Source organism: Megalops cyprinoides, chromosome 4 (assembly GCF_013368585.1).
Source record: "Megalops cyprinoides isolate fMegCyp1 chromosome 4, fMegCyp1.pri, whole genome shotgun sequence".
NCBI classification, from domain to species: Eukaryota; Metazoa; Chordata; class Actinopteri; order Elopiformes; family Megalopidae; genus Megalops; species Megalops cyprinoides.
This window is the reverse complement of record NC_050586.1, coordinates 35,783,597-35,927,775: the sequence shown is the minus strand read 5'-3', so window position 1 is coordinate 35,927,775 and position 144,179 is coordinate 35,783,597. Positions and strand designations below refer to the sequence as shown.

Below are 144,179 nucleotides of genomic sequence, written 5' to 3'. Positions count from 1 at the left end.
ATTAAGTGAAATACCACTATAAACATGCAGGAAATAAAAATTATTCATGCAAATGCTATCATCACAGATGTGTGATTTACTGGTATGTGATGATCCTTTATGATTTTACAGTACTTTGAAAAATTAGAGCTCTTTTTTCTTCAATTTGAAGTTGAATGATGAAGGAGTGTTCTTCCTGATGTATTGATGATATTATCTAACATCAAAAAAGAAATCCCCCCTGGCAAAAAAAAAACCTATAACATCCACAAGAAGGACTGATGATTCCATGGAAATATGTATTATAGTAAGGGTATGGTACATGTAACAACCTTTCATGCCTAAATGCCGGATTCAAGAGTTACAGTAATGAGGATTTTTGCAGTATTTGCAGTGTTTCAGTATCACACAATTATATTAATTGGTAATCATATCAGCTGAATCCTACCATTTAGAGTTTAAGTTTTCAAGCCAATGTACTTTATTGAAGTTCAGTAAAAATGCTTGAAATGTATGGAGATGCATGCTGTGTAATACTTTCTTATAGCACGATTATGGTAAGATTTGTGGAACTTTAGTTAAAGCCAACTAGTGTCTTTTCTTGCACTAGTATGAAGCAACAGCATATATAACTGACTTGTTCCATTGTGGTTGCCATGAGAACGTAGTCCACAGTTCTTCTGGGGACATTGTTAACTCTTCCATGCAGTTGCTTTTTGGATTGCTACTGATGTAACTGATGTTGATGAACTGATGTATCTAATATTGCAATCTTATAATTCTAATCCTTATATAACTCAGATAATCTCTCACATAGCACATTGATATGCAAAGTATGCAAACCTGACAAAGACAGCTGATGTGAGCATAGCTCATTCACTGCATGCTATTGTGACACTGTTGCTGCGACCACTTGACATTCTTTTTATTTGAGAAAAGAGGACAGAGACAAGTGATACAGATGTCAAGGTTTCTATCTCCAGAGAGCGTATCAACCAGGTTTTCACACACTGGTCATACAGAGAAAGGCTTTTAATTAATCATATAATAAGATTATATAATAATATAAAATCTTTTAATGCTATCAACAGTGCAGTTAGTTCTCGGTTTATCCAGAATATGTTTACAACAGTATTTTTATAACTCCTTCTGTTGCACAAAGCTCTGTACTGTACTGTGACTGATAGTCATATCTTTCACTGTCCATGTTCAATGGCAATTCATTTACAGCCCTCTTCGCTGTGAAAAAATGGGTTAATCCTCCTATTACCAAAAGTGGGACATTTCCAGGCAACATTTATTTAAAGCTGGTATATGGCGTATTACATTCTTACTAATTTCTTACTTGGTAAGCGTCTACTAGAACTTAACTGTATTTGAACAGGTGCTGTTGCGGGCTTTCTTTGATCATTTTCCAGATTCACAAGTGGCCATTTCTTGGTTCAAAGTACAAAGCATATTTTGACACTGACAGCAAAGAAAGAATTCACTTTCTTTCTTTCTTTCGTTTCCAGTCATTTGCTCATTGAACACAAATCAGAAAGCGCACAATTCTCATGATAAGTAAATTAAAATATGCAGTGAATTTACTTTAAAGCTGGATGGAATGTACCATCTTGTGGTGATGTTTCAATTAACATTTTTTCAGGAGAGCTTTATCTTTGAAATGAAAGGGGAATGCCCTATATTTAGGAATTACGGTATGAGAAAAATGTGCTTCCCGTGTTTAAAGTTGCCTTCAAAAATATCTTGATTCCAGATGCCTCTTTAAGGGCAATGGAGAGCTCACCTACCACAGAGTGTGCTACATGGCATGTGTCTGTCATTATTTATTTTTCCAATAGTAAAATACATATGTAGTTTTAAATAAACATGCCCAGTAATAAAATGGCTGCTGTATCCAAAGGTTTGTAGAGAATTTGCATCTACTGTACAGACAAACTATTCTATAGTGCTCAAATGTTCCCAAACAGGAATGAAGGGGTGGTAATAGTAGGCATATACACAGTACTTGGCTTTATAAATATCCATGACGGACATTTATACCCTTTACCCTTTGTTCAACTATGTGCATCAGGAGTATTATCTCTCATTGATCAGACAAAAGTGTTTTAAATTCAGGCTGATCATTCTGGACCATCATACAACATGACACATCATACATTACTGTCAATCAAGATAAGTGGCTGTTGCCACCCATGTTGTTGTAAATTTGCTAGTGGTGGATCTCTACTCTGAATACCTTGTTCAATCTCATCCCACAGAGTTTGGGAAAGCTGGTGACTGGGGACATCACTGCAGTAAGCTGAGTTCACCGTTATGCTCCCTGAACCATTTCTGGACAATACCAGCCCTGTGAGAAGAAGAATTCTGAAAAAGCCCTTTCTCAGATGCATACAATGCTGCCATGAAGGGATCAGGGATGCAACTGATTGGTAAGAACGTTCAAGTGTCATGTGGCACTCAAACGTTGCTCTGCTTCTATCAAGTGACCCAATGTGTTCCACAAAAAACACACTGCACATCATTACACCACCACCAGCAGCCTGCATTGTTGACACCCACTAAGATGTACTGATGGACTCATGCAGTTTTCACCATACCCTGGTCCTCCATGGATAGCAGGAGGAACAACAGGAACTGGGATTCCTCAGACCAGGCAATGTTTTTCCAGCCTTCCACTGTCCACTGCAACTGCAGCTTCTTGTTTTTGCTGACAGGAGTAGAACTCGCGTAGGTCGTAGGCTGCCATACACCACACGTGTCAAGGTACAATGCGTTGTGCATACCAATATACTTCTTTCATCACCACAGTCGTACTCAGCTGTTAGTTGACTGTAGCCCATCTGTAACTCTGCAGCCTCTGTGTCAGCCTCTGTCCGCCTCTTTTATCAACAGTCTGTTTGCATTTGCACCGCTAGATGCATTTTGGGTGGCGGACTGTTTTTAACAGTCTATTTCATGGAAAGGACAGGTGTACCTAATAAAGTGGCCACTCAGTGTGTGTGTAACAGTGCATATTAGGAGAATGTTTTAAAGAGTGTCTGTTCAGCTACCTCTGTATAGAAGTCTGTTCAGTTAGCTCTGCTCTGTTCAGCTTAGAATTTCTAGTAGATGCAAACCATGGAAAATTATCTACAGAGAAGCAAACAGTGATTAGAAAATGGACAAAAGAATACATAGTCAGGACCAATGCCAGTGCCCTTATTCTGTTCTTCAGTAATGCATTCAGAGGGCCATACCCTTGAGGTAGTGTTAACATGCATGGGGGAACAACTTGGGGGAGATTTAAGGAACTGATGGCTGAAGGTATTGACATAATGATCAAAAGAGTTTGGGTCACTATGCCCTCTTTATGCCCACACTGACTAACTAGATATGAAATGATGTCCTATAAATGAGAAGCTTGTATGCCAAGTAACTACAAGGTTATCTTTAATGAAATAATGGTATTTGACAGTCATTCCTTCAGCGGAACCCCCAATAGTCCTATTTTAATTCATATAAGAATATCTTTCAAATTACGTCTTCTTTTTATCAATTAGAATTACAGGAATTAACAGCAAACTCTAATATTCTTTCTGCGTGCCTTGTTGCACACATAGTTTGATGCCTTGGCACTGTGAAACGATGTGCAGTGGAAGCAAGGAACTTTGGAAGCATAACAAAATAAACAAGGTGATTAGGCTGGCGAAACACATAGCTGTTTAAACGTCAGAACACTGTCAACGGCAGCAGCAACACCTAACTTACAGGAAAAGGAAGGCTCCACTTCCAGTTATCACAACAGCTTAAGAGAAAATATCTAGCACACCGCACAGCTCTTCCTGCCAGTGGCCATTGATATCAATGTCAGAGAATACAGGATGCTACTGCTAAGTACAAAAGACTGACACAGCAGCACACACATTTACTGTTCAGCCGAGCTGAGGTCTTATGCAACCATGGCTAGGTGGCTCATTTGCTGTGCCGTTGCGTCAAGACATATTCAGGATGTCACCAAGATTCAGCGTGTTTGCAGGGGTTAGCAGTCATTGGTCTAATGTACTTTTCCTCACATTAATGTCACAAGTCAGTTATTTTCATTTCAACCAGCCAGGGAGCAGAGTAGCAATATGCATCCATCACTAACAACATGAATAACTTTTAGATGGATGAGGACAGTTACTTCCAAACAAGGACAGAAAGACATTTGTTTCAACTGTTGTAAAGGATTGTTGACTTTGAGTAGAGTTTGAAGCTTAACAGAATTGCTCCCATAGATATCAACAAGAGTGTGGATTTACTCTGCTTATGTTTAGCAAATTTTGTGAATTGTTTTATGACTGAAGTGACAGTTCACATGAAAATTAAATGAATTAGCTTTACATTAGGGGGCGTTATTGTTAGATAAAGCTGGTAAAACAAAAGCCTGTCTTGGGTCTCCAAGTGACTTTTAATTACGTGTTTACATTTATATTGTCATTTAGCAGACTGCCTTATCCAAAGCAACTTCCAAAGCGCTTGTAAAAAGTGCATCTAACAAAATAGCATGAAATGTTGTGCCAAATACAGTGCTGAGATCACAACTGCATACTTGATTCAACACACAAGTGCAAGAAAATATCTCCACTATTAAGTTTTACACAACATTCGACAACAATATTGAACTACAACATTCCAAACCGAGAGATACAACCTATAACAATATTACGCTACTATAAATCTTATTTAATTATAATCAATAAAAAATGTCATTATATACTACTCCACCCTTCAAAGTCGCAGGATAGAGAATGAATACATTAATACAGTATGTCTTTATTGCAAGAAAGGAGTAACCTGCTGGCCTGCCTTTGGCCTTAATGACTGCCTGAATGCATCAACAAAGAGTTTTACTAATTTCTGGTAAAAGGTTGGTGGTGTTACACTGTACTCCTCCTTCAAAGCAGCAGTAAGACTGCCAAAGAGGGCCATCCTGACCTTGCTCTAATTCTGCATTCCAATTTAATTCAAAGATGTTGAGTTCAGGGCTCTGTGCTGGCGACTGCTATACTGTGATGCTATTCACATATAGTCACATCCAAACTCATGCTCACATTTGTGCAAACAGATGTGGTGTCCCATGATTTTTGACTTTTATACCCATAATTCTTGGAAACTGAGTCTGTGTTGACATCATAGATGTTATAGACATTTGAGAGTGCCGCTTTGGAGGCACTTGGAGCAACTATGTACAGTTTGATATGGTCAAAAAATTAAATATTTCCAGGTTCAAATACATACTACAATTCACTTTCAGCTATATTTAGGAAAGATATGTGTCGTCTTTGAAATACTTCAGAAATATTCTACTATACATTCTATCACAGTACAGAAGTAGAGGCAAGGTTGAAAATCAAACAAACCTGGCAAAACTGAAATGGCTGTTGCTTGGGAAACGATGCCCTGCCTTAGCAACAGTCACTAGGCACAGAATACCTCTTCATAAGCTTCAGCGCATCTCTCCATAAGCTGTCAGCAAATTTAGTGGTTTTCTAGTCCAATGACTGGAAAATGATACCTCTGAATCACTAAAAGTCATGGAGTAACAGACACATTTCAGGAGCTACTGATGCGCTCAAGTGAACAATATGTTAAAAGGGAGTTAGCCTCACAAACAACTATGGACAAGTGACAGTGTGCAGGCTGAAATCTTCAGAATGTACTGCAATGAATGGTTTATGTAGAAACAGCTGTTTCCCAAAAACTTCCATCACATTGTTATTAGCATTCATTAATATATCTTACAACCATTATTCTCACTTTTTGCTTCAGTGACCTATAGTGCCTTTCCACTTAAACAAAAGGGCCATAGTCGGCCTGGTTTACACTGTTTCACACTGTAATGAATGTATTTAATTTGTTTGATTCCCAAATTTTACATTCCTAACTGAAATCAGAGAGCAACCTCAGCTTACCTGTTTACATCTCCTGAGTCCACAATCTGCATACCTCTACACAGCTGCTCCACCTCACACTTTCTGACTGAGGTATGCTTGGTAGGCCATCAACTACTAATAAGTATCCACCAGAATCAAACATTTAGCAAACTGAGCTATGTATATTATTCCACATTTATTTATTTTAAAAATCATCTGTTTAGTATAATGGCACAGTTGTACGAGTACGATAGAACAAAAGAATTGTTCCACTCTTAATGGATACCCATACGATGAATCACACTGTAACGATGTGGCAGATGGCACAATGTTCACGGTTAAAAATAAACTCACTACTGACTCTAATTCTTCTTGCATGTTTGCATAAATAGTTTTACTGCATACAACACGTACAGCATTATATATATTTATATATTTTACATATTATATAGTATATATATATATATATATATATATATTTTTTTTTTTTTTTCTCAGTGTGTACTAAAGGGGTACTATTCCTGAAAACACTTTAGACACTGTTTCTTACTATACGCTTGATTGCTCATGAAAATGAAGCTTGATAAATCATCCCAGGTATAGAAAACTCTCCTACTGGTTTCTCATTAAACACACACTATATATATATATAGTGTAGTATATGCAAATATATACATATACGTATATTATACTATACATATATTTAAATGTGAAATGCATACTGGAGTCTGTTTATTTTTTCTAGGCTTGTTTCATTTCTTGATAAAAACAAATATTTTCTCATGTGGATTCCTACCATGGTAAAGAAAAGAAACATACATTTAAAAACCTGCATTTGAATATGTAGAATGTACAATTGATCATTCATCATAATGTTATACACATTTGCTAAGAGCAACATAAAACCAAATACCAGCCCTATCATATATTTTAGAATTTAATTTATTTTTATTATTATTATTTTCAAGAATGTTGAAGATGAAAAAATATTACAACCTGCAGTGCTACTATATAATATGCTGGCAACTAAAATAGCTTTGAAACACATTAGCTACAAGCAACAGTTTCCTCATGAATTCCACAACAGGTGTACATTTCCTGCAGAAAACCTTCTATCAGTCTAATTTCCACAAAGATGTGTGCTCCAGATGTTTTCTGCCTTTCATCACATTATGCACGCAAGAGTCAATCCCCTAATATCAAGCAGGATCTCGGAATTTAAAAATGAGACTCTCAGCCACCCAGACCGATAACTGTAACTCTACCTTCTGCACTGCAAGATTAACAGCGCAGAGGCTGGCATACTCCCACCTTTAGACCACATGTGTCAGACCCTGCAGGTTTTAAACCCTCATCTGCAAGGTAGGAACCACAGAAAGAGACTTAAATTCCACCAGTCCCTGGGCTTGAAACCTTGCGAGTGAAACCAAAAAATTGGATTAGATGGAAAATGTTTGCTCCTTTTTAAGGAATCATTGCTAATTAAATGGAAGGAGAAAAAAGGTTCACCAGAAAGTTTCCAAAGTTTCCAGGTGTGCATTGTGAACAGAGAGGCAGTGAACACAGTTGGATTTACACATCAAGTTCTCAGCCAACATGCTCTGCTTTGTTTTGTTTTAAGGCTACCCTTTGAAGATGTTGGGGTTTTTTTTTTTTTTGAACAAAGGTCAAGTCATCACATTTTAAGGGGATCCAGTGGACTGAAGACTGCCACCTGGACTGTTAAAGTGCCCAAGGTGTCCAAGTGGGGTCAGAAACAATCCACTTTATGTAGTATTGTGTTTCAGCCTATGGCAAACCGGGAGACTGTCTGAAAGTGACGCAAGAGAGAGACCAAAGGTCAATTAGTCAGGGTGTGGCATTCCTCCTCAGGTTACTCCAGGTGTATGGTCAAGAAATTCAATAAATTCATGACATCATTACCTGCCTATAAAGATGTGACTTCTGTATCTGATGTCCCCGCTTGCTTGAGAGCAAACAGTTTTTCAAGCAAGGTTAAAGAATGGCCTCTCTTTCTCAGCTCCCTCATGAAGTGCATAGCTTTATGCACAATCCAGTAAAAAGTAGGGTGCAAATATCTCCTCCATTGCTCAGAGTCACTCCCCTGAATCCTTTGTGTTAATGATGTATGGTGTGTAAACAGGTAAAGGGTAAAAAAGGTGAGAACACTGCGTGGATAGAGAAAACCTGCTACAACTAGGGGGGGTCGGGGGGCATGCTCCCCCAGGAGAAAATTTTGAAAGATATTCGCTTTACATGCTCATTTCTAGTTATTACAAGTATATTTGCAGCTGCCTGAAAACTAATTCTGACAGCCATTATGGAGTAAAACAACCCTGCATAAAACATATAAAAGGAATCAATAGATGTGGGAGCTGAATACATCAACAAGACAAAAACAAGAATACAACAAGAAAAAAATGTATGCTGGAAATCACTTCTTTATTCACTCTATTCACTCTTCCACAGGCATGTAATTGGTAAAATTCATAAAAAGAATAAAAATAAAATTAATAAAAATAATAATAATTAAAATAAATAATATATATTATATTATGTAATATTTTGAGGCAGCATATGCGCGTTCCTGACATCAAAGCTGTCCCAATCGGAAGGAATTGTTTTCTATTACGGTGCCGACAAAATACAATACAAAACTGAATCACAATTGACACAACGGCAAAGAGTTTGGCGCTGGTGTGTGGGGAAGTAATAGAAAACAATGGAAACGAAGTAATCGAACGTTGGCAGCAGAGTGCGCCGCACTCACGTCTGCGCTGGTGTGAGGTCGGCTTAAGGCAGATGCCTTTTAAGATACCTTATTTTTGCTACATTTGTGGGCAGCGTTGCATGTATCCTTCACGGAGAAGGCAATCCCATAAATCCCTCCGTCTAACAAACATTCCATGAAATTTAAAAAAAAAACATGGCGGACAGCCGAAGCAGAGAGGCAGAAGAGTTAGTTTAGCCTATAAAAGTTCAAACATGTCTTAACTATTTGTTGATTGGTAATATTTTTATGACTTGAGCTATATTTTTCCTCAAATAAGCCATAAACATAGCTAGGTTGTCAATTTCAACCCAGTCATAAAAGTGAACCCCCTAGCTAACTCATAGGTGTCAACCTATACAGCTTGCCCGTATAAAATACCAGGTTTGCACATACTGCAGTAAAGGGGAACTGTAGTGTAATATGGGGTTTCCCCAAATAGAAAACAACAAAAAAATAGAAATTAACAACCTGTCAATAGTAAATTAAGCTGTAATATAAATTAACAGGCTGTAAATCATCTGAAAACAATGACCGGATGATGCAAATAGCAAGCTAGCTCACATGCACAGTCGTTCTGTGGCACATCTGATTGCGTAGCTAGCTAGCTAGTTAAAGTAGTAATCCTGCCGAATTTTATTAAACATTGTAGGGCAAAATGTTTCATCGTAGCTGGATGGCTCAGGTAGAAAAGTTTGGCAAGCTAGATCCCACAGTCATCAAGGTTAGCGGTTTCTTCCACGGCTAGTTAGCATTAATGCTGTAGCCAAATAGTAATAATTCTCCTACCAAAAAATGAGTGGGAGAATACACCATTGAATAATACATTAATATTGTAATAGGCAATATTATCATTTAGGGTTTTATCTTTTCAATTATTTTAAAATGTAATTTTGTTTGGTGCCTGTGAAACTTAGTGTGAACACGTAGTGTCAATACTGCGCTTGTTTGAAGAAGGTGATGTGGGAGTGAACGTAAGTCTCGTGTGATGCATTCAAACATTAAAGGGTATTCCAAACACAATTTCTACCATTGCATGACTACCAAGTCACCTGCCTTCCAAATGGAATGCACAGGCCATTTTGTTTTGTTTTTTTTTTACCTTCTCTGATTGGCTAGTACTTGTTGCCTTCTTTGGTTAGGAGAGAGATGGTTAGGGTAAGAATATCAGGGTCAGAGCCAATCAGAGGCAGAGTAGGGGCGGGTCTTCGCAGAATGCGGGTGGGAAAAAAATGCAGTCCACAGAGAAGGTAAACAAGTGTTTCTGAACTTCTGCTGTCGATCCCCCCCCAAAACAATTTCTCCTCGGATCTGCACGAATCTTGTAGGTGACCTATTTTGATCTTAAACCGGCGAATTTCGCTGAAAGGTGAGGAGTTTGCATCTTTGATGGTAAAACTCTCACCTGCAGAATCCTGGGTTCTTCAGCCTGACCATCTCATCCAGTTTCGCCACAGTTTGGCAGTGTCAGATGCAAAAATGTAACTCACCAGCAGATGCACCAGTAGATCTCCATCCTGACCCTCCCTCCCATTCTGAAGGCACGTTGCGGTGGCGTGAGGAAGGAATCAAGAGTGAACAGTTTCAGACTCAGGAATCAGCAAAGAGTAGAAGTGTGAGAAGCACATCTTGAGAAGATCAGGCTCAGACCACACCTGTGTGGTCTGGCAGAGGAGGTCTTGGCCATGAATGCAGCCAGCAGAGCTGAGTGAGGGGAGATCAGAGACATTACACTGGGAAGTTGTTAAAGGATTTTAGGATCCAGACAAAATGGGAGCTCCCATATCCCTAACTCAGTCACGCAACTCAAATTGAGAATATGTGTCACCGGGGAAAAGTACTGTTAAACATGACCTGACACTTACTGTACAGAGTCTACATTTCGAGGCCTTCAAAAAAAATGCTCAGGCCTTCAAAAAAATGCCAGAGTCAGTTTTTGATCTTGCTGTGACAAAACATCACATCACGGTAAAGTGAAACCTTTGCGGAGAAATAAATACAACGAAATTGCCCACCCTCAATTGGTACTGAAATTCCTTGAGTGAGGATTTTTTTTTTTACATGGAAATGCTTGCTGTGCCAGTCGTCTGAACCTGACCACAAATTGCGCAAATGGATTCGCATATCTTCTGCCTACACCACATTGACCTCATTCTATCGGTTAAATATTTACACAGATTCTTTAGAACTCACACATCGAACGTAAAATATGTGATGAGTGCCCCCCCCCCCCCCCCCTCCCCCAAGAACCACCAGCACTTTCCACAATGCATAGGAAACTGTCTGGTATGACCTGTCGGCAGTCAGGTATTACTGTAGACCTGCAGCACCAGCAAAGCTACACCTTTTTTTTTATAATTTCTTCATATTTCTTCATATCCCCTTTTTTTCCTTTTTTTTTTTATTTCCAGTGGATGTGCCTGTGGTTCGTTTCAAATTACATATTAAAACTGACAAAACTAACATTTTACACTTTTTCACATGTATGGGTGTAGACATGGGTTTATGTGAAATAGGAAAACAATTTAGTATAAGATGATATTCATGATATACAGTAATTACTTGGAATCTCTCATTTCTGACTTACATAATTATTTTTAGCATCACATTATGTGTTGAAAATAGATGATGTATTCAGTTTAGTCAGCTGTAGTACTGTCACCTCTTTGGCCGCCTGAAAGCTTTAAAAAAGCAGCATTTTTAAAAGTGACTAAATATTCTCACAAAATGGGGGGGGGGTGGGATTTGTATTTGTAAATGAATTTCTAAATGAATCTAAATGCGCATTTAAAATGAATGATGGGTCATATTATTCCCATATGAGAAACTTAACAGTTTATTCAAACAGTCCAAGAAGTAGAATGCAACATATAATATTAAATTTCCATTGGGGAATAAAGGAGAATTATTAGCACTAGCATTAGAAAACAAGCACATATTATAGAGTTTTTTTCAATCAAGATTATTAAACTCAGACTATGAAGTAGGCATAACCCCCAAAGGCAGGCAATGAAATGAAATCTTAATAAAAGGATTGACCACCATTTATTATAACAGTCATTACCGTTCAGTAAATATGAATTTCCACACAATGAAGCAATGAAGATTGTGTTTGATGGCAGTATTTTCATTTGGCTTGGAGTCTGATGAAGGGATCATACCTGGCCATAGGCCAAGGTTGTTGATCCCCCTGTGTAGATATCATAAACAAGGAAGAGACAAGGGGAGATGGGGTGGAGGAGGGATGTCATGAACAGCTGATGTGGAAAATAAGTGGTAACTGGGATTTTTATATTTGCGGATGGGACCGGTTAGATTTGATTAACTGCACAGGAATTGTCTGCATATTCTTCTCCCGATGCTTCATTTGGAACATCAGTAGTTACTGATAAAATACAAACACAGCTCGTGTAACTTAAATATCTGTGAAAGTGGTCCCATTTGTTGTGTTAATTCTGGACTGAATTTTCTGGTCCCAAAAGTAAATTAAAAATATCCACTACTGGTGCTCTCCAATAAGGTAATAGGTACACTGCTTTCATGGTAACATGCCTACAATGCATTTTGTCTCATTGACTGCTGATGTACTTGTCTCTAATAAAAAATACATTTGATTGAAAAAAGTGATGAGAAATAACCAATGAGAAATATTACTGGATCAACAGCACTTACAGTAAACAGCAAATGAGCAGCGTTTTTTTTTTTCTAATTCACAATAGTGCAAACTGTCCCACTTGAACTAACATACAATCCTCTCAAAGGATGATATATACCATACTGAGCGATAACAAATAAATTTCGCTTTTTACAGTGAAGGTGTGTTATATATGTATACCTACATACATTATTGTCCTAAAAAGATACATGCCTGAAGAGTATTAAGTTTCCTTTGATGTTTGGTATGCAAACAGAATTCTCATGTACACATTCAGAAAATATTATCCGGCATTTTATCGTGCAATGTTTCAAAGTCAGTTTCCATGTGTATGGGTCTAAAGAGCAACCTCACAATCCTGTTTAAGAAGTAGATGTATGGTGGGGAGGTGCTGGTGGAGGAGGTATACTGTTTTCAGAGGGAAGTCTGGGCCAAAGATAGGTGGCGGAAAATAATGAATAGCAATTGATTTGCGCCCTCATCGCTGTGATATATTCCAGACCTCTAGTTACAATAAAAATCTGCTGTGAAAGGAAATCACTTTGCTTAGACTGGGTTCTTCAGTCTCTTTGAGCTAGGTTACTGGGACCCATGTCTGAATCTCACTCCCTCAAATGACCCACTCGCTCACTTGATTGAAGTTATACCTCTGAAGTCAGGGTTGAACAGTTCTGAGCTGGTGCCATGGTGACATCATGTCAAAAGCATGCCATGCTGCCATGAGAGAGAATAAAAGTTTCTTGGGCATTCTTTTATATCTGATCATTAAAAAGTGTTAAGAGGTGGTTCAAGAATGCAATAAAGCCAAAAAATGATAGGAATACTCATTCTTAGCACTCAAAAGGCATGAAAACAGAAGCTGACATTAACAAGAGGTCAAGTAAAGACAGCTGTGTTACAACTAACTACATATGAAGTTGGTATACGTCAGTGCTATAAAACCCAAATCAGTGGGGAAACATTGGAAAGTGACAGTATTGGCATGTGTTATGCAAGGGACTTTTTATTTACTTTATAGCTACCTTGAATCAATGGGTACAAACATAGCAAAAGGATGTGATATTAAATTTTAGTAACAACCATCAACTACAGGTGTTTTTTGGTCAAAAATAAATTACTGCCCTCTGTGTTTCTTCTTTACATTCTAGTTACTGTGGACAGCATTCAGTAAATCATTGTCATGGGCAATTAAATGAAAAATGTTAAACATTAAGTTATAAAGTAATAAATCATCTGATGTCTGACCAACTGATCTGTGACCTCTGGATTCATGAAATATCTGAAGAAGTTTGGAATTGAGGAAGTGCAGTTTGGGAGCTGCAAAAAAAATCTTTCTGTCACACTGAGACACATTGTGCAAGAACTGCACTGGGTCATTTATTTAACATGTTTGATACCACCAGAGCCCTGGTTCTGTTACTGTGGGCACTAGAATCAAATCAAAATATTCTGAACTTTGGTATTAATTGAAAAAACATTTTAACAACCTCTCATATCACTTAACAGAAAGCCTTTGGTCAACAATATCAGTTTGTGTGACCGAGGCTTTATTTCCTCTGTTTATGTTGGAGCTCAGCAGTATTTTTGCTAATGTTACGACTGTCGTTTCCAAATCATGACATATAACATATACCGGACAAGCTAGTACCCAGACTTTCCACAGTATATGTTAAAACAGCAAACACTTACTTTTTTTGCAATGTATAACATTTCTACAGCACTTTGCAATGTGCAAAAGTGATAATGATACAACTTATTTCCCTTAAGGTGTATTAACGTACATTACGTAGCTGTGTTTTACACAAAGCAACCAAAATTACCTCCAAACTTTTTTGAAATTTAAACATATGAAAAAACCTACTCAAACGCTGAAGTACGGTATTTCCTCAATCTGTTGGTCTTGTTTTCTACAGAGTAAAGACAGAAAAAGACAAGAGAACATAAATGATAGCTGTTTAAACAATGGATCCAAAAGGCATTTATAGCCTCTCTCCTGCTGCTGAGTGACGACAAAGCCTGTTTCTTTTTTTTTTTACATTTTGAAGAGGGCTGGAATTTGTAGACATGAAGTTTCTTGAAAAAGCACTTCTTTGCACCTGCACCAGCCAGACAGATTTCCTGCCAGAGATGTGACATTTGTACAGATGTGAAGCACATTAAAAAACAAGAGTGAAACATTTGTGGCCTCGGCCTTACCCTCATCATATCACAATAAAACAGAGGATTTATCACACCATTCCTAAACAAGAAGATGCTTAAGAATGTGCCTCTTACACAATAACAATTTCTCAATTTCAGTATGTTCTGAGTCTTTTTCCCCTGTTACGCAACATTTCTTTTAAAACATAATTTCTTTTTTTGGGTTGGTATTTGAAAGAGCATTTTCTTGTTTGTTCCTGTCTGTGTATCATTTGATCTGTTTATCCACAATGTTTAGTAAATGGAGAAATCGGAGAGTAAACTCTACTGAACACTACTCTATGGTACACTCAGGGGCTGAAGTTGGCCTTAGGTAATATAAGCATACACCCATGGTTTAAGGCAATCTGAGATGCATACTGCAGTTTTTTCCTATCTACCATATAGCCAATGAATAATTATAATTTAGCAACCACCCTGGTATTATCACTGCATTTCAACTGCACGGAACTTCACAGAAGATAGGGTGACTCAGCACTTTTACTTTTGTTGGAACCTCTGTTTGATCTGTTTGGACACATGCCATGCAAAACCCACAAAGAAGCAATGAGTGGATTTCTGTATACCAGTTGAGCTGTTGCCCCCATATTTGAGGACAGTGACTTAAAAAAAAATCATTAAAAGTTGCTATTGTACATTCTGTTCACATATTTCACTTGTGATGACAATCCAAATACTGCATAGTTACATACAGCTACAATTTGCAGTGAACATGCCAACTTTGCGAAGAGCCTATGTTAAAATGAAGAAAACATAGGATGTATGTAAGGATACATCTAAGAAACTTCCTTTGCTAGATGGCCATCTCATTTGTAAATGGAAGACCAGGAGTTCCATTATAGGTCAGATTTAAAGGGTTCTATATGCATATATTTTTCAGATATTAGACTTAATCGTTTCACATCATATATAGCAACCTTGTTTTATATTCTACCTATGTATGTTCTAACACCCTTCATTTTAAACCAGCAAACTGACATACAAAATAACATTACTAACACACATTTGACAGAAATGCCAGAATGGCCCATGATATGCCCATTTGAGGCCCTCTACTAGCCATAGCCATCTATACCTACATTTCTAGCACCAGCTATTTTAGAAACATCAGAGCTGCTGCTGTCAGTATGTAGCGTTGTGCAGGCGTAAGCCTTCACGGCATTCAGTAGTCCACTAAATGAGTATGGGCATTAGAAGAAAATTCACAATCATACAGAAAATGATTTCATACACCACGTACAGTGGTAGCTCACTACAACAGTAAAAAAAAAAAAAATACAAGGAAATACTGAAAACCAAATCATCTCCAAATGTTGACACATTTCAGTGTTATGCTTACAGAAAGGTGGCCAAGAAGGCCAAAAAAAAGGAAATATTTGTGTTTGACAAACTGCTGCACTGACATGAACATCCTCCTCAATGGCTAACGCTTACTAGCTGTCCTGATATGGTTGCTGGCTTTTAAACAGCACGTAAACATGATATGAGAACAGAACCCAGCTGAGAATATACTGTACACATTAAAAACCGACTACACAAACGGGCAGTTGACTTTACAATGATTGATTCCTCTCTGACTGTTGGACTACATTTCTCACAGTGCTGCCGTGCTGACATGGTTCCTGGTCTGCTATCACTTAAAGGAAAAAGGCTTTTTCAGGGCAAATACGGGCCTGTTTGCTGAAAGAGCAAGTCTGAATTCTGCCTTGAAAAGTTAGGTTTGCTCTTTCAGTAAGCCACTTTCCATTTAAAGCATTTGTCAGAGAAAGTTCATTTTCTCATCACAAGTTCATATGCTCTAATTTCATTTTAGTTTTCTGCATTCAATATCTAAACACCAAAATTAGCAGATCGTGCACACACCACACATTCATACACTCAAGGTAAGTTTTTTGATATGATTCTTGAGCGATCAGAAAGCCATTACCAGTAAAAGTAGTATGTTACACAGAGTTTTTGCATGTCTCACTCTAATAAAAAGTTCTGGCTGATAGGCTGGCTTGCATCATCACCAGGATCAGCTTGTAGAACACACTTCAGAATGCATAAACGTGCAAGCAAGTACTTTTGATACTAATCATAAATTGTATCAAATTTTAATTTCTGACCAGATTTTGTTGCACTTTTTTTTCTAATGAGCAATGCTTAATAAGTAATAAATGATTGGAGACAAGGATTAAAAGCAAAATGAAGCCATGTCATATCAGACTTTACAGTGCTATGTCTGCATAAATTATTGTTTTATTTGGGTAAAATAGGATGAGTTATTTAGGCTCAGAGTCCACTGAACAAACATTCTGACAGGCTTTAGAATCCAAATTTAATTATGTCCACTTTTAAACTACAATGAACCATTATAAATGTGACATTTAATGTGTTTCTTTATTCAGCAGAACTATTTTAGGGTTACACTGCTTGTTTTAATAAGGACACAATACACTGTTTAAATATGCTTAGCTCACTGAATTTGAGTCTTGGAATCTAACTCGTGGATATAAGCATCACATCACTGTTCTATCATAATAAATCTGGTGCTGGAGAAAAACATTATCAGGGATTCCCCAAGTCTTTCACAACTCCTTTTGTGAATGGCATAATAATATGTTTTTAACCCTATAATTACCCCGAAGCATATTTGCAATAACAACTTTGGAGGCCCCCATTACCAAGGATTGTATTCTTAAACACCCAGATAACCTATTATGACATATTTCAACATCTGAACACCTCAGTACATGACATGAACTGACAATTTATTGATTGGCGTAATTATGGAGACTGAATTCCCAGCTCTTGTGTTGAGTGTTGAGCAGATTTTTTTCAGTACTTCAGTAAAAACCTTAAACATCACTTCTGCACAAAGTACATGTGGGGGCAGCCATTCAACATAAAAATATGAAAAGAAGTGTTTTTGGGATTCATCAGTTTCTGAAAATCATGCACTGTAAATTAACTACAGCAGGAATTACAGGTGTAGCCTATCGGCCTATACAAACACTAGGCATTCAGAATTTGAAAAGTTTTTTTTGCATTTTTCCTCCATTTTTGTGATCACCAATTGAACTACTTTAGGCTCATCTCACCACCTCTGCACTTGTCCAATACCATTAGCAATGTTTAATTCAGTGCCTTTTCCACAGTAATGCTTAATTAAGACAGCGTTCATGATGGAAGTGTTGTACTGGATGGAAATGACATGACAGTAGAGCACAGTGTGGCTATCCTGAGGTAGGTTGCAAATTTCCATAGAATCATAGCGCACTAATAAGCCCAAAACAATCAGTATTAACATAAAAACAGCAACTACTCTTCATTAACACAGAGCTTAGGTGTCAGTGAACATGTCAAAGGTCAACAGAGGCAAGAATGCAAGAGACAAACTAATACTGGAAGGGGAAAGGCCAGGACACTCAGAATTTCTCCAGTTAATGGCACACAACTGAAAACGTGCTTCTATCTGCTACAGTCAAATACACAAGAATGACTTTTCAACATATGCAACAGGTAAACAGGTGACACAAGGAGATGATTAGTACAACTTGAAGGCCATAAGCAACAGAAAAAGAAAATGATTAGGGGAAGTGAAGTGCAAGAGCCCATAAAAGCATAGCCTATGGACCACATCATACTTATGGCAGAGAGATTATGTTCATCAGCTGGCTTTATCAAAGCTATAGGCTAACTGAAACCAGAATGTGAGAAAAAATAGGAATTGCTCCACCTCATGCGTACTAGTTAGCAATATGGTGAAGAAAAGCTAACCTCAACTTTGCAGGCCCGGGCAGCACATTGTCATTGTACCTTTGAGCAAAGTACTTAAAGTACTCAGTAAATACCCAGCTGTAAAAGCTCAAACCCACTCTTGGTAAGGGCATCTGCTAGGCAAATAAATAATAATTCACAAGGATGGCAGCGACTCTGTATGTGTAGTGCAGTTGCTATGACTGGGAGTCTCCTATGTGTGTGTAGCAATCAAATGCATCAAAGTGTGGAATAATGCCCCTCTGGCAAGATCTCTGAATAACAGAGAACCTGAGCCCAATAGGAAACAGAACCATACCAATTGTGCATAGCACTGACTTGGTCATTTAAGAATTTAATGATATATTACTCATGCAATGGCAAGTGCCATGTTTTGGTGCCTCGTTGATCGTGCGTGTCCCCTCTGTAATGCAATATCAAATCTGTTTCCTTTTAAAAGCTGTAAAGACCATTCAAGGAGTTTGCTGGGCCACTGGAAACCACAGTAGTCTTTGTTCTGTTGCCATGTTTTTGAGGGAGAGGAGGGACTGGAGGTAAGTTTTTAGAAGGCCAGTAGAGAGATTTAACAAGAGGAGTCTCATCTGAATAAAAATTCCTTTGACTGTCTGAAGGGGGCATGTAATTTAAATAAGTGCCGGTAGAAATTTATTAAACATTTTCTGTGTTGCAAAAAAAAAAAAAAAAAAAAAAAAAAACAGATCAAGCACATGTGTTCGATTTTTCTCAATTAAGATGCTTTAAGTTTTTATTCTGTTTCAGGCATACAGTATTTTTTAGAACTACTTTCCTGCAGTTAACAGCTGTGCAAAGTGAATGACATAATCTGGATTCAGTTGACAGAAATGACATTTTTAAAAAGACTCATAATTTTTCTTCCACAGTTATGCACGCATGCATTGTTGTCCGCTGGTTCCATTTGTTTCCAGTTTCACAGTTATTACAATGAAATGCAGTAAGACAAATGGTTTAGATTACTGTATTTATTATGTCTTTAAAACCTAAAGCACATACCAGTGCAAGCTTGACACTGAACTTAAAGTGTTTGGTCTCAACCTTATGCTTTTGTGCACTATCATCATTAGTTTCAAAAAAGGCTTAACAAAAAGTAGGTCATAAAATAAAACTGAAAAACTACTGCAGAGCTTCATTGGCAATTACTTCTTGTGACTGGGTAAAGTTTCCTCTTTGAAGAATACATTTTCACTATGGAGGAGTCTGACATGCAGCTAAATTCGCTGCCACGAAAAATGCAATGCTTTTGTCAAAGTTGTGTCTGAAATCCTTTTCCACAGCGGATTCAGACTCTTGCACACATTTTGATTTTCGTGCCATGGAACTGTTTCTTAAATGATTAAAGTAACGATGGGGCGATGGGCTGATTTCATGACAACATAAACCCTTTTGTGTGTAAATGGTGTGTGCCCTAGGGGAAACGCAACTGAGAGGGCTAAGGTATAGTAACATTGGATGAGAAGAGAGTATTGATTACTTAAAAGTGACATTGCTGAGTAAAGTCTGTTTTACCACTTTCAATGAGTTTCTGCAAGTTGTGAGTCAAAAATGATGCAGATGAAATACACTACCTACCTAAGATGTTCTGTGGCAGCGTGCCTTTTCTGTGGTTGGCTTCTGTCTGTTAAAGATCACTGTGTTTTCCCCTCATAGTTTCACTATGAAGAAAATAGAATAGATTGCATACAGTTACAGCATGAAAAACAAAACCAAAAAACAGAAATGAGAAGCCCACAAGGAGTAGTTCTCACATAAACATAGTAATTATGTCAAAATTATAATTCAGCAGGGGCAGAACATTCCAGTTTGTACCACAATTTACTCACACATTTTTAAACGATGGATGCTTACAGTTGAATAAATAAGTTTATGCGAATGAGATTCATGGCCATTAACATGTTATATTCTCCAGATGGTACACGTTTCCCTGGACATATCATAAGTTGTCCTCTTGGGCACCTGTCTTATAGCAGAATATGTCCACCTTGTGGAACACAATACAACCAGAAACTCACTTTCACTGTGTTCACACCAATCAGCAAATAATCCCTTTCACGATTCTTTCCCTATTTTTTCCAGTCACTTTAACCTTCAGAGGGATACAGGTGAGCATGTGATCCAGCACTTAATAATAACCTATAATGCTCTGAGATAGGAACAGGATTAATCTGGTTCTCTCCAGAAGACAGCTGCTCAAGGCCACAATGGTTTACATGCTCAAAAACCCCAGGGACAGTGTCCTTCCAAGACCAGGATTGTGCATATAAAATGATCCACCATTGGAATTCCACAGAAATATTGAGGGAAAACAAGAGGGATCTGCACAGTGCATGATTAAGTAATTGCACTGAGGCCTGTTACAGGAATTTGTGAGGGAGATAAAACTGACAGATTGTTATTTACAGCAGCCAAACACATCTGTGGAACACTTCTGAATAGCTGAACCATCTGAAACTACTGGCTGCTAAAATTAAAGGCAATTTCCAAATGAAGTCTTATTTTTTAAGCAGCGGCTTTTCTTTCAACAAGTTTTACACCAGTAGCACATCACCAAATTAACAGTTTTCTGCTCTGATAACTGAAAAAAATCTCAATTGGAATGATACTTTAAAGTGCTTGTTAGTCTAGATCCAAATGCTTTGTCAAAAATTACTTTTCAGGCACAGATAAAACTCAGTGTGGCATTACTGATCTAAAGTACATGACCATTATTTAATGAAAATGTTTATGCATACCTTTTTACCCTGTACCTTGATTTTATTTTTGTTTAGTTATTATGTCTTAAATATCTGGGTTTTGGTGTAAAAGCTGGCAGACTTCCACATCTGAATGATTCCTTCAACAGAATACTTTCGTAGAGATTGTCTCCATTGTTTACTATTTTAACACATGAACATCATATGGGCGGCTGAAACATTCTCGTGTTAATCCTTTTAACTACAGTTGATGCCTATACCTTCTTTGTATTGTCTCTTAGAAGACAATAATCATTTTGGTTTTCAACATCATGCTCAACAGACTCTCATTCACCCAAAGCTGTAATGTTTTCATATTTAAAGAGAACTTTAAAATAGAGAAAGGTCAAGGTTGTATTATGTTCAGTTGAACCAAAGGGAAAATGAATATCTGTCAATTAGCACAAAAGGTGCCCGCCCTTTGACACCAAACACACCAGTGAGGAACGCAAAAAGAAGTTAACAGTCAAAGGCTAAGCGAGAGGGAGAACTCCACTGCGCACTGTAATTCTTCAGAGCATTAAGAAGGTACAGCTTCAGGTTCAAGTGACATTCCATAGCAGTATTGTGGATTCCATTCCAGTCCACCAGGACCAGGAGCTGTTAGAATTGCGGCAAGGAATTTTCAACTCAGTGACACTCTCAGTGGGGGTAAATCAGTTTGCAGTGGATAGTGGAACCACACATAGACTAATCCTTAAAAACTGTAGGGTTAATTCCACCTGAGATTGGGTTTCTACAAAATCATCAGACATGCACTTTACTATCCATAGGGGCTGTTCATACAGAGCCGTACTCTGGGGTATACTGGCCCTGAAATACCAAACATGCAATCCATTGTACATTTTGAGAATTTGCAGGGAGAACTGTGAAGGACAGGTCATAGAAATAACAAGAGTCTCTCCAAACAATTGAGCAACTGTACAGCATTACACCACTTTTAATTGTGCCATCACACTAAATAATTTTACAAGATAAAAAAAGGTGTTCATGTCAGGCAGGCACCCAAGAAATGGGTCAACCAGCCAATAAATCACACATCTCTCTGAAACTTCTCCAAAAATCAACATTGCCAAATCTGCATTTTTCACACCAAATCAGGCAACTCAAGCTGTTTGTGGGTTTAAATTGTGAATTATTTAAGTTTCTTAGACAAAGTACACAACAGAAAGTACAATTTTCAAATTACTATAATGTCTCTTGACAGATTTCACTGAATTCTGTAAAACATGATTGCCCTACTGCCGATTGTACCTGCTGTCATTTTTGATTTTCAGTCATGTCATGTGCTATTCATTGGGCTGCCATGTTAGGTGCTATTTGCTTGGCTACTTTTTGTTATTTACAATTGGGCTTATGTATATTAACATAACATATTAAGATAATAACATGTTAACTTAATTTAGCTAAGAATAGTCCTAAGGTACAGTATTATTCAATACTTAAAGAGACCCATGAACAGCAATAGGAAACAATATGTACAAAAATGTCTTCGAAGGGTACGTGCACAAAACAGTCTTAGGGAGGCAACAGAGGCATTGAATGTAATTCAGAAATCCCTTGTTGAAACAAGAAAATAGTTATACAATACAATATGAAGTCAGACCATTCGTTTAAGATAACTGTCCACACATACCTTCAGCTATCCCAGCCTTTATGGTGCAATATATTGGCACATCAAATCAGTTTCTGAAAAGCACATCATGGCTATTGTTCCACATATTTCAAACATGAATGAAATCTGGTCATTTCCTCTTTCATGCAACCTAAGTGCACTAACTGTATACGTAGCTTGGAACACAATGGGTATCAGGGGTCTCCAGAGCCGTGGTGGAATTACAGAGCTGGCGAGTGGAAGAGCTGCAAGGATCCACAGCTCTCCTTCAGGTCTTATCCGAGTTCCTGTGTATCCAAACAATCCAATCAGGCCGGTTAACACGGGCTGACCTTGCATATCAATGTCCGCGCCGCTTCCGCCTCAGACGGCGTTTACAGCAGCCCCTTTCATCTGCTGCCAAAAAATCAAGCCGAGCATTCTACAATTAGTGTGAAAACTCCTGAGAGTACAAAATGTTAATGGAGCTTACATTTATATACAATTTCAGTGCAATTCCCTGTGAAGAACAAACCATCTTGCAAAGATTATGAGCATGTTTTATAATCATGTAATGTGATGAGACCCTAGTGCTTGACAAATCTGGATCTGACTTGTACAAGGACATTGCCTTACACCCCAAAAATGCGGACAACTATTTCAAGTATTTGACTGTCAAGTATTTCTTGCAAGGAGCATAGCACATTTCCAGTGTATAATACATGTTGCAAAATATTTTAACAATGACACTTTTCTCTGACACAATTTCTCTGCTCAACTTTGAATTGAAATGAATTTTGATGATTGATGAATATTACACTCCAGGCATCTGTTCTGGGGACAATTCATTTGTATCAGAAAACAATTGTATCACAAAATTCAAGTCCTTGACATTTTTTCTTTTTCCTCTGTTGCAATTCTTCAATAAACACTGCTGCCACAGGGGGATCGTGTCATGCAGTGGGACGGGAAGGGGCCTTTTTTCAGTTCAGTATCATTTACCATTCCAAGAGAGTTTAAGTAGAAATGGAAATGCTTTGTGAGAAGCAATTTGATTTCAAATTTGAGTGCTGAATTAAACTGTCAGTAATGAGGACAGTCCTAATCACTAATTAGCTTGCCAGTGACAGGAACAGTGGTTTGATTGTCCAGCTTATGGAATTAAGATTCACAATGAAGGTTAATAGGAGAGTGGTGCATGTTTTTGAATCCACTGAACAAAATAAAGGCACAAGAACAGCATGCTTCCACTTGAGATCAATTAATACAATCGTACTTTCTGCAAAAGGGATACCAATTCAGGCTAATGTGTAATTGAATTTCATTGCTTCAGCCTGGTAACACTATCTGATGCAGAGCATTAACTGCTTTGCTGCTATAGGGTTGTCATGACTTTTACATTATGAAAGTATCACACAATATTATAATATATATCCAATAGCCATGAGACAAAATATTGCACTTTCAAATATTGCAGAAAATGATGGAATGTTTCATGGCCCTGAGAACACATAACCATGTGAATTAGGATTAAATGGATGGAATGTAATTTACAAACACTTTTTTTCCAAAAATATCATGTTAGTGGAATTTTTACTTTCTATATAAAGGTATATAGGTATAAAACAATTAGTGATGTTGTTCCTATTGGTCAGTTTGTGTTGCAGCTGACAATATTCACAGATATAACAAATGTAGGTATTACAACAAGTGATATAAGTGATAGGGGTATAAAAAGTGATATATTTCATACATCATTTTGATATCATTGCACACTAACAAATGTAGATATTGTAACTAATCTATTTCACGTCACTAAGAGAGAAGCTAAGTTACTGAAGATGGAAAAGAGTACCTCCTAGAGGTAGCTCTTGCAGTAAGCCAGCAACTAAACTCAACTTGTGTAACATTAATAGTCTATGAAATAAACAAAAGCCAATTTGTTAGCTGTCTCATTCACTGGCTAGCTAGCAAATCCAACAGCACCATTTAGATAACATTAGGAAAGTTACTATTGTATTACTCAGTATTGTAACAAGCTAGGTACTACTTTCATTGGTGGTTTTATGCAATCAATACAGCTTCAGTCTCTCTTCTTATTTTTATGTACAGTAGACACCAGCTAAGCAGAACTGAGCCATTCATTGATCTAATTTATGAAACCTGTGGTACATCCTGACATGGGTTTGAATAATTGTTCAGTCATGTTATATTTTTGTGTTCTTATCAGCAATATCTCTCAAGGGAATATCATTTCAGAATAACTTCATCTCCTGAACTCCATTTTGTGAAACATACTATCATGCTATCATACTATCATGAGCTGAATGTATTATATCATATCTAATAACCAATAAAATTATTTAAGAGGACAGATGCTGTGAACATAATTAAGCAAGCATACAAAAGGTGTAATTGTGATGCTGATTCATGCTTTTGGTTGATTTTTATTATTGGCTATATGTCCATTTAGCTAGCTAATCAGGCCATGATGCAGATTTTTTCACTTGGCGTCTTGCATATCCTATGCAGTAGATTTCTAAATACTGCACTATTTTCTGTTGTTTTAAATAACCCAAAATGTCTTTTCCAGTGCAGAATAGGCCAATTGTACAAGGAGGGCTGCGCACTATGCTGGTCTTCTGTGATCAGGTACTAGGCACACAGGAGTCCAATGACAAGTGAAGGCAAGGAAACTGCACTGAGTGACTCAAATTCTTAATTATACAAAACACAATTCACAAGTGTCAACATGTATAGCAGCATAATTCAAAATAAGAGATAGAAATGAGCTTAGATGTCCAATGCCTTTTCAGTATGCATCACATGAAAAAAACAAATGAATGAACACATGCCTTCACTCACTGTAATGTAAGGAGTTAATGCACACATATATACACTAGCCAGTCACACATCAAGTAAAATGCTGTGTTCAAGTATGCATTATTCACTAACTCATGCAGGTTAAAAATCCACAGGGTAAACTTCATCCATCACACTCAGCAACACAGCTGCAAGTGGCTTCTTCACATGTCCACCCAACATGGAAACAGAAAACCCTATTGCCTGCCTGGATTCATTCATGCTGCAATGTGGATAGTCCCGCGTTGCCATTGATTTAAGTTCTGGGTGTTATTCGCACCTTAAATTGTTAATGAGTACTGTGCCTTTAAGTTCCACTCATATTGCAAGGTGTGTTTTAGACAATGGCATTTATCAATCCATATCACATAATTGTCATGCTTTTATAGTAAAAGAAATGAAAAATGAATATAAAGTTTCCTCAACAGGGATTGAGAACTGAAATTGCTTGTTGATTGATTATTATCAGCACAGTACTGAAATGACTTAATGTTGGGTCAGGCTAAGGGAGCTTTGACCAGCTGGAAATAATCCTTGAGGTCGCTCTTGCGGGATAGCAGTTTGATACTCTCACCTATCTACAAGTGCCCTGTATCTACACGTGAGAGCTCAAACAAATGAACAGCTCTGATAAACCAAAGCGACACAGACCAAACAATGCATATAGCCACTCTATATAGATGAATTCCTAGCTATAGCTGTTGTGTGACCGGATATTATTCAGTTATGGCATTCTTTAGAATCTGCAAAGCATTATTGAAATGCATTCAAATGTGGCCATTTAGCACATTTAGTAAATGAGCCCACTTAGTTCTTGGTGTCTGACTGAAACTGTTCTGTGATCTTACATACATAATTAGTAATTAGTGTGACGCTGCATATGAGTAATATGAGACAGCATCAGTGCTCAATTGTTTGGGTAGTACCATCCCCCCGCCTTAAATTCTTCTCATAAATGAAAAATACATTTTTCCATTAATAAGAAAGCTTAAGTTATGTATAATAACAACCGGTTTAAAAGTAATGGAAAATAATAGATTCCATGACCCAAAATAACACAGAGAAAGCTGTAAAAAAAAATGCTCTGTGTCAGAGCCGGGGGCAGGCACAATGCAGGTCTGTTCTCATTGAAAAAGTCCATCCAGCCAAGCACTGTCTGGGGTTGCCCTTTGAGTCCAATTGGATTTGTTAGTCTGAAATGAGTCCTCAAAGACATGCTTTAAAAAATAGAAGTACTATATTTGCAATTCAGTTTATTCAAACTTGTTTTTGTTGAATGCAAGAGGGTAACTAATTAAGCAATGGCAACGGATTTGATATGCAGGAGATCCTCCACATTCCTTTGTTTCAACTAAACATCAGTATAATGGCATAAAAAGGTAACGGAAGGATTTTTCTTTTTTAAACAAAGTCTGCCTGACGGACATTTGACAACCCCGGGGGATGCACTTATCTGTTATTCAACACTGTCTCCTTCAAGACTGGTTCTGTGATATTCTTGATATTCGTGTTTACTGGGTCTGCATGTGTATTGTCAATTGTTTGATTTGTCTTTGATTTGAGTCTTTTGTCATTCTTCTTCAATCTCACTCAAAAACATGGTGCTTAGGACCAGTCAAGACTAAAAATGACACGTACAGTGCAAGCCCAGGTTGACCAGGTTAAACAACAAAAAAACAGATCATTATATTCTGGATACTTTTTTCACACACTTTTTGTAATCCACTAGCCCTGTATACTAGGCTCTACTCTTAACACACTTTCTGTGCTTTCGAAGGAGGGCTGAAGTCAGCTGAGTGACACTGTCTCATACACTCAGGCACAGGACAAAGACTGTTTTGCAGACTGCGCACACTTTGGGGCACACACCAACCGAAGGATGGACAGGTCCCCAGTGAGGTCACTGAGGGACACTGCTGCTGGAGCCGCATGAGACAGCAGAGAGACGAGTGAACTCTGTTGACATACCCACCCCACACACCCGGTACGACGAAGCCAATTTGTTCGGCCACTATGGACTCCAGACGACGCGGCTGGGTATGAAACTATGCCATAGGGCCCAGCCTGGGCTGAGAGTAAATGCTTAAGATAACTGAGCCATTCGGGAAGCCCTATCTATGGGCACTTTTTTTACGTGTGCATGCATGTGTCCATGTGTGCATGAGATTTCTCCCAGGAGATTTTCTGTATTATTTTCACAAACATATATGAGAGGCAGTGCAAAAAACTTACATTTGCCAAAATATAACTTACCCTTTGCAAAAGAGTGCCACAATAGGTCCCTGCAGATGACAAACAGAGGGGGGAGCAATGTTTACAGTCACAATCTTGTGTGCATCATGCCTGGAAAAACAGAGCATTCCCACATGTTCTTTAAGGTTCGTAACATCAATAAGAGCACAGGGCAGCTCATTTCCCTGCACTTAAGAGTTCGACAAGGGGGTGAAGAGGCGTAAACGGTCCCCACTCAGGCTCTTATCACGATTGTTTCCTGACAGGAAGAGGCAGTAAACAAACATGCATCCCTCAGCCAATCAAAAATTAGCTTTAGAGCAGTGCTGTTGTTACTATCAAAATAGGAAGTAAACAGTACAAAAACACCGCTGAGAGCAACAAGTACGAATCACCACCTCTGGTGCCCGTGTTTTCCGCTATCTGCGCTAGTTACACAATCCAACATCCATCAATCCATCAATTCCACCTCCTCCGCACATCCTGAGAGCCCAGAGCAGACCACCCCCCCCCCCACCCCCAAACTTCTAATCTAGAGGAAATGCATTCAAATAGGCCATGTGAACCAGTGCCACCAAGCTCAACCTCAGGGTTATCATAATATAAAAGTTTCACCACTTGGAAAACCCATGGCAAGGAAAAAAAATAATGGGATAATGGGATGCATAATCGCCAGTAAGGCTAATGCAGCGTGTCCTTATTAACTGCATCTGCAAAATGGACAAACGACTAATTACTAAACAATTATATCATTATGATGGTGTAGACCAAGCTTCTGTTATGGGTCAGTTCACAAATTTTCGAATTTTCTTTTTTTGTAAGAACCAGACCAGTCCATTCCCCATACAATCTGCCGAAGGCCATTCTGGTTCTGCATCCAGTATCTGTCTGCATCCAGTCTGAGGTCTTGCCACAAAGCACCCTTGCAGAACAGCATGTATTGACAACAGTAAGTGAAATACATACACAATACACAAATACAATACACAACCCTTTAGACCAAACATTGAAACAACTTATTAATGTTGATTCAAAAGCTCACATGGTTCCTGGGGTGTATTTTCCATGAGCAATATTCTCTTGTGTGTCTCAGTGCTCTATATGATCCGTAAGGAAAGAATGCCTATCTGATCACTGAGAGACCAAGTGCACCTTATAACATTAATGACATATCTGACTACCAAGACTGGCAGTAAAGTTAATTCGAGTTTGCTAGCTAGCTGCTAATTAGCAAGCTAGCCTAGTCCCAAGCTAGCTTGTTTGAATATCAATTTCTGTGTATTTTTAAAATGATTAGTCTGCTGTGAAGCCTTTGGGTACTTTCTGAAAAGTACAGTCAGAAGTATGTTTTTTTCCTTTCTTGTTTAGTGCTTGTTTAGTCAGCCATGGCTTCCCTTGTCCCACTGCAAGCACCACCAGGCACCAGAATGCACAACTGATCTACAATCAACCAAAATACTATCAGGTCATGTCTCTCTTCATCTCCTTGCCTTAGATACCTATTTACCCCATACACAATAAAAAAATTCTCGTTCTAAATAATCTATCATCAAACCCCACACTCCAGCCAGACTACTCGACTGCTGTACCTCTGATCACCTAGTTGTCCCTTTTTGGAAGCATTTACTCATTTCAGTCACATCTTTTCTCTACTCTGGCCTTCAAGTAGTGGAATGAGCTCCCCACAACAGTCAAGATAGCGGGGTCACTGTCCAGTTTCCAGCAGAGGGTGAAACCTATTCAGATTACATCTTGGCATACCAATCTTTGACCCCCTCCCCTTCCAACCACAGCAGTAAAAGCTTGTGATAAAACATGATTATATATAAGTGAGATAAGCTTGGAAGGAAAAGCCTAGTGACAGTACATATGCCTTGGCTGAAGAAAAAGCTTGGCGGTTAAAACTTTGTGGCAACAGAAGTTCATGGTTAAAATATAAGTATAAGCTGAAATAGCTGAAAATGGTGATAATATGCCGTATGAAGGTGCTTTTTGGGGTTTTCCGCATGGCATTACATTACAAAAATCACACTGATGATTTAGTACCTATAAAGGTACAGGCCTAATCCTGTTGAACACATTTTTGGTAAACTGCTCTGGATCACTTCAAAAACAGGACTACATGAAGGGGAAAAAAGCATTTCAGAAAAAGGAGGTAGGCCTATTTTATATCTTTACATTTTGCCCCTGGCACCCAAGAATAATAACATGCCAAATTAAATATAATGGTTTTCTGACTGGATGCAAATCAGGTCAAAAAATAATATATATATAAACAAACAAACAAACCTATAGACCAACACATATATCTTTTACAGTAACAGGAAAATACACACTTTTCCAGAATAGATTTTGAGCTAACTCCCTGACCTCTGGCTCATCTTCCACAAGGAAAGCTCTCAGAACACTGGCACAATATCACATTTTCAATTATCACATAATAACTCTACTGCTGATAGAAACTGCTCATTTGCATCTGAAAAGGTGTACAGGGGAGACGAGTTCAAACTGTTCTTCACACCAGCTGATAACTTGGTTCACATGTCCCTATCATGCCGCACCAGGTTCTGCTCCAGGGCCAAATCCATTTGCACTGCAGCCCGCTCGCCTAACTTTTATGTGCACAGATTGCTTTGTGTGGTGACTGAGGCACTATGTCACTTGTTAAGCTAAACACATGTTTCATTTGTTGAACAAAAACAAAAGAAAAACAACATCAATTATGTTGTTTTATGGCAGTCAGATACTGGGACAATGGCATAGTGAGCTTGGCATGTGGGCACTACAAAGAAATGTATTTAAATCAAGAGGGCATCAATTTGCCCTACCCGTCCAGGACCGAAAAAAATATATTAATAGCGTGGTTAACCACATACTTAGCAATCGGATGACCACAATCTGCAGTCTGCAAGTTATTACTGTTTATTGTGAAACAGAGGACAAGTTGATTCAACTGATGTGCCAGCTTTTTAGAGAAATAATGGATTGCATCTCCTTTGACCTGCAAAATAAAAAAATAACTATAAGGGGAACATTATACGTTGTTTAATTGCCACATCTGGAGAAGTAAATGGCTGATGAGTCATTCTTTGTGAATTCAGCCCCTGCAAAGATGATATTTTGTTGATGTTTCAGTGTTTGTAAAATCGGAGTTAATTCATTAAGGGGGGTACAGTCCATGACAAACATAACTCACTCCTTACATTGCTCTTTTTTTTTTTTTTTTGGCTTGCTGAAAGAATTTGAGGCCTTCATTTATCCTGCACAGCATTTATCAGGTCATGGTCACTTCAGTACAGCACTTCAAGGGAATACAGTATTATGTTATATTATTGCTTAATTATTTAAACAATCCAAAATCATCAATGGCCAAAGTTTTATGGGCTTTACTAACCTCCATGGGTGTGCTCTAAAATGATCCAATGATTCAAATATGTAAATGAAACTCTAACCCTCTTAATTTGCCTTAAAATGCCAGAATTTAAACACCTCCAAACTTACAATCTTCAAAGAGCAGTCAATCATTTCAATGTAACATCTGTTACTGTAGTGCAATGTGCTTGACAGTCTAATTATCTTTGGATACGGATACAATTCAAAGTGGATTTACTGTCCCATATGAATGTTTTACAGAAAATAATTGTTCTAATCCAGCTGTGTCCAAATGATACAAAAGGCTAGTCATGTTGTCAAGATACGCGTGCCTTACTTTGCAATTAAATCAGTTCGGTTTAAGGATATAAAACAGACACCTTATGGCAAAACACAGAGATTTATTTTAGTAAAACACCTGGATCACCACTCCAATTTCTAATAATACTTCACAAGTTAGCACTGTGTCTTTTTCACATTTTACATAACAGGTGGGTTGTTTGGGGTTTAATAAAATAAATTGTGACAACACTTATGCAGCTGCTCGATTAATTCATTTTAAATAACGTAAATGACTTAATATATAACATAATAATAGCTTGGTCTATTATGGCTACAGTTACGGCTAAAGACGCCACGCCAGGTTTTAAACTGAACTCGGGCTAGCAATTTAGCTAGCCAGCTACCTAACTACAAAAAGACTCCATCAGCTTTCCTCAGAGACGATTCTTTCAACCCGTTTCCGTTTTATTTCATTTGAAAGTGACAGTAAATTCTTCTGTCCGTATGCTTACAATAAAGTGAAATGTACCCGCTTCAACATTTTGTCTATCGACAAAGAGACAAAGAGAGAGCGACTTGCTTAACATTTGCGCGCCTGATCATCTATTTTTCCAACAGTTGTCCCACACATGATAGTCAATTGTTGTTGCCTGCCATTTCTGATTCAACACGGCATCAGTGGGAGTATTTATCAAAGATTGTCAGCAGACCCTGACCAACTATACCATCAGAGCACTTCAGACAGCTATTGGGCATGTACATACCCAGCTTAAGAGTTGCTGGGAAGGTAATAGTGATGAAGGTTAAACATTCCCATTGGGTAAATATGTAATCAAAAATGTCTTGAATGATGCTGTTTATTTACTAGAAGAACAAATAAGGTATTCCTATTATAAAATAGCCTAGAGCCTTGTTTTGTTTTATCCTGCCTCATGCATTGCATTGTGAAATGCTGTTGGCTAGTACTCAGTCTCATAGATGTGGGACAGTGTTTCAGTTAGAACCATGCCAATCAATGAACACTGTGCCAGTGGTAGGTAAAAGATGTGGTTCACTGTTTGGGAAATGTGATTTATCAATACACAGTGCTGCTTGGAATAAACAATCAATGTCATAATGGCACTATCCATTAATGTAACATATCGCTGTAGTTTTTATGTCTGAAAGTGCCATTTTCTTAACATACTGTCAAAATAGCTTCTAATTGCATGCATTTCTAGTTAGGTAATATTAGCTGCATTGATAATGGGCAGGGTCTTGTATGCATGAGAAGCGGGGCTGCTTGTGCATCACACCAATGTATGCTTGTTTCTTCTGTCAGTTAATGAATCTTTACTTCTGAATAGCACTGTTCACAAATAGGGTGTCCCACAGTCTTATCTGTCTTAACTGTCTTATCAGGTACATCATTTTTCTGCATTAGTGTTTCACATGCATTTGTTTTAATGTCTACAAATGTATTTACTTTTAGTATTTTAAATGCCCAGTCTACGGAGTGGCCCAGTGGTGCAGTGCAAGCACATGTGTGCATGACAAGTGTGGCTGTCTGTGCATCGCATCAGATGAGTAATCCTATCGATACAGTTGGTAGCACAGAAGGCGATTAACAGGTATTGTGTCATTATTTCAGAATATCATGAAAAACACATTTCCATACAACTAGGCCTGAATGTATCATTTTGACATACATGTATTTAATTCTGAATATAACAGATTCAACCACGGTACAACTTTGCCATGACGTTGCAGTGATGTTATTTTGTTAGCTGACTTCTCAGAAACGTGCATTCTCCCCTACATCTGACAGAAACCAGAAACCAAGTTTTTGTGAGCTTTTTTTTTCTATTTTTTATAAGAGTCTGGAAGGGAAGTGCTTGTTATAACTGACTCTTTTAGACTAACAAAGCCAGAACAGTTGTAGTCAAAGGTCAAGTGTTATAGAAATGTCAAATGTTTCTAGCAAGAACACATGTCCTTTACATTTTAATGCTCCTGTACTGTGAGGTGATTCCTCCTGTGGTGGCATACATATTATATACATCTCTAAAATTCTCTAAAATAGTTGTGATATATTGAATATTTTTAAATGATCAAATTTAGCACACTCAGCTTAGATTCCTACTTCCAAAGGAAACTCCATAGCATACACAAAATATTTTGGGGAGTTAATTAGAAATAATTTCAAGGTTATTGTTAACTGAAAACATAAATGATTTATGAAGGTCTACAGTCTCTGCGCAAGTTAAAATCTCTGTTGTCCTAAATTTCCATGATTTATTTCAACTCCGGATTTAAATATGCCAAAATAGAGGTTGCTGGATTTTTGTGGTCGACTCTGCATCACCCTTTGCAATATCAATTAAAACATTAAAAAGCATAAACCTCAAGCGTGATATCGCAAAAATACAGTAACCAACCAAGGAACACTTACTTAATTATGCATTACAACACCCAGCTGGGATTTCTACAGCAAAACAAATTTGCAGGTCACTTGCAGAATAAGAAGCAGATGAAATACAGGCACGGTCCTGCAGGTACCTGGACTGCGTCCAGACCAGAAGCGCTCATGTTTAATTTGCAGGCGCAGGCCAGGTTTTTACATGGACAGTCAGATTTCAGGCAGACGGATTTGCCTCCAGAATTAATGCGGCTCACACCGCGGGCCTCCGAGCGCTCTCCAGCTCCCGGAGTCGCACGCAGTTCCAGGAAAAGGGGGAATGATAAACAAAGGTGGCTGGCCAAATCAGCTCAAACCTGGAAATGCATTATTTACAAAGTTACAAGAGTTTTCTAAATTCTGCCCGTCTTCTTATTCCCACGAAATCCATAACTGACAGATTTATTGAGTATTAGATAACTTAATCATAACAAAAGACAACTCAATTCATTAATTGAAAAGAAAGATCTCAACATCATAAAGATGTTAGATATTTAAAAAAATAAAATGATTACTGGTTTGCACCTAAAATAAGAATAAATAAATACAGTGTTGTTGGAATGATAAAAATAGCATGATGTTAAGTGATGGCAATAACAGCCTTAAACATGGGATTATGAAAATATTGTGATAATGTTCTGGCATTAGTACAACAATAACAAAACAACAGGACAACTTCATTTCAAATTCAAAGCAATAACTAGATCATACAATCTTACAACATTTAACGACCATAGTCAAAACAAACTGGAAAAATTACAATTAGGCCAATATGGTAAAACAGTAATGTAGAAAGTGCTGTTTATTTGTTCTATTTATTCTACATAGCATGCCATTGAACTGGTGGAATAACACAGTGCATAGAGGTCCAGTTCTCCTTTGTGCTGGTGATGAGTGGCCCAGATTTGAGCAAGAAACATTGCAGTCGACACCGATTGTGTATGAGGAGCCCCAACAGGATGCTCAGCAGTAGGCAGCTTAATGGCATTCTGTATGATGCCATGTGAAGCCATTTCACAGATGTACTGAGAAAAAGGATGTACTCCTTTTCTCAGTACATCTGTGAAATGGAGCTCACAATAAAGCTGTCCTTTATGCTTAGCATCATTCCAGACTATCCATTACAGTGCAGTAAGATTTTAAGGCCTTGCCCCTGATCAATAAGCATACTTCCCTGGTTATCTCAGCTATTTTTGCAACTTATTGGAAGCTAAAGAAATACATTTTTGGTACAAATATGAATGTTTTGACCATGTGTCTGATTTTCCTGCAAATGATGGTAAATCAAACTCTGTACCAAAAAGCATCAATTTTATTCACAACAATTTTTTGGAAGGATTTAGTAGGCAAGTTCCTTTTTAATAAAGGTGTCAAGTAAGGCTATAGTAGATTAGGAGGTCTTTTAGGTACGCTTGAGCAAGCCCATTTATCGCTATGCTAGTTAAGGGTAGTACCCTAAAACCATTCCTTTGGCTTATGACTTTAAAGAAGCGCTTTGAAACCATTCCAGAATTTTACAGGGAGGCAGTGAAGCGATGCTAGAACAAGTTTAATGTGGTCACATTTTTTTTTTGAGCTTCAGTCAGAATCCGCAGGGCTGGGTTTAAGGGGTGATTGGGGTGCATTTCAAACTGCTTTGCAGTGAAGCACAGTAATTGTCTGAGAGTGTGAACACGTGAATCAATTTTATATTATATATATAATATATTTGCTGCATGTTCAGAAAATGTGCAATTTCTAGAAAAGGAGGCATCTATGTTGTATCTGGTCATGTTTCTTGTGTGGATAAAGGAAACTGTAAATATGTTATTTAACAGAAAGAAGATTGACTATCATTATACCAAGTTCTGTGATCACTATGTTAGGAGATGCACATTTTAGCCATATTTTAGCCAAATTCAGTCATTTTTGAAAATTTGTGGCAGAAATAGTGTGACTGTTGCTGTGTTGCTCTCCATATGATTCTCTTCGTGGGTCTGCCTCTCAACTGTAATTGATTTTAGTAAACACATTTATTGCACTGGCACCCTCTAGAGGAAATTGGGTCATCTTGACTTGCCTGCTTTCAAGATGAGATTCAACCCTTAATGATGCACCAGAGGAGAATATGACAGAGAAACATTTCACAAAACATTTATAATGAGAATTTAAAAGAATGGAATTGGTTGTTATACAATTTTGCATGCAAACATTATTACATTTTTCCTTCCTGACATTTTCTCCCTCATACAAATGTTTATCCATACTATGTTAAACACAAGGAGACGCAGTGATCCAAGAGTGAAATGAAACTTGGCATGGCAATTGTTATTCCTCAAATTCTAGATTGGCACTGCAGAGTGAGTGAAATATAAGCGAGGTAACAGCAGGAGGAGGAGAAAGGCTTACATTGTTTCCCTGTTGTGTTTGAAAAAAAAAACATCTATTGTGGACACCTCTTTAAATCTTTTGATAAGGTATGTCAAACGACACACACACAAAAAATAAATAAATAAAAAAATAGGGTGGCAATCTTGATCACACGCAACGGGGGGTGTTTTTCATTCGATCAGCTACTTACTGTAGTAATGACTAACATCTTTTGCATGGGGCAATAACAAGATCCATTGCTTCACACCATCATTAGTGAAAGGGACAAAGTTTATTCTAATTATTTTGGGGACAAACTCTGACTATTTTATAAAGTCTGAGGAATGTGGCACTTGCACTGACAAACACATTTCAAGAAAAACATGTTTTTAAATGGTTCTAAAGCTGCCCATTGATCGGGGTCAAATCAACACTGAAACCAAATGTTAGAGAATTATGCAACAGTGAATAGCACAGTGAAATGTGCAAATGCTGTGGTCACCTGCATTTTTTGTGAGATTTTAACTGTCTAATCCCATGTGGTACATCCTGCACTTTCATCAAAATGTACAACTCGGTACCAAAAGACAATTTACTAAAATAAGTCATATTAGTGCATTACATTACATTTTTGCACTATCTGAGCCAAGGTGGTGACTGATGACAAACAATGTAAGTTTCTCAAAATGATCAGAGATGTTTACCAATAACGTAACTTCCTTACCAAAAGTCCCACGTGAATTCCAGTCTAAATGATCTCTTCATAATCAACTACGATAACAACGATTGCTTTGATAAGTAGGAAGGAGTGTCCATTTTTACCATCGTTTGCATGTTTTAATAATTGTTGTAATACCAGAATTGTCCTCCCACTTCAGTTCAAATGCTTTATGTGGGAGTACTGATGCTGAAGGTTCAAAAAGGAGGGAAGAAGATATCAAACATGTCCTCAATTCAAATTAACATGGAAGCATAGTCACAATATTGATTATATTTAAAAACCCTCTTAGTAATCTAAATGCAATGGATTGGGGGAAAAAAAGCAACCAAAGCATGCTGTATGCATTCATTCTTAGATAATGAATCCAAAAAGGTACAAAATTATTCAATTCCAAGGGGGCTTGGAATTTTCAGCTTCCCATGTTCTTGTCCACTAAGGACTGAATTTTAAGAGTTTTTGGAAAGTAAGAGGTGTTATTTTCCCAGCAGGCATGTAAACACTGGCAAAAATTCCAATCATTTCTGACATACTGCAAGCCAATATTCCAGGTTCAGGGCACAGCTTGCAGTGTCAGTGAAACTGCTGTTTGTATAGAATCAGTTCTATATGCCAGTTGTAGAGTATTGTTTCTTTGAACATATTTTTTTCCCTATCCACTGTTCCCAAGGATACGGTTCAGTATGTTAAAGTGCTGAGCAGCAGCTGGTTGACTGGTTACTTAGACAACAAGAATGGCAATTAGCTGTGAGCTCTAAAAGGGGGGGAGCCTACTGAGGTTTTTAGGTTGATTTACTGTTGATCTCCTAAGAGTCCGGTTCCAGTAATTGAGGGTGATATTATCGGGTGATAGTGATTATCATTAATCAAGATGGCCCTTTTAATTCCTTTTTAATTAGCCTTCCAGAGGAGTGACATTTACATCCTGTCTGAAGGCAGTTTGCTCCTGGCAGATTAATTGTTAATTTCTGGCAGCGTTAGACAACAACACCATGAGATGCGCGGTGCACTGTTTACGGGAAGGGGGATTTTCACTTCGGAAAAAGAGTCCAAAACCAGACTGTTTGAAAGGGGAGTGCAAACAGACTGCTCTCTGTGAGATTTCACACCCCAAATCCTTCACAGCACCAGTCTAGCTGTCCAGCTCATTTGTGTTGCTCAAATTATCTTGCTTGCACCTCTTATTTTCAAATCAGAAAAAAAATGTCAGTTTCAGCCACTTGAAAATGTTGATTTGCAATGCATACATGGGTTTTAGCAACACAAGGTGCTAATGACACAGACCCACCAATGTCTGTGTATACTGTAATGTATTTTACCACCCAGTACATAATGTGGTAAGTGGGGGATGAGACAGTGCAGAGCTGACCCGCTGCAGTTGGGAGCCAACCGAGTCATCTATGCCACAGTGCAGAGACATTACTGCATTGCTAAAAGGTTTATGCCCATTAGCCAAGCTGCTATCAATCTCAGTCCTATAGCCACCTCATTCTGCCCGATTGTAACAATAAGCTCTTTCCTGGTAAACTATGTTCCCATAAAACTACAGGGGGATGGCATGCGCACTAGATACAAGTCGCTCTGGAAAAGAGCCTCTCCTAAATGACTAAATGTAAATCTAAATGTACATTTATTGAGATTTTTAGGAGCGAGTACCCAGTTGTCTTGGTGCACAAGAGAATGCACATTTTTTAGAAAACATTGTGCAAAGGCAACTTTCACATCTGAAGATGTCACCAGTGTCACCAGTCCCTTGCTGACTAACGTTGAATGAATGCAAATGTTCCTCACTTACCTTCCCCCTCCTAGTCCAACTCAAAGAGCCCCAATGACATTAGAGTGCAGGTGGACACAGACCCCATCAGACAGGATTTAATTCGATCCCAGATCAGTTCCAGATGTGCTGGTTTTGCATTTAAAATGGCCTCCGGACTCCATCTCCTTATGATCCTGATTACCTTCACATGGGAGAAATTTGTATCCGCAATGATTAGTTAGAAACAATCCATGTTTACAGCAACACAGGTAGTAAAGAGTAATGTTTGCGTTTACAATGCACCCCATTTGTAAGAAATGGAAGATGATTGCACAGAGTACGTGGAAAGCCAAGCTTTCTGTCGGCTGTCAAAATTAACCTCAGTATTTCAGAGTTAATCATGGATATGCTGCACCGTGCAGTCAGCATCTATTGGAGATTTGTTGGTACAGAAACACATTGATGTACTCGCCAGTGCATTTTCCTCATCATTTTTTATATGTCAGTAAGGGTGGTGCGTGGCAAGATGTCTGAACCAGTGCTTCAGAGCACAGTGTGTGGATATTGGCCCATTTGGCACCTCAACTTTGCTTTACCTCATCTTTTTAGGCCAAGACCAGATGTGTGAGAATCACAGCCTTTTTCATTTTCTTTTAAACATCTCCATTAGTAAGTAATAGAAATATCCTAAGTTCACTCTATCACCACTCTGGTTTACCCATCCTTAACCTTCATTAACCCTACGGGATTGCACAATTGCACTGCACATCTGGAACCACTGCTCAGTGTCTTTTAAAGAGCTACGTTGCTGGAGCATGCCAGCCCTTATGTCGTGAGTGAAGGACTAAAGGGTTTGGGGCCAGTGGCAAAGGGCACTTGAAAGAAGAGCCCAATGGTTGCCGGGTTAAATATCATGAAAGTAATCGGAACAAACAGAGCGCAGGCATGTGGAGTCCTGGCATCTTGTGGGAAACATGAAGGGGATGGGTTTTGGGCTGGGGGTCGGGGAACAGGATGAGATAGTGGAGGAGTACGTTATTGTACATAATTGTTCAGCGATGCGTGGCATTCGAGTGAGATCAAGCTGGAATACAGGTGCTGAATGGCTCCGTGGCATCTCGAGCATCTGTGAGGGGCTAGGAGTTTGTGAGATCACCAGGGAAATGGAGTAAACAAAATAAAAGGGTCCAATTTGGGGTGTACCTGTTTGGGGGCTCATCTGACTTTTATTAGAGGTTCTTTGAGAGGAAATAATAACAATAATAACAATCAGGGCAAGATGTTCTGTGCCTCATGGTACATCACATCAAAGGCTAACTGAGACAATCTGGGCCACAAAATGGTATCATGAACCAGGGCTAATTAAAGGTGACCAATGTATTGTTTCACGCCATCAGCAAATTGTTCCTCTGAGAAACTGCTTATCAATTGCATCGCTGCAGTGGCTAAATTTACTCTTGAGATGGAGAGGAGCTATTTTCATGACAGGCCTCTTATACAGCTTCAGACTCCATCACGAACAATGTGAACAAAGCTTTCATTCCCAGAAGCATTCCTGCAGTTTCCTTTTAAAAGACTAATTGCATCATAAAAAAGAAGGGAATTTTCTTTTTCTTTTCAGACTCAATGGAATCCATGAAAGAACCTATAAAGGCATGAGGGTTTGCTTGGGCATTGTCTTGTGGCTTCGTTAAACTTGACGGGGGACACTGTAACAAGGGCCATGATGCGGATGTACCCAGGCCTTGGTACGCCCCTTGCAGCCGGCTCAGCGCACACAATTCCCAGGGGAAACCTTAAAACAGGCAACAGCATCCCCTTTTTCATCATACTGAAAAATAAGCATCACAAATTGGGACAGCAGGTATGCCATCTGTCAGTTTATGAACAACAGAGAATTTTGTGGTTATTACCAATAACCATAATGACCCTGAGGTCTGATTCACTACAAAAATAAACTTCTATATAAACTAACCTCACTTGAACAAACAGACTTCAAATACAATCTCCCATAGTGAGAATAAATGTCCAAACTAGGATCATTTGAATGTTCTTCCACATCTTTTTATTCTTTAATGCTTTTCTCCTTCACACAGCATATTGCTTCAGAACTGCTAACAGAACTGCCAAGCTAATTCTATGTTCAGCCAGTGTACTTGCTACCTATCATCTTGACTCAGTAACCAATTCAGTGGCTACCTGTTTTGTTAGCTAACTAATAATCTTTTCTGCTAGTTTTTAGTTAGATTGCTAGCATGTTAGCTTACGCGCTAGGCAAGTCATTGGCCAAGTATGTAATTCGCTGGCCAGCTAATTGCTAGCTAGCCAGTTTAATCAGTATTCTGTTAGTTAGTTGGCAAGTTAGCTCACAAGCTAAGTCTCCAGCTAAGTGGCTAAGTAGCCAGCGATTTAACTTGATGTTGTACAATGGAATTAGCTCTTTTAAATGGCAAATTAAACTGTACTTGTCACCTAATGTATTAATTTATTAATAGTGGTTAATGCATCCGGAAGCAGTAGTTTTAGTACTGTATATGTATGAACAAAACACATTTGCCACTGAAATGCTGAAAACAAGATTAACGTTAAAGACATTAAATCAAACAATACGGATCAGATTAAAAAAAAAAAAACTTGCATGGGTTATCTAATGCAGCTCTGCATTATTTTGATTTCATTTATTTTAACAGAAGACCCATTTTGAGTCCACATATTCACAGCTTTCTGAAGCACTTTTGAATTGAACAAGTGAACACTTACTTTTGAGATCCTGCTTGAATTTTAAGTTAACATAAAAATGTTTTCAGTTCCATGTTTTTAAAGACCTTCAATTTCAGGGTGTAATATATGACCAACCAGACAGAGGGCTCAAAACAACATGATTGCTGTCATAAAGTATTGATCTGTATACTAAGCATTATCAATCAAAACACACTTGGAGGTTGGCAAACTACGGCTGGCAGCCATAATATTTCTCACCCAGCTTGTTCAAATAAACATCTTATAAATCACTTGCATCGTAATGCTATATGATATTGACAATAAATTAGACCAGACTTGTTTGGTGCTCATACTGGCTCTGCTTTGCATTTAATCACTCAGACTTAAGAAATATCGATATTTTAAAATTATACATAAAATAATAAGTGCACAGTGTCACCCTCCCCCCCAAGGAGAGAGACAACTCAACAACATTCCACGTGTCTCAGACACAACATTTGAAATGGTCGGCTCCCCTGACCATAGCATGAAGGAGTCTGTTTTTCATCGTTCAGCATGTCTCGGCTCATCTCTGTGGGGGGGAGGCCAGTACTTTGCACTGTGAGCTAGCAGCAGAGTACTGAGGGGCACAATCTCCTTATCAGACGCATTCCCACACTCACACTCCAGTAGAGACTGTCCATTTGTCTGACCCTCAATGGTTTGTTTTTACAGTAAATGTTTTGTTTGCACGATTTTTTAATCTGATCCTATTTACTTGTACAGCTTGCTCCCATCAGCTCAGATCCAAATAGTGCACACCCTAAACATGGAAAATATTTGGACATACTGCTTTGAGCATCATTTTGACCGGAGCAGAATGTTCTGAAATATTTTAATTGAGGGTTCATGCAACATAGATGCTTAGAACTCTTTTGTAGTGGGATAGGTTTTTATTAAAAGGAGAAGCACAGGTAGTACCTTATTATGATTATCAGTTACATGCTCGCAAGTCACAAGGGAAAAATGTCTTTGTCTGTAGTCTTCATCACACACGTAAAAATTTAACCCCAGTTCAGCTCTAAAAATGAGTTACCTTAAAAATTAAGCACTAACAATTGCTCATAAGTCACAGGTCACGCAAGCATAAAAACTTGATATCAGTGCAGATTCCTGTCATTTTTGGTTACATGATGTTACAGTCACATGGTATCCAGTAATTGCACAATTTCCATGAACCTTGACATATGTCAATAACATTGCATAATGAATAAGAGTGTAAATGCCAGACTGCTAAGCTGAAACATGTGGGTGCTGTGGGCTCATAAATCAACATGATAATGGATCGAGATAACCGCTAAATGTCAGCATACTTCACTAAACCTGGACAAGTGCATAGAGGACCCTGTCATCATTGTCTCATGCTACAGTAAAATTAGCTCATTTGGCCACATGGCTTGGCCACCGTGATGACTCTTGCCACAAGCTTTGAAAACATTCATCACCATGCTAGACTCAATGCACCTGACACCATAGACTAACCCACTGTAAATAGAGTCAGTTAAGTTCAGCTTATTTATATTTGTTGGTTTTATCTTGATTTTGGCAATATCTGTGAAATTTTAGAAGCTGTGTAAAACTTCATGACATTAGACAGCACATTTGGGTATAAGGCAAGAAAAACATATTAAAATGGGGCATATGGCTACCTAAACTGCAATATTGAAATAACCGCAATGACCCCACACAAGCATGTGACACCTGTATGGCTGTAAAATCCATCTTGGCAGGACTTGATATGCACTACCAACATTTAAAAGTCAGTTTTATGTTTTAATGTTTTGTGTGCTGAAAGCTTCCAGTCAATATATTCAGTGTGTAAGGTCCAGCGCAGTATGCAGAAGTGGCAAGACAAATGGTTTGACACTTTGGAATTAAATCAAAGTCTTGTCATCAAGCAGGACTCTGCTGATGTCTGTGCTTGACTGATGCCAGTCATACAAGTGTCCACTTTTTCATAGTTGTTTGGATAATTTTATTTTTTATGTTTAAATAGGGGTCTGTGTTGTGGAAGGCTATATTGTGGTGTGGTAGAAATATTGATACATTAATATTCATGTAGAGAAATATGTGTTTCTGTTGGTAGGCCATTTTAGTTTTTTAGTATTTTATTATGAAATATTGTGATACATGTTAAAATGGAATACATTTTAGAGCGATAGACCTACATTTGAGACTACAATTCTAATCAAATGTAGGAGCAATATATTTCATGCTCTAATTATTGCTTAAAACCTTATAAGGTTGTAACTTGAATAATGCATTTAAGCAAGTGGCTGTTTTTATTTCCTGCAATATGGTGAACCCAGGAGTCCTTGAAATAAACAAAAAAACAGTTACAAGAAATAAACTCTTGTTTGAATTCTTCTCTCACTGTTAAGAAAGCATGCCATGGTTAGATTGATTAGTGGCCTACAGCTCATGCAAAACAGGACAGTCTACTGGATGGGTATAGCTTCTTAGTAATTGAAATAAGTAAGTAAGCTCTTACACATTTTGTGAACTAGTCTTTGTTTCCCAACCTTGAATGCCACCCAGACCCCTGCTTCACAATAGCATCAAGAAATGCTTCAAAACTGTCTAGGAGACATTAGGGCTTGATGAATCACCCAGGGAGAAGAAGTGTTCTTTGGCTGTCAAACAGCAAATACTTTTATTGCTCTTACAACTGAGCTTTTCTTCATATAATGTCATCCTTTGTGCTCACGTCTGAAAGTAGTATTTTCGAGTCCTGATGGATTTTCACAGTTTGTTCAATATCAGGAGCTGGGCAAGCTGAAAATCCAATCAACATGATCCAAGTGGTTTTGTTTAATATATCACTTTTTTACCCAAAACCTAGCAACTTCACAGCTTTCATGGAGGAACCACTTAATTAAAAGTGAAAGGACATGTAATCGCTGGTTTTGGGCACTTGTAAGGGCGCCAATAAAAAATAATCCTGTTTTTTCAACAGAGGGGGCAAAACCAAGAGGCATCTTTAATTGTTGCTCATATCCTGATTAAAAAGGTCTTTACAAGACACATCCATATTAATGGCCAAAGTGCTGACTGAGGAGAAAAAGGCACAACCTGTAACCACAATCTGAACAAGTTTAAGACAGTTATCTTCCAGGTGTAAATGATTCCTGTCTTATAATGTCCCGATGAAAGATGGGAATAATAGGGTCTGGAGAAGCTCAAGAAGTGCCATCACCATTCCAACTCTGTTTTCAATGTTCCTGGAAGAATGTTAGGAGGCCAAGTATTATATGCAAAAATTGCTGTTGATTCTGTATGTTTTTTTTGTACCAGTATCTGCAAACAGATGTGAAATCCATTCTAAAGTATCCTACAGCAATGACAAACCAAATATACTGTAGTCCTCTGACCACATGAGCACCATTTACATTTACATTTATTAATTTGTCAGATGCTTTTATCCAAAGTGACTTACAAGTGAGGCAGAGTACAACACAAGCAAAAAACCACAAGTAGCCAACAATATTAGAGGCAGCATGACCAGGTTTCAATGGTTGGCCAGACAAGGTACAAGTTAGCTGGTAGAGATAACAAGTGTATTAAACCATTAGATCACATTTTCTTTTTTCGTTGTTGTTTTTTTTTTTAAATAGGTTTTGAGAAATGAGAGGTTCCTGTAGGTGGTAGTGTTTCAGGTGGAAGAGCTGTGTCCTCAGATGCCAACACATCACCTTCTCTTTTCTTCTCTGTCTCATTAGTGTCCTTTTATGTTTGTGGACACAGAAGATATTATCCCCGGGCCTTACCTTGCTGATGAGCTGTGTATTTCAGGTTAGCAATCACTTCTTGCCACCAATTCTGGTCTGGTGGCCACTGGATAAGCTCACTTGCCCTCCATTTCCTTCCCCTGTGACCTCCTGACAGATCTTTTGCCACCCTAATCATACTGTCCCCATTTTTTCATGGGATTTTTTTCTTGGGTGGTTTTTTTCCTCTAGGGATTTGAAGTCAGTCTGTGTCAGCATCAGCCTTAGCATTAATGGAGCATAAGGCAGACAGTCAGTGTCCCAAAAGACCCATTTATCTGGCCTCTGTCTATGCTGAAGTCCAGTCAAGTCAACGTGAACAGACTCTAAATAATATTTTGGTTAAGATATGCTGACCTTAAGAGGCTGTTTATAAATGCCTCTTCATAAAGACTATGTCTCATCACACATCAGCCTCTCCTAAAGCAATAAAATAGTTGCAAGCCTTGTTTATAAACAAAGAAAGAATCAGAATCCCTCCAGACTCAGTACAGAATTAGGCTTGATGGCTCTAATGAGGGGTTGAGTGCTCAGGTAAGCTAAAGGTAATGGATGTCTCATGTCCATTTGCAAATGTTCATTGAAGTTAGCCCTTTCCTTTGGTATATGATTATAACTTTATACAAGACTATTTTTGAAACCCCCTTTTCAACAAACTCAGGAAAGACCCAGTGCATAGCAATTTATGGACACGCGGTAAGAAAGTGCCAATTACGGTCAATTTATCAAGTGAGAAACGACAAGAAACTAATCGGTGAAACATTCTGAAAGGTCTTGGAACAAGCTATTTCCATCTATAAAGAGCAGCACTTGAAACAGAATAATAGAGGAGTGGGAAGACCTTGAGAGCAGAGCACTTGAGAAATCAACTTCATTTTTGGTGAAAGTGGGTCTCATGACTTCCCATTATAATTAATTTTCCCCACTAGAATTTGCAGGCCAGTTCCTCTAATACTCTAATGAACAGCTTTCAGCTTTTCTTGTGAAGTGATTAAGATGGACTGTTAGGTACCAAGGTACCCTGAAGTGTTTGAGTGCTTTTCAACAGCTTGCATTTGCTATGGCTCTTTTGTAAATCTACAGAAAAAGTCAATATTTTTCTCAGTTCTAGAATGCAAATGCACAGAAAGGAGACATGGGCACCTTCATGCATAAGCATAGTGCAAATGTGTCGCGTAAAACTCGGCTGCATCTTGACTTTCAGAGACATGAAGGTCTAATTTAGTTTGGTTCTCTTTTGGGGGGATTCTTTGGTGCTGGAAATGAGCCACTGTGAGCAGCACGTGGTCTCCAGTGTACATAGACCTGAACAAAAGGAGAAGAGTCTGGGAAATGTCAATAAACGGCAAAAGGTTAAATGCACATTGTAACACCCACTAATAAAGGAGGCTATCTGAGCATTCATTTATCAGCACAAGTGTCAAAGTTTTACTGACCACATCCTCTCCATGTGAATGTAAGTCCTTCACTAGAATATATTCAGCCTGGATGTAGGTACTGGCTTGTATTGTAAAATAGCTTTAGCTTTCACAGAGGCCTTCCAGCAAACTTGCACTGCTTGCCCACAGTAAAGTAATACTGTAGAAGAGACACACAATGCATGTATTTTGTAAAATGTACCTAAGGTTGTTCTGTGTGGAAAAACTCAAGGGTACTTGGTTTTGACATGATAATGGCATTTATAAATTTGCCTTGTGGAGCCATGTACTGTACTTGGTGACTGCTCAGTACATCCAGTTACATACATTCCAGGTGATTCATTTCCAGATACTTCCTGACTTTAGATGTAGACTTGAAATTACTACGTTAAGCTAAGGTGCATACTATGATGATAATTGTAATTATAATTCTGTATTTCTTCAGGCAGTGTTATATGTGCCCTCTTCACATTTAACTTTCATTTGAACTATGAAATCTCCATACAGTTCCGGTATTCAGGCTGCATTACATGTTGAACAGGCTTTCTTTTGTTTTATTTCTACCTGAGGAGTCAAAAAGGGTTGTTTGTAAAGAGCTTGACAAGGTACCTTTTCAGATGGTCTTTGTGACAGTCAATGTCTCATTAAAAAATCAGTATTACTGTTTGCATTTATGCTGTTACTTACGCTATTGATGTTGTGTGCACTATTCAATATTCCATTTGATTTAACATCCACGTCGAAGTGATTATTCCTTCCTACTCTAAATTGCCATTCATAACACATCTGCATTGAATCCTTCTGCACACTGTCTTGGCAGATTTTTCACATTTGAGGAAGTGACATCATTGGAATGGACTCATTGACAGTTATGGTACTGTTAAATATCAAGTTACAAAAAGTAAGGGGAACTGGCCATTGAAGAAACATCTCTATTATAGTAGTTTATGTTATTATGTAACATATGGTTCAAACTAACAAATCAAGCTTGTGTGACCTGTACCCACACTAAATGTCAAACGAAGAAATCATGCCATATCTGTAAATTGCACGATTGCAAGACTTCTGTTGTATTTCAAGGCTGCATTTGTTTACTGGAAAATAACTCTATTTTTTATATTTAACATTACATTTGTACACATTTCAATGATGTAAAGATACTGGGCATAGTAGTTCAAAAAGGTAAAACAACACATATAATTGTGATCAGTGGGTCATCCAAGGATTTACCCTGCCTCATTGAAATGATACATAACAGACAATAATGAAAGTCTGTATGAGAAATGCTGTTGTTTTTACCTAATGCTGTGGCTCAAAAAAATTAAATTAGCTTCTGAAGCAGCAATCTCCACTTTCTGGTAGTCCAGTCCAAATTACACAGTGATCATTTTTAAGTGCGAGTTAACTGTCATGATGGTTTAAGTAAACCAGCAGCACACATTGTCATTATTCAGTTTCTCTTTTTCGAACAGGATGTTTGAAGGATGTGGTTTGATATGAATAAACTTAAAATGCCTTCATTTGTTGACCTGAGAGTCTAAAATAAATATCTTGCAAAGAATCATTTCCTCCTAATTAGCAAAAGGATCAGCTTCCCCACTGCAACAAACCAGGGTGAACTCTTTTTAATTTTACGACGTATGTTTGATTTCACAGCAATAAAACCATGTTATGAAAGGAAATGCAAATTTAACTCAGGACATATGAGCACTGACCACTCAATTTCCTCCCATAATTTTTCATCCCAAACCTTTCCTTTCTGTATTTCCATATTCCTGATAGGCATATGCTGCAATAATATATTTGTTTTCAGTGCCTTTTCATATAAGGTCTTTATTTTGTGTGTGACATTTGGACTGTAAAATTACAGCTATCCTGTAACCATTACACCAGCTTTTCTAAAACATATCTTAAGATTGAAAAAAATGTTGTGTGTACATGAAAGAATGACTTCCCGTACGGGTTCGGTTTTATTTACTGTAAGCAAACCCTCACCATTTGTCTGTGAGCATGTAATTTCACTCCTGTCGTTTAAAGCTAACTTGAAGTGCCAGTTGGACACCTCCTACAGGCTTATGCATTTTTACTTTGAAATATTAATGATGAACCAAATTAGCATAACAGAAGCTTTTTTTTATCTCCCATGTAAAGGATAAAGGTACTGCAGACCTTTTTAAGAGAAGCAGCTACTTTTATTACCTCCTAACAAGAGTAAAATCAAGCAGCCTTAAGAAGACCAAGGACTGAAACCCAATCGCCTGAAAACCTGCATTGACTAATCTCTCTCAGTCAACGCTGCCACCTGGACTTGAGAAAGCATTTCTTTGCATCCTCCATGGAAATCTAAAAGGATTTTCAAATCACACATTCGTGTTCAAGGTCATAAAAACACCAGAGCTATCCAAAGCTCTAGGTTCCTATTCTTGAGACTAGAAGTTGCACATGGAATGTAAGTTCATCTGTTTTTTGTTGGTAAATTTATAACTAATTTCATGTCAGTTTTTGGAATGTGGAACAAAGAGAATTCATAAATCAGTAAGAATTCTGAGGCATTCCCTTGCTGCTTTTTGGTGATAATCTGACCGTTGTAACAGTTTTGCACAGTTCCTTCCTTGAAAACCAATGAGATAAAGTTGAATGGTTTATATTCTATTGAGTGATTGCCATATTAAGATACCAAATTAAAAATTATTTTAGTGAGATGAAATTGTGTAGAGACTACATCCCCAATAAGTTTAAATGAGTTGGAAAATGTATGGCCTTCTAAAATCTTTAATTAACGCAAGACCCCTGGAGGTTGAACTCAAATAATATGCAGACATAACAGAAATCCACTTCTGAATTTGGTACCTAATGCCATATCATCTGAACTTTTATCACTTTTCATAGTACTGTTATTGCATGTAGGGTCAGTGTTATTGCTTTAAGGGAACACCTGCATTCCACCTGGTGCTCTAAAGACAACACCACATGCTATCAATAACATGCCTCTGCAAGAAATGTGTACGTTGTTAATATTAAACTAACAAATTTACCTCTGTATGTGTAATCTGTGTGTGACAGAGTGCTGTCACTACATTTGAGTATGCACTCTGGCTGCCATACCAATGAGCCTGGCTCTTTGGCGTTGTTGTCAAAGCTGCAGGTTTGGTATGCTGTAGACCTTGGTTTGAGGCCAGGTGGGGTGACTGCTCTCGCCCTTCGCTACACTGTGAAGAGTGGACAAAAAAGCTGTTTAGGGTTTGTGTTCATTAGAAGATCAAAAGTCCTACATTTTTTTTAATTCTTGGAAATCAAATATGGTACTTTTCCAAGAAGAGGTCGGGACCTTAGGTCGAATTCAGAACATTAAAAGTGTCCAAGCGGCTGTAGTAAATTTTTTGCAAGCTTAACTGGCTTTTGAGTGACATGAAGACTACTTGGCTTTGAGGACCAGACCCCCATCGCAGCTCTTGCTAGATTTCTGTGTATTCACCTCCACGGTGGGATCAAAGTGAATGGTAAAATGGCCTGTTTGTTGATTTCAGATATACTGATCTATGTAACAAAATTCTAAGAATTAAAAGATTTATGCCTAACCCCCAAATAAGAATGAAAAATGAAAAGTGGTACTTTTGTCACATGGCCAAAATTTGCCTCAATGCTGTTGCACAGATGCAAAACGTTCTGTCATGTCTTAAGTTACTTCGTGGTAGTGACCAAAACAAACCCATGTTAGACTGATTTATAGTCATGTGTGACAGCTCGCACAGTACATGTTGATTTTTCTGTTTCAGGTAGATAAAAAGCGATCAGACTCCCAGATGGACGGAGATTTATTTACAAAACAGATCTGCACTTTCCCAGAACTCCGAGGACCAGGTATACACAGTTGTTATAAAAGGAAGGTACAAAATGATGTAAACAAGCAGTCAAGCAGTCGTTATCGTGCTTACCTTTTTCCCATCCCAGCCTTTCTATGGTGGCTGCAGGGAAACCATTTATTTCAATTTTAATCTACCTCACAGCCAAGGTGAGTCACGCTGTAAAGCATTCAGCCAGTGTGTAATCAATGATTTACTCCATTATTCCCAATGCTGAGCTGCAGTTCATGAGCAGTTCAATTGGATTTCCTCATGGATCTACAAATATTCTACATTCGATGTACACTGTCCTGTTTTAAAGAACTAAAATTGGGTCGAAAACAAGGTGATGTCTGCTCCAAAAGGCGTATTGGAAAGATATGCTGCTGTTTAATGGCAGACAATTCAACAGCCCAAGCTTTCTTTTCCTCGGGGAGCAACACATAAAATTTCATGACTAGCTGTTTTCTTGAAAGACTCTTGTTTCTTGTGGGTCTAAAACAAATTTCTGAACGATGTCATAACTTCCCCTTTGGAATGGCTTCCTTCCTTCTCTAATGATTGTGCTTTCAAATCTGCCTCCTCCTTTCTTAATCATTGGACAATGAGATAAGCCCCATTTTTTTCTCTCCCTCTTCTATACTTTTTCGGCAACATGTCAGCTGAGAGATCTCACATGCTAGCCACGGAGTTTATTTCCTTTTTAATAGCACAGCAGGTCATCCTGGCAAGTTTAACTGACACTCTATTGCGTTATAAAACCCCCCTCTCCCTTGACGTGAATTTCACAACCTCGGCTGTTTGGCTTCGGACAAGGGCTTCACCGCTGTGAAGTGGTCTTTGATGAGTTCATATAAACACAAAAGAGACCACATGGTCTCCAGTGTAACAATTGCCCTTTTTCCTGCAAGTCACTGAATACCAGTTCAATAAATAGTGTCCACCAATATATCTTGCATTGTTGGCACACACTAGCAGAAAAGGACATATTACGGTATCTGTGGAATTAAAAAATTTTGATCACACAGGAATGACCCTGTGATGTATTTTGCAGTTAATATTGACACCAGCGACCCCACTGTCCTATCTCAGATGAGAGACATTTTCCACATATGCAGTTAATTTATCTTTCCATTAGAGTATTCCCTATAATGTAAATGGATTGAGACATTGTTATGACCAAGTAAAAAGATTTTTGGAGGCATTGTCCAAACAAAGATGGACCAATTGAAACAGTGACACTATAGCGACACTTTGAGTCATTCTGGGTAAGAGCGTCTGCTAAATAATGTAATGTACTTTAAAATGTGGTTGTCATCCTTGGTTCTGTGATTATACCCATGTCAGGTGTTATAATCAAGATGTAACAGAAGTCTTTGAAAGGAGTACTACCATAACTGATGCTTACAATTGCACTAATATCTAAGCAAACCTTGGTATCTACTACTTGTTTTTCTACAGCTACTTGTCTTCAGGAATAGAGCCTCTGTCTGCAACATGAACATTTAATAGATTTTGTTTTTTGTGTGTCTTACAAAATAGCAAGTCCTACCCACCACCTGACCCAACCAATTAAATGAGACCGAGAGGCATTAAAATTCTTTCACAAGATGGTAGGCAACTTAATGGTATAAAAAGCAGAAAAGTAAATTGCTACCTTGAGAGAAATGTCTGTTCTTGCATTGTTAACAGTATGAATAATATATATTTGCTGTGTCCTGAGATTGGCCAGCAAAAATATGCCATTGGTGAGGACTTTTGAATTCCTAGCCAAACTAAACACCGGGTCAGTGTGTGTAGCAAACAGTAGTGACATTTTGATCAAACACCTATTTTAAGATTCCAGCAAGATGTATTGTACATCACTGATAACAATGAATTGTACTCTGTGAAGTCCCTCCAAAAGCACGGCTGCAGCCTTTTTCTGGAAGAACCACATTTTTCAGGGTATCTTAATGGGCAGCCCTGAGTTCTATTGCAAGGGCAGAGGGGAGAATGCACTGAACACTGGAAAACACTGCAGAATACCTCTGGCTGGCAGGTCGATGTCTTGTTGAAATAAACCCTTAAGGTGCCAGACACTATCTGAGAAGGAGCTCCCAAACCACGCCAGAGCCAAACTGATGCAAAGCTTTTACATGTAGTTAAACTATAGTGTGACAATCGTCACATTTTAATAATCATAAGGATGGGGGACACCATCCCCAAAGAGAGCACTTCTATGACCTAATATGAGGAGATCGAGGAGATCAAGCAACGCTGCAGAGGAGTAAGGTATTCTTTTATTCAGCTGACTATGCTGTGCAACAGATCGGCTTCATTTAGCCAGGGCTAAGGGTGAGTACATTGGCCATGGTTTCCTCATTTCATTGCTCTTGGGAACCCTGCAATTCGCCAGACGCCTGCGAGTTGCTTGAATGATGTCAGCAAAAACATGCATACATATGTGTGTGTGTGTGTGTGTATAGTAATAATAAATATATATAGGCTCAGTCAAGAGGGTCGGCCTCTCTCAAATGGAGTGTTGGATGAACATGGACAGCAAAAGTCTCTTTTTGGACCACACCTGTACATCAGTCCATCAGATCATCAACAGGCAGAAACTACAGACAGTCCATGGAAGAAAAAGGCCTGATTCCCACTGATACCTGACAACAGCGGAGCTTCCGAGAAGCGTAAAATTGTAACATGCTCTTAACACTGTTAGGAACAGGAGGAAGAAAAAGCAGGGCCAACTAATCATTTTATACCCTGATAGAGAGTGAAAAGAGCATGAATGGAGGAAGAGAGGAGAGAAGTGAATTGCAGAAACCTAAAGCCCAGCATGCTCCCCTTAAACTTAAACCACCCCCCCCCCCCCCCCCCCGGGGCAACAGAGCACTGGAGGAAAAACAGGGGAGCATCCAAAGCATGTCCAGGGAGGTACTCCACCAAAAGTGATATTGATCAGCTGGCTAGCATAGCAGAAAAGAAACCTAGAACAGCTACATGGAAAAGATTACTAGCCACAGAGACATTACACATAAGTGTAATGTTGTAAGGCAGGCCTCGCCAGCACGTTACCTGCGGGTGCCAGGTAGCCCTTGGGGAGCCTATGAGTCGCCCACAGTGCACATTATAAAAATAGCCAATGAGTCACCTGCAGAACATGTTCTAAAAACATCCTACATTTTATTTTTTTTTTATACTTGTTTAAATGTAGAACTGAACCACTTTAAGATTTTATATAACATTTGAAGCATTAATTTAATATTTGTGATAATTTATAAATTGTTGCCGGTGTCGTGCCGCGTTCTGCATCCATGCTGTGAAATTCACCCCCATATTCCGGCAGGGTGCGGAACGCGGCGTGACAAGGGCCGTAGGCTGTAGTAGCAAACACCTCGTTCAAAGACAAGAAAAACGGCAAAGATATAATCTCTGCTCTCTCAGACTTCCAATTGAGCGCAAACACTATTGCCAGAAGAGTGTCAGCGATGTCCAAGAACTTGACTGAACAGCTCAACCGAGACCTGAGCACATGCAAGTGGTTCAGCATCCAGTACAATGAGTCTATGGACAACAGCAGCACGGCGCAGCTGATGGTGTTCGTTAGAATGGCGTTCGATGATTTTTCCGCTGGAGAAATGTCCCCTTGGAAAAGTTGGTGTGGGTGATGACAGACAGAGCTCCCGGTATGACCGGCCGTCATTCAGGTTTCATTGTGCAATGCAAATGTGATCCTGATTTTCCAACTTTTCTGCATTACCATTGTATCATTCATCTGCAGGCACTATGTATCAAAGTGATGGGCTTTGATCACGTCATGACTACGGTCGTGGAATTTTATGCTTTAACTGTAAACTTAAAAATTATTCTTCAGAAATTTTGGTAGTGTTGGTGTGATTGCTGTTGAGATGTTACAATAGATTAACTGTCCACTGAAACTGGAACTTTAATAGCTTTAACTCTGCTTTAACTTAACTTGTGTATAATACTGAACAATGGTAAATAATTCATTGTTGTCCCTATGAGATTAACAGAAAACCAAAATAATTTAAAATGCACAAAACAGATTGGAATTTTTTATTAAGTTTAGATTTAAATGTAAACTTTAAAATGGTTGAACAAAAATGTTGCTAGTGTTGGCATGATACTGATATTGAAATGTTGATTGTTGAGATTAGAGATCATTAAATGTGCATGTTTAAATATATGCCTGTCTATGTTCACTGATTACTGTTCATGAAAACACAGACAGTCTCTTAATATATGTATTAATATTCATAATTTAAAGGTAAACCGAACACATTTATATTATTCGGGAAGACTATTTCAAATGAGTAGACCTCCTTATAATTTCCTACCCTTCAGGTAGCCCTCAGTCCCAACAAGGTTGGAGACCCCTGTTGTAAGGTTGTCTGTGGATAAGAAGATGGATTAGAATCCTGACAGATTCAAAATGCTATTGCCTCAACTGACAAAGCACTACCGTGAAAGGAAAAATTCTGTAACACAAGCAAAAAAGCCAACACAGCATAGGATACAGTCATGAATATATACCTCCATGATCCAGTGTGAGAGTAAAAGAAGAGACCTGACAGCACATACCTCACGCATCTGCAATGTCATATACTTCCTTGTTAGGAATTTCTGCAAAGTTCTCACCACCCCACTGTTTGTACATATGGCCCCTGTCCTGTCTTCTAATAGAGAATATTTAAATACCCATTTTGTGTTTTTAAGGTATCATTCTGCAGGGTACTCAAATGCTCCTTTATTCTGGCAAACTGTGGAGTTTAGCTCACAGCCATCCATCTTAAGCCGGTGATCAACACTAAGCCTTCCTGTACAACTATACTGGCTTGTAAACATGGTGGCCCAGACTAGCTCCCACGCTATTTGTCACAATGATGAGCCATCATATATCATTACGAACTTAGTGTAGTGCCCTGTTGAGAAAGGAATGCAAGCGTCCAAAGAGCATGAACGGGGAAACAGCACAGACAATGTTATAAAGGGTTGGGTTTCGTGTTTAGAAAATATTTAACACTTACAGAGAGAATAATTTGGGCTTGGCCGCAACGGAGTTGGGTGTTTTGCCTTTGCGCGGCAGACACCCCCTGTTGTGTCTTTCCTCTTCCTCCCTGAGCAGTCTTGAGTGTGGTGCAACTCATTTGGCAGCATTCCTCCAGCCCTTTAAAAGAGGCCATGGCAGCGAACGCACAGGCATGTAAAAACAAACTCTCAGGGACAGGTTAATGGGACCCAGAGTCCACATTGTGAGGGAAAGAATGCCCAAGGCACCGAAGTCAAGGTAACTCACACACTAGAAGCCAAGCTTACCAAGACATACCATTCCTTAATCATAATAATTATTCACACCTATTCATGCACCCCCCCAGAATAGGAACATCAGGGGTTTGACCATCTCTGCACCAACTGACAAAGTAAAAAATATCACTTTAACTTGCTGTTATATCCAAAATAAATTGCACTGAAATTATCATAAAATGGGCAGAATATGTAGCCTAATGGCAAAGGCCTTTGTCTAAATGACTGTATATTACCGTCTTTATTAAGCAAAATGCTTTAAACTGCCTTACATACAAGTTTGCATTATACCAAAGGCATGAAAAATGTTAAGCCCGTATAAAGGATGTTCATTTATTTCCACGACACCAAATACATTGCGGCAATGAGGGTCTTGTATGTATGACAGTTTTTTCCCATTGGTTGGAAAATAGTGCACCTCTGGTTAATTTCCACCTTGTTGCAAAGGGTTAAATCATATTGTGACAAAACAAAGTAGATTTGGAAAATGGAAAATAAATCTATAAGATCAGCAAAGACCAAATAAAAAGGAGAATTTGACATCATAAAAGTAATGATTTTCGGAACAAAATAATAATACAATCCCACAGTTTAATTCCAAATTGTACTGCAGACATTCCACTAAACTTCCTTTAACCTCCGAAGTACAGACACAGACTGAGTTCCCATGAGAACACATTAAAAAACCCTCCACGTCATTAGGGGTTCATTTTAGTCCAAAATATTCCATTTATTAAACATTTAAAAGAAATGGAAATGTGAACTGTAGAAAAACATTGTAAATTAGGCTTGTGACTTAATTAGTGAAGTGATGGTTGCCTGGGGCTAGCTTGATCACCCAGCGTGTGAGTGAGTGACTGCATGCTTGCATCTCCTTCCTTGTTCAGTAAATTTGTCAAATCAGCACCTGGGACAGACTGCACTTAGTCTGGTCTTTTTGCCCTCTTTTCCCAGACTTGTGTTCATACACTGCCTGGTGATGCTGGAGTTTAGGTTTTTTTGTCATGTTACTCAGTTAATTGGTAATTAAACAAGAAATTGCCATACATGAAGATTCTGTGCACTCGGTTGTACAATTTGTCATTTGTTTTGCACTGAACGCATGATCAAACATATATTCTATTAAACTGTTTGACACTGTACCTGTATGTTGCCCACATCTCCATTTGCTTCCTTGGGAAGCAAAACGGCCACCTCTTAGTACAGCAGGTTTACATAGTAACATTAGTGTCCATGTACCGATATCACACTTACGAAATGAAGCAATCCCTTGTGCATATCAGCCGAGCACAACACGTCCCCCTGCTAGACAGTGGAAACATATGGCCCAGAATTCTATTGAATTTTGTGTTGGATTCCAGCAATCAGATGCTTGTTTTCCTTACATATACCGTAACCATGGCGATCAAACTCTGCTCTCACCATGTGCAGCATAGTGGTCCGCAACACAACTCTCCTCAATCTGGAATTTAGTGTGATATGGAAGTGTCCCAGGAGAAACAGAGCACATGGGGGAAGCGGGTGATCTCATCAGCTCTGTCATCAACACATCCATAGATTATCACGCTGGGATCAAAAAGCATTTACATATTCATTGGTTCATGGCGTGTCCACGTCCTTTCAACTTTCTCAGCTCACTGGTACTAGATTACGTTTTTTCACATGAATTGGAGTATGTCAGAGTTCAATAATGTGTTTGCCACGTTGCTAGTGAGTGAGTTTGCAGGAAACAAAGTGTTACATTTTGGAATTGCCTCACCACAACACTTACCTCACAAAAGCAGCATGTAGCATATGTTAGGTTTAAGATAAAATTTTATGCTGTGAGAAAAGGGTTCAGTTTTGTAGGACAAGTGTGGCTCGACAGAGTAAATAACATACACAGTATACACAATAAAATCTTCTACTAAACCTAAATCCTAAATATCTAAATCCACAAATAAACATACACAATATACACAAAAAAATCCTGTCTGTATCAGCATGGCAGATGGGGATTGATGGTCAAATATGACAGACTCCTGCATGCACCAGCATTAAATCACACTTCAGAGGTAGTTCTGAGCTCCAAGCTGTGGGTCTGGGAATACACACAAATCAGGGCGGAAAGATGTTTAAGGTCAGCGTGCTGCTATTGGCGGAGGAATGTGTGTCCTCACCTACAACACCGGCAGATAGCTCCTGTTCTTACAGGAGAGAGAAAAGCAGATCACTGCGCAAACATCCTCCACATGGTCCACAGCTCAGATGTTGTACTGAACAGGAACTCTAAATGTTGACACTGTCTGTGGCTGGCTCTTCTACGTAAGAGAAGTTTTGTTGCTCTTTTTATCAAAGACCGAACACACCGCTGTAGACCTTTCTCTCATGGTCTACCCCCCGGCTTTAAGTGTGTGCTCTTACTGTATGTACACCCTGTCCCTGTGAAAACAGACACGTATGGCAGTTGGTAAGAACAAAGGGATTGCACGTCACTGTCCATTCCCTGGAGTGGTAACAACACTGTGTCAGTACACAGAATGAGGAGGGAACCGTATCGTCCCCTTATAATTCTCTGTGTTTTTCGAGGTGAACTTGTGTCATTTTAGCTGCTGTTGGTGTACTGACACATTTGATTTGCATTCCAAAGAAAAAGATGATTGATTTAAACTGAACATAGAAAGCTCTTACGGTCGTGGACATATTATGCCGACTGAAAAGGGCTAAAAACACTGAAGAGGCCTGCGTTACTACAGAGCACACTCCAGCTTTTAAGCCTGCCTGAACTTTCAGGCAGCATCAGAGCCATCTTCCAGCCGATGCGGATATGAAGTGCCTGTAAAATTCTTACACACTTATTCTGGACGCAGGCCAGACGAGCAGTCTTCACGCATGCATCCTTCTGACAGACTGTTAAAGCAACACTGTCAGACCCAGGGCATTAGAGCTACAAATCTATAATGAATGCCTTTTCCGAGCTTTATCTTTTTCCATTAATCACCATGTGTTTTCCGTAGAAAACACATTAAATCGTGGAGGACCAGCATAACGAAAATTAATTTTCCACATCTCACGCCAAACTCTTGGCTGTAATTAAGTGACAGATAGGTGATATTATTTACTGAATGCAGCACAATGAATGGTGCTACACAGCATGCAGAGTCAAGACTAAGAAATGCCGTAATACGTTTGGAACTGAAGATTGCCTTTTACGATTTCCAAATGTTGATCCTCGCTTAGAATCTTTATCCTCATCATAAAGACTCAAGGGAATATCAACAGTGCACAATACAAGCAGTATTTATAGGATTTGCTAGCATGTTAAGCTTTGGTAATGTCTTGAACAAGATTGTAATTAATAATTCCCTCAAGCATGCACATTTCCTTAGGCAGGCAAACATCAAGGATTTTATCTCAATCAGTTTTTATATGCTTTTGCACACTTGATAGTGTGCAAAAGCAAAATTACTCCATATTAACACTAAAACTATATATCATTTATATATGGTATCTAGGAAATAATACAGGAAATGCACTTTAACATCATGGTTTCAGCTATTTAGAGCATATCATGGCTTATTGCATAATGATTCGGCCGCTCATGTGAAAGGAATCGTCATAGTAACTTGGTGAGATATATTAGGCCCACGGCATCACAACATCAGGTTGCTGGGCAGACGCATACTATCCTACTGTGCTGCGAGCAGAGCCAAAGTCTAAGGAAGTCTGGTTCATTAGCCAATAAACCCTGGACCCTGAAACTGAATTACATTTTCCTGGATGCTTTCATTCTAACCATGGATTGAAAACCTTTTTTTTTTCTGCAGGTAAATGAGAAGGGACTCCTCCACTATCACCACGAAGGATCTCTGACCCCTGGGGGTAAGGCGACCGGCAGGTTTTTTTGGCAGATTCATGGCCCTCGCTGGGCTGTGGGAGAGTCCACCTCCAGATGACCCCGGGGGGGTGGGGGGTGGGGGGGTAGAGGCTCGGCGCAGCGGGGCCCTTTCACAGCAGGGCCCGGCAAGGTGGCTGTGCCCCGGCCGAGCGGGGAAAGGAGCAACAGGCCGCTGCATTCCACACCGATCCCCGGCCAACGTCAACAGCCGCGGGGGCGGCGAGAGCTCGGCAGCGCTCGGCCCGCTCGTGGCGCAGCGCCGCGCCTGTCTGCGTAACCCCGAACACGAGAGGCACGCTGCGTCCGAGGCCTCCGCCGGACACCTCACGCGTCGCCGGATTGACAAGAAACAACACTATAACCCTCAAGCGCGGGCTTTCCGCGGGGCGCTTTTGGCTCCGGCCTCCGTTGCTGCGTGCTCACGTGCGTTTAAAAGTTAATACCATTTCCAAAATCCCACGCGGCCTGTGACATTTTTACCCTCCTTTCTTCAGCCCCATACAGTGCGGCTCAAGCCGTTACAAAACTCACAGCGTAAACCCACACCACTGATGACACAAGTGCGCTGTACGTGTTATCCTATATTATTTCCATCATTCAGTATAGAGAGAGGAAAAAAAAAACATTTTATCTTCATGTGATATTCATGAACAAATGATAGACAAAAGCCATTGACGTCATGCACAGAAATTATTAATCGTAATAGAAAGTATTAATATTGTCTTTGGCTGAGGACTGGATCACACCTGGCCATTAGGACGAGGATGTTGATCCACCTGTAGACATTACGGAGCAGGAAAGTGCAAATGGGAGAGGGGGAGAGGTGGAGATGGAGTAGGAGGGACGCCAAAAACGCCTGTAACAAGAGGGTGCAGGTATGTGGGCTTTTTATGTGTGCAGAAAAACAGCTCAGCCAAGTTAGGGTAATTGCGTAAGAACTGTCTGGGAACCCATCACCCAAATCTTTGTGTAAAACTTTCTCTTTTTCATACTGTTGTTGTTATTAGTCATTTATCAGACATTAATTAGTTACTGTGACTGATGATGGAAATCACAGTTAATAGCTGCTGTCAGCATGCTGAGAGAGTGTGTTATTGATGAGTTTAGACCAGAGGATATGTTGGTCAGTGTAATACGACATGGTGGAACTGGCAGCAACACAAATACCTCTGGATTGGAGAGGGGAGGAATTCAGCGCAACAGTGTTACATGGTTACAGGGACATTGCTTCCTGACACAGTAAATTCCACACTTTTTCACATTAAACACCGGCGTAATGTCCAACACTTCCGAGACAGCTGTGTGCTAGGCCAACTCTGTGCATCGATAAGGTTTTTTTTTCACCCCAGAATTTTACTCTTTCAGACTTCATTTCGGTTAGAGCCTCAGAATGTTTGATCAAACAGAATCTTCCATAGGCTCTCTCTGAACTAGCCTTTCTTGAGAGCCAGTAGCAATCATTAGATGAACTCAAACAGCATCTCATCAGATCACACACTCTGAATATTTTACAGCTGTTAGATGGTATTCATGAATTTTGGATTTAAGCTTGTTTTGATCTCCTTCTTTTGTACAGCTGTGCTTATCATGTTCACAAATTAGACACAATGTTGACAACTATAATTCCACTATTTATTTCACAAATACATTAGTCATCTGGTCAATGTTATGCCATACTCCAGCGTTTCCCAAACCTCTCCTGGAGGACCCCTTGTTCTGCATGTTTTAGATCTCTTCCTGCTCCAACACAGCAGATTTAAATGATCAGTTTGTTATTAAGCAGCTTCAGGAGTTCATAATGAGTTGATCATTTGAATCAGCTGTGTTGGAGCAGGGAGAGATCTAAAACATGCAGGACAAGGATGTCCTCCAGGAGAGGTTTGGGAAACGCTGCCATACTCCATTACTATGATTTTGTATAATTGGTTTTGATTATTTAGAGTCTCTCTATTGCCTTACACTGATATCCTCCAGAAATGTCTATATCCAAAAACCTGCTCCGCTGCCCCAAATGCTCATGTTCCTGTGACCAGTACCCTCTCTTTTCTCCAAGTTAGTTTGCAATCCATCGGGAAATGTCACACAGTTCAGGAGTGCACCTGAATAATCTCATCTCAGACAGTGCAAATAGTCTCAACAGGGTTTTCCCATTTAAAAGTTGTGACTAACTGGTCCACAGAGTCATGTGGTGGAGAAGTTGAAGGAAACTCCCTTCCATTGCTGACAAGCTGAAGATGAATGATCCCATCTCTTCCAAAAACCAGGGCCTGTAAACTTTCTGATGCCATGTGTCCATTGTTAAGATAATAAAAGTTAAACAAATTGGCCCCGATTCTACGGCAGTAAATAACTGAAGCAGGCCCTGCCAATACCATCTCCGTCACGGACAGGAAACTCAAGGAAGCCCATAATCAATATGCATTTCACATCTCAATGGAAGAACACATTCCTTCCAGGAAACAGGATCTTTTATATTAGCCACGATGGAGCAAAACAACGGAGAGACTGGGGGAAATCCACCAACCAGCAGCTGGAACTTTCACACCTACTTTCCTCTCTGCCGGTGTCAGCCCAACATTAAGACGAAGATGATCCCCACCGTACCCCTGCCTGTGGATTCGCATTTCCAAGAATAAACAGAACCCGGGCCTGAGGTGGCACACGGTGCAGTTTAGCACCAGGCTTCCAGCAACGCGTGCGGCAGCCCCGGGAACCGCAGACGTCGGAGCGTGAGCGTGATGGCGTATCGAGGAGCAAGCAAATAGAAGCAGATGTGGACTTTTCCGCCGCTGGAGGAGGCATCTGTGACCAGAGCCGCTGGAGCTCGCCGGCTCTTTTCCACCATGCATCTCTGCACGCCTCAATCCATCATAAAACCATTCCAGGGATGACCTCCTCCACGTGAGAAGTACAGGATTTCCCAGAAGCCACCGGGCCTGCCGGTGCCGCCACACTGTCAGGTGCCTACAGGTTGCTCAGGCACCCAGCACCACCTGCGCCAAGAAGGGAGCATCTCCCCCACCCAACACCACCCGCACCAAGCAGGGAGCATCTCTCCTAGGACACAAACTGGAGGAGAAACGTCTCGAGTGTGTAACAGGGAACATCTCTTTTTGATTACAGCTTGCTGTGACTGACTTTTAGCACTTCATAATGCACACAGCTTCAGCAGCTGGGGTTGTTGTTGAAATGGTTCCACAGATGTTACTAAGTATCTCTTATGAAACAAATGAATAATTACTACGGTTATGCAATTAAGTGTGTCGTAACAGAAGCACATCTGCGGGATTCTACACTCATGTCAGAATCCGGACACAGCAGTTGTCTTGGGTGCAACATGTCACACAAAAGCCCATCGGAGCAAGCAGCAAGACCACAAAAGGGAAAATATACCAAAAATCTGAAGTGGGGGACAATTGTAAATCCTTATTACCGATTTTGCTCCAGCACTCTACCTTCTCCACCCAAAACACACAGCAGCAATCTCAGAGGCAGTCAACAGCAAACAAAAACAATACCAGGTACATTGATGCAGGGGAAATCTGTTCAATAGAATATGAGTGGTTTCTTACCAAATGAGTCCACAGCATGCACATGTCCCTTTAACATAATGGTACAGAATAATACAATTTATGTGAGTCCTAATCAGAAACACAGCCTGAACCGTTACATTTGCCACCTTATCATGATTAATTACGTATTTGTGGAAGGCTGCTTCTAAGCCTGCATATCTTCAACAGGACGTGGACAAACATACACAGGCCGAAGAAGGGGTTTACAATTCTATAAGTGCTTGGTTTTCTGTGTACTGCATTTTTCAGCTGGGTACTGGAGCACTGGGAAGCGTCATCTGTAAATCGAAAACCTTTACAACTAGCGCCACCTTGTGACAAGCCGGCTTCCCTCAGGACATTGTGTATTCTCACACCATTGCAATTTTTTGTTATTTGTTGTTATGCCTTTGGTGGCATTTTAACTTTCAAAAGATCAGTAAAATTTTAAGACTGTATACAGTTAGAAATAGTACAAACTACTTTTACTTTTTTGGGAATATATGCTAATTATGAAAATAGAGCAGAGGATCACAAAAGCCTCTCATTGCAGGTCTCTCTTATAGGCTTTATGAAATATTAAAAACACTTTCCAGCACGTCCATGACCCCACCGTTTGTTTTAAAAGCATAGCCTAGTCTCCTGCCGGAGAGCTGGGACTAAATTTCAGCATACCAAATGATCATTTGTCTATTTCTTAATAAAACCGCAATTCAATCAGCAACTTTGTTTCGCAAATCTAATTTCACCTCCGCTCCTGCTCCCCTTGAAGTCAGGGCGCTGAAACCCATTACGCTTATCTTGTTTTGCACGTCCCACGCTACCATGCCGGTCCACCATCAGTCCTGGAAATTTAAAGACGCCACAACAAAGGGCTTGATTAAATTTTGACATCAAATGCAATTGGGAGGACGGATCTTTTGATCAGTAAATTGAAAACACAGTTGTCACAGCAGTGTCTGGTCTGCATCTAGAGGGGGTTTGGTGATTACAGGCCCTACTTTCTCAGCCTCCCAGAAAAACAATTGGCGTAAAAGGGAACACTAACACCTGGATTTACTGTACTGTAATCACATGTTAACATGGGCCAACCTTGATTTCTTAACATGCTTCCATTACCTGAAGTGAAGACAGACCCTAGGACAAAAACAAAGCTAAGCAGTCTTGTACCAAATACCGAAATCTATTACCTTGGTGCAGCACAGAACAAAATAAAACAAAAGACAATCACTGTCCTCGGTAGTGGATGTAATTATTTCCTGTCATTTCTGGTGAAATACAGTGCTATAGGGTACATTAGAGTTACACACTGGATTATATGCCATGACCCTGGCATTGTGAGTTCAATGTCAATTAAACGGTCTATGTTAAAAGCAGGAAGAATGGAGAAGAGAATAGAGTGATGGTGCTGTACTCCTTCAGTTACGTCATACCAACAAGTTGCAGACTTTGCAAAGTTACAATCTACAATATATGATCATTTCCCCTAAAGACGTAGGTCTTTACCTACGTGTGAGATAAATACAGCCAAACAAGGCGTATTGATCGGAGCTAGCTTCTATCAGGATGCTATTAAGGCGCCATCATGATTCCTTAACATCATCCTTGCATCATTTGTCTCCTGATGATACTGACAAAGTTAGATTATAAAAAGATATCAAAGGCCTCAAACATATCATGGAACACAGTAAAAACCATAACCAAGGAATGGATTGAATATAGCACTACCAGGACCTTGTCTAGATCAGGCCGTCCGTCCAAGATGAATAACCATTCATGGAGGAAACGCATCAGGGTGGGCAGCACGAGGCAGCAACCTGAGAACTGTAGGATTTAATGGCAAGGATTAGCCGCCATATATGCACAGCACCAATTTCGTGTGTTATCCACATTTCTGAGCTGTGAGGCAGGGTGGGAAGATGGAAGCCACTTCTCCAGTCTTGTCTGAATTATGCAAAGACACAATCTCCTGTTGCCATGTGGAAAATGGTCTCGTGGCTCAACGGGACTAAGGTAGAACTTTTTGGCCTTAATTCCAGATAATAGGCCTACATTTGGTGCAAAGCCAACACAGCCCAACAGACTATAGAATACAGTCCCTACTGTCAACCATGGAGGCAGCAGCATCATGCTATGGGGCTGTTTTATTTCAGCAGGGAGCATTCAGCTCTGGTGAGGATAGAGGGGAAAAGAAATGATGCAAAATAACAAAGATTTTAGAGAAGAACCTGCAACCCTCTGCAAAAAAGCTAAAGATAGGGGAAAAAATTACCCTTCCACATGTCAATGACCCAAAGCACACAGCCAAATTCACAGTGAAATGGCTGAAAAAGAAGATGAATGGCCCTGTCAGACCCCTGACCTCCACCCCAATGAAAATCTTTGGACTGACCTGAAGAGAGGTGTTCATAAGTGGTCCCCTCACAATTTAAGTGAACTCAAACTCTACCGCAAGGAAAAATGAAAAAAAAATAGCTAAATCTAGAAGTGGATGTTGGTAGAGATTTATCCAAACACACTCACTGTAGTTATCAAAGCAAGAGGTGGTTCTAGCAAAAATTAAATTAAGGGTGGGCAGATTTATGCAACCATAAGCATTTGACTTTCACTTAGATATTGTTGGTTACAATGTGTAAATAAAGCTAAAAAAAGTCTGACTTCACTTGTCTTAATTTCAGCCTTTAAGACACAGATAAATTCTGAAAGGACTTGGGTGGCAGTGTAGCATAGTGGTTAAGGAGCAGGACTTGTAACTGAAAGGTTGTTGGTTCAATTCACCTATGGGGCACTGCTGCTGTACCCTTGGGCAAGGTATTTAACCCACAATTGCCTCAGTAAATATCTAGCTATATAAAGGGATGACATTGTAAAGAACTGTAACCTATGTAAGTCGCTCTGGGTAAGAGCATCTGCTGAATAATGTGATGTAGACTTTCTAGAGCCACTGCATTTTGGGCCACCACACCACCATTCTTAGAATTTCCTGGGAGGCCCCTACGGTTGCTGTGACACTAATGAATAAAATCACAAATTCACATCTCCAAATGGAGTAAACAAAACAGATCAGGAAGTTAAGGAAAGACAACGTGAACAAAGACAAATTACAAAAGGTGAATTATTCAAGTTGAGCCGATTTATGGCCTTTATTGAACATTAATAACTGTGCCTCTTTCCCATCTCTGCCCACTTCTCCAACAACCCCCCTCCCCCCTTCCTTGAACAGTCCAGAAATGACATGACGCACCACTAATGTTGCACAGAACTCACTACACAGCACATGCAGAAAAAGATTGCTACTCAGCTGAGCTGCAGATACATGTGGTTGAAAACAAAAACATCAGTCCTTTAGAAAACATTTTTACGCCAGTGTAAAAGGAGGTGGTAAAATCTAAAAACAAAAAAAAAACAAAACACAAAGCAAGCTCAACTGCTCAACTCTAACCAAGGACTTATATTCTCCTCACAGCATCGTCGATATCAGAAATCTGCTCCTTCAGCTGGTTCCACTGCTCCGGGTTCAAGGAAATGCCTATGATGATTTGAAATGAAGATTAATGTAAATTAACAATGTTTTTCTTTATTATTAATTTCAGCCACTCATATTGTAAGCAAATAACTAGGGAACGTCATGACAAACAAAGCTTCTATATTTTTCCGCACTTAATTTAATAACCACCACACCATTGATCAGGATCACAACAATTTGAATGCGGAATACAATTTAAGTATTTGCAGGTAGTTTACCTTTCCTGCCTGGCTTCATTTCACCTTCTTGGTCCATCCAGTATTCACGGATGTCAATCAGAACTTTGCCCTTGAAGTCCCTGACACTGACATACCTCATCTTCCCAATCTTTTACACAGACATACAAGAACAAGACAACATACACCCATACAAGTTTATTGTTAATACAGGTTTTAATGTTGTAGTCTGTAATATACACTTAAAATGCATATGATGCCTCTAAAAAAAGATTCAGACCAACACAGCCATATCAATATGTTCATTATGTTTCTAAAATCTAAGTATAAATATCTGGCAAAGTTACTTGTATGTAATGAATGTATTAAAATGAATGTATTAAAATGAATTCCAATTCTAATTCCTAATTGTTAGCCAACCTTAAATTTACATACTGATATCCTGAGACAATACAACACAGGCAAAAATGTTATTATGAAAACATTGCTATGAAAACAAAGGTGGTTTCCTTTCTATAGAAACAGGAGTAATGTATCATAAGTGCCTACAGATGAAAGATGAAGGATGTTTTGGATTTCAAATGACATCCACATTTGCACTAGGCTACTCTAAGCAACTAATGGTAGACAAAGGCTTCATGAAACCCACAGTGGGTGGAACTACCATGTGCTGACAATCACTCCTGTGGACCAAGCAAAAAAAAGCTACTCTAATTGGAAAAACAATATGAATGGTTCAAATCAGTGAGTCACTGTCTATAAATGATAGCTCCATCCACTGTGGTGTTCATGATGCCTCATTCTGCTATCATTAAAATAACTGATCCAGTTACAGGAAAAAGCCACAATAAAATCTGAGATCACAACAGGGTTTGTGTGCAGAAGCAAATGACTCTTACCTGGAACATATTGTCGTCTTTGTCACCACCCCTGGAAGACCCACCTGCCCTGGAACTCTCTCCACTCTTCTGTTTCTTTGCAGGCTTCTCTGGTGTAGTAGGCTTCTTTCTCTTAGCCTGCGGAAAAAATCTTAAACAGTTAATGACCAGCAAAATGTCCATATGTCGAATGACAACTACAGTGCACGTCTACATGTCTGCCCAAATTAGGGCAATATTGGCAGCCTGCTATGTTTTAATGTAAAATCACAATGACAGAAACAAAAAATAAAAACAAAAACATCTGAGACACACAGACGAACTTGGTTACTGTCATGTTGCTTGACATCACAACCTTTTTAATGACACCATCTTTAGAAATCCACTCATCACTGTTTAATGTTAAATTATTATAATATCCCTAACTTACATCATTCAGAGTAGCAAGTTATAGTTTATTTGCCCTACAGCTGTTGAGTGTTAAAATATTAAATGCAATGAATGGGCTTCCAACTGGCTCAGGCGTTGAAGGCGCTTGTCTCAAGCATGGCTAAATCCTACACACTGGGTTGAAACCTGTCATCTGCTGACAATGAACGGACGCCCACAAGAGCAGGCCAAGCTGACTTCGTTCTGCTGGAAGAGAAGTGGGAAGGTCGGTCAGGATCCCTCATCTCTTGGTGGTGGCAATACCGGACAGGCCAATATAGAACATTTCATGCATCTTTTGATACTAGAAGCACTGATTATGCCAAATTAGGGCACGCTGTGACAAACTACTGACACAAAAATGGGTCTGGTGGCCTCACTTTGGTGGCCCACTAGCCTTGGACTAGAGTCAAAGAAAATTATTTTATGTGTATTTTATGCCCATCACTGTACATTCCTAATAAGCATGTGAAAACTGAGCTAAATATGAGTTGAAAAAGTTAATACTGTTAAAATTTGTTAGAAAATGTGAAACACACATTTTGCCACCATACTGAGATCTAAATATATCTGGCAGTGTTGTGGAGAGGTATACAAGGAAGAAAGAAAGAGGAAAAAAAAGATACAGGCTATTCTGTCTTGAAAGCTGCTGCCATTTTAACTTGGTGAGATAAACTAGGATGAGGGTATAATTTTCAACTCTGTACAAGGCACAAGGCAGACTGTGTCTCTGCTAAAATGACATGTAGTCGTAGTGTAATCTTTGCCCCAAGGTTAGGTGTAATCCAAGGACAGCCAATGAACAAACCTTTGTCTCCACTTCACTGTCGGAGTCACTGCCAGAAGTGGACGATAAAACTTCCTTTGATTTTGGCATTCTGAAACGTGTGGAAAAAATGAATGCACACAGTGAATTCCACTGCCAAAAGGTGATCACACTTTCTACAAATACTACTGTTTGTACTGATTAGCCTCTGAATAAATATTTGAGCCATGTTGTAGCTGGACATGACTCTCCATACAATTTTTATTTTCGATGAAACATCAAATTCCTCCTCTAGCTCATTCCATCCCTCCCGCATTATGGTAAATACATCATGAGATGAACCGGAATACTGGCTTACTATTCCGAACTTGCGGTAAGTAAATGTGGTGCAGAGTGAGCAGAGCACAGGGCCTCAAACTTTCAAAGGATCCACTCAATGAGCACATATATTATTTTTCACCCAACCTTTTTCAATGGCTTTCCATATATTCAAGAATGGATATTAGCCAGCACAGTGTCTATATTAATTACTGTCGATGACTATGGTTCACTTGTAGCTGGCTAGCTAGGTTGTGTTGTTCATATGTCTTTCCTGACCTCCCTCAAATCCTCTCAAAGTCCCCTGTTTGTAAACCATTGCTGTACACAAGAGTGTCTACACCCACTTATGGCTCTCTGTACATTCCAGATTAATATTGAGATGGGTGGGTCACTGTTCTGCTCTTTGCCTAAAACATAGCTTGCCTTTGCAAATTTACAAGTACTATTTCTGTTGTCTTGGCATTACATGACATATTTGATGTTTTTCAGATTTCAGAATTATTGTGACTGCTGCTAGTGTATTTTTATCATTAGATTCTGTTAAGCACTCTCTCTTTAGCACTCAGCTATTAAACTGGTGTAATGTGGTACCACGTTGCTTTGCAACGTAGCCGTTGTGCATGTGGTTTATGGCTTTAGTTCCTTGGTTAGTTTACTGTGACTCTCGATGATTGTACCGCTATTTTACATAATGACGCCGTTTAAATGGTGTTATGGCTACTTTAGCATTTATGCATTTGTAACTGTTGTTTATCTGTCTTAAAATGTTCACTGTGCACGTCTCCCTGGAAAAGGTCTCATAAATGACTCAAATGGCAGTTACCTAGCTATGGAGGATGACTGCAACCCAAGGGGCAAGTTTGTGTATAGTATAAATAGTTGGCTAGCTAGCTTGAAACTCACAGCCAACTAACTAACTTTGAATTCCCTACATAAATATTGACATTTCCCATCGTATGAACTAAAAGGATGTATTCTGAAGGTGAACCGCTGCCAGTAATAATGTAACTTGACAGCAAGCTATCGGTAGCATGCCCTCACGTGCATCCTTTACATAGGCCTGACGACGCATTATCGTCTTCCGTTTTTCCACCCGTGTGCTTTGATCTAGTTAGCTAACCAGACATCTGTTTCCTCGACGGACCGAAACTGCTGTCTACTTTCACCATTCCCTGCGTCTATTTTACTCAACAGGATCTAGCAAGTCAGCTAACTATAAAGGCCCGTGTCTTGGCGCATGTGTCGCTGCTCGGCTTATTTTGACGCGTTCCGATTCATTGCCCTGATTTATATTTGGATCTTCCTGCAATGCATTGCTTTCCGAAGTACAAAAATTTGCGTACTTACATGATGGATTGTGCCGCCTCTGACTTGTTGTTGGCTAAGTGGCTGGCTAACTGGGTTGATGCGCGGCGGGAAGTCTGCCTGTAGTTGTTAACCCATTTCACAGCGCATATTTCTATTGGCGATCTGTAGTCACGATGTCATGTTGAATTGTGGGGAATGAAGTTCTGTACTTTCCTCTACGGAATGGGCAAAGCCTTGTTTTGCTATTTCTACTTCCCTCCTCTAAATGAACATAACATCCCCCATTAAAGATTTTAGTAATTTCCGTCATTTTAAAACAAGGAGACGTCTTAAGGTAACCTGTATAAATCAGTAGTTTCGTCAGTAAAACCAATAATAACTGTCAATAGCGCTGGTATTTTCATTAAAGCAAGAGGAAGGAAGCAAGAATTCACTTTTGTTCATCTTAATTCGCTTGGTCCAAAGGGTTTTAATGTAGCTATTTCTAAACACACACACACACACACACACACACACACACACACACACACACACACATATATATATATATATATATATATATATATATATATATATATATATATATATATATATATATCAATATAATTGATTTGATAGGTCTTGTTGAAATTGCACAAAACTTTTTGCAGGTGCAACTATTTTGTACTACATCAGGTGCAATACTATATGCATCCTTACATCCGGTAATTTCTTCATGCAATCAGGTATGCAATTCTACAAATTATATCATGATTGCACTGAATTAATAAAAAGGTCATCACCATGTGTGTATGTAATTTTAAATGTATTCACCCCTTCCAACATTTTTTTTTATTTTGTTGGATTACAAATGATGTATACACATGTTCAAAGAGAATATTTTTATTCAGAAGGTCAATGCTCTGAATTCTGAACTGAATTGTTCTTTGAGTTAAAGGAATTACTTGTCAATAAAGACTATAAAAAATAAAATAAAATAAAAAAACACTGAAATAATATGTTTATACACAACATTCAACCCCACTTCAATAAGAGGATGCAGCTACCACCATGTTTGATAGTAGGGATGGTGTTGGACCTGGTGATGTGCTGGGTTTGCACCATATGTTATGTTGTTGCCTTCAGACCAAAAAATGTTCCAGATATGTCTTGTCTGACCTAAAAACCTTTTGCTACATGTTTGTAGTATCACTTTAATGCTTTGTTGCAAACTCCATGTGGATGTTTTTTTCTCTCAAAACAGGCTTCCTTCTTGCCACTCTGACCATACAGGCCAGCTTTGTGGAGTGACTGAGATATTGTTGACTCATGGACATGTTTTCCTTTCTGGAACTCTTTGGCTCTTTCATAGTCACCAGTATTCTGGCAGTGGTTTTCCAAACCAGTTCCTCCCTGCCCCCTCCACTCACTTCGGAGGGACAGCCTGATCTTGGCAGTGTTTGGATGGTACAATACACTTTCCATTTCTTAATGACCTACTTGACAATACTGGAAGGGATAATCAGTGACATAGAGTATTTTTTTATCCTTCTCCTGATCTTTGTGTTTCTACAACTTTGTCTCTGAGTTATTTTGCATGGAATTTATAACCTGTCTGTGTCCCCTTATAGATTAGTGTGCTTATGTTACAATCACACGTACCAGACAGAGGCCATTCAACCAACTTTGTGACATGTCAAGGTAATTTTTTCTACCTGTACTAATTTAGGTTTACAAGGGAGCTGAATCCTTACATAATCAGGAGGTATCCTTTTGATTTTGTGATTTATTATTACTACTATAATACTGTAAAAACTAAAATTTTGTGTTTGCTTTAAAAGTGTGGAATAGGCTGTGTTGAAGAGAAATGTTCATTCCTATTTTAAATGGTCATGACTGCAAGCCTGGGGCAACAAAATAAAATAATTGAGCAAACACGAATATTTTCCTTCAATCAGGTATTAATCTCTTATTTCCAAAATGCTGTTCCTTTTTTGTGTTATGGATGGATATCTGTATCTGAAACAATAACCACCCCACCAAAAAGGAGACATAGAAATAAAATTAATGGAAACCAAAAAATGAACCGTTCGACCTTGAGAAAAAACACCATTGGTTCCTTAATAGTTGCAAAACTACATTTCCCAGTAATATTGTACTTACTACGCATGTGCGGTATTAGCATTTCCTGCTCTGACCTTCTAATATAAATTGGAAGGGTGAAGAGTCAGAGTTCGTCAGAGAACAGGAACCCAATGATTCCCATATGCCCAGTAGTCTCCTTCACCTATGGTAAGAAAAAAATGAATAAAACAATTATATATAACATGCAAAGACCGTCTAAAATAGTAAGGGGATGATATGATGTGCTTATTTCACAGAATTTTTGGGTAAAGGCATCGACGAGTCATGTTTCAGAGTGTGTTTACCTCTCCGTAATGAACGAGGGTTTACACGGTAGCCAGCCAGCCAGCCAGCCAGCTAGCTAGCTACTGTTAGCGAGTTAGCTGGCTAGCTAGCATGCTCACCCAACAGCGAGCGTTCAGCCTTCATGTATCTGTTTCTCCGCAGTGCCCAGCCGGCTAGGTGAAGATGCCAAAATGGCCACCGGCAACTACTTTGGATTTACCCACGGTGCTGCTGCGCAGTACAGGTGAGACTCACCAGAAAGAGGTGTTCCGCGAATATAGCTGCATTGCCAGCTACCTGGATTCGTTTCACTGAGCTGAGGCTAGTCAGTGGACAGCTTAAGCCTTACAATACAGTAGCATAGCTACCATCCGTAGCTAGCTAGCTAGACTGCTATTGTTCATTGGGGGTTGGGGGAGGGGGCGGTGAGCGCACAGCGACATGGAATTGTCAGAGTCGCATCCACGACACTTAACTTGCTAGCTTGACTGCTGAACATCTAGCACATCTATACCTATGTGACATTTCTAGTCGGATGTTTAGTCCACCCAAGTGGCGACTACTGAGCTCGTAAATGTAATGTGTTCGCCGGGTATCGTTGCGGTGTGTTGTCATACTGATAGCTATCTAATAGCCGGAATGACCACTAGCTTTTCAGCAGCCTAGTCGCAGGCTAGTAGCTAGCGTGTTGGCTGTATTTCAGTGAAACTACAAAATGCAACAACATTGGCTGGTTAGGTGTTCTGCAAGTTGAGCCTCACCTGCTAGTCAGTGCAACTAGCCATAGAAACGGGTAGTTAGCTGGGTAGATGACACAGCCTGGAAAGACTGGTGATGGAGGATCAGCTGGCTGGTTAGCTGGGTTGAGATCATTTAAATTGATGTTGTCGGTCTGCAGCATTAGTCAGTCATATTGGCAGCCTCCCTCAGCATTTGTGTAAACATTCGAAAGGTCAGAAGAACGTGACAGATCTCTTGACAGTCCGGGAAAATGACGTTGCCTATCAACTACTTAATGGAAGCCATGCCATTAGCCGGCAATCAATCGCACATTTTCAAGGACTGTTTGAATGTCACTTTGTTCTCTTGTGGTCGTCTTTGGTTAAATTTCCATTCGACGTATTTGATTGGGAGGATAGCATCTGCGGATTGATTGCGTTTATGAATATCTCTTGGCGTTCCCATCTCCTCTAGTCTACGCAGTAAAGCATAAAAACGCTTAATAAAGGATGTGGATGTTAATAAATTTGGATGGCTGAGAAGCTGGTTAGTTCATCCTTTCCGAAAATGTCACACAGTAGCTACCGTTGTGCAATTTACATTAATAAGCTTAGTTTATTTTTCGCCTAACCTAGACAACTATTGTAATGCACAGTCCTCATACAGCCAAAATACGGAAATGACTTAGGAACGGCATCTTCAGAAAATGAGACCTTTTGTGGTCGTTCTGCATTTGTGATGTGATCCGATTATGGTCAGTTTTGTATGTAGCGATAACTGGCAGTGGATGTTTTCTTGCGTAAATGTTACTTGGCAAGATCATGGCACGATATTGCAGGCAGTGGACTAAAGGTCTGTACGAACCTCAACCTGTAATCTGAGCCCGACCCTACCCGCACATTTTAATATCGGAACCGAATCCGCTCCGAACATAACTGGATCTGTTACCGACCCAAACTGACGGGCGCTTGAGAAAACACTCGTAATTACCCAACCGGCTACTGGCAATAATGACATCATATCAACATCCCATTCAGCCGCTGACAATAATCATTATCTTACAAAAACCTCCCCTTTTTGGTAAAACACAGCATTTTCGGTGAATAAAGCTCCTTATAAAAATAGCTCAAATAAATGATAGTATGTGACGTTCAGTAGTTTAACAAATGAACACAATACAGTCCGCCCTTATTGGGAAAACGGTATACTGTTATACAGTGAATAATGTCTGTATTAGTACTTAGGAAAATTCAGCTCAACAGTTGACCCAAATGAACAGTACTTCAGACACAAGTGAAAGTAAGTTCTGTCTAAATAAGTAAGTTAATCTGCCTTTCTAGCTGGATATATTTCATAGCCTAAAAATCTTGAAGTCCCTTTGTGCGTGTCAATCAAAGGTTTTATCCCACATTTTAGACAGAAGTGCATTCAGAACTTGACATGAAGAAGCACTGAACACGGCTCCACCCAAATCTGAGTTCTGTAACCCAGTTACAGGCCTGAACCTGACGTGTTTCTTCGGGTCATGTCTGCTTCGAGTCAGTTGCAGGGCATTGCTGTGGACATCATTTTGTTTTGACCAGGTTTAGTTGGAACTTTTCTTCACCTTAAATATTTACTGGTACTGTTTTCAAGCAAGGCAAAAATTGAAACCAAAATGCTCCTGTATGTGGAGTAAATGTAGATGCTTTGATTTCCTCGATACCTGTTGACAAAAAAAAGTATATCGGTTTTGTTTTTTCTAGGCTGCTCAGTGAATCTGAAGTACTTTAAAGTGTTGTAAAATGCATGGCAGGCACAATTTTCTGCAGCTTAATGCACATTCAGTGGAAGCCAAGGCTATTCTTTGTGGCATTAGCAGTCAGAGCCGCATACTTGCAGCGCGGTCTGCCAATTGGCTCCTGGATAGCCCTTCATTATTGCCCGTTAAAACTTCTGTTTCGCCTATCTGAAGGATTTAGGACTCCCTGTTTATTTGATCATGCTGAATTGGGGAGGGGAAGAAAATCATTTTCCATTGCTCCTCTTGATTGTGTGTGTGTGTGTGTGTGTGTGTGTGTATGTGTGTGTGTATGTGTGTGTGGGGGAATTTTTTTTCACTTCCCATTAGACGCTGCCTGACTTGCACAGAAAGATGAGTTTCCATCTAATTTAGTGGCTTGGCAATAAACTGAACTGATAGACACCAGATGAAAAGTTCGTTTCGGGCTGTGCTGAAAGTGAGGGGCATCGGTGAGTAGAGCGTTTGCCGGGCCTGCTTTTAATTTGGCCTGACGGGAGCAGAAAACTTTCACTGCCTTTTAGTGCAGAAAGCGCTTCGTATGTAGAATTCTAAATTAATTTGTGATTTTCGGTACCTGCTAAGGTAGCATTATGTTATGTTGGGTACTACGGGGGGCGTTGTGCTGTTTGAGATTTATTTGTGCTTGATGTGTCTGAAGCAAGTGAGTCTGTGGGCTTGTTTTTATCTTGTCAAGTCCGTCTGTACCTCAGCTGAGCTGCGTCCATCATGTTTTTACTTACTGCCCTGGATCAGGGCAGAGCCCTGTAAGTGTCATGGTTGTCAAAGACAAGCCCATGAGAGGTATCCTCTGTGCCTATGAAGCGCATTCTTAAATCTGCTACTGGGCTGAAGTCACCCACTGAAACGCATCTGCTAACGGACATCCCTTTTCACGTAAATGCTAACCTTTAACACAAACTGCATCCTGTATGTGCATTTTCCACCACTGCATGTATCCGTTCATTGGTGGTATCTTACCTCCCACCAGTACTTTGATGAGGTTGAAGTCGTACCTGCGGATAGATTGTGGAGGACCAGTGCTCTAGTGTGCCTGGGTTCTGCAAATGTAGCGGCTCGATTGAAGCAAGACAGCTGCGGTGAGAGGGACATTCCCACCCCCCCCCCCCCCCCCCCCCCACCTGCCAAAATGTGCTCCAGAGAACCCCCTTTAGTCATTTAAAAAGACATGCTTTGAGGAAAAGAATGTGATTTGAATATTGCGAAAAAGGTGTCGGAGCAGATGGAATGTGGGATCTGAAGAGAGCGCAGGGTTCATCAGTTGATTTTTCACCTGCGTTGTAATTCCAGTTGTGAAAGGGCAACCTTCATCTTTCATCGTTAATCAGTATGTTTGTCAGAAGAACCAAAATGTCAGCAATTATATAGCTTCTGGGAGATGGATAGTGGCTAGTCTAATGGCAGTACGCCTAAGGACTGGAATACCTCTGGGGTCAGCTGAAGGTTCAGAAAAAGATGTGAAGTGGGCTCCGTCATCTTTAAGTAGCTGACAACTCATTGGCACTGTGGTATTGCCAGTGGGGGATTAGACCTGATCAATAAATAAATAAACGCCCATTATTTGTTACTGTGAAAATGGAATGATTATTTCTTTGCTTGAAAATAACCCTGGCAGTAGATCAAATGCATCATATTTGTTTGATCCTTCTGATGCCTAATGTGCTTTTTTTACATGAATAGTCAACTGTATCATTTTTTTCATCAGATCGACCAGCAATATGTCTAAATTTCAGACACTTAAAATGAGTCATCTTCATGTCGCGCTCAGTTACCTGGTGGAGCTGCATTACTGATCCCAAGAATGATTTGGTGAACCACTGAAAAGAAAAAAAAAAAAAATATGGGAACCAATCCTGTTTTCCAGAGGCCTTAATTTGTGGATGGAGCTGCTTAGTCATGTTTAAAGCTGTGTACAGTATACACCAAGCAATCACAAGCCCGTGAGGGTTCAGTCTGTGGAGCCTTCCACCTCAGCTGCAGTCACCGAGCTTCATTTGAAAGGGAATATTTCCTGTCTGACCTTGTGCTCTGACACCTGATTTCTTTCCCCCCATTAGTTAATTACTTGCCGCGTGCTCTCTGCTGTTGTGCTACCGTAAACGTATACTCTTCCGCTCGGCATGCGGTTCCCTCCGCCGTTATTCACAGGTGTTAACTTCAGAAGCCCTTGTGTGGCAGGATGGAGCCTTTGTGCACAGAAGCAGCAGGGATATCAGGTCCTGAACGAGCGGTTTGAATAATTTACAGAGCTCTGTCTGAGCGCAGGATTAATTAATACACTTCAGCGGATCCAATTTACCACTGTCAAAAAGGGGGGAAAAAAAAAAAAAAATCAGCCTGTGGGTTTGTCTTCACAGCTTACTGTACCTGAGCTGTACATGCTTGTCGGGGGGGCTGCAGTGCGGAAAGGTGTAGGCCACAAATCGCCCATGTCACTTTTTATTCCCCCTGCTGATTTGCCAGTAAAAATGACACTCGAGAAAAATTCTTCGGGCACCTTCGTTTTGACGGGGAGCGATGTGTGGCGGTGTGCAGTCCTCACCCGCAGAAGCCTAAATATTTGCCTGCACTTTGCACAGCCGGCCGAAAAGGCTGCACTTGACTGAAGTGAGAGTTGGAATCGGAGGCGCTCTCTGCCTTCTTTATCATACCGCCGTTCCAGGGAGGCGGCGGCTGTACGTGCGTAGATGGGTGCCATTGTGGAAGTAATCCCATTCTCATATTCGCATTGGACAGCTTTACTGCGAGCATGACTCATTTACCTAAATGCGCAACAAATCCTGTCCAGGCTGATTTTTTTCCTATTGGGGGGGAAAAAGAAATTGTTCAAATGTTGATTCTGCATTTCGGACAGGACTCTTAAAACACATTCAACTAACTGAATGCTGTCAAGGAACTGGTTTGTTAGACTGGAGGATAAAATTCATCAACTGTCTTTAGATAATGCCAGAAGTATATGTTTGTGCTGTACCGCACCTTGTGCCAAGATTTTTTCTTTTTCTTTCTACACACTTTCTACAAAGGTTGCCATGGGCAACACTGAAAGGGGCAGGACTGTTTTGGCACTTCTTCTGTACACCTACACAATGCTTACACTCTGTGCAACAAGAAAACGGATGAATTGTTGCCAGGAGACTTTCCTAAACTTTTTTCAGTCAGGGCGGCAGCAGCTGGGCGGCTGATGACATTGTCATAGATCCGAGCTTGTTGGGCTGTGTTCAGATGCCTGGTGAGGCGTGGGTCACACGTTAACAGGAGAACTGCTGTAACAGCTGTTCCACCTGAACCAGGATAAACGGCAGGCCTGACATGGCACTGGTTCAGACATGATTATGGGTGGATGGCTGTGGGATTTTCAGTCACAGGTAGGGTTGCAAGTTCCTGGGAATTTTCGACATGGAAAATTTGCCATGGGAATTTGTGGGAGTCAATAGGTTTTTTGCATACTGAGAGTTTTTTCCGTCTGAGACTTGTATTGTCTTCGCCATCAATTGAAATAATCCTCAGGACAGAAGCTTTTTTTTTTTGGGGGGTATAGCTTTTAATGTTAATTAAATAAAATTCTTTACATTGTGTGAACATTTTTAACATTCTTCCACTTACGCAGTTTTGCCTGTTTGACATTTGTTAAGGTAAAATCATATGTACATTGTGCACAAAAATGAACATGACTGAAATCAAATTAAGGTTAAAAAATTCTGCAGTTAGAGCTCATCGTGTTGGTTTAAGGGCCTTTGTTACTATATGGTACACACTACGTATGGTACTACTGAGTTTAGCTACAGTATGGACAACATTGTCCAACTTTATTTGGTTTGCAATTATGAACATCAAAGTGTAGGCCTACATTAATTAGCCATATTCTTTTAATGCATAAATCCCCTCATTTTTAAAAGACTTTTGACGAGCACAATGCCTTATTTAGGTTTCAGTATTTAGATTTATTTTACATGATAGCCACATCGACAAATTCTCATCCATGAGAGCTCTCATGCCTGAGCTGGAAGTGTTCATTTTCCCAGGGTGCATTGATGCTCTATCACTATTACAGGGTATGTGATTGCTCGTCAGAGAGGTCTGGGCACTTGGGACACATTTGTTTATTGAAGTTTTCACAATTTACTAGAATTTTTACCTCACTCTGCAACCCTTGTCATAGAATAAAGAACAGTGGAATGACCTTCAGTTGGCACATTAGTGAAGTGGTACTCATCTTTTTCAAGCACCACTGTTTTGGACACTTGCAAGCACTTTATCTGCGTTATAAGACAAGGTTTTTCAGAACTCAGATTTCTGGAAGCCCAGCTACCTGCTGTTGCTTCACCTTCACTGTTGAGCCCAGCCACACCCTTGGCTTTTGGGTCTGAGAGTTAGCAGCTTCGTTGGAGTGCCTGTTAGAGTGGTGTTGACACTGCTCTGCAACCATGGGACAACTGACTGTCCTATCCCGAAGGGTTGCTCTTCTCAGACAAGATTCCTGTCTGTACTGGTCCCTCAGTGGTGGAATGAACTCCCCACGGGGTCAGGACAGCGGAATCACTGGCCATCTTTCAACGCAGACTGAGGACCCACCTCTTCAGACTGCATATCGGTACTTCTAGTACTTCTAGTGCTGCTTATTTTGCATGTAGTATTGCAGTGTCGTTTGGATTCTGTGATGTAGTGACAAATGTGTGTTAGTGTACTTAGCATCCCTTGTCTAGTCATGTTGCACAAGTTAACTTGGGGCAGGGCTTGAATGGTGTTATGTTCACATTCACTGGTCTGGGAGTATTGTTAGCCTGGTATGACTGTTGCTCATTCAACTTGAATGGATTCACTTATGTTCTTTTGTTCTGGAAGTCGTTCTGGATAAGAGTGTCTGCTAAATGAATGTAACGGTATGTAATGTAGTGTGAGAACTGCCTTTCCCCTTCTTGACTCTGGCTCCTTGGGTCAGGTTGGGTACCTTGTAGCCATTGTATTAGCAGTGTCAACATCGGCCAGGCATACAGAACCCTGGTGGTCTACAGCATTCATCATGGATATATCAGCAAACGGTCAATGCTCTGTCTTTCATGCAGTCTTTTGGTTGGTGGACGGTAGGGCTGGGTGGTATATCGACTTTTTAAGGTATATTCATATATTTTCAAACGAGATAGAGGATGAGACAATACTAGTTATATCGATATAATTTGATGTTGTGTTACATAACGCGTTTCTTCCGTAAAGCAGTGCCAGTGTTTGCATCTCCTCTCTCTCTCACACTCTCCGTGCAACCCCCGCCCCCACTCTCCCTCTGCGTCTGTGTGCAAACCCGGTGCTCTGTTGAATTGTCCTACCAATGTCCTACCGTAGCATAGATTGATAGCCATATCTATCGATCTGTGCTACCCTATCAGGAAATACTACCGCAAGTAGGTTGTGCTACCTTAGAAGTCAAAAAAGGTCGGTAATTCTTTTTTACCTATCAGAAACCTGTTCTAAGCTAATTACGTTATTGTTTTCATTAATTCATCCAACAGCAATTTCGAAAATGCTGTCAAGTAAATTTTAATAAAAGGCGTAGCCTACTTACAATTTATCCATCACATAAACTGTATGTATTTCAACAGTCTAGTTTACATGCTGACATGTAAATTTGTAGTCTAGTTTGTCCATCAACACACTCTAATCAATACCAACGTAAAACTTTAAGTAGCATATTTTGACAGTCTAAACTCTAAACCTTATCAGAAGGGATGACCAGGATATAACTATAGAATGTTCTGATAGTCTGAAATACCTTATCAGAAAGTGCTACCAACATAAACCTATTTTTATTTAACATAGTTCCTATATTTAATATAGTTATGCAATATATTTTTAATATAGTTTATTTTATAGCTATTTATTTTATATATTTTCTCATTTACATGTTGATATATTGTGCAACTGTAAATTTAAAACAGGGTAGGCCTGTTATGTTCTGTTTACATTTTTATTGTTATTTGCACAGCTGTGTTTGAAGCAGGAGAGGAAAACCTGTAATTGTACTCTATTTTAATCAGTCTGTTGTTGAAAACAACTGAAGGAGCATTCTCAGAGACAGGCCTATTTTTATTTAATATAGGCTATTTATTTAATTTTTCATTTGCATGTTTTGCAGCTGTATATTTTCAAACAGGGAAGGAAACCCCGTCTTTGCATTTTATTTTGATAAGTCTGTTCTAATAAAAGTGTTTGTTACATCTCACATGTGGCTTTGACTTACAACTGAACATTTATCCCACTTCGTAGAAAATACCGAGATATGATTTTTGGTCCATATCGCCCAGCCCTATTGGATTGTGGAGGTTTTACTGACTTTGAGTGTGGTAAGTGTTGGAATGTACAGGAACTTCGTTGTAAAAATCATCTTACCAACGGAATGCATTTTAACTCGGTGTAAGCAGCTGTTTACTCCAGTGTTAACATTTGTTGTCGGAGTCAGACCCCACCAGATGCTCCTCTTCTCTCACAGCGCCACTGCGAGATGAATTACGACATGTTGTAAAACGGGGATTCGGCCTTCTCCACCACCATAAATAACTGTCTGCAGGATCGTCATGCAGCGCTCGGCGATAAACAGTTCTGAAAATCCCGTGCCTCTGCCCGACATGATTCTTGTTAGCTGTGTACACAACAGAGTCACCGATATCACACATGAATGAACAAATAGTTACAGTGCAATGCTTACCCCAGTGAGAGGTTTCCAGAAATTGACTAGCAATTGGAGTGTGCTTTCTAAAAACAGATGTCTCCACTGAGAGTGTACATGCTGGCATAGGTCACACAAAATTAAGTCAGAAATGCTGAAGAGATGTTGTTGTCAAGCTCTCTGTAGAAACTCCAGAGACTAAAAAAAGACATAATTATGGATATAAGTGACACACTTCTGACTGGTGATTAGCTGCTGGCCAAGAAGGGCAATTATCGATTAATCGTTAAGGGAGGATAAAATATTTTAATAAAACTTTTTTTCATCAACTTTTTATTGGACTTGGCTGATTTAAAATGCTTGGTGCATTTTATAATCAACACAAATCGTGGCATAACATGAACACAAGCTCTGTCATCATGCTTTAACACAGCAAACCCTGTCAGAGGAATCCTACCTTGTTTTAAAATACTGTTAGATAAGCTGTGAAAGTCTTCATAATTAAAATTACATGCATTTTACTATTTTGCTATGGTAGCTAAATTTCATACTGCTTCACTCATGTTGGCTAGTTAGCTAACCAATTGTGCTGGCTAACAGTTTAGTTTGCTTCTAATAGTATGTAACTGTATTGTAACCAACTTGCTGACTATAATTTGGATGCTGGAGAATCTGTAGCTCTCAGAAAAGGATAATGACATTTCTTCCTAGTGATCTCACATAAATTAATCATGCCAGCTTGCTGGAATTTTTACCAACAGTGCTAGCCTTTATGGACCTCAATGTGAGAGCAATAAACAAACTTGCATAGCTACGTTAGCAAGCTAATCTGTAATAAGTCCTGGCAACTAGCTTATGTTGTGGGGTGGGGTGGGGGAATTGCACATGTAACTCTGTTTAATCAGCCCATGTTTAAAAATATGCAGTGATATATATGTGTTGGTGCGTGGATGCTACATTTCATCATCATCATTAAACAAGCTAGGGTTTAGCTAAAAGAATTTTTCCCATTTGCATAGGCTACGAGAGCTTCCTCTGTAATGCCTGTCTGATTTGTAAATAGTCGCACTAGGTCCTTACTCTCATGTGGATGTATTGACTGATTAGGGCTTCAAAGGTACATTGCTTAACAGTCTACCCAAGCAACAATACATTGATATAATGTAATAATTAAGGCTCAAATTATTACAAAGAACTGAATCATTTAACAGCAGTGCCTGAGGTGTTGAGATCTTTCTCTCAAAGCACTCATTTCTCTGCAGTCGTATGCAGTTACATGTAAAACGTGTTGTTCTACACATCACTCCAATGCAATATAGCCATGTCTTCCACTGAAAAGCCTGGAATGAGAAAGCCCTACCCCACCCAGATCAGCACCTAGTATCATCGAGTGATGTTAAGTCGTCTTATTTTGAACTGTTCAGGAAAAAGTTCACCAAATATTAGATTTTTACTGTCGACATGTGCTTGCAGCTGCCTGTCAATTAATGGACAGATTGGTTACATCACTAATTATACTTTTTGGTCCCTTACCTGTGTATCAGGAAGTGAAGTTTTATGTAGATTTAATTTTTTGGCTTTCAGTCTGGTGTGGAGAACAGAGAATTGGCTTCATCGATATCTGGGATAGATTTTGGGAGAGGCCTGCTTTCTTTTCCAGGGATGTCTAAGACATAATGGCTCCGGAATGCGTTACAGACCTGTTAATACAGTACCAGCCCAAACGAGCTCTGAGATTTGCTGGAGCGAGTCCTCTTTGTATTCCAAAGGTAAAAACAGAAAAGAAGCTTCTTTTTGTGCATATGCCCCCAGAGTCTGGAACGCTCTACCAGTAAAGATCAGTGAAGCCACGTCAGTGGCATTTTAAATCTCTACTGGAAGCTCAGTTTAAATTGATTTTTACCTAATAACGGCTGGGCTTGTCTTTGTTTCAGTTCTTCTGTCTTTTTTTGGTAATTATTATGATTTATAGTTGTTATACCATGTTTTATGATGGTTTTTATGATGGAAGGTATATCGTTTTCTTAAATTCACTGTGAGGCACATTGAGCTGCTAACAGTTTGTATGAAAGGTGCCATAGTAGCAGATTATTATTATTAAAGTATGTTGTTGTGGAATTCTCCCTGCAACAGCTGCATTGCATGCTAACCTGCAGACATCAGAAAGATGTCTGTACATCACTTGGTTCTCTTGGTTCAGAGGCTCTGTTTTCCTTTGAAGAATTTCCTGGCTAAGACTCAGCTGGGAGACATTAATTCTCTAAACATGTTTTCGATTAGGCAGCCCTCCGTGGTTTTCAGTGTCGGCTACAGGCGAGACCTTTTGTAATTCCTAAAAGGATAACAAGGCTAACTTGATTAGAAATCTTTCGGCCTGTGCATTTTTCAACAAGCAAAAGCTTAATACGTCATTGCCCGTTATAGTTATTTCAGTACTTGGGAATTGCGCTTTTTGTGAATTTTAAAGTGTCTGATGGAATTGTGTGTCCTTGCTTTGTTGTCCCGCAGGGAAGCATAACTGTATCACCTGTAATTAATGAAGGCAGTATTACAGACCTCTGAAAGGAGTTTCATGGATTTTCACGTGCGACATGATACACAAACTGAACACAAGGCCTAAACCCGTGGAAAGGGAGATGTCTCGCTTTCGCCATTCATGAAAGCGGGACACATTTCATAACCGCCCTTGCGGGCTGTGTCCTAATTTGTTGGTCAGCCGCTCATTGTTTGATACACGATTCCCATTATTTCCATTATTTGCCCAAGACGTCATTGTCTGGTGTGGCTTGAGCGGCTTGCCCTTTTTATACCAATAGACTTTATGTAGGCTAATCCAGTTTTACAGTTGTACTGTATTTCTACTGAAGTGATTAAGATGAAGTACCTTCCTCAATGGTAAAAAAGTGTCAGACTTAGGATTCAAAGACATGACATCCATAGTGCAGTAGGATAGTCACTACAGCATGTACTTTAACAGCCATCTGTAAAAGTATTTGTGATATTAGGGCATGCGGTGACCAGTTCAAGTGAACCGGGTTTGATAGTATTCATTGCAGTCGATGACAAAATGAACTATTGCTCCAGCTGAGGGAAAAAATCAAATTAGGCTATGCTTTGCTTGCATGATCAAACCTTTGGTACTGCCAGATGTAAACCCGTATAAGTGGTGGGCATATACACGGCCCCATTTGTTGTATACATGGTCATTGCGCAAGAGCCCTTAAGGATCACATTTGTCAGCTTTGATTTGATTCATACAGGGTGAATGCTCTGTACTTTAACTGATTCTGGCAAAGCCTTAGGCTGAAGGTTTCTTCATTTCTCCTGCCTTGTCTGTAACCCCCCCCCCCCCCCCATAGCAGCAAGCTTTCCTTCTGCTGCTCATGGGCCTACACGAAATTACCATATGAAAGAGATGCATCTACAGCAGTATTTTGTCCCATTGCTGCAAATGTGTATAACAGTGGGGAAGCTTCCTGTTCTTTTGAAGGCATTTTTGATTTGCTGCAAATGCCAGTACGTATTGTCTAATTGGAATGCTGTCAGATGATTGCATTTTCAAGCCACTCATTTGAGGGTGTCTTGAAGATTGGCTGTCTGCGAAGACCACCGTTTCATGGACTGCCTGTTCATTTTCAGGATTTTAAAGCAAGACCTAGCAGAATATGTGGGAGGGTTATTCTAACACTGTACGTGGGATTGGTTGCTGTTTTTTCTCCCCTCGTGTGGCATGGCATCAGCCTTAAGCTTATGTTATAACACCTAAATGTGATTTCATCCCAGACCTACTGAGTCACGCTGTCACAAATCTTTGATTATCTGGAAGCACGGGGAAAAACTGCCAGATAATCTCTTGGCGATCTGGAAAATGTAGTTAGAACACAGCGATGGCTGCACTCTCTGTTCTGCATTTCACAATTATTATATGAATCCAAAACGGAATCCCATACAGAGCACATCAGGCAGTTTGTAGCGCCACTGCTGAGATGGTCTACAATCCATATCAGACCAGCGTTTAGAGTAGCCAGCTGGTTTGTGAAGATTACGCTCTTGTAAAGGCTTATTGATGCTTCGTGTGGTCAGCGCCGCCATAACTGTCCCACGAACAAATACGCGCTACCGTGTCTGCATATGCATTTGCGTTCGCGTGCAGATTTGAAGCATACATCAGCCAGTGTAATCTCTGAATCCCTGCATTAGGTCTCTGTGTTTCGCCACTGACCGCATCCTTGTGTCTCTCCCCCCCCCCCCCCGCAGTCAGCAGCCAGCCGCTGGGGTAGGCTACACCCACCCTACCACAGTGGCCAGCTACACTGTGCACCAAGCACCGGTGGCGGCTCACACGGTGGCGGCCGCGTACGCGCCCACCGCCGCCACTGTGGCCGTGGCCAGGCCGGCGCCGGTGGCCGTGGCGGCGGCGGCGACCGCCGCGGCGTACGGCGGGTACCAGCCCACCCACGCCGCCACCGACTACGGCTACGCACAGAGGCAGCCAGAAGTGCCACCGCCACCCCCGCCGGTCACCTCCCAGAATTACCAGGTAACACGCGCCCCTCTCGTCTGTGCAATGGCGCCCCCTTCCCTCCAGGATGTCGCACAACATTCATTTTGCGAAGCGGTTAGGAATTTGGCTGTATGAGTGCGTGGCCTTATTGCTATAGTACTGGAAGATTTCATGTTTTTTTTTTTTTTTTTTTTTCCCTTGTATATTTATGTATTGCAAAATTTCAGATGCTCATTTTTCAGTTTATGTTTACAGCGTGTAGGTAGGGGTGAATGTAAAATCTCAGCACTGTTTCAGTAGAATGAACTGGGTAGGAGAAAGATTGGGTTTCTCTGTGTTGGCATCCAGCTGAAAGCACATATCTTTCCCCCCTCCCTTTTTCCCCCCTAAAACTCTGCTACAGATCTGGTCCCCAGATGCTTGTCAGTTCCTCATTACCAAACAGTAGAATGATGTGGAAAATTAAGATAACTCGAAATTTCCCTGAAGAATTTTTTTTTCCTTCTTAAATTTTCTTTCCTTCATCCCCTTGCATAACATATTGACTGAGCCCAATCTCGGGAGGCCACCCCAGTGTGTCGTTTCAACGATGATGCCTCTTTGAGGACCTCGATGAGACCTGGTTCGATTAGGCCCGATTGATACGCCCCTCCCCCTCCCGCCGCTGATGTTGCGTGATCTTGCCGTGAATGCTGCTGTTAACGAGGCTCTGCTCCGTGTACTCTTCCAGGACTCCTATTCGTACGTGCGGTCCACAGCCCCCGCTGTAGCTTATGACAGTAAACAGTACTACCAGCAGCCCACAGCTACAGCGGCTGTGGCCGCCGCTGCCGCACAGCCACAACCCACTGTGGCAGAGTCCTACTATCAGACAGGTACGCTTAACACACCCTGGGAGTCAACCTGGAAGAAAAGCCTCCAAGGTCAATACATCCTTTTTTATTTATTTCTTCATTACGCTTATGACATAGATGTTTCCCGTTACCATTTCTGGAAATGAAAAAAATGTCTGAAGTGCCTCACTAGTTGTTAGGTTTTAATCAATGTTTATAAATGCATGCTTGGCTTTTTTTCCCATTTTTTTTCTACTACGCACTCAGCGAATCCTCTTACGGAGCTTGTGTAAACTTTGCTTGTTATGTGGGAATGTTAAATAATACACAGACTGTATTCTCTTAAGAGTGCAATGGATTGACTGATTTTTACAACAGGGGTGTCCAGTCCTGAAGGGTCATCACCCATTGAGCATATAAGCCCTTCAGTCAGCTAATTACTGCTGAAACTGATGGTCTAGAAAATCTATAGTGATCTCAGGTTGCCTTTTAAAGAGGGACCTAAGCCGTACTGAAATCTAGCTCTCCAGAGTTGGGATTGATGTATGAGTATATTTTTGTCTTTGTCTGGATGATCTCCTTATGACAGTGTATATAACGCTTTGTGTGTTGTGTGTTTTTTTTTTCCTCCAATTTCGTTTCCATGTCCTAGTAGCCCCCAAAACGGGATACAGCCAGGCTGCCACCCAATACACACAGACCCAGCAGACCCGCCAGGTCACCGCCATAAAGCCAGCCACGCCCAGCCCTGCTACCTCCACCTTCTCCATCTACCCCGTGTCCTCCACCGTGCAGCCGGTGGCCGCCGCTGCCGCCGCCTCTGTGGTCCCGTCCTACTCCCAGAGCCCCACCTACAGCACCAACGCCGTCACGTACTCCGGTACGCCGCCCCGCCTCCTGCCTCCCCCTGGGACTGTGGGGTCGGAGTGGAAACCGCCGCTCAGAAAAGGCAGACCCGCCGCCATTGACTGCCTGGCTTAGACGGCACAATGGAAAACCGAGCGCGGCTGCCAGTGGTTTCTTCCGGATGCCACAGAGCACACGATCTCTCTCCGGAACCCGCTGGCCGTGCCAGTTGTTTCCCCAAAAGACCTTTTTTTTTCTTTTTTTTTCCCCCTCCCTCTCAGCACTGACAGCACCGCGACTTGGGCTGTCTGAGCAATTATTTAGCTGGCCCTGTAGCTTGAGGCCTGTAGTTGTATTAAACAGAAGGTAACTTGCATTGCTGATGTTACAGAAGAGGGCTTGGTATTTGGAATCGGTCACAGCAGCTTGGTCTGTGGCTGCACAGGCTTGCCTTTAGCCCCACAAAATGTGAACGGGCTAAATAGACATTCTACATGTTTAAAAATGATCCGCATGTAGGCAATAGCGTCATGTCCAGCTGTAGGTAGAGCAGATAGCATTTTAATAGGCCAACAGCGTATTTACTGTCTTGTATTACAGCTCACACGATATCTGTTGTATATATTTATATGTCACCCTTTGGAAAACCGTTATTTTACACTGTGGGTTTTCTTAATCTGTAAAGCTTGCCAGTTTGGCCTCTGCTTGTATAATATGACTTGGCCTTCCTCCCTTGCATTTTAGTTTCCTTTTGAAACAAGTTCATCATTTTCCCCTGCTTTGCTTTGTTGAATGAATTTCTGACGAATGGATTTCGCATCATCGCAGGGACGTCGTATTCCGGCTACGAGGCGGCGGTGTACTCGGCTGCCTCCTCGTACTACCAGCAGCAGCAGCAGCAGCAGCAGAAGCAGGCGGTCGCTGCCGTGGCGGCCACAGCGGCCTGGACCGGCAGCACCTTCACCAAGAAGACCCCCTTCCAGAACAAACAGCTGAAGCCCAAACAGCCCCCAAAGCCCCCCCAGATCCACTACTGCGATGTCTGCAAGATCAGCTGCGCCGGACCCCAGGTGAGCTCCGAGGCTGCGGAATTCGGAAACCCCTCTCCGCCCGGGGGGGGGTTGCCGAGATCCTGCATCATGTCACCACATTGATATTTACAGCCCAATAATGTCTGCAGGCAAACCGCTAACACTGCAGAATAATCGGCGCATGTTTTACAAGCTAACTGTGGCCTGGGTCATTAGGACGGACATCAATTACGGAAAAGCATTACTTGGCAGCGGAGGCATTCTCTTCTGGTATGCCATTTTGTCTCCAAGGGCTGGCTTGGCGTCAGCTTTGGTTTTGAGTTTGACCTGAATTTTAGAGTATTCTACACCATGTAATTTCACCTTGCACTGCGCTGAGAGAAGTCAATGTGATGCGTTTTTGTGTTAATATTTCCCTCAGGGTTGCCGCTGCTCTTTGTGAAGGGAATGCGTGTTGCTCATAGAATCGAGCAGTTAGATTTTTGTATGATGTTGAACTGCAGTTATGCTATGCCTTTTAAAGATGTCAGAGGTTTAAAAAGTGTTTTCACAGTAAGCAGGGGGGAATCTTGTCTCAAGCACCACCAACCTGCAGCACCCATCTTGAGAGATGCATGGCAGCCATTTCGTGTCTTTTATTTGTCACATGCCATTTTAGGTGGAGAGGCAGCCAGTTAATGTGGCAGCAGCTTTGATGACCAGAATCAGAGCCATGTCGGGAATTTGGTAGCGATCTGAGAGTGAGGCTTCATGAGCCCAATTGTGGGCGGAGCTACCTCTTGCTCTCAGTCACTGACTGATATGAACCAGTGAAATGACTTGGGTCTCCATTGCAAAATGTCAAATCGGGGAGTCGCTGAAAGTGACTAGCTCCACCTGCCATGACTCATTCTGGGATTGGGTGAATATGACCACGCTTTCCCTACTCTTTGCACTAAGTGCCCCGGGACATTAAGGGTGCTTGGCAACTCCTTCATGGGAGGCCCCCTTAAGGGTGGCATTCTGCTGACACCACAGAGTGAGTCACTTGAGTCAGTGTCCCTGAGTGAACTCCCCCTCCCATCACCATCCACTGCTGTAAATGGCATTACATGGCGCCTTGAGCTATGGCATTTAGAAATGCATCTGAGATGATGAGTGCATCTGAAGCTGTGAGTTTGGTTGTGGGCCCCAGCAAAAATGTTCAAAGGAATATTAAACTAGGCTGTCAATAAGCCGTCGTTGCTGAGTTATTCGTAGGAGTAATTGTATAGCAGCTGGCAGATGTGTTTTACAGCTAGCTAGCCAGTTGTCCACAACTGTATAACAGTGATGGAAAACATAACAGCCCATATGCTGCTGTTTACATTTGTACAAACAGGCCTCTGCCGCATTTTTGGGCTTTTCTGTGTCTGCTTATACCTTCTCCTTTTGCTGAGAGTCGCATTCTGTATCAGGTGCCATTCAGTGGGTTGTGCATTCCTGGTGTCCGGGAGCCAATGGGGGTGAACGGTGGTGTACCGGGGTCTGATTTTTTTGCAAATTCAGTCTTTTAAAATGCCACCATCTTAATATTTCTCCCATGAATCCCATCTCTCACTCTGGCTGAAGCAGTTAAAATGAGTGTCCCGTCCTCCCAACGCCGTGGCTCATTGCTGTCTTTTCCACGCAGACGTACAAGGAGCACCTGGAGGGCCAGAAGCACAAGAAGAAGGAGGCGGCCCTCAAGGTGTCCCAGAACAGCAGCAGCGCCAGCGGGGGCGCCAGCTCGGCCCGGGGGACGCAGAACCAGCTGCGCTGCGAGCTCTGCGATGTGTCCTGCACGGGGGCGGACGCCTACGCCGCGCACATCCGCGGGGCCAAGCACCAGAAGGTGAGCCGGGACGGACGTCCTAGCGCCGCGCTCCGCTTCCCCACCGCGCATCTGGCAGCCTGTCCCCGCCAGTATCCACTGTCGCGGCACACAATGCCTTAGAAGTTCGTTCCTACATCTTGTTTCTAGATCTGTGGAATTGTTGTAATGTTTTTTTTGTTGTTGCGTGCAGCTGTTGAAGAGTAGCTATTCCAAGATATTAATGTGTTTTTCATTATTGTAAGTATCCGAATTGAAAGCCTCCCTTTGTTTTGGTTGCTACAAACGCAAGCTAATTTGAAATCCTGTTCGTAGTGTCTTAAGCAACATCATGCTGTGATGGCCTGAGATTCACTTTTCAACCTTGCCGTTATCTGTGCTGTTTGCAGTAACTGATCGGCTTTTCACTCACTCTTTAAAAGAACATTGTAGGTCATTGAAATGTACATACGGTCTCCAAACATTTAGCCGACTGTGTGCTAAATGTGTTTGTATCCCTCTCTTTGGACTTTGAATTCATATCCATTTGATTGGTGGCCACGGGCAGAAAGACATGACCAATAATACATTACAGAGACTATAGACAGATTTATATAGTTTCAGTTAAAACTTATAAAAATAAAAATATCCTCGAACAACACAAGTGTACAGCCTGAGTTGATATAGGTGTACTCCAGTAGTTCTCAGTGTGGAACAAACTGAAGATAACGGTTGTGTTGTACAACGTACTGTGCAGTGCGGTGATTCCCACCCACTGTTTAAAATGGAACGTAATTTTTGCACCAGAGCAGCATATTCACATGTTGGAAATTTGTAAGTGAACCCTTTCAGTAGCTTTTTATGAAATATATTGTTGAGGAGGCGGGAACGGCTGCTTCCTGAGACCTGCATATGTCTTGAGCGCATCAGCCTCCGCGGTGGCCTGCTTTTGAAAATGCCACATCTTCCCCCCGATGGAATTAATCATTTCAACGATTTACTCCCGTTCCGCTTCCTAACCTTCCCGCTATAGCGTGCCTCCTGGCTTAAGGGATTACCGTAACAAGAGGATGAATCCCGCAAAATGTGAAGGTTAATTTGCCAGGGGGATTATATGTGCTTAGATATGAAGCTTTGCTTAGGCCTGCAGCGTAGCCACCCTCAGAATCTTGTACACCGACGACGCACGGCGAACACTTTCTGAAAATCAAAAGGCAAAAGGAGAGACAGGTCAGCATTTTGTGTATGGTAACATGTTTTTGGCCCCCTGCTGCTGCTTTGATAGGTGGTGAAGCTTCACACCAAACTGGGCAAGCCAATCCCCTCCACTGAGCCCAGCGTGGTGACCCAGACGCCCACGACCACCACGTCCGCCCCCACCAAGACGGCCGGCTCGGCCTCCAGCAGCGCCACCACCGTCGGCAGCACCGCCCAGGCCGCCGCCCAGACCCCCGCCCCCGGCCCCGCCGCCCCCGCCTCCTCCTCCTACCTGAAGCCCGTCAACATCGTGAACAGCACGGCGCCCCCGGCCGGCAAGAGCCCCATCCCCGTCACCGTCCCCGCCAACTCCACCATCGTCAAGAAGGTCAACACGCCCAAGATCAACTTCGTCGGTGAGGGTTTCCCCGCACTGCCCTTCTCCCGCCTTATCCCATTACCGGCACCCTTGACTGTCCTCTCTGCCTGTAATCTAACGGTTGATCATATTTGACCTCCTTAAGTGGGAGGTTTCATTTCTGGTTAATCCAAGGGTATACTGCCAGCGGAAAGGGCTGGCTCAGCACTTGTGCTGGAGTTGATAGGCCCCTTGTGATTTGCCTGGCGGAGTGTTGCTCTAGAAAGTTGCCAATTTGAGATAAGCAGCAGCCGCTCCTGATTGCAAGAGTGTCTTTGAGCTTCTTTATCACCAGTTTCAAATTCATTACTGTACAAGGTGAATGTTTTTTTCGTCACCACTGGAAGTTTAATAAGCCTGCCATCTAGACCACTGTGAAAATAACACATTTATAATTGTTCCCAGTGATGGTGCTATCCTTCATTGCAGCAGAAAAGGACCGCAGGAATCCAGTTTAACCACCAGTCTTTTTGGCACTATGAATGCCTAAATGACAGGCGTTCACACAGCATTTACATACAGTATCCAAAAGGTACCCTGCGGTACTAATGTAGTGGGTGTTGGACAGTGCCCGCAAAATTTTGAACGCCTCACTGTGAGCTGGCTCATCTCATGCAGACCATCCTTATCAGAGGCAGTCACAATCCAGCAGTGGCCAATGACCCCTGTGTGGTTGTCTGCAGTGCCGTGTCGTGAGTTACTCTGGGCAGGGGCTGCGGGGAAGCTGGACGGTTTCCCTCAGACTGGCACGCAGGGTATTGACACAGAGGATTTTATGCATAGACTGTACTGCGCTGTTTCCCAGCCCTAGTCTCTGGGGCGCTCTGCGTGCTCTGTGTGTTCCAACTGCTGGTAATTAATTGGGTTTGATCGAACTGTTAATTGAATACTGGCCTGTGTTGGACATCTCTTGACAGTTATCTGCTATAAGTATTTTAAGAGAGAAATGAGGTTTGTGTGTAAACAGCTGAGGGGAAAATGCAAGTAAAAGTGTCCCAACATTTTTGTGAACATCTGCCTGTTAAATTCAGGACCGCTCTCTCAATTACTGTAAATTTAATTACTGCTTCAAGTAAGCTTTTTAAACATAAGATGAATGACTAAGTAGTTTTGATTAGATGTTAAAATTAAAGTAATACCCACTTCCAACACTTTTCTTTCAACTACTGGAATCTGTTGTCTGCTCATCAACCCAACAGCATTGTACACCAGTCCAGGGCTGGTGAAATGCAGTGTTTTGGATATCAAGAAGGTTTAGATGCATGTCAACATCAAAAGCACTGAATTTTATCATTACAACTGCTATTCAATGCAAAGATTCAGAGGGTACGAAACGATAGCAGCTGAATTATCTAAGTGATAAACAGCCGCCGACATCTTTGTTTTAAATAGAACACATCTAATCTTGGGGCACGGAAGCGGTGCAGAGAGGTGTAATGTTTCGCACTTCACTCCCCACGACGCAGGAGGCAACAAGTTGCAGACCACCGGTGCGAAGCTGGAAGATGCGAAGGCGGAGGCGCCGAAGCCGGCGCCGCCGCTGATGGCCACTCAGACGCAGGACATGAAGGCGGAGGCCCCGGCGGACCTGTCCGCACAGTCCACGCTGGCCGCGCTGCAGAGCGACGTCCAGCCAGTCGGCCACGACTACGTGGAGGAGGTGCGGTTTTGCACTGTGTCCGTCGCGCAAGCCGGGCCTCCAAAGTCAAAGGCTTGACCCTTCACTTAAATAACGGAAGTGTGGCTTTTGGACAGTCTAGAGAGCACCACAAAGCATCAGCTCTTTTTTTTCAGCGTCGAGCCCACTACAGCTTATATACAGTAAGGCCTTGTGAGCCTCACTCCCTTGATCAAGGGTACTAAGTGCGATTTAATGTGACTTCAAATTTTTCCCCTCACACACTATATGGACAAAAGTATTTTGGCCTGACCATTACATTGTAATGACATTGTATTCAAATACATATACTTTAACATGGAGTTGGTCCCCCTTTTGCAGCTATAACAGCTTCCACTCTTCTTGGAAGGCTTTCCACAAGATTTAGGAGTGTTTCTGTGGGAATTTGTGCCCATTCATTCTGTAGAGCATTTATGAGGTCAGGCACTGATGTTGGACGAGAAGGCCTGGCTCGCAATCTCCCTTCCAGTTCATCCCAAAGGTGCTCGATGGGGTTGAGGTCAGGGCTCTGTGCAGGCCAGTCAAGTTCTTCCACACTGAACTCATCAAACCATGTCTTTATAGTCCTTGCTTTGTGCACTGGGGTACAGTCATGTTGGAATAGAAAAGGACCTTCCCCAAACTGTTGCCACAAAGTTGGAAGCATAGCATTGTCCAAAATGTCTTGGTAAGCTGAAGCATTAAGATTGCCCTTCACTGGAGATAAGGGGCCTAGCCCAAATCCTGAAAAACAGGTGTGGCCAAATACTTTTGTCCATATAGTGTATGTGGAGAAATGACCTTGGCCTCAGTGTTGGAAGTGTAATAGTGTTCCGTTTTAAATGAGATTATTGCAATGTGCCAAGTAATCCCTGCCATTTCAGGTGCGCAATGACGAAGGTAAAGTCATCCGGTTCCACTGCAAGCTGTGTGAATGTAGCTTCAACGATCCAAATGCCAAAGAGATGCATTTGAAAGGGAGGAGACACCGTCTGCAGTATAAGGTTGGTGGATAACGTTTTGGAATGAACTCCTCTAGAGGCAGGCAATCTGAGTCTCTTTTATGCACAAGCAAGAGTGTGTGGGTTTAATTTGAAAACTCATGCAAGCAACCGTACTTTCATTTTTTTTTTTGTCCCTTTTCAGCTTGGCATCTCTTTCCGTATCGAATTTCTGTGGCCATTCTGTTTGATCTTGCCCAAACCAACTGCAAAAAGCATTCCATGCTGAATATGTGATACATAGCCAGCAAGATGCACAAGTAAAAGGGAGAGGGTTTTGTTCACTTGTGAGGAAAGTGGAACGAATTTGGCTGTGTTTCACTCTCTGAATTTTGCATATTCACATTTTCATTCCAGTAATTTGTATTCGGGAATGTCTCCATTGCTCCAACTGTATAGTGTAAAACATTCATCACACATTTGTATATGTATGAATTCCATGTGCCTTGTGCCTGACATTTTCTGTCTACCTGAAAACGAGTCTCTCGGATTATCTAAAATTTATTCCGACAAGAAATATGTGATTGCAGCATATTAAGAATTCCGCATACCGCAAATTAATTGTGCAGTCATTAAATGCAAACCTATTGTTTCGGACCAATATTTTGTGTCTTTATGCTAAGTTAAAAAAAAAAAAACCTTGACTGAAGTATTAATAACAAGATATTAATTTAAATACGTAAATTTGGATCTAGTTTTTCAAACATTAACCTTGAAAAAGAAGTAAATACTAAATGAAAATAATGGATAACATTAAATGCACCTCAGTAAATATGCTTACCATTGTTTTTCAAGGTATATGATATGTTTTTTGAAGCGAGTACATGATTTTGAAACATTTAACCATCCTTGGACCACTTCCCCTTTCTCATCAGTAGCTGCTTGGAACCTGAGTGTCTTTTTTTTTTTTTTTTTTTTTTGCTTGCCTGGCTTTGGCATTTCCTGTTGCGTTTCACATTTCAGAGATTCTGAGCAGATTTCAGATAATCTCATTGCCGCATGCCTCAGCTACATTACACATGAGGTTTTAATGAATAAATGACTTCTGCTTGTAAATCCTGTCTCCAAATGAACTCTTAATTTTAGAAAGGAAATGATTACCTTGTCATTGCCAGTTGAGTGGAGAAAAATCTTTTTTTCATTTCAAACAGATAATTAACTAAGAAGTTGAGCTTGATAAGGAAGCATTTGTAAGTAATACACAATTTAACTGTTACATCTGAGCCACTGTTAGTGGTTTTGTTAGTGGCTCAGATGTGTTTAAATGGAGGGCATTATTAAGAGCATGATATCTGCAGGATATTGAGAAAAACTGCAGCACTTAACAGATTCTGCAGAACTGCAGCACTATGCAGCTTGGCAGGTTTACCTGGGGAGTAAATGGTACAGGATTTAATGATTTCAACTGCTTCATGCTGTCCCATGCAGAAAAAAGTGAACCCTGACCTCCAGGTGGAGGTGAAGCCCAGCATCCGAGCACGGAAGATCCAGGAGGAGAAGATGAGGAAGCAGATGCAGAAGGAGGAGTACTGGAGGAGGAGGGAGGAGGAGGAGCGCTGGAGGATGGAGATGAGGTAGAGGCCCATGACCTGCTGTTTCTGCAGCTGCTGTGAGCCTTCTCGGGCAGACATTCTCTTTGAGGCGATTGCATAAAATACTGGTTTCAGTTCTCCAGTCAGAAAGCCTTAAGGGGCACTCGGGGCAGCTTTTCATGGAAAAAAAAAACTGTAGATGTGTAGGTTGACTTCTTTCAAAAAGGCTTCTTTGAAAGTATTGAATATGTATTGAGAACCTTCAGTAACTTGTAAACAAAGTCAACGCTCCTCATAAAGCGCATTCATAAATTATTTGCGCATACAAATTCCTTGGGTATTCCTGTCAGTCAGATCCATACCAGGTGCTTTATTGATGAGGCGGTTAAAATGAGATGTTATGCTGTGAGGACACAGGGTGGTGGGTTAGTACTCCTGTGTTACATCTCAGACGATATGAGGAGGACATGTACTGGAGGCGAATGGAGGAGGAGCAGCACCACTGGGACGACCGGCGCAGGATGCCGGATGGAGGGTACCCCCAGGGCCCCCCTGGGCCTCCCGGTCTGCTGGGGGTTCGGCCCGGCCTCCCCATCCCTCAGCCTCAGGGCCCTGTGGTAAGTGCTCCTGAATACACGTTACAGAAATGCAAACGCCACCCCCTTACTGTGTACTGCTTCTGCTCCAAGTATGCCTTGCCTTAGCTGGGCTTGGCTAAAGAAGTGCATTTTTTTTTTTTTTTCCAGCCCCCCCGTCGCCCGGACTCTTCGGACGACAGGTATGTTATGACCAAACACGCAGCCATCTACCCGGTGGAGGACGAGCTCCAGGCCATCCAGAAGATCGTGTCCATCACCGAGCGAGCTCTGAAGCTGGTATCTGACATCATCACCGACCAAGACAAGGGGAAGGAAGAAGACAAGGAGAAGAAGGATGCCCCAAGAGACAGGTGAGCTGTGGTGTCCCATCCCATCGTGCATTGCATGCAGATGTCTTTTATATTCCTGTTAAATTGTTTTTGTTGTCCTGTCGCAGTGGCGTTCCTTTTCTTTTAGTAAGTTTGTGGCAAGTCAATGTTCATCCTAAGTGGCCATGTTCCAAATGGAAGAAACGCACTATAATTATCCCTAGATTACACCCTTCATAGAGTGTGGCTGCAGCTCTGCCTTTGCCAATCACAAAACTGGGGGAAAAAAAATAAAAGCAGGATAGCACTGATGGAAAGACAGTTACAGAACTACTGAGGAAAAAGATGAGTTAAAACATACAGGTGAAAGGAAAATAGCAGCAGGAAGCTAACTTCCTCATGCTGTGAAGCGTAAAATGTTATAGCCATTAAATGGAGGAAGAGGAGTGCTCACGGGAATGAGTGAGGAGACCAGTTACGGCCCCTGACACTGTACAAAAACAAGGCCAATGGGCAGGTGAAACGCATGCCAAAACAGACTGGAAAATTCATAGAAGCATGGTCTCGAGAACCCAAGCAAGAAAACTGCAGAGATCACTGGCTGCAAACAGAGTTTCCTCAGTAAGTACCTCCCCTCTTTATCTCCCAGCGGCTTCCAAATTTCAGACCGCTGTGCAGCTCCCAGTAAACACAATTAGGCTATTCCCCAGTCTTATTCAGAGCTCTGACTCATGTGGGTCGAGAAACACCTGGGCGAATTCCAGTGTAAATTCAAAGACCAGGAGTAATCCCTTAATATAACAGTGGTAGCCTTTAATCATATGTTTTGGGGAAAAAACTTGGTAACATTTATTTGATGCGTGTGTGTGATGTGATGGTGATATGAAGACAGATTTATGATCCCAACAATTATGCTGCTGTGCTATTACAGAGGATTATTGTTCTGGACTGTGATCGCAGACCACTGGTGTCCATGTACTTCCCCTTTGCTTTGCTCCTGAATAGTGTACACTAACAAAAGCAAGTGTGTGCGTAAGCCCTGTAAGATGTGTGCCCTGCTTGTTGCAAGGAGCAAGTTTTTTCCCTTCGGAATATGGCCTGTCTTTCATGTAAAAATCCTTTTGTGTCATTTGTACATTCTCTGTAAATTTAATGTCAACACCTAATAAATGGTCTGAAATACACACTTCCCTTTTCCCCGTCTAGATATTGCTTACAGCAAGTAAGGCATACATTCGGCCCATTTTGTTGTCTTTATGAAAATGCACACAAATCTTTAAACCTTAAATGTTTCCTGTCGAATTCCAGTGCATCTGAACACATGACACCGATTCCTTATTACTTGTCTGAGAACAGAGGTCAGCATTCACATCCAGCGCTCATTGGATTATGCAGAGTTTCATTGGCAGGGTATCAACAGCTGAATTAGAGCACCATGATCTTGCGAAGCCAAGTAAATTCAGGTCATTGATTGAGGGGTTGGGCCTGATGTAACTAACATAGTTAAGTGACCCTTGGTAATGGCTCACGGTCCTGTTTTGCCAGCCAAAGCTAATTAATTCCATGCAGACTGTTTTGTACTATTAATGATGCATAATCAGTTCCAGGGCCTTGCTAAACATGTGAAGAATTGGCCAACAAGACACTTAATCATCTGTGCAGGGTTATCTGGAGACGTCAGCAGTTTTTGCTTATTGGGATAAATGAATCTAAGTATGCCAGTTGAAAACCTAGTAGTGCTTTGTGAGCTCCTGAGTCAGGGAATCTCATATATTCTTATCTGAAGATAAAAAAAACGCTTTTTACATGAATGTGTTTGTGGTTCCTCCCTCTGCTCCCAGGGCCCTGAAGGGGGTGATGAGGGTTGGGGTGTTGGCCAAAGGCCTCCTGCTACGGGGGGACAAGAATGTCAATCTCGTCCTCCTCTGCTCTGAAAAACCCACCAAGAACCTCCTGACGCGCATCGTGGAGCACCTCCCCAAGCAGCTCACGGTAATTCAAGACAGTAGAACATAGAATCTTAACCAGGGAACAGCACTGTGTGTTGCCATAACATGCTTTTATTAGCCATTATTAGAAAATATCATTGGTGCATCCCTAAAAATTTCAGATGCCAGAGGATTAACAACTGAAATATATCCTACCAAGGCACTGTGTTCATATGAGTGATGGACAACCAGGGACAGAAAGTTTGCATTTATCTTAGCACTACTCAACTTAGCACTACTCAATCATGGTGGTCTTCAGCACAGTTCAGCACTTTTCTTAATTCCTCTGTAACCAAGAGGCTTCTTGCACTTAGCACTCAAGTCCATGAGTTGCCCACCACTGCTCCATATTGGTACAAATACTGATTATTCCATGAAATTGTTTGTATTGTGTCATGTATTTGCACTGGCCTCCACATTATAGCCATCTGATGCGTTGCAGTCTTTATGGGTGCAAAGGGACGGCCCTGTAATGTGACAGAGGCCAAGAAGTGGAAGTCCAGACATTACACTGTTCCTTAGGTTGGTGAGTGCTGTGCGAGGTACTGTCTTCAGTCTGTGCAGGTCTCTTCCTCTTTTTGTAAAAACCGCAGATGGTCACCCCAGAGAAGTATGAAGTCAAGGGCTCCATCCAAGAGGCAGCCATCATCCTGACGTCCTGCTCCGAGCCCAAGATGCAGGTCACCATCACGCTGACCTCGCCCATCATCCGAGAGGAAAACGCCAGGGACGGAGGTTGGAAAGACGTTACCCCCTCTTACCTGTCCCCTGGGAAAATTAACTTTCAAATATATTGGTTTATTTATTTATTATTTTTTTTTTATCCTGAAGAGCCCACCTGCTGGCACAGAGTTGACAGTAATTAATGGGAAAAACACTTTAAATTAAGTGTTAACTGTGAAGCTAATCCGATTTGCTTATCTCTTCAGAACTGAGACTGAAGCTATTACAAATACTCTTTGAAATGGATTTAGCATTCTGTTTATTTATTTTTTTTTAAACAAAAGTGAGCATCCATGAAAGGCCTCCACTAGCTTCTCATGCCTTCAAAAGCCTTGGAATGTGAAATCAGTTCCATCTAAAAAGTCAGTGCTAAAGCCTAGCTCCAGTTAAGTTTGATGCTCTAGACATTACTATGTACAGTTCAAGAGAGTCCTGTTGATCATCATTTAGAACACATACACTAAAACACCCTATAAAATACAATCATTTGTTTGTTTTTTTCTTAAATTGCATCATCCAAGAGAATAGTTTTGAAGGCAGCACCATATTTTTAAAATCAAAGGTTCTGTTTAACCTACTGGATTTATGCTCACAAATGATGTTAAATTATGAGCATATACTGTAGCCCACCATGCTAACCGACAGTACTCCCATTCACGGAGTTCCGATGAAATCCATATTGCATGTATGCATGCGTGTTTTTATTTATTTATTTTTTATCATTTTATTTATTTATTTTTTTCTGCAGCCCTTGTTCTGAGCTAACGTTTGGCTAATTACTGTTCCTCGGGTGCCAGCAGTGTTGCTCCAGGGTTTATGCGCTGTAACACTCTCCAGTGCTCCTAAGGCTCTCCAAAAAAAACTCAACAAGCATGATCAGTGTTTGCATTGTGGCAGTCTAGTTAGGTCCCAGATAAGATTCATCTTTGTTTCCTGTGTTCCAGGGTATTCCTTTCTGCTCACCATTTTACAGTGGGTTGCTTGGTCATTTAGAAAAAGGAACTAAAAAAAAAAAAGACACAAATCAACTCTACTTAGATTTTGATTCTTTGCAGAGTTGCTAAAAAGCAACCAATTATACACAAGAATAAGAAAAGTGTCCGATCAAAAAAAGGACCCTTTGTATTCCAGAGAACAGGCTGAAATTGGCGTGACACATAATGTCCCCACAGGAAACAAATCTCTGTTTTTGTCTGGTGAGAATTCACCATTCTAAGGTCCCCTGTACAGAGATGAAAGTGCTCCCCTGAGTGAAGCAGTTTGGTCTCCTTGACCAGATCTGATGATTGACATCATGAAGAGCTTCATTGGACTGGAAAAATGCACCATGGGTGTGTGGAAGTCACAAAGGCCCATCAACCAAAGGTCCTTTAGATAAAGGACCAAATATGTTATTGGAACAACTTTAGCATCATTTCTGAAGACTTTAAGAACATGAGACTTGCAATGAAGGTGAAAAGCCAGTTTTTTAACTGGGCTATTTCACAGTTCTACTATGTCACCTTACCTATTGGGTGTCCTTAGGGGAGTATCAGTAAGCTTCAGGGAGGAAGGCTTTGTGAGAGGAATCTTTGGTTGGACCTGGGTTTACAGCCATCGGTACACAATGACTGTGGGGTTTCCAACATACTGACGACAGGTATGCATGCAGTGATGTCCTAACCCTTGCTGGGAGCCTCCCCTCTTCTTTCCAGCAAGCAGCGCCGTCTCCATGTATCTGTAGCTTTACGAGTCCAGTCCAAAGCCTTCTTGCATCTTCAGCAACTCGTCTCCCATCAGAGGCTGCTGCCATGCCTTCGGAAGGATTTTTGACCAAGGTTTTCACCAAACGCTTTGCCACACCTACCATGCCATGCTACTGGAGGCGATCGCACCAAACGGTCATGGCCCTCCAGAGCCCTTTTTTGTCATGACTCATTCCATTTGTCTCACTTTTTTTGTTTGTTTTAGCTGTACTGTACCCATACAACTATGATCAATTTAAGTGGTTCCTCTGCCCCAAAAAAAAAAAACTTGTGTGTCCAGTAGATGAATAAAAGGTCAGCTCTCAATTTGGATTCTAACTTGAGTTTGAACACTAGTGATATTTGATACGCTTGCATTCTGAATTAGGTATTTAATCTGTTCACCAATTAAACATTTTCTAAATTTCTACTGGTATTGCTGTAGTATTTAAGGATAAGGTCTTTTGAAGTAAGCTTTTGAAATTGTCTGGCCGAATTGGGTTGCAGATGGCACCAAAGATTAATCTGTTATTGGATGAACACATTTTGTTTGTACCACAGGTAGAATTCAAAAGGCTGTCATGCCTCGTCTCTGACTTTTGCTGTGTCTTTGACTGATTACCATCTGTAGCAAAGACCGGAGTCCTCATTTTATGTGTTCACTGCAGCAATTTGGGATATTCATGGCAAACTGGTTTCCTTTTTCCGATCCGTTCAATGAATTGGCTATGAACTCCAATGCGACTGGCTCTCTACCTCGAGTGTGACTTCACTTGTGGCAGTGTGCGGCTGTAAACGCATTCACAATGCTAACAAGACTGAGTCCTGTTTTCCTTTCCTAATGCAGATCTTCCAGTTTAAGGCTTTGACTTTGTCACTGTCCATTGTTCTGACTGCATCTCTTTCTTGAGTTGTGGTCAAGAGCCTACCCCAATCCCAGTTTCCTCCATCTCCTTCACATGAGACCATATTAAGATGAGTATCTCAAGTTATTCATGTTCTTTAGTACTTTCTAAATCCTCAAAATGGGCAAAAAATTGGTTCAGATATCACAAGACACTGTGGGCTTCATCACACGACAGTTCATCAAGCCAAGGGAACATTTACCTGGAGAACACCTGGTATGTGTGGCAATGTGTTTTGCTTCCGAGAAAGTCTTGCTGACCTGGTCAAACACCCGTTCCTCACCACCCTTTGACAATCCGATCCATTTTTAGATGTAACCTCGGGTTTGGTGAAAGACCCAGCGGACGTCTTGGACAGGCAAAAATGCCTTGACGCTCTGGCTGCTCTACGCCACGCTAAGTGGTTCCAGGTTCGGAACATCATTTTACTTTCTTATTGTAGCCTTATGAGATGCATTTGTAATCCTTTGTTGATTTCATTTTTTATAAATGTTATTCAAGTTTGAAACAGTCTTTGCCATCTGCAAATGTGCAAACATCCTAATTATTGTTAAAAGGGGAAAAAAAAATTAAGTGATGCCTAAAGTAAGAGTGTGCTTGACCAGAAAAAAAAATGTAATTTGTAGACTAGTCTTGTTCTTGCAGTTGCCATTTCTATGTATATGAATGTGAACATTTTTCTGGTCATATCAAAACAGCAAGGCATCCTTGTAGTCATGTTTTTTCATTTTACACCACGCAATCTACAGTTTAGTTTAAACCATTACTCCATAAGGCTGCAGAGTAACTTGGCATCAGTGTGTCGTCTGTAAGAGCTTTCATGTTGAGCGTTTGTACTTCTTGTGATTTTTAGAATAGGGATTGAGAGAAAAGGAACATCTGATTAGTTTACTGTGATGCCGCTTTAGCGGGCTCACAGGGAAAGTAAAGCAGATTTCCTTGACTTTTTCAGTCCCTATACTACTGATTTTATTTTTTTTATTTTATTCAAAGAACTCGTTTGATCTATTTAAAGCCGAGGTCAGGGTTTACAAGATGACGAGGAACCCACTCTCGCTCATCTTACAAACTTTGCACTCTCTTACTAACTATGAGGTAAAATACTGCTGTGAATGGCAGCTGATCAGAAACCACTGAGGCTGTGAGACTTGGATCGATTACAAGCTTCCATTGTGAACAGTAGTGTTGCACCTCTTTTCAAAAAGACCCCTCCTGTGTACGAGTTGGCTGTGTGTCTGTGCCTGTGACAAGACTAAACTTGGCTTTATTGCACTCAAGGCTAGAGCCAATGGACTCCAATCCTGTGTGATTATAATTCGCATTCTGCGCGACCTCTGCCAGAGGGTTCCCACCTGGGCTGCGTTTCCTAGCTGGGTGAGTACCTGCTCTGCAAAGGTGGCCGCCCACGGTTTTCTCAATGCATCCGAACGGCCCAGGTTCCACACCGAATCTAAAGTTACTTCAGGAGCTGAGGAAAAACAATATACTCTTGAGTGGTTGTGAGCTCTCCAAACAACTTTCTGTTCAGCTTTGGTAAATGTTCACTTGAAAGAATTTCACAGTATTAACTCAAGCTTGGTTAATGGCTTGACAATGCTAATTTTAACTGTGAATCCTGCTTGCAGTATATTTTCGCTGGTGTCTTTCTGTGGAGAAGTATGGCTGATGAACTGCAAGGCAGGATAATCTAATGGGTTTTTTCCTACTGGCTAGCCAGCACCATTAGTAAAGTTTTGAAATGCTCAAGGATTCCATTTCTGTTGCTCTGCCTTTTTGCTAATGTTTGGTATTTAGCTACACATTTCTAGCTCCATTCTAAGCAAAACCATGCCAGAATCATTCTCAAGCTGAACAGGGCACTGAAGCAGCCTGGCTGGCTTACAAGTAGTTGCAGGCTATTGGTATTTTTCCTGCTTGCCATTATTTTTCAATAGTTCATTGTTCCATGCCAATGACTTGAAGCAAAGCTGGGGCACAGAACATGTCCATTATTACAAAAGGTCTGCATCTACAGAAGTGTTCAAAGCCTTGCCACATACTTAAAGGCAATCTGTCCATCCACAGTAACAAACTATTTATATGTGATTCAGTGGCCAAATACACTTGGCATGAGAACCAAATTCCCATGCAGTGTCATCTTAATTGTTTCTGTGACAAAGCGTTAGCTATCGCAGCATTTAGAACAAACGGTATTCCAGTTATCTGAAACGTTCTTGGCTGTTTAGTTTCTGTTTTGCTATTTGTGCAGTGTCCACTAGTGCACATCAAACTCTCACCTCATGATGCCAAACAGCTTCACAGCTTAGCTCAGGCAGAGGCAGACGGTTTATGTCCTGCAGTGTTGTCCTGCAAGTCCAAGCATTTTTTAAATACAGTGCCTGCCTGCCTACCTGCCTATCAGAACATGCAGATACTGTAGACCACAATTTCACTTTTAAGAAGATGATTGACTTGAGATCTGAGATTACTTGCTCATCTGTATTGTGTTCATCTCCTTAAAACTAATGAGCCTCCTGTTTCTGTCAACAAAATAAATGCATAGGTATACCCCACCATTCTAGCTTTGTCACTAAATTCATGGGTTTTCATGGACTGGATATTTTTCAAGATCCTTAGCATCGAATACACAGCCATTTTAATCAATTGCAAGGCATGATGTTGCAAATGGGGAAGTGCGGCCGGTCTTCTTTCAGATTAATAGCTTGTGCCAGCAGAACACTTTGAGTGGTTGTGCTGGTGTACGGATGTGTTTGGTTCATATGCTTGCTGGAATAAAACACAAGAGGTGCAAAGTTGGCTGAAAACTCACCCGATCCCACCCCCATTCCTCTCCCAAGGCCATGGAGCTGCTTGTCGAAAAGGCTATAAGCAGTGCGTCCGGACCGCTGAGCCCTGGAGATGCACTGAGGAGAGTCTTTGAATGTATTGCCTCCGGCATCCTGCTACCAGGTACGGTAAGGCCCGGTGGAGTGGGAGTGCGTGCCATGCTCCAGGAGAGCCTGAGTAGGCAGTCATGCTAGGAGTGGATGATTTTTCTAGCTCTCTGTCAGTGGTAAAAAAGTGCCCACCCTCAGGATACAGTCATCTGTTTTTATGCAGTCAAAGACATGGAACAAAAACTGGAAACATCTCTACTGCTTCAAGACTGAGTCACCTACCACTAGAGTGTAGAGTACATCTGTCGTGATATTTCTGTATGTAGCTTTGTCCCAGTTCAAACATTATCTGATCAAACTGTTGGCAGTTCAGTATTCAGCTTTCTTTTTAGAATTTCTCAAACCAGCAGGTGCTTTTTCTTGACAATCTGGTTCATCAAGTCCCAGTTTTGTAAGTTGCCTTTGTTAATTTGTATTCTTTAAGCTGGAATAGCTAAATATTGGGTCACATCCTCAAAAAATACATTGGATTATATGAGGAAGAGTGCTCTAAATGAGAACAGTTGCCTGTTCTGCCTGGTGTCTGCTACCTGCAGATTGCCCTTTGACGCATGAATATAAACCCTTAGACGCAAGCTGGATCATAAAGAACAAGGTTGACACTAATATGTCATGCAGACCACTCATTTGACTGAGGAGCTCCTACCATCAGCTGTAAGACTATATCACCTTGCCAGTCCGTTTAAATGTTGATAAACGAATAAGCATTTAACAATCATAATGTAATCAACAAATAGTTGGAATTGACCTTCGAAATAATGTAGCAATGGAAATCAAACTGAAGTGAGAACACAAGGACCTAGTTATGTAGGTGACTGACTGACGTGGATGTCAGCAGGGGATTAAGCTACAGGGGTTTTGTTTACAGGTGGTCCAGGGCTGGTGGACCCATGTGAGAAGAACCCCACAGACACCCTGTCTGCTATGGAGGAGCAACAGAGGGAGGACATCACCTCCAGCGCACAGGTACTTTTATGTGTTTATCTGCACTGTAAGGTGCTGGCACATTTTGGCCAAGACTCTGATTTCAGTGTGCTTTTCCCTTAATTCTTTGCCCATGCTGTCCTCGATTCTTACCCTGCATCATGCTTCAGAGCTTCTGAAGTCACCAAGTTTATTAGTGTTGTAAGAAATTAATGAAAAATTGTGACACTTTTAAAAAATGAAGCACAAAGCTCTTTATAATTATATTTCATACAATTTAATTATTTTTCCATTCAACCCAACTATTCGTGAATGGAAATTGAGCTTTAAGCTTGCAGTACCTCAGCAGTCTTCAAACCCGAGCAGGAGCGCGGGGCAAGGTGCTTGCAGTCCTCCAATGTAGTGAATAACAGGATACATTTTCTCACCTGCTGTATCTGTGGTGCCGCCACAAATGACGGTTGGCATGTTTCTGCCTCTTTCTCCTCGTGCCCAGTTTGCGTTGAGGCTGCTAGCATTCCGCCAGATCCACAAGGTTCTGGGCATGGACCCGCTGCCCCAGATGAACCCGCGCTTCAACGTCCGCAACAACCGCAAGAGGCGGCGCGACAACAGTGACAGCGGCGACGGCTTCGAGGGCGAGGGCAAGAAGGACAAGAAGGACTACGACAGCTACTAGGACCACACCCACAACCCTCCAGCATAGTGTACACAGTGCACATGCACCGTTCTGTTTTTACGACTTCTAAAATCTATTTTTGTGATAGCTTTTGTGTAGTAGCATGAGTCTGTCTCGTCTCGTAAACCGTTGAGCAGACCGCCGCTAAACTGGGCATTACAAAAAGCGCTAAATGTGTGTGTGTCGTTTTAGCTTCAGGTGGATCTGGCCTGTGGTTCAGATCGTCACTCCCCCCTAGCTAAAGCAGGTCTTACCCTAGGCAGTCGAAGTAGGAACACATTGACAACGGCTTCCACAGCTCTGCAATGCCCTCTCTGGAGAGATAATGTTTTTTTTCTCTTTTTGTTTTGTATAAAGGGAGTGATATACCTCCTTAATAGTAAAACCTAAAGTGGTAGCCAGATGACTAACTGCTAAGTTACTTTTGTAGGTCCGGATTAGGATATAAAAGGACTACACTTTGTTCCTTACAAGCGTTTTATTTTTAATTGGTCACACTCAATGACCATCCGTTGGCAATGTGAAGCACACAACCTGGGGTCATACAGAAGTTTTTTCTTTTTCTTTTTTTTTTTTAGAGGGTGTAATATTGAATATGGTCTAATTTAATTGCACAATGCAAATGGTGTATAGCTAAGGTCTTGCTGAAAGGCTGGACTGGAAACGTGTTCAAATGTCAAGCTAGTCTGATCTCGTGTTCGCAGGTCCCTGTGGCATTGTTGTATTACATTTCTGAAAAAGACTGATTCCTGAGAAGTTTGTGTTCGTAGTGCAGTTCCTAAGCGTAGCGCTAATATACAGATAAACCTATATATAATCTTGCAAGAGTTTAAAAAAAAAAAGCGTGTCAATTTCTGATTTAAAAAAACTTGCATGACAGTGTTCCTTTTTTGTTGTATTATGGCTTTTAACGTTTTGAAGGTTTTATTAACTAATGAAAGATTAACGCCTTGCCCCTTTACCTCAGTTTACATACTGCATAGTACCTTTAAAGAAATATATAGAAAAAAAAACATGGAAAAATGTCATCAGTGTTGTAGTTGCGGTTTTCAGTGTAGAACCATCCCTCTGATGCCTGTCAGTCGCTGTCAAAGTACTACTGCATTACAATGGGCAGAATAAATACATTTCCAGAACTAAACACTGTTGGTGTTCCTTGTCTTTTATATTTGGTGTAGATAAAGCCCTAATGTAATCATTCTCATACAACATCCGGTATCCAAAGTGTTTTGCTTGATTACTTGATGTACAAAATGATTATATGGTACGGTATTGCATCTCTTTGAATTGCATGTGACATTTCTCAGTGTATTGTTTTCTTGGTTTTCCTGTCATGGAAGACTTGTGGAGTCATTAAAATAAGACCATGTAACTACCAACCTACAAAATTACACTGCTGTCAACATTTTTGGTAGCCTAATTGTGAAACTGTACATGAGCAACAGTTTTATCAAACTCCTAAAGATGTTGCATGCAGCAAGACCGCTGTGGGAAAGATAACACCTCTACATACACAGCTGTCTGAAGTTCATTACATTGCCAGCATTTAGTAGACTACTCCTACACAGAGCAACTTGCATATGTTACAGTTTTCACATTTCATGTTATCCATTTATAACTTTTAACACAATTTGTGCCTTGCCCAAGGGTTCCTCAGTGGGCAATTGAACTGGCAACCTTTCATTTACAAGTCCTATGCCTTAACCACTCTGCCCCCCAAGTTCCCTGCCTTTATACAGGACTGTTATCCGGTGGACCTCCGTCAGGGATGCAGGAGGAAAAGGACATATACGGTGATGTCATTCTGGATGTACAAGGTTTTTCCATTAGAGGGGCTTCCCGAACGTCCTATTCACAAAGCCCCTTTATGTGAGGGTCTTGGGAATGTAAACCCCAAAGTTTGCCAGTTTGCTTACAAATAATACAAAATTTAATTTCGTTTTAAAAACTAACGATGCGTAGCATGAGACGCGCCTTTGTAAAAGCGGTGATTCACATTTACAGTAAGATCTAAGTTGTCGAGTTGCATTTATATTTTATCGTGCTCAGCGTTTAGAGGGTGCAGTTGTTTTATGAAGCAGCGATGTGTTTCCTGTGATTTGATAAACTAATGAGCGATGGACTAGTACTCGCTGTGTTTGCCTTGATCTACTTACATTAGGAAAGAGGGAGTCCCCTCTCGCAACCCCTGCATTGTGATTGGTTAATACTAAGGGGGCGGGGTTTCGAACGGTCGCACTCTAGGAAGTGCAGTTCGTGTAGCCCGATCGCAGTGACGCTGGTTTGCCGGACGCCATTCGGGGTGAACAAAAAAAGTCCATTGCTCAGCCTACACGAGGAATAGGAAGTAAACGATTGGTGGGGGGTGACCGAATAGACCGTCATTTTACCCAATTAAATCGAGCGACCGAGAATTGCATTTCCAGCAAAATGGAGATTTGGTAAAAATCAGCCAATATGATTGCGGAAGGGGCGCGGTTAGCTGTCAAAGCAGGTTAATCCTGCGCTTCCTCAGGATTTCCACCTGGTTGGACAGGACAGATTTAACGAAACTTGGCGAAATGTTGAGTTTGGGGAGCGGGGGTGGGAAACCTGTAAAGCCATCGTTCGTGTCCTATGTCACTCCCGAGGTACAGTATTCTTTTCATATATTTTATTAGATTAAGACAGGCAAAGTTTATCTGTAGGCTGTTCTACAAATGTGATTGTAGTCTACTGTAATTGTCTACAGTTAGCTAAAGTTATTTAGCCAGCAACTGCTGTGGCTTGCTAACTAGCAAACATGCCCTGGGTGGGGTTGTTGTGCAAAACAGTAATTTTACCAGTTGGGGCTGAAGAAAAAAATGGACAGGTTGTAATGTTGGTTTTAGCAGACCAAACGATAGCTGAGTGACAAACCCGAAATATCTTTCCCCTTTCCATGTTTTTAAGTTTATGAAGTAATGGACTCTTATCATGATGTAAAAGCAATACATAACTAATTAGCTAACTAACACTATGAGTGTTAGCCATATCGCACCCTTGACTGCTTTTTAAAAAAAATATCTGAGGTTGATAGACTACAATGGTGTGTTTGTGGACGTAAATTGACTAACACAGAGAGCTTGCTCGCTGACGAGCTAAATTGTAAATACTTAAGGACACAAGACCCAAATGTTCTTTGAAAAAAGAAAAAAAAAAACGCTGACAGTATTGACCCAGAATATTGCGCTCGTACGAATCGGGCAGAACCCTTTGCATGTTTTTACTTTCAGTATGGAATAAAGGGGAATTTGCACCCTTGATCCCTTAGGTCGTGGGTTCAAAGGCCATGTGGGACGCTTGGGAGCGATTCTTAAATGCCCCATAGACAGTTGAACTATTCAGAATATGTATTGTATCATACGTAAACTCGGTGAGTCACCCTGAGGTAATATAAATTTGCTAAGCAAATAACTTGCGTGATGTGTGATTCTTTTGACAGAATTGTGATGCGTGGATGCGTTAAGGCTCTTAAAAATAAATAAATATAAATTTGTTGTTGACCTCCTTTTTGCTGAACCCATTAAGCAATGTCGAGCTCAGAAATAATTCTAACGATGGGATTTTCTTTACCTGCTAAGACGGTTAGTGGCTACTGAACCGATGTTTCCACTTAAAATGATTTCACAAATGAAGGAGAAGTAGAGCATGTTAACAGTGATATATTGTTGAGCACATTTTTATGTTTTAATGTATGGTGTTCTGTCTGATTTTGCTCGATATCATTGTGCATATGATATGTGTGTTGCATTTGAAATGCTTGCCTCTACAAATCCTAATATTTGCCCGTTTCCTCCAGAGAGAATGGGACCAGTCCCTTATCCCCAGTAATCAAGTCCCCTGATAGACAGAGTTGTATAAATAAAGAAGTATGTGAACTCAGTCTGCCTGGGAAATAAGACAGGAAGTGCATTTGTGAGGGTCAAAATGACATTGTGTTATGAAAAGAGTATGTGTGTAATGAAAGTACCCTGAATGATACCGGCCTGTTTCTCAAAAGTCCAGCAAGGTAAGGAAAATCTATTAGGAACATAACAAAAGCTGTGTAAGAAAGACGTGCTAGTTATCATTTCTGGGGCTACTTTAGAAATGCTGACTTAGGATTTCAGTACATTTTATGTTTGACATTATAATGATAAAGGTAGTTGAATATTCCTTTGCTTCTGAGGTAACCCATGCCTTCTCCCTTACAAACACAAAATTTCCTGTTTTTTTTCCCCCCATGTAAGTAATAACTTGCTGCAAAGATATGTGCATTCACTCATGCTTTAAGGCAGAGAAATGAGTGTTGCTGATGAATAATCTGGTATTTTATGATGGGTTCTTAGGCTCTTCTACACAAGAAATCTATAGAGTCTTGGCCTTAGACTTGATTAACAATTATGAGGAATAAATTTACTATTCACAATTAATGCCAAAGAACAATGCAGTGACATGAAATACTGAATTATATTCTTAAATAAATCAATTGAGTATCAAGCTGCTAATCAAAACCAATTTCAATTAATCGGTGGTGATGTTAAGGAAGGGTGCTACTTGTATGCTGGTCTCAGAATCTCAAACAGTATTCTAGGACATAGTTTTTTAGTCTTGAAGGTGGCAGAAGGTGATTGTGAGTGCTGTTCTGACAATGGTGTAGGAGCTCATTCAAACACTGAGAGGCTAGAGGTGAAAATGATCAGGATTTTGTTTTTTGGGTGGCATATGGGAGAAACAGATGAATGGCCTGTTGTAGATGACCTGAATATGCTATCAGAAGAGATTAGTATGATAATATTAAGGTATAGTATGATAAGAAGTATGAGGCTAATGTATAGTGCAGTAGTATCAAGGAGCAGTGGGGCTGCTGTGGGGGTAACTGTGGGGGTTGGAGAGAGTGGGTGGGAGGGGACGTGGCTAAGTAGATGAGAAAAGAGATTAGCTTTGATGTTGAACAAGGGGTATTGGCTGGTATGGGTAAGCAATTCAGTGTTCTGGGGGAAAGAAAGAGTGTTTTGCTCCAAGGTACTTGGACATAAGGAAGAAGGTCAGCATAGTGGTTTCCTAGAATATTGTGACATCATGGATTGGTGAGGAGTTCACGATGAGATATCAGGGTCTGACATGGGGAGGCTGAGGTTGAGGTGGTGGGTTGACATTTACTGGCAGTCCTTGACAAGTTTTTAGATTTGTGAGTGTCGTGTGAGATCTTTCTGACTCCAGACATCTTCTCATGCAAGGTAGAGGAAAATGTAGAAAAAGTCGAGTGTCATCTGCTTAAAATAGTTATGAAAATAATCAGGTTTGAGGGGCCCAAGAGACCTGTGATATATAAAGAACAACAAGAGCAACAGTGTGGAGCATAGATATAATGTAATACAAACATATGTAAGAAATAGTGTGCCAGTGGATGAATGAAATGTTCAACTGTCAGTGTTACACTGAAACACGAAGGTTTGACATGTAAGAGTAGTCTGCCATAAAAGTAGTCTTTGTGGGAACAAAAAACAGGAGTTAAGATTCTCAGTGACCATCCACTGCCGGAAAAAGCCTGAGAAACATCTATGAAAAATCAATAAAATATCTAATGTACTGACAGGAAAACCCTGGACATTGATCAGAAATGTATTTTAGACTTATTTGTAACGACCAACTCATAATTGAATAATAATCATCGTAGTACTATCCTGCCAGGTGGCTGAAACCAAGATTTTATAAAGCAGGACAAAATTGCTTTCCTGTCATTAGCAGGGATACATCAGTGTGGAGAAGCTGGCCAGCACTTCTCACAAAGAATAAAGAGAAGGAACAAACTAACAAAAACAAGCGCTTATTTTAAAAGCTGACAAACAGCTAAAACCAGACTGAGCATACAGTCACCTGAAAAAATGAGCCTTTTGCTCTCCAGCTACACACCTGTATTTAATATGCCTTTAATTAGGAAGGTGTGGCTCATTATCCAATGGATGGGCTGACACAAAGACAGTTACAACTTGTTTAGAATTAAATTGATCAATCAACTCAGTTGCTTACAAAGTTGGAAGTGGGAACACCCTTAAACATTTAACAAGTTAATTAAACTCTTTTAAAATGCTGTATTTTAATTGTCTTTATGTATTCTATCTTTTAACTTTATTTTTATTTTATTTTATTATGCAACTGTATTCTAATTTCACTTTTCTATCTTTTTGTTATTTTTATTTTCAGTCTTACTTTACATTAATTATGGCATTCTATCCCTGTTTCTATGTTCATTTGATGTGAAGCACTCGGTGCATGTAACTTCTTTATTGTAAAGCACTGTGAACTGCATTTCTTGTATGAAAGGTGCTATATAAATAAAGTTTAATATTATTATTATTATTATTATTATTATTATTATTATTATTATTATTATTATTAAACTAACAATTTAACAATTAACAGTTTAGGTGAAGGTTCTCCTTCACAATCACTGTCTGTGTGGAACAGGGAGGTAATGACAGAAATATTACAAACTCTTGCACTGTATACACAGCAGAACATCCCATAGTATCACGGTCTGGTTTGCACTTGGCTAGAATCTCTAGGTAGTCTTCTAAAAGAAACAGGGGCCTACATGAGCACTGACAGAATTTAACTATTATTTACTGCAAAGACAATTACTAATATTAAGAAACTCTTTAGATTTAAATCATTCTGCTGTTCAGTAAGAGGGTTTGATGCATCGAGATGATTCACACCTTCTGCTCAAAGGGTAAAACACATAAATCAAGTGTTAGTCTCTTGGGGAGAAGAAAATATCTAAAAATATTCTCATCTCTGTACTTTCACAGTTTTGCCTTGAGTCTCTGACAGTGATGAAATTAGTTGCTAGATAGCCTAGGTTTTTGAGCATTGTAAATAAGTCCAATGTAATTTGTCCTGTGAATATTTCTGTTTTGTTTGTGTGGGTTGTGAGTGGTTATTTCATGTAAGGTTATTTATATTAGGTGATTATATTTAATAGGTTATTTTAAAGGAAATCTTGTTCTTTAGATAAAGAGCAAGAGATGAGTTTTAGAGTGTGTTGATCTTCAGTTTGAAGGACAAAGTGTTTAATTATTAAAACCTTCATTGGGGATTGGACATGTCAACATTTATTAAATTCAGCAGTGCACAGTTGTCAGTAGTAGGCATGAGATTTGACAGGCACTAGTCTAAAATTGTATTTTAGGGGGGAACAACTTTTTAGGCTTCTCTGTTTGTGGTTGTAAATGCTGCATATGATATCATCTAGAAGTGCATATCCTCACATTCATAAGGCGTGATAATGTTCCAGATCATATTACTCAGGAGAGTTGAACCAGGCGTGATTTGTCCCTGATGTTATTATCAACTGTCAGTGTTGAGCCTTCAGACATAATTCTAGAGTGGAATGGTGGTGTCACACCAGGAGGGTCCCCATGTGGAATTTCTGCATGGACATCAGTACAGGGTGTATAGATGCCAAATTCCACTTGACCCAGATATGTTTTCCTCCACTTTCTGTGCATGTCAGCAGTGTGTTTAGGGCAGGAAATGTGAAATAAGTGTGAGCAGATTTCATACATCAAGAACATGCGGATAGTATGCTATCTGTATCTGTATCTGTATCTGTATCTGTATCGATAGGCTCGAGATGAAGGGATTTCACTGTTATTTTGTAGGGCATTGACTTTGTGTTTGTTTTGTATTTTCTGTTTTCTTTAAACTCATAACGCTTTGTCTTTTTTCAGGAAATTAAATCAACTGAGAGAGAAACGTCAAGAAAAGAGAAACATCCTGACTTATTACCGGGTACTTTTTCTTTTCTTCAAGTCATATCTTAAAGTATGGATCGTTGTTCAATCCTGATTCACTGAATAACTGTCAGTTTCACGCGTTGTAAATCCAGGGTGATAATAGTACACGATTTCCAGAATGAGGCTCATTTCAAACCCTGTAAATATTCCGAAAGGCTTTGTTCTCATACATATGCTTTGCAGATGCCGTTTCTGGAAAACTGCGAAATATCAACACTTTATCAGCAACATTACAGCTACAGCATAACAGAGTACATTATGATAAGCTGTAGTCACTGTGCAGGGTTTTTTCATCTTGACATGTCAATGCAGTGAGTAACAAAATGGGTGACATCATGCGTGTCATTCACACTAACTCACACCCAGTCTGTTTTCTTCAGACCAGAAGAACATCTTTATTTTTAGCTTTATTCTAAGTCTTTTTACTTCATGCTTATGTTTTGTGTGGTAGCAGTGTAACTAATATACTTATTTGTGATTGGGCACAACTAGGTGAGAAACTGGGTAATTGGAGGCATATTAACAACTTGTTAGAATAATTTGTTAATAGTTAAAAAGCAATGATCGTGTTGTAAGGTCTGGGGTTATTTTAGTGCAGTGTGTTTAGTATCTTGACTTGGGCGGGAAGAACAATCACAAGCTCACATAAACCCAGTGATTATGCCTTGATCAGTGTTGGTTTTTCAACATGCATATTGAAATTGAAACTCAAACCTATGTTTATTCACTGAGGGTAACCCCTACTGAACGAATGGGTCGCCCCGACCGTGTTATTTGGTCTGCGGTTATCGCGTTGGTGCGGGAGTAGAGTCCCACGCAGCGCTCACTCTTTGCGTCGGTATGCTCTGCAGGGGAGGTCGTGTTCTGCAGCACCAACCCTGTCCTGAAGTACACGCAGGATGACGTGTCCCAGCGCGGCATCTTCGGAACGCTGGTCTGCACCAACTTCCGCATCGCCTTCGTCAGCGACGAGGCCCCCTCGGAGGAGCAGGTGACTGAGGCTTTTTCCCGGGGTTATGGAAGCGGGTCCCGCGCATTCATCATGCCACCTATAAGTACACACTAATATGGCCTCTGTGTTTTGCCTGACATTCAATGAGCACCACACAGGCTATTGTATATCTTCCAACAATTTTTCACAAGGTTAAAAAAACATACATCTATACTCCCATTACATCTATACTCCAAATGGTGTCTACTCCACTGCCACTGATATTTCCAGGCAACTTTCTCCGCTCCTCTTGGTTGCTCAGTTTGGTTGGGTGTCCGTCACATAGCTTTCTGATTTCCACTTTAGCAGGACAGGACTCCAAAGGTAGGCACACGGGCTAGCCCATGGACCCCACCCCAAAATTGTGCTGTATGAGGTTGTATTATAGACAGGCAGTGCTATATCCTTTGATATTGTTAAAAAACTTTTGCTTTTGGTTTGGAGAGAGTGTTATGCTTCACTGAGTGGGAAAATTTGTTGTAGATATTCAGGTTTCCCCTGATTTGAAGAGTGGCACACACTAATCTTCGATGAGGAACCTTTTCAGCGGACTGCTTTCACTTAGCGGGTCATGCACTTCTGTATCACTTTGAGGAACTAGAGCGTGCTAAGCATGCAGCGCAAGTGCAAGAGCGCTCGGCTCGCTGTCCGGCTTAAACTGTCCATTTCATGAGGGCATACTGTGACAGTCAGCATCGGGGAGGACCGCTCATGCAGCCCAGCACTGTAAGGCAGAGAGCATTTTGTGATTTTAGACACTTTCATTTAATAACACTCTATATCAGCTCAGTAAACAAGTGTGAAACATGATCAAGCAAAAAGGAACTGGGAGGCATGGTTTCCTTTCTGCTCTGAGCAGGGCAGTGCAGCACATTTGGCTGCGCAGTGTGTAGAATGCATTCATGACATAAGTGGAAACACAGCCCTGTCTTTTGAGACACACTCATTCTCAGCTGCTGTGAGCAGTTGCTCAGCAGAAGCTGGTGGTTCACACTGAAAGGCAGTCAGAAGGACTTGCCTTCAGATGAGGATGGGTTACTGCACAGATGCACAGGAAGTTGATACGTGGTAACTAAAAGGTTTGTTTTACCTGTGACAGTGTGGCCTTCAGGGTCTTGCTCAGGTACACAGAGGGGGCAGCGTGTTACACATGCTGTGGTCCTCTGCATTTAGAGGGTGGGCCCACTGAGTTCTGTGTTTCAGATGCATTATAACTTTCTCAGGCCTTATGGGTCTTGTGCTCTGCTTGTTTTTTCCTGGGTTTTTATTGTAGTTTTCAGTTTTCATTAAACCTCATGGGCATACTAAATATTTAGTGTATGAGGTACAGGACACAGACAAAATATCAACTGGGAAACACCAAACAAAATATGAATATTTATGAACTAATATGGAATTGGGCCACCCTTTGCCTTAACAGATTCAGTTCTTCTTGGAATGCAGTTATAGAAGTTTTGAATGTTTTCTAGTGGGATATTGGACCATTCCTCTTGAAGGAGAGCCTCCAGTTCTTTAAGCAATGAAGGAGGTGGAAATCTACTCTACACCAGAATTTCATGTAAAGGATCAATAATATTTAGATCTCGTGATTGGGGAGACCATGGTGTTTGGTTTTTAGCAACTACCCTGATAAGTAATCATCTATGCCTGTCAGGGAGCTTTGACATGCAGCAACTGTTGCTCTTTCCTGGTGCAGTTTTTCCTAGTTTGGTGTATGCTGTCAAGATTTTCTATACATTTCTATACATGTCTCTTTGAGACATTAAATAATTCTGCTGTTTCTGTGACTTACGCACCTGCAGTTCTAGCACTATTTATTATTAAGAAACTCATTAGATTTAAATGATTTATTAATTTATTTATTGACCTCTTTCAAAATTCGTTAGATCTCATTGTTTTATAAACTCACACATCAAAGTGTTGCTCTTTAAAACATCTTTTATAGCAGACGCTTATTGGTAATTAGTATTGAGTATTGACATTGATATGAAACACGTGTATAGCGATTTGGTTACTTCAAAATATGAGCCCTTTTTCATTTGGTGTTTCCATTATCTTGTCTACCCCCCCTGCAGTTCTTACTGGCAGACTAGGCTTTTTTTTCTGGGCAGTTATTTATGGAGCAATTATCTGAATTATGAAACGTGTCTAGAATTTGCAGATTTTGAATATATCTGGTCCGTACCCAGGGTATTCCGGATAACGAAGGCAGAGATGAATGCTTGTTGTTGTTTTTCATCTGGAAGGCTGCTCTGCAGACCATTAAGCCGACCTCCTTTCCCAGCACCGTGTCATCCAACATTAGGATCAAGGGCTTCTTAATAGTCTCTGGAATTCTGTGTCCTAGAGAAAACAATGTGACTTGCTTGGGGAGACTTTGAGGAGTCCCTCACTTGTTTGTCCGTGTCCCTTACAGTTGACCGCTTTAGTGTCTGTGAACATTGCAGTGAGTTGAACCTCAAATCTGTTTACCGCTATTTATCTCTACCAGCTATAGCTTGTACCTTGCCTGGCCAGCTATTGAAACTTGGTCATGCAGCGCCACTAATGTCGTTGACTCCTTATATGGCTATTTGCTTGTACTATGTCTTACTTGTAAGTCGCTTCGGATAAAAGCGTCTGCCAAATGAATGAATGTAAATGTACCTTTCACAAGGGTGCATGTTCAGTGGTGATCACTATTACTAATAATGCCTGTGACCGCTAATGGTGTCATCTTGAATATTGCAGGCCCAGCTCTTCAAGAATAAGCTGTATGGAGAAAATGACATTCCTCTGACATGTGTGGATCATATCTATGGAGGTACAGCTGAATATGATCAGCACTCACAGATGTTAATCAGTACAACAAGCTGTTATTTGTAACCACTGGAGCGAGATGAGTCATTCCACATTGCTCACTGTTCTGCCTCACATCTGCACGCATGCCATAATGAGAGAAGAGGAGCGATGCGTGAGAGGGAGGCCTACTGGGGGTGTGAGGCTTTATTTTTTTTTATGGTGTCATCTTCAGGCTACGACGAGAAGAAGAAGCTGATCACAGGTGGTCTGGTGAGGAACAAGTACCCGTCCAAGATCATCATTCACTGTAAAGATCTGAGGGTTTTCCAGTTCTCGCTGACGTACGCTAAAGAAGAGGAAGCTAAAAAGGTATACCTTTGATCGAGTTGAAGGACATGCATACTGTGTTCTGAGGTGTTAGCGCGCTGCTGTGTAGCTTTCTGCTAATACGGTGTTCGCTTGTGCTTCCTCCCCAGATCTTCCAAGGCATTATCCACCACAGCTTAGAGCCCAAGTCTCTGAAATGCATCTTTGCCTTTTCCTACTGTGAGAAAGCCACAGCAACTCCTGGTAAAGAATGAAGCGAGCTGACTGTGAAAAGATTAAAATGAAAGGACAAATGCTGACAAAGCCTTAAGCACGCAAAAAAAAAAAAAAAAAAAAATCCTCCTTTTGTTTTTTCCTGCTATCACTTTAGTCACTCATGTTTCCCACAGCCCTTGAAAATCTTGAAGGGTAATGTCCTCAAAAGTGACATAAAAATCTGGAAAAGTTAGCGGGAATCCTCCTTCTGGGAAATTAATGGAAAATGGTCATAATTTGAATATTTTAGGTAAAGTTTTCCACAGTTCCATAATTGGCTGTGAAGCAAGGGAATTGAATCGTTGAACTCATTTTCAAAGGCTACTGGTTCATAGTTGGTTATTGTGTGTAAATATTTTTTGTGTACAGAGCTTTTGTTTGGGGTGCATTGCTTCACCTTGTCAAACCCTTGCTAAGTTGTCACCCGTATTCAGATGTATGTCACTCTGGAGTGCCTGCTAAAAGCCAATAATGTAATGTAAAGTTTTAATCTTGCCAATTGTAATGAGTAATATAGTACTTTTTCTCCCAATTTAAAGCGTATATTGTAACCTCGGTGATGGGAGAAAAAAATTTATTCTATTTGAATTATGTCACTTTGGTTCTGCGTTAAGTTACAGTGCAGACATTGTTATTAAATCTTCGCAGAGGTGTTGAAAGTAATTTGCAGTATAGAGGGAGTAAAGGGATACAGCCTTGACAGAAGCCGAGCTTCCCCCGAGATGTGGTGTTTCAGACGTGAGCCAGCCTAGTTTGTCACAGTTGGTGAATTGGACGAACTTCACAGAGCGTTCAGCGCCGTGACGGCACCAACTGTGGGGCTGTGTCACATTTCCCCCGGCGGATCTCGGCAGCCTTTTGGCTGGCAGGGGAACAGTGAGCTGCAGTCTCCGGAGATCCATTCCAGAGGCTTTTCCTCCTTTCCACGCAGTGTCTGAGACTTTACACAGCGCAAGTGCTTGATTTATCCTTTCTGCTGCATAAACCTGAAGGGTTCTCACTGATAACGTAAGCAGTTGCTGTCACGAAGGCCCAGTGTTTTATGCCAGAGATGCTGTATAGTTCAATGTTTAAAGAATATGTAGGTAAAATTGTTTTGCAGTATGCAAAATTATTATGCGATTATTATGCATTATGCAAAATACATGCTACAAAGGAACGAGGGATTCATTGCTTATCGGTTTTAGCTGCACTCATAGCAAGGTGGATTGCTTCTCTCCCCACAATTTTACTAGAATGGCCAAATGCCCTCACAGTGTACACTAATTTTAGACATTTTGTCTTGGGTGTGTTTTTTTTTTTTTACATTTTGTCATTTCTGTTTATTGCAGAGATCCACAGGACTCCAAGAACAGTGATGTTTGACACTGTTGAGGACTGGACCCAGGAAATGAAACGAACCAAAGGGAACTGTAAAGTAGTCTCAGCCAATGAAAACTTCAGCCTCTCTCAAAAGTATGTTTACTGTGTTACATAGTAATTTGTCTTCCTTCATCGTGAAATATTACACATTATCAAATGCTGCATGGGGGGGGGGGGGGGCGGGTCAAAGTACTTTCACACACGTGACACTGTATCGGGAAATCACTTGTTTTACCTTTTTTCGGTCGTATTTCATGTAGATCTTTGCATCAAATGTACTCAGAGTAAATCACTTCGGCTGTACAGAAAAATTGTGACATTGCAAGAGAAGGAAAAATCAATTCTCAGTGTGGGCCTTTTGAATAAGTAATGCAAAAAAAAACCAGTATGAATTTAATAAGCCCCAGCAGTTTGCATGAGCCTGTTATTAGAGTATTGAGTGCCATTGGTGTCAGTCACATTGGTATTCATTAATAATATGAATGTGTATAGTGTGGAATGCTTACAAATGGCTTTTTTCTTTGTCTGCTTTTCCCAAAGGTTGCCTCAGTTTTTCATCATGCCCACGGCTGTTTTAGATGAGGATATGACAAAGTTTGAGGGAAAAGGATTACCTGTACGTATTTTCAGGAAGTATATCTTGTTTTGGGGCCTCAGTCATTATGATGTTTCATTTTAGCTGGAACTAGGTGAAAACCCTTGTATTTAAAGGTCTGGCAAGGAGAACTGTTATTTGTCAAGCACCAGTAACCATGCACAGAGAATATCATGGTATTGGTGCTGTTTAGCAGGGTTGGGGCAGGAGTATATTTGTTTAAACTTAACGCATATTTAATCCTGTTTCTGAAGTTAATTAGTGTCATGCAGTACTGTGTTGTACATCTTCTGCCATTACACACACAGCTAGGCTGATAGTCATTCAGCTATTTCACTCATCTCAAGTAGATGTCAGATAAAGGTTAACAGGAATTACTTTTTAAACAGTCACAATTGAAGTGAATGATTTATTTTTACACACCAAAGCCAAGTTCCCTCAGAGCCCTACCCTACTTCCATAAACAGCTAACAGTTCTCTTTAGCTTGAGTCTAACTTTATATTCCAGGTTTCCTCTTTGCAGAGGTCATTAGCCTTCAGAAAGCAAAGGGTGCTGCTAAACAGGACAGCTATGTTTAGTTAGAGGTTGTTAAATTTCCTGCTTTGCAGGCTGCTGGTCTGTGAGGGGCCTGCAGCGCTTCAGAACATCTACTATATTCTGGTGGGAGCTTTAGCGCACAGAAGCAAAGAAAACAGACACTTTTATGTGTGACACAGAAAGCAGGACAGGAAGTCAGCTCTGTGGCAGAAAACAATTGCAGCAGGGCTGTCAGCCTCAGACCAGAATAGATTTAACAGGCCTTTGACACTTTGACCGTTCGTTAAGAATTGTGTTGTTTTCTTAAACTTTTTAATGCTTTTATTCCTTGTAAAAGTAAACGTTGCTTTTGGAAATGCTAACTGTACACTTGACTTGTCTCACTGCAACAACCGCTGCACTCACGCAAGAGTGAGACAAATGCAATCCTCCAAAACATTCACATGCAGCCAACAGTAATTTTTGCACTACAAGGTATACAGCGCAGTGTCATTGGAGGTCAGATTGTACTCCACTGACATCATCCAAAATTGGCAGGTGTCTGACAAATCTCAGGATGCCTGAGGTCATTGTCAGCAAATGGTATGTCTGGTTTCAAACTTGGGCTGTAGAGTTCAGCCTGCAGTCAAGATGGGCTCCTTGCTTACTGAGCCACTAAACTTAAATTTTATGCTGTTTTAAAATGCACACTGAGACATTTTTCATTTTTTTACACATGCACCGAACAACTATTTCCTTTGAGATGGGAGAAGGAAAACGAAGACGTACTGAGCTTTTGTGGAAGCGTAACAATAGAGCAGTATAATTCTTTGCTATTCCCCCAGATGTCCTTCTTGTGTTCAGGCATTTATTAGACAAGTGTCATCCTAGTCTTTCCAGCTGGTTGGCATAGCACAAAAGAAGTAGTATTAACAATGGCTTGTTTGACTGGCCTGTTTTCTCTCTGGGTGTTGCTTTCAAATTGAACCAAGCATGTTTGATAAACTCAAATTCTCTTCAAATGTAACATCTGAAATACTTCATACAAATGAAACCTCTGTTGAAAACAACACTTGGAACTATCATACCAGCTTATCCATGGTGACCGCATGGGTGTGATTTTAGTTTTTGAGTATCTTGTCATTTCGTGTTTTTACAGATTTGGTGCTGGTCTCACCACAGTGGATGCGCTCTGTTTAAAACGGCCTCTTTACCTTTGATGCAAGAGGACGGCTATTCCCAGGCGTACAAGATCTACATGGAGAGGTACACCCAGTCACCGTGATGATAGAACAGCCTTAGTACGCCATGTCTGACTGACATTTAAACAACCTGCCATTTTTTAAAGTGAAAGAAAAGCGCCTGAGCTGTCCTCATGTGACTGGTTTATGGTCCAAGATATAGACCTCAACTGTGCAACACGACATCAAGCAAGATATGAGGCTAATTGTGTGCTGTTAGAATTTCTGTGGCAGCAGCTGTTAAAACTATGTGCCCCTCCTTCATTTGTTCTCCTACAATGTCGACTGTTCGCCAGTCAGCGGCTGAATGTTGGCATGACTAACGGCATTGTGTTGAGACATGAACGCAGTATCAAAAAGCGCTTTGTGCGCCACGGCTCTTGGGAGAAGATGTCCGACGCTGAAATATGACGCTCGCGCTGCTATAACTAACGAAGGGGTCCTTGCAATTTGTCATTACTGACAAATTTCATTTGAACATTTCACAAGTTTTTTCATTTAAAAAAACCCTTTGGCTGTGAAAGTGTTTAACAAAAAAAATATGTAAATAATGTAAAAATTCCAACCTGTCTAAATTTGTTAGTTTAAGCGAAGGAGAAAATACCAAAGCAAAGCATAAGGAGTGTGTAGCCTCCTCAGAAACGCTTCATTACATTACGTATATTTTCATTACATTACATATATATATACATATATTTTCATTGCATTACATATATTTTGTTTTTTTGTCTCTTTGTTTTTTTTGTGTGTTTTCCTTTGTACTTAGCGTGTTTTGTGAGTGTGTGCGTGTGTGTGTGTGTGCACACAGCGATGGCGAAATGGAAGCGCTTGGAAGGAAAGACGGTGTTTATTTGGCAGCTCTTTCCTGTAGGAAGCTGCATGTGACTCTTCTGTGGGCTCTGTGACGTTTTTGTCTCCTGTTTGCTGCTTTGCTGCTCAGGGCAGCTGCTGCCAATAGCCAAAACAGGTCTACAGGCAGCTCTCTCGGGACAGGAAATCGGACACACTGTCTCAGCTCAGTATACTGTTACTGTGAGCTTGACATGTGAAAAATTACAACTGGGTGTACAAAGCGTACAGAGCAGACAATGAGTATTTATTTATCTGTTTGAATGATCTATTTCCCCGCCAAAAAAAGAGACATCTAGATGCAGTCCACTGTGAATGATCATAACCAAGACAGAAGTGTGAAATGTCTGTGTTGTGGTAAACCTGGGTAGGCGTAGGTAGAAGGCTGAATGTCTATTTTGATATGTACAGTTGAGCCGTATGTCTGTGGTTTAGTATGTGGATTTAGGGGCTACTAATAACTGGCGGGCCAACCCATTTTTAGTTTTCCAGGTATGTGTAGTCTTGAAATTGTATGCAGTGCAGTGCAGAATTCATTTAAAAATGGACTAATCACCGCAAATGTTGTACCAAAGATTCACTATTAACTCTAATAATTTAAGGGATTGTAACACTTAAAACACATTAACATGCTTAACGTTCATAGGGATGAAAACAAATTAATTGCAGGAAAGTTTAATCCAATTCAAAGGGGGAGGAGTACAACAGAGGAAACGTGAATTAGCCAGTGATCAGACAGACTGTGATCATAGCGATCGGTTATGGATCATTCAAATAATTCAAAAGCCTCTCTATAAAGCAGCCCATCTGCTGCTGTCCTCTGTGATCTGTTTCAGAATGCTGAACGCTGTGGCTCAGACCCACCTTTATTCTGTGAAAACTGAGGAACTGTCCGACACGCTGCCAACGATTCAGGACATCCAGCAGTCTTACAGCAGGTTCAAGCAGTTCTTCCTCATCGGTGAGTTTACCTTTCAACCCACACCGCATGGACAGGATGTGTGTGCTGCCAATGCAGGAAAACAGAGTGTTATGTACAGGCTTTTTACTTGTCTTATACCAAAAGTTATATACTAGGATTACACTGATTCGTTATGTCACCAGTATAGTCTGCCAGAAAAATACACATTGTATAAAAAGATTAATTGTCCTTTGGTAACTGTGAAATAAGCCTGGAAAAAGTAGGCTGAAATATGTGCATATCTCAAAGTTGCAACTTGAAGTCCTGTGAAAAAGTCCATTTTGTGACCTTTCTGAGCTTAATGCCTTTGAAACGCTGTATAAAGTTGGCTTACTGTGGGGAAAGTCTGGAGAATGGAGTAATTTTATTGAATTATTATTATTCTCTCCACAGATAATACTACTGAATTTTGGCTGTCAGACATGAAATGGTTTTCTTCTCTGGAAAATTCCGGATGGCTGGACATCATAAGGTTCACTCACAAAAATATAACTTTCACTGTCATACCGGGCTGTTTTGTAGAGTTTTTGTTTTTGTGTGAATTGGCTGAATTTGTAATGATGGCTGATGTTTGGTTTCTTGCAGACAGTGTCTTCAAAAAGCTGTTGAGGTAGTTGAATGCCTGGAGAAGGAAAACACAAATGTTCTGATAATGGGTGGGTACTGACAAAATAAACCTTCCTTCAGTTTATCTCTCTTTAGCCCAGTCATTTTATATGAAGCCAGTATTTAGAGTTGCAACCGGTAGTACTTCGGAGACTGAATTAACTTACTGTGTGAATTTGTTGATTCGGTTGCTTTAAATGTATCAATGGGGTGCTTTAATGGTACTATAAGACAACCTAGGGGAAGTGTATGTTTGGACATATCTGGCATATGTATAAATCAGCCTCAGAAGGCTCACTGAGCCTGGTACCTCAACTGAACATACTAACTGGTGCCACTTTTCTAATCCAAGCTCCAGTTTTCTAGAAATTAATTTCTAGCTCCAATTCGATGTTAAAATGAAAATGGTAAAGAAAACTACCGTAGTGATACATTTTGAGAGAAAACAAAGAAGGCGGATGGCCAGCAGAAGGCCATGCATGCATTTGCAGAGAATGACATGGCGGTCGCTGTGTGTGAGTAACTGACGCCGGTGGGTGCGCTGGCTCTGTTCCAGAGGAGGCCGGTTCGGACCTGTGCTGCGTGATCTCCAGCCTGGTCCAGCTGATGCTCGACCCCTACTGCAGAACCCTGGCGGGGTTCCAGAGCCTGGTGCAGAAGGAGTGGGTGGCCGGCGGCCACAGCTTCCTGGACCGCTGCAACCACGTCCATCAAAAGGACAAGGAGGTAGGCCCGCACATGTGTTCACTTGACCACCCTAGTGATGACGATGGCCTGGAGGCCCCTGAGGATCATAGGGGAGGTTTCCCTTCTGTCACAACAGAGTTGTATCTTTGATCTGATATGTGGCCCTGGGAAGGTCAGTGTCTACTGGCCTTACAGGCAGCCACTCCATTACACAGAGAGGAAACAAGATCTTCAGAGAGATTCTACCCTGAAAGGAGATGACTGTCTTCCATTATAACAGTTTCACATTCAGTGGGCTCGTCTCTATTGTCTCTGTCTGCCGGTGTGCTTTGGAAAGCATCGGCCTGACATAATGGTATTGGGTTTATGAGTCTTTATTGATCTGATAGCTTTAATTCCATTACTCTGGAACAGCTGAATATTATTGTAAGGGTTGAATGCTTAGGTCTCAGACCGTGTCTAGTTTCACCAACGATCATTCTGTTTTTTTATTGATCCAGACCTAGATGTTTTTTTTAGATTTATGATGACAGTGCACTGTACAGCAAACAAATGAGGAATAATTCAATAATCTGCACCTGCTATGATTGAAGTTCTACATGAAAAATGTATTAGAGTGCAAAGTGCTGCATTAAATTAGGCTTCATATTAAATTCTTTGATGGTCATGCACCCTAAAGTGGTGGGCATTCACATCTACACTGGCAGGTGCTGTGTTGACAGTCACCAGTCAAAAAAAGCTTTGACGACCTTTCAGGCTTCACTTACGTGCAAATAAAGAACTTATTTTACAGTAAAGCGTACACTCCCCACTCGGGCCTTTTTAGTAAAATGGGGTTTTGTCAACAGAAATGGCTTTCTCGACTGGTTTCGGCGACCGATTTCGGGCGCCCCTTTTTAGAAAGGAGGAAATGAGAATGACATGTGCTCACACCTCGGCAGCCCCGAGACGAGATGACACGGTGGCCCAGAATAGCTGGCGAGAGTGTGGTGAAGGCGCCATCCATGCGTGTGTGTGTGTGTGTCTCTCGGTCAGCAGTTCCAGTCTCCCGTGTTCCTGCTGTTCCTGGAGTGCGTCTGGCAGCTGCTGCAGCAGCACGGCCCGGCCTTCCAGTTCTCTGAGACCTACCTGACCGTGCTGTCCGACAGCGTCCACGTCCCCGTCTTCGGCACCTTCCTCTTCAACTCGCCCTACCACAGGGCCACCGTCATGAAGGTAAGGGCCTTCTGAGGTCCGGTGGTAAAGCGGCTTCCTTTTCGTCGAGGCGAAAATGTGCCTGAGGGGGGAGCTGGGTTCAGTTGTTTGAATATTCAACCGTAGGACCCTTTGGAATCTTGAAATATTAAATTAATCGAAATGCCTTTTTTAGACTTACACATTTTTAATGCATTCAAATTCATTATTTTTTTTCCTTTGAAGGAATTTCAGGTCTAGTAATTAAGCACATTGCTAAAGGAAGTGTTCCAACCCATAACTTTCTATTCACAATTTGCCAGCAGTGTAGTGACCATTAGGCTGGACAAACTTAACCACCGTCAGTCTCTACAGCCGTAAGCTTCTGGTGGTCGTTTGGGTGCTGTGAAAACGCAAGCATTGGGCAGTTGTCCAAGACTCATAATGAGACAATTGCCTCACTTCTGTTCCAAGTGCAATGGGAGATGTTACAGTAGTCAGATTGTGGGCAGGAAGTGTGTTAACCTTTGAGACAATGGACAAACTAAGAATGCCGTTTATATATGTGGGGCAAGAGACAAGGGTGTGTGAGAGAGGGTCAACTTAAAGGTGGTGGCAGCCGCAGATTCTGTTTGTATAAAGCGCGTGTCTGAGCTTGAAGGGCTGCGCCTAGTGCTCCAGCTCAGCGTAACACTTGAGTATTTCAAAGGGCGGCTCGATGAGTCTTGCAACTAGTCTGCCTCTGATCATCCGCGCTCACTCCTGCACGGCCGAGCGTCGGCCTCATAACGGCCTGTATTTTCCTGGGCTGCACTCCCATGCTCTGCCAGGTTTGGAACACTGAGGCCTTTGAGAATATGAACAGGTGAATGCAGAATGGCCACACCTCAAAACGGGAAAAAACAAACAAAAAAAATCAGCCCATCGGTGCTTTTCGGTGGAGAGGGAAAGGCATGAGCAGCGGCTGACTCGAGCCGTTTAGTGGGAGGAGGCATTGTTGTTGCTGGCGTGGTGCCTCCTTGCTAATGGCACGCTATTTGAATATGAGCAGGAGTATGTAGTTCCTGTTTCCCTTTGCCGTGTGTGCCATATTACACAGAGTAGTCTGAATGCAGATAAGCACTTGCATATTCAGGATTGATTTTTATCAGCAGTGCATGCAGAAGGCCTCTTGTGGAAGTTTCTGAAAGGGGGGAAAAAAAAACACTCCATGGAGGAAAGCCATCTTTAAAATAGGCCATTGCTGTATACTAAGTAATACACTAGTATTGTGTACTGCTGTATGCTGTATTGCTATTTATAATATATTACACACCAAAAGGCAGTAGTATTATCTTTGTGTGGTTAGATGTTGAAGAAGGCATCTTTAAAACAGGCCATTGTTGTACATTAAGTTATAGTAATACAGTATACAGCAGTACATAGAATTGGTGTATATATGCTATATTATACTGCAAAAGGCAGTAGTACTATCTCTGTGTGGTAAGATTTTGAAGAATGCATCTTTAAAACAGGTCATTGCTGTATGCTGTAATTGTCGTATGATAATACTGTATACTGCTGTATACTACGTTACTATGTACATTATACTATATAAATAATGTTGCCTTTTGGAGTATGTTTCTGTACAGTTACATGTTGAAGAATGCATCTTTATAACAGCCATTGGAGTATGAGTGCTGCACAGTGATCCTTCCCCGGGTCTGTCTCAGAGGCCTGAGAAGGCCCCCCGTTCGGAGCGTGGCAGTTGCCCGCTCCCCGCTGGCCAGATGTTTTCCATGACCCTCCGCACACGCACCCCCCCCCTCCCCCCCAACCCCCCGGCTAACAGCCTGTGCTTGTCTTGGCAGAACGATTCCCCGCAAACACAAAGAGGCCCATTGAACTGTCCCGAAGTGTGGGACTGGTCCCTCCAGTTTGAGCGCAAGGCACAGGACCTCTTCACTAACCCTCTGTACGCCGAGAAGCCCAAGCAAGACAAGGGGGCGCGGAGAACCTATCGGCCAAAGGTAAAGGCTTCTCAAGGGGGTCTGCAGAGGCCAGCCACGTGCCTCAGAGGGGAACTGAAATATGGATTTCATGTTCCGATATTTTCCTGTGAAATGGCAATGTCACAAATATTAAGTATTCAAGAAGGGGTACAGGGCTCAAAATCTGCTGAGTTCATATACCAGCCATAAATGCTGTGCCTCATCTTTCAGCTTTAACGTTGTGCACCATGTGGACAGTGGTATGTGTACCTGTAACATCTCATCCAAATGTTTGTCATCTAGTTTGTTGGTATGTTATTAAAGAATCAAACAACGTGAGCTGTGAAAATGCCATAGGGAGCTCCTCCAGAACCATTTTTACTAGTAACAGGAAAGCAAAACGAATCAAAAAATGGATGGCACTATCATGTCCTATCAGTGACTTGACTGGTTTAAATCAGTATCTCACTACACAGTATTTTGATTGGTTATTGCGGGTCCATGGCGAAAAGCACACAGTAGCTCACCCCATTATGCGGTTCACCAAACCTCACTCTCCTGTTACTTAGTTTTACATGCCTTTTCTCACCAGCACCAGAGGCAGCTGTCCTTGCCCAGCTCGGCCTTCAAGACCCCCCCAAAGAAGGGCTTTTTCAAGGAGGAGACGGACAGCCTGAAGAAGATGCTGCGGGTGAAGCGGATCAGCCGGTGGCTGCACTCGCCGGACTCGGCGCAGGCCTCCACGCGGGAGTTCTACGAGGCCTGGCAGCGGAAGCCTCTGGACTACCACAGCCTGATCCTGCCCTGCCTGGACGGGCCCGCCATGCGCGTCTGGATGCAGCGCTACCTCCGCTGGATCCACGAGGTACAGATCTTCGGCGGCGGCGCCATCACCGTCATGAGCAAGCTGGCCGACCTGGTGGGGGAGGTGCAGGAGCTGCGCAGGGAGCTGGAGCGGCAGGCCTGCAGGGCCGACTCCAACCACCAGAGGGCGGCGGCGAGCCACAGGTCGTCGGTCCGCCTGTCCTCCTCCTTCCCCTTCGCCACCTCCCGCGTCTGGTCCTTCAAGCCCGCCATCCCCACCAGCCTCCTGCAGAGCCTGATGATTACGGGCGGCCTGGCCGACCAGGACGACGAAGATGGAGAGACCCTGGGCGTGGTCTGAGGACCCGCTGCTCTCGCCGGCCGATCGCATCGCGCCGACCAATCACATTCACAGCCGCGGCGGCGACGTGAAACAGGCCAGGTGCATTTGGCTAAGGCGTTCTTAACCTGCCATTAACTGGGAGCGGTGGTTCAGGTCAATCAGGTTTACTGCAGGTCTCTGGGAACCTTCCACATTCAGCCACCTAGATGGTTCACGCCTCAGTGTAACTGTCAAGGTCATGTATATAGGAATGGCAGCCTAACTTATATGCAATTTTATGCTCTACTGTTCAAAAAGTGTGATTTGCACGAAGAACTTTGCAAACACAGATGCAAACTTAAGCACTCCACCAAAAATGTACATATTTTTTCCGATTCCAAAAATAGTCTGTGTTCTTTCTGTTGACTTTTGACATTATACCAGTCCTTCTGAAGGATATGGCCTTGATCTTTGGCCACACTTTGGAAGTCTGTGTTTACCAATTTGGCCTTTTACTTATACTTTCAATAAAAATGGGTATGTTGGCCGTCACAGAGAAAGTGAGGTCCAAGAAAGCAATACTACCAGATATTGAAAGCAATAGTACCAACTAATAGTTCCAACGACAAAGATGACTGTTGGTCATAGACGACGCATGATTTAATTGATTCAAACTCAAATTGTTCCCTGTTGCAAGGTAGGTCATTTTTGGATCACGTTGCCACCTAGCATTAAAATTAAACCTCTTTCACCTCACAGATTTCTGAGTCGTGTGACACTGGGTTACACCGCTTTAATAGCATGCTTCAGTTCAGTGCTACCGGGATCATTTTACATTTCTTCTGTTATTTTCTATTTTTATTTTTTATGAGACCATGTGTTGTTTTTTGCAAATAAGGGCACCCCTTTACTTCCCCAAATGGTAATTTACACCAGTGTCACCTTAGGAACGGTTTATATATATACGATTCAGGGTTATTCTTCTTTTGAATGAAACAGGCCGTTGCATGACTGTTTACCAGTGTTTCTGAAACTAATGGAATTGTGCACTAAGTTTTCCAAAGAGGCGACCAGTTCAACTTTCATTTGGTGGTATTTACATTTCAAATCAGGCCATTGCTTCAGATAAGATAAAGGTGCTTCCAAATGGTCACATTGGAAATTAAATCACTTTTTATCACTTGTCACTGCATGAGTTAAGTATACTACTAAATAGTACTGTTTACCATTTAAATGTAATTCATTGAAACTTGCTTTGCATTTGTTAAGAAGTGGGTTTTATTACTCCATGACTTATCAATAGCGGAGCCTAACTAATTAAGTCCTTTTTTATTATATTAATCATGCTATTGGTAATTTGTCTTGGGTCCCAGGTTTAAACATTCGCTCACTTAAATATATGGTTTGAATGTTGGGCACTTGATTTTCCGTCAGTGCTCTGTGAATAATTTTGTAATGTGAGGGAGAATGTATGATAGATATTTCAGTGTAAGCTCACTTCAGAATACTGTTCATAGTTAATACTTGTGCTTGCTGCTGCACACTGTACACATGTATAGAATACAGAGATACTTAAGTATTCCCTTCACCTTCTGGTCTGTATCCTAACATTTCAATAATGTTCTGCAATAACATGTTTACTGTGGACATACACAAACTGAGTATAACGAAGCCTTTTCGTAAGTTTGGAAGCGAATGTGATCTTTAAGTTAAAGACTAAGCTAAAGGTATTCAATGCAGCTTTGTTATTGTTAAAATAATGTATTGATCTGAATGTTAGACATTCACTTCAGTGCTTCATGCTTCATATATAAAAGACAGGAAAATAACTTAAGCATTAACACTGCAGACAAGATTTTGAATGGCATGAAATTAAATTGGCTAATTGTGTCTACTAGTTAAAATAGGACATCTTCAGCACCCTCTGCTGGCAGATATAGGGAACTGATAAAAAGGAATCTTCAAAGGAGGAAACAAAATGTCCAGTGATAAGCTGGACACAAAATTGAAACCAGACAGTTCAGGAATTTGCAGACAGCTGCCCAGCCTAGATGAGTGTCCAGCCATGTATGTATGGATGTATATATATATACACACAATTAGTTAACCCAATGTTAAATTACATTTCATTCATCCATTTCTGTGGGTGTCAAACGGTAAAATTATGAAACTCAATAAAAGTACTTTCATTAGAAACGGGAGTTAGCTGAGGTATTTCATAGCTGCGATTCAGATTCTTGTAATTTCTTAAAATGGAAATATACAGTTTATTTGCTCAGGGGCCTGACAACAAAGGAAAGCAAGCGTGTGAACGTTGTGATTGATAACCAGGAAGTAGAAAATAATGGAATTTTTCCACACAGCCTTCCTTGTATTTCAGTTTGTTTTTTTTGTTTTTTTTTGGTTCATAATAACACGTAATGTGCTTGCAGCAACAGATTAAAATGTGTGCAACAAATCCCACCGTACCACATATAGTTGTCGACTTGCATTTGTCACAGTTGGATCGCGGCCACGACATTATGCTTACCACACAGGCGAGCGCACCGTGTTTTGAGCTGGACACTTGCAGTGGGCTGTACTTTTCCGTGTTTTGTATTTACGCAAAGAGTTGTGCAGCTTATCATACGTGTTGTTTTCAGCATCGCTGCGCCGCGCACATTCCACGTGTCTTTAACTGCTACATTAACCCATGGTGGAAGCTGGATCATTCGTTTGAACGTCTGTGCAGCAATATTTGAATCCGTTTGAATTTTCAAAATGACCAAAACCATAAAACATAATTTTGCCGCACATATATTTGTCATGTAGTGTCATTAATATAATAGCCTAATAAAAACATTGATACGATTTGGGAAGCGAATATAGGAAATCTTGCTGTGCCTACAGTAAATATGCAATGTCCTCATGCATATGGCATTATAAACCTCAATATGTAACAATATGAGGGGCCTTATTACTAAGCTTTCTTGTTTGGATGCATTTGTGTTTAATGCTGCCTACTGTCTTTGTTATGCTTTAGAAAAGTGATCAAATGAAAAAGCCTTAACTGAAGAGAGCACTGAATCAAATGAGGGTAATGATTTTTATTTGTTACTGTTATTACGCTAGGCAAAAAATATAAGAAGTTACTATATATTTTCTTATACACATTTTTATATTTTCTGTGCACTACTGTTTTCTCTGACAGCACCAGACACTGAATTGCCATTTATATATAGTAATTGCATACTGTAACACTGATGCTGTCAAAATGTACAAGATGTCAAATGTAAAAGAGTGTTAGGTTGATATTCAAGGAGATGGAAGCAGTTAATTTAAGTATTCAATTTGTTTGCTACTTAGATTTGTAATGTTTAATTTGTATGTGTTAATAAATATTACCTAATGAAATAGTTTATTATTCCTTTGTCGGGGTAAAAGTCTAGTTGTTGCATAACAGGATATACACTATGTGGTATATCCATTTTAAAACCTTGGAATGTACAGAAACTAGGAGAAATAATCAATTGTAATGAAAACTAAGCATACCAATAAAGCAACAGCGGCACAGAAAAAAGGTTTTCCATAAATGTTTGTGTGCTCATTCATGTCTGAACCTTTCCCCATACATATTTGATTATGAAATATAAAATGTTTAATCAGTCCTGGCATTCATGCAGGACTTGGTCTGCCTCTGCTCACTGATGCGCCATCCTGTGAAGACAGTGGTAAATAAGTTACCTCTTCATCCATAACTGGCAACACCTGAAAGCAATTATAGCTTCTTGTTAAAGTAAGAGTGGTTAGTTTCCTGGTTGGGTTTACATTTCTCAGTCAGGGCTTGTCTTTGTGGATATGGATTGAGGCCAGGTGAGACAGACACACGGCCCGCGGCACCAGATGTAAATCAATTATACAGCATAGATGCACATTATGGGAGATACCTGAGAGAGTCGAGCCCCATATCTCAGAGGAGGCATGTTCATAATTCACAACAGTGTTCCAGAAAGAGAAAACAAAAGACCTACTGCTCACGATGCACAATTTCAGAGATGCTTTCATTCCATGTGTTACTCTCCATTTGGTCTAACATCTCCAGCATAACCCCAAAAATGTTTTTTGGCTCGACAGAGAAGTCATTGCATTTCCTTAAATAAACAAAATGCATAAAATCAGGTCATATGCTGTGGGTTTTACTTGGTGACGTGGCGCAATGTGGTAACCCCCTGTCCCTGGACTGTCATGAAACCATTTATCACACCATACTTTACATATGTGACTTAAGCAGTTCTAAAGCAGAACCAATATTTACATGTTGTAAATATGGGTAGGAATCGTGCTCATATGGACAGTGTTTTAAGCAACATTTGAAATGCTCTGAATCATAATTTCTCTGTCATATTGGTTGAGACTCAAATATGTAAATTAATATATGAAAAGGAAAAGAAAAACCAGCTTTGTTTGAGCATTGCATTTTAATTTTAGATTTATTAAATATTAATCCAGTGCATATTTGCATATTTTTTTTCCAAAGGCTACGATTTGTATATATTATATAAGAATAAAAATCTAAAGCGCTTGTTAAAAAAAAACAAAAAAAAAACACAGGAGTTAAAGTCCTGCTTGTTTCTGACATGCTGTAATGAGTTTGTATACTCTTGTCTCTAGTCAAGAACAGAATGCTTTAATTATCAATTAATTGTATTATTGTGAACATATAAAGACACGTAATGTTTCGATGATATTAACTGATACCTCATTTACCCACAAATTGCTTAATTGTCATGTATTTTATTATTACCTTATTAAGTTAGACTGGTGGAACATTAAAGTGTCTTTAGCAAAAACATTTGTAAAAGAAACTCAGCTCTATCTTGTACTCTACTACCCACAAATTTCCCACTGAAATCACATGGGGCTAGCATTGGCCCTCTGTGTTTTCTGTTATAAATTTAACCAGTAGATACAAAAATCCTTGGGGCTTGAGAAACGTAAAAACTAATATTATCACATTGTTGACAGCAGCACCAAGTATTTTCTTTTAGACTTTTACAATGAACAGTGTCTTCACACAAATAAGTTACAAATTATGCGGGTGCAAGGCTGTCAACGGCAATTTGAATAAATTATAAGAATCAGAACCATCACTTTCTGAGGAGAACTGGTACATCTGCCCCCCTGTGGCCGAAGCATGAACAGCATTCTGTTTAAAATGGCTTTTCATATTGACTAATGGAAATTCAGGTTTTCTGGCAGTACAGGTGGAGTGATGATATAGGACTGAGGCGTTCTGTGAGTCGAGAACCTCACCTTGGAACTACAGATTATGATATTCTTGAAAGTGTAGCTAGTGTACCCTGACACATGTTACAAGTGGACTACTGCCAAATCAGGAGAGGTGGGGCTGATAATCCACATGAGTTTTAAAATTTGGGAATCGTATTGTGTGACACTACAGCAAGAATTAGCTGATGATTTTAGAGCCATACAGCCTTGCGTGCTGGTCACCAATGTTGCCCTATGCTGTTATAAAACACTTACCATAGCCAGGACACACAAAGTCATGAACTGTTCACACCATGCTTCCTGTCTGTGTCTTTCTGCCTACTGTGCTTCTGTTGTTACTCATCATAGCTGTTTGCTGATAGATTAAATACACCCTCTTGACCATCCCACAGCTAAATAAATTCCTTGTCTTCCACTTCTGTCTAGCATGTATTTCTGGTTTGACTTGAGTATTACGCATCATGGCAAACAAGACTAGTTTCCAGGGGCAGTTAAACAAGCTATATTGGTGCTAAAATCGTAATGTCAGAATGAGGCATAACTGAAACGCAGACATAATTTCTATAATAAGACACTAACTCTCCGCTGGGTGGCTCGGTCAGCAAGGTGCTCGTCTTGAGCACAGACTGAACCCTACTGCCTGGGTGTGATCCCAGCCATGCAATCAGCCAACTATGACCTGGAGTCAACAAACTGACTTCATTTCACCAAACACAGTGGTGAATAGGTTGGCCAGGGCTTCCTCAAATGACTGGTCTTGGGCACCCTTTGATTAGCCAGACACCTGAATGCAGCTCCAACAACATCAGTCGGGTAGCGTCTTCACTCTTATGCATGGTGTGATTTTGTAGTGCAAAAAATATGTGTTGACTGCTTGCGAATGTGCTGGGGGAATGCCTTCATCTCACTGCAGAGCTCCTGCAGGACTACAGAGGCTGATGCAGTGAGACAAGTGCAATGTACAGTGGACGATTCAAAACAGGGTAGTATAAAGGGGAAAAAAATATAATAACAATGCCACAATGCGTCAATGCCTCATGCTTCATAATATGATGTTTGCGCACAACAAGCCCATGCCCACAGCTATTGATAACATTGGATCAATGGTCATCAATTAACTGAAAACATCCCTTTTATTTTCTGGACATTTTACAACCAGTGTTTCAATGTGGAGCCTGAATCAAGCCTGAGGATGACATACTATGTACAGTATTTTTAAGCATTGTTCCCTGTTGTGAATGAAAATGGCATGTTAATTATACTGGAAGCAAATATGTAATCTGGAGATATGTTTCAGAAAACCTAACCTCCTTCTTTACATGAAGTCAGCAGTCCAGTTAAACTCTGACTCTTGGAGCAGGAAAGGAGGCCATCTGTCAGGATTAGGTGTGTATCAAGATTCTTGGAACTGCAATCCAGGAAGGGAGTGAATCCACAAGCTGTCACAATCACTGCCTATAAAAACCCCCTCACAAACAATTAAGAATTTCTTAAATCCCATGTTACATCACAATAAGAACTGCACCAATGCAGGAAACTGGAGCCCCCTTTCGAAAGCAGGAAAGGCAACAGCAATTGCGTTTCATATTCTCCAGCATGCTTTCATTTATTTGTGTTGTGGGGCATTTATCAAAGTGATGCACTCATCTAAGCACTGAGTTTAGGTAACACATACCTTACAACAACTTAAGTATTAATAACTGAAAACAGAAAGCACAACTTTTGGACTACATGGTTATGTGGCAAATTTCACACTCCTGGATCAATGGAACCAGCATTAATGCACTCTATCATAGGTCATTTATTAAGAAAACAAATGTGGGATCATATTACTAAATTGATTGGCATGAATTATATATAGTACAGACTTGCAATAAATAAAACAGAAATAAGTATAACTGAATGGAGTATGTAAAAAGGGAAACTATAAATGTTTTATATAGTATAAATTGATATAAACTGCAGTTATTCTGGAAGGCTTAAAGGCAAAGGTTTAACACAGGCTTGGAGTGTGGGGACGCAAGCATTATCGATTCTAGCTGTGAAATACTTTAATCTAATAATACCCTTACACATTCTTAACCATGTATGTAGAGGGGGAGGCCAAAGGATAAATCCAAGGCCATATTATTTGATTGTTAAAACTGCCAGGGGGAGGTATAAAGAGAGGGAGGACTCATTATTTTAAAAGAGTTTGCCATGCAATGTGAGCATCTAATTCTGAAAAATCTTATTGAGCTGTGCATACAAATGTCCACAATTTTCCCACAAACAGACTGCAAATACCAAAACATATGCATATTATTCCCCACTAATCTACAGCTACAGCCAGAGGGGGAAATTGCCTGGAATCAGTCTTATCTGATAGGACTTTAGCTGGATTGCATAGACTGTAGGAATTACTCTGAAGGGAGATGAGCAGGATTTTTGTAGGATGTGAGTATATTCATCCAACCTCAGTGAAATTGCACTGTGGATCTGCATGACTGACAAAAAAAAAAAAAATTCTAAACCCCTTGTATTTTTTGACCCACAGCTGGATAATATTACTCAACCAACAATCAACATTAGATATTTAAGAGGATAATCAGATAAGGCTGAAGTACTGTGAGAATTACTGATGTTTAACTACACCTTTTTAAAGCACAGTCCTCAAGTCTAGCTGAGGTTCTGTTATTTAAATAGTGAGTAGTTAATATGTATATATACTGTTTTGATACTTGTGATGTATAACATAGCTAATATCTGTGTATTTAACCATAAGTAGTAAAGAGTCCTGTCAGTCAGATCAGAAAATACCCCAACTGTGCAGTGACCAGACATATAGGAATATGCTGTACCCTAACACTCTGGCATTTATCATTTTCTCGCCTTTGGGACAGGGAAATTAACTTTGTGATGCGCGGTGCTCTCATAGTGAGTCACAAAATGCCCACTGGGAGCGTGGCCTGATTTTGAATAAGAATTTAAAGGAAGGTCTAGAACTTATCCTTTCATCACACGAACCTGGTCTGCTATGGAAGATGGAAATAACACTCATAAATATAACAGCATGTCTAAGTGCAAAAACTTATTAACCATAGATTGCGGAAAAATGACTCAATTGTTATAATAATAACATAACTATGTCCTTCTCTGGGGTAATGTTAACAATACGTTTATTCCTATGTGTAATCCACTGATTTTCGGAAGCAAGATGTTCTATGTTGAAATTAAATTCGGAAACACTTTATTCTGTTCTGTCAAAATGGGTATCGTGATTTAGCAACAGTAAAACTTTCTCATTGACATGAGAGCAAGTTTTGGCCCTCATACTTACTGTTGGCAGATGTGCAAACAGTATAGACTACAATGTGACGTTTTCATGATGTAAACAAATGAAAATGATTCCCGAAAGCCTGAATACTCATAAAACAATATTGAACATTTACCAGCGAGTTACCCTGTCTCCAGCGAGTTGAGCGTCCCGCTGGTTTGCTTGTCTCCCCCATGTGGTTCATGTTACCTGAGGGCTGCTAAAGTGCCACATCCACTGCTGTCGTCACCGCTCTCCGCCATATTGGGAAAAACTACTCGGAGACGGAGGAAGGAGTGGAGGCAGAGGAGAAAGGAGGAAAGGTAGCTGATAGCTAGGATAGTTGGCTGCCTCTAACGGTTTCGAGCAGCGAATTCAGAAACGGGGATTAAAACTCCCACTCGGGCCTATTTATGTATCGAAAATTTTAAAGAGCCTTTATCGCAGGCAAGAAGAGATAAGGTGGTTTTCGTGCGCTCGCTGTTGTTAGGACTTGTCTGCAGACCATGACTTCCCTGACCCAGCGGAGCTCGGGCCTGGTGCAGAGGCGGACCGAGGCCTCACGCAGCGCCGCCGCCGACAAGGAGAGAGGATCCGGGGACGAAGACTACGAGGCCCGCCGCGGGGAGGAGCAGGACGACGACGACAAGGGGGACTCCAAAGAAACTCGGCTCACCCTGATGGAGGAGGTGTTGCTCCTGGGACTGAAGGATCGAGAGGTGTCATATTTTTTGTTACATCGAGCTAGCTATGTGTAGAGATAACTTGTTAGCGTTTGGTTCGCTTGTCAGGTACGCTAGTTAAACGGTCTGCACAAACAGATTGCTACCGAGCTAGCTTGCTCGATAGTTCGCGAAAGTAGCCGGCCATCGAGCTAGCTAGCTGACAAGCTAGCTATCGTTACCCCCTAAAAGCCAACTAGTTACCGCGTCAGCAAGGTAGGCTAGCTAGTTAAAGTAGCTACCTACTTAGAGTGGGTATCTGCAGTAGCTAAAGAGCTAACCGGTTAGCCATCTAGCTAGCTAGCCAACGATCTTACATTACATATGTTAACGGATAGTTTGCTAACAAAACTAGAGAGTAGATAACGTTAGACTAGCTTCTTTATCGTAACTTAGCTGACGTTGGCTATCTTGTTGACGAAGATTAGTTACTAAGGTACAAGAGAATCGTCATACAATTTTATACATATTATATTATGCCTGTTATACATATTATAGGTTCGGTAACACCCATGTCTCAGTGGAAACAAAGAAACAAAAGCAGACACGCTAGCATTTATTACTTGCTTGTTTTTATGTACATGCCCAGATTAGTAATGCTAACGTCAACGTTAGCTGTGATCATCTAGTCGAAACCAGATGAATAGAAACGGTGTGGAACCTGTACGTGAACAAAATAAGTCCCTCGGCATGTATCTGTTTTACATATTTGTTGTAAAGGATTTGGCAATGCTCAGGGTCATGTTACAAGAAATCCGTAGTTTTGTTTTGTTATTTTACTGGCAGCCCGTGAACTTCCTTCATGATACTTAGCGTTGGCAGTGACTACCTTTTTTGAGGCATCCGGAAAATGATCTGCCCATCAGCGTCATGGTTTTGAACTTCTCTCTGGTGAACAACTGTCTCTCTCGATGAGAGAACACCAATATGTCAGTGCAGGGTATACGTGCTAAGTGGTCTCTTGAGTCGTGATCCGACAGGATGGCGGAACACAACTAGGCATTGTTTACTTTACCCTGGGAATTAGAGTCCTGGCTGTGTGCTGCTGTCAAAAAAATAAGACCTGCCATTTTCCCTATGATCAGAAGGCCAAAGAATACATTGCTGTGTTAATGTTAAGGTTTGATGGGATTGGTTGGATGTAGTCTCACATTGAGTTAGAACTGTTACAAGCCGGTATCTCAAACAACCAAGTGGTTCACTATTTAGCGCATTTAATTTACACCCCGTAATGTTATGTGAGACACATGTCCATGGATGTGTTTGTCAGCTGGTGAGAGATAGGTCTGGTACAAAGGTTGATTTTGTCCATGCTTTGTAAGCAGAATCTGTTTACTCTGTTCAGTGTTTTTTTTTTCTTCCATATAGTGATGGCATGAGGTGGAACTGCACAGAGGCTGGTCTTGGATGGTGTGACCGTGGATATTAATGAAATAACTTTTGAGGTGGATGTTAACAGAAACCAATCGGAGCAAATGTCTTTAAAGTTAATTGATGTTGTTTTCTTAACCCCCGTAGGCCATAACCAGCAGATGAGGCAGTTGAAGTCAGGCTAAACAAATCATTTGTTGGAAAAATGGACCAAGACAACATAAATATGAAATTATTTTTGTAAAATGAGCAGCTGTACGTTAATGTGCTGGATTTTGTGATTACATGACACTTGGTACTGGTGATGCCGGCAGGTGGTTGCATTAAAACCAAAATAGAGGTATTTAGGCATAGTTGACAGTGGTTTGTCTGCAAGGAGTGGTCTGTAATATCCTGTGTTCAGGGTTTTATTGGCCACTTGAAAGGTTTATTGATATAATGATTGCAGTGTACTCTGATTGTTAGTCGTAGATAGTGGCTTTTTTGCTCTTAACTGTGTCTTGCTGTTTATCCTTCTTTGTTTGCCTGTGTGGTTGACAGCTGTAACTAAATCCCTGATACTTCTGAAGATATTGAAGACATGAGTAAAAGAAAAAGATTCTATGGCTGTAGACCCCTTGCAAAATTTTCAGACTGCCACATCTCTAGTGTGTGCCGGTACACATAGTACAGTCATTGTAAAGGTAGTATAAACTCATACAGACTGTCTCACAGCACACTTTTCTTGAAGAATTTTCACCTTTTTATTAAACCTGTTTTCCTGAATGAATTAGAGTTAACAGCCTGATCCACATAGTTACATTTTTAGTAAGCTTAAGTTAAAAAGGACCACAAAAACTATTATGTGACCATTGTAGGCTAGGTTACTGTGCTTGAGGCTGACAGGATAGCATCTCAGCAGGTAGTGTCAAAGATGAGCTGCTCAGCTAGACCAAATTCAACGCACAAAAGGTAAAATGAGCACTACAGACTCATACGTTCACTAGGTTTTTCTAGTCTTCTGAATAGTTAACTCGGTCAGTCCCATAATTCTTTCCCTGTTAAAGGCTAGTACACTGGGTAAACAAAGTGAAACGCGATGCTTAAATACTGAACGCTTTGTGTCATGCTAAAGAGAGTACAAAAAGTAACTTTGTCATACAAGAGGCAATGGTCTCTGCGATAGGCTATCAGTAAAAGTTATGTTAGCTGTGAAAGCTGACAGTTTCTTTGGGGAGAGCAGAGTTTCTGCACACGCAGCCATGTGTACGGGTCACATGAGAGCCATCTGTTAAGGAAGCCTCCACGGAGAGGGGGAAGCAGAACTTCTGAAGCCGCTCCACTTTGGCTCAGGACTGAGTCACTTCTGCTGAACTGTGGAGTGGAAATCTTGCTGCTTACTCAGCAGTGTGAATTGGCCTTTATCTTCAAAGAGCGACAAAAATCTGATGTTCAAGTGACCTGCTTTTTATATGCAGCACGGAGGAGAACATCTTGGCTGGGGAGCAGTCCGCTTTCTTATTTGGAACAAGTGTTTTCCCGACAGCTTGAGGTACGCTGATGTCTCACACGTGACTGATGTACGAAAGGGATGAGGATTCAGCAGACTTTAGCTATGTGTGTTTGATGCTGGGTTTATAAGGAATCATACAGCGTATCTGTGAAGTTTTCCAGCGAGATGTAGCCGTTGGCTGCTGTGTTCACAAATGGCCAGTTAATTTTTTTCCACCTCTTCGTTTTTTGCACAGGCTTGTGTGAAGCTAGATTGTTGTTTTTGCTGACCCTGGAACATTCCGTCGCGCTGTAGCTTCAGTTGATATCCCCTCTGCAAATATTTGTCAAACCTCTTTCTGCAGTCACACAATTTCTGTGTTGTAGTTCCTAAGAGAAGATGCAACCTTTTGAATACGATTTTAAAGTTTTTGGGAGTGCAGTGGTTTCAGATATATTCAACGCATTAGTAGCTTAAAGTTCTCCTGATGTCTGAAGGATTGTTTTATAAACAATCCATTGATTGGTGTGTTTGGTTCAGGTGGTGAAGATTAGTGGTGAAGCAGGATTTGTTGTTTCTTGTATCTACAGTTGGCTGTGCTATTATGTCCCCTGAATGCCTTAGCCATTAAAGATGGCGGTAGTGGTATTTCCTCTGGGGAAAAGTGTCTGCTGATCATCATTGCGTTGCGCCTTTTACATGTGATTTACCAGCTCTTCCAGTGAGAGGGGGTGATTTTGCAGATTATTCACCCTTAAAGTGCATCAAGACCTATTCTCTGGAGTGTTCTGCAGCTATGGTTTATTGGTAAAGTGTTTTGAATGCTGTAAATTTTGACTGAAGGCACTAGTGTCCTTTCCTCACAAGAAGCCAACACATGGCTTCCACATACTAAGCTGCTTGCAGGTGTGAGGATTTACGGGTCCTTAGTCTACCACTGCCGCTCACGCTAATGTGTATCAGTCATAGCTACACGCATTCAGTAATTCATGAAACATACTTATTTGCAGCTTAACCCTTTTGGGTCGCTGCATTTGAAAGAGCGGGATTCTAAACTTTTTTTTTCTAAACTAAAGTCAAC

General features: G+C 40.8%; 4 protein-coding genes across 9 annotated transcripts in view; 3 read left to right on the top strand and 1 right to left on the bottom strand.

Moving 5' to 3' along the window:
- Positions 1 to 66,260: 66,260 nt before the first annotated feature.
- On the bottom strand, positions 66,261 to 70,680 carry sub1b (SUB1 regulator of transcription b). The gene is made up of 5 exons (XM_036527661.1): positions 70,586 to 70,680; positions 68,960 to 69,029; positions 67,744 to 67,860; positions 66,887 to 66,995; positions 66,261 to 66,671 (listed from the first exon to the last, which is right to left on the bottom strand). The coding sequence occupies exons 2-5, from the start codon at positions 69,026 to 69,028 to the stop codon at positions 66,592 to 66,594; spliced, it is 375 nt and encodes a 124-aa protein (XP_036383554.1). The 5' UTR covers position 69,029; positions 70,586 to 70,680; the 3' UTR covers positions 66,261 to 66,591.
- Positions 70,681 to 72,749: 2,069 nt separating this feature from the next.
- On the top strand, positions 72,750 to 108,853 carry zfr (zinc finger RNA binding protein). Of its 5 annotated transcripts, none has more exons than XM_036526428.1 (20): positions 72,750 to 72,817; positions 73,097 to 73,178; positions 86,371 to 86,653; positions 87,348 to 87,492; positions 88,106 to 88,330; positions 89,125 to 89,366; positions 90,979 to 91,179; positions 92,423 to 92,750; positions 94,219 to 94,412; positions 95,294 to 95,413; positions 96,839 to 96,984; positions 97,394 to 97,559; positions 97,689 to 97,891; positions 99,691 to 99,841; positions 100,431 to 100,572; positions 103,502 to 103,599; positions 104,468 to 104,563; positions 106,027 to 106,138; positions 106,994 to 107,091; positions 107,546 to 108,853. In XM_036526428.1, exons 1-20 carry the CDS (start codon positions 72,781 to 72,783, stop codon positions 107,726 to 107,728), a joined length of 3,252 nt encoding a protein of 1,083 aa, XP_036382321.1. In that variant the 5' UTR covers positions 72,750 to 72,780; the 3' UTR covers positions 107,729 to 108,853. The 5 variants fall into 5 exon arrangements, with proteins under 5 accessions (XP_036382321.1, XP_036382320.1, XP_036382319.1 ...); XM_036526427.1 differs by having other exon boundaries at positions 88,103 to 88,330; XM_036526426.1 differs by having other exon boundaries at positions 87,348 to 87,540.
- Positions 108,854 to 110,234: 1,381 nt separating this feature from the next.
- Positions 110,235 to 132,081, top strand: mtmr12 (myotubularin related protein 12). 2 transcript variants are annotated; one of them, XM_036527143.1, is made up of 16 exons: positions 110,235 to 110,358; positions 115,465 to 115,525; positions 116,382 to 116,521; positions 119,252 to 119,324; positions 119,535 to 119,671; positions 119,779 to 119,872; positions 121,216 to 121,339; positions 121,787 to 121,862; positions 123,518 to 123,624; positions 125,285 to 125,409; positions 125,803 to 125,881; positions 125,995 to 126,065; positions 126,572 to 126,741; positions 127,741 to 127,917; positions 129,726 to 129,884; positions 130,438 to 132,081. In XM_036527143.1, exons 1-16 carry the CDS (start codon positions 110,290 to 110,292, stop codon positions 131,008 to 131,010), a joined length of 2,235 nt encoding a protein of 744 aa, XP_036383036.1. In that variant the 5' UTR covers positions 110,235 to 110,289; the 3' UTR covers positions 131,011 to 132,081. The 2 variants fall into 2 exon arrangements, with proteins under 2 accessions (XP_036383036.1, XP_036383035.1); XM_036527142.1 differs by having other exon boundaries at positions 127,738 to 127,917.
- A 7,744-nt stretch (positions 132,082 to 139,825) lies between these two features.
- golph3 (golgi phosphoprotein 3) overlaps positions 139,826 to 144,179 on the top strand; it is a 22,264-nt gene continuing 17,910 nt past the window's right edge. Inside the window, exons 1-2 of the mRNA XM_036527194.1 lie at positions 139,826 to 139,857; positions 140,025 to 140,253. Coding sequence (XP_036383087.1) covers positions 140,041 to 140,253 — 213 coding nt within the window. The 5' untranslated portion in view covers positions 139,826 to 139,857; positions 140,025 to 140,040. The remainder of the gene's footprint in view (positions 139,858 to 140,024; positions 140,254 to 144,179) is intronic.

Excerpts from the sequence above, each read along its gene's own strand:
- mtmr12 (XM_036527142.1), top strand. The coding sequence starts at position 110,290 with ATGTTGAGTTTGGGGAGCGGGGGTGGGAAACCTGTAAAGCCATCGTTC. Across the intron at positions 123,625-125,284 it reads TACAAGATCTACATGGAGAG|AATGCTGAACGCTGTGGCTC; the intron begins GTACACCCAGTC and ends GATCTGTTTCAG. Across the intron at positions 126,742-127,737 it reads TCCATCAAAAGGACAAGGAG|CAGTTCCAGTCTCCCGTGTT; the intron begins GTAGGCCCGCAC and ends TCTCTCGGTCAG.
- zfr (XM_036526425.1), top strand. The coding sequence starts at position 72,781 with ATGATTCCCATATGCCCAGTAGTCTCCTTCACCTATG. Across the intron at positions 100,573-103,501 it reads GGAAAACGCCAGGGACGGAG|ATGTAACCTCGGGTTTGGTG; the intron begins GTTGGAAAGACG and ends ATCCATTTTTAG. Across the intron at positions 103,600-104,467 it reads GCCACGCTAAGTGGTTCCAG|GCTAGAGCCAATGGACTCCA; the intron begins GTTCGGAACATC and ends ATTGCACTCAAG.
- sub1b (XM_036527661.1), bottom strand. The coding sequence starts at position 69,028 with ATGCCAAAATCAAAGGAAGTTTTATCGTCCACTTCTGGCAGTGACTCC. Across the intron at positions 67,861-68,959 it reads ACAGTGAAGTGGAGACAAAG|GCTAAGAGAAAGAAGCCTAC; the intron begins GTTTGTTCATTG and ends TTTTTTCCGCAG. Across the intron at positions 66,672-66,886 it reads AATGAAGCCAGGCAGGAAAG|GCATTTCCTTGAACCCGGAG; the intron begins GTAAACTACCTG and ends AAATCATCATAG.